This window comes from Stegostoma tigrinum, chromosome 13, assembly GCF_030684315.1.
Source record: "Stegostoma tigrinum isolate sSteTig4 chromosome 13, sSteTig4.hap1, whole genome shotgun sequence".
NCBI classification, from domain to species: Eukaryota; Metazoa; Chordata; class Chondrichthyes; order Orectolobiformes; family Stegostomatidae; genus Stegostoma; species Stegostoma tigrinum.
Window position 1 is genome coordinate 32277317 of NC_081366.1, and position 144179 is coordinate 32421495.

At 43.0% G+C, this 144179-nt stretch overlaps 1 protein-coding gene across 5 annotated transcripts; it reads left to right on the top strand.

Moving 5' to 3' along the window:
- Positions 1-74025: 74025 nt before the first annotated feature.
- slc25a48 (solute carrier family 25 member 48) lies at positions 74026-112151 on the top strand. Of its 5 annotated transcripts, none has more exons than XR_007248815.2 (8): positions 74028-74595; positions 75267-75310; positions 75440-75511; positions 75626-75881; positions 86588-86857; positions 88172-88232; positions 104458-104591; positions 108644-108759. XR_007248815.2 is itself a non-coding variant. In XM_048543591.2 (8 exons), exons 1-8 carry the CDS (start codon positions 74547-74549, stop codon positions 108746-108748), a joined length of 1026 nt encoding a protein of 341 aa, XP_048399548.1. In that variant the 5' UTR covers positions 74036-74546; the 3' UTR covers positions 108749-112151. The 5 variants fall into 5 exon arrangements, 4 of the variants coding, with proteins under 4 accessions (XP_059506628.1, XP_048399548.1, XP_048399549.1 ...); XM_048543591.2 differs by lacking the exon at positions 88172-88232 and adding an exon at positions 88422-88517 and having other exon boundaries at positions 74036-74595; positions 108644-112151; XM_048543592.2 differs by lacking the exon at positions 88172-88232 and having other exon boundaries at positions 74340-74595; positions 108644-112151.
- The last annotated feature ends 32028 nt before the right edge of the window (positions 112152-144179 follow it).

Below are 144179 nucleotides of genomic sequence, written 5' to 3' on the forward strand. Positions count from 1 at the left end.
AGGAAATTCTAGAGTTTAACAGTCCTGTAGGGACTCTATGTATGTTCTATGTATGATAATGTGACAATCATTGAACATGGAGGAGTCCTGATTCATCAGTTGAGGGAGGATGGTATGTGGTAATTGGCAGTTCATTTTAAAAAAAATGTGGGTGTCCACTGGATGCTCCAGGTTCCTCCCCCGGTCCAAAGATGTGCAGATTGGGTGGATTGGCCATTCTAAATTACCCATGGTGATCAGAGATGTGTAGGTTAGGTGCATTAGTCATGGGAAATGCAATGTTATGGGGATGGGGTAAGGGAATGGATTTGAGTAGGATGCTCTTTGAACAGTCAGTGTGGGTTCATTGGGCCAAATGGTCTGTTTCTACTCTGCAGCAATTCTATGTTTGTTCTATGTATGTCTTCCGGATAGAAAATGGATATGCAACAAGGTCTGTGAAGAACAACACCCTCCACAATGAATTTGCAAGAGATAAAAATCAACACTCCTTCAGTCAAAAAACCTTCTGTTCTTGCAAGTCCGTAGAGAGAGAGTTCTGTGAAAATTGTGAAATGCCCAGACCTCATGCATTTGTGAAATCAAAGACTTTGGGCATGCTGGGATGGGGCAAGTTTAAAGATAATATTGTTATATACAAGCTTTTCTAGTGGATTAACTAAGAAGAAGAAAGCTTGGGGAAAGATGTGGCATTGGATGTTTTTGAAAGAGTTGAAGTTGGCTCCACCCAATCTGATGATGTCACACACACTCTTTGGATGGAGGTGGGATTAAGATACAAGCTTTCGCAGGATACAGATGCATTCTGTAAGGTTCTGGAAAGTGCTGAGCAATTTTACCTGACAAGTAATGTAGGTTGTACTTATTGTGCAATTAACCATTGTAACTAAAGTAAGTAATCTTCTGTTCAGACTCCCCAATCGTCAATCTTATACCCCTGATAACTAGACAGGCACTAGACACATTATAGGCAAAGAAGGACAGACAGATGATGGAAAGCTGCTTCAAATAAGACTTGTCCTGTGCCACTTATTAACAGAGATGGCAGATACCATGAAGTGCCAGCAGTGACAATCATGGCAAAACATAGTTGACAGGTTCTGATTTCATTGCCCTTTGTGGAAACAATTGTGTTGTCGTTTTGCTCCTGAATTAGCTGTCTCCTTCTTCTGGACATCACCACTAGAGGAAATATTTTCTCTGCTTCTAATCTACCAAATCCTTTTATAATTTAAACATCTGAATTTGATCAGCAATCAACCTTCAAGCTCAGAAATATGACAGAAACCACAATTTTGAGGAACCTGTACTGCATCCCCTAATATATTCATTCTAAAGTACAGTGTTCAAAATTGAATACAACACTTAATATGGTGTATGAGCTAGGAGCTTCCCACTGTATTCCAAGATCTTTAAAATAAATACTTAAATTGTGCAGGAAATAAATAAGATAGAAAATGGTCTGAGTGCATGAAGAAAGAGCCTAATTAATGGAGGGACCACACAGTCCCGCAAGTCTACTTTCTCAGTCAATGTTTGAGCCAAGTAAAGCAAGAGAATAATTGATCAAATCTTCCAAGGATCAACAATCACTGCTGAACTGCTGTCCTATTTCTACTCTTTCTTTAACATAATGACCAAGCTCTGCTTTTCCCGTCAATACTTTTGGTGCTGAACAAAAGGCAAAGAACTGCAGATGTCGAAAATCAGAAACAAAAACAGAAATTTGCTGGTTCAGTGACCGTTCTTCAGAACCGGACCCAAAACATCAAATCTGCTTTCCCTTCACAGATACTGCTAGATCTGCTGAACTTTTCCAGCAACTTCTGCTCTTCTGATGCCGTCTGCTTCAGAAACATGGAACATATATCACTGAGGGGGGAACCAAGTCACATTCTTCATTTTTTAGGATTAGCTGATATACTTTGGCAATTTAAAAAATGTCTGGGGCATTTAAATAGCTTTTTAAGTGTGTTAGTGAATGAGTGTGGACTGGCCGAGTCAGTAATGTGAGTGTAGAAAAGGGTAGGATCACAGTTTTGTAGAGTGATAGGTGAGTAGGATGATAGATTGGCAGGTGCGTAAGATAGCAGGCAAATGAATGGAAGGTTGGCAGCAGGGTATGATGCAGGATAGTAGGTGGGTAAGGTGAGAGGTGGTTGGGCATTCAACAGTGTTTATCAGTAGATTCAAATTACCACTGTTCATCTTGGGCATTACATTGTAACGTAAGGAATAACAAAATGGCAACAAAAGTTCAGTATGATGTATTATCTATTCTATAAAGGGGATGTCCATGACCATGCGGATACTGAGACCGAACTGCATTAAGTTTCTCCAGAAGATAATGGGAACTGCAGATGCTGGAGAACTCCAAGATAATAAAATGTGAGGCTGGATGAACACAGCAGGCCAAGCAGCATCTCAGGAGCACTCAGGACCCTCTGATGAAGGGTCTAGGCCCGAAACGTCAGCTTTTGTGCTCCTGAGATGCTGCTTGGCCTGCTGTGTTCATCCAGCCTCACATTTTATTATCTTAAGTTTCTCCAGAAGCTCATTAATGCAAGAATCAATTGTTCTCAAATGAGATACATTGCACTGGATAGTCAGGAGATGGCAGTAGAGACTGATGTTGTGATTCTTGGAGGCAGTATCTTGACAATAGTAATGGTGCTGGATCTGATTTGTGTTGGGAATGAGTAACATTAGCAGTGTTCACCATTATTTGAATTGCCAACAAACTGCTATTTTCAGTGACTGAATATGTGGAAAACAGTCCTAAAACCACACATCAATGTCTTTACACCGAGTGCAACACTCAAGCACTCTGCATGGCATGAAGTTCAGCATCAAGAATCTCCTCCTGACACACAATGGCCAATCCATGCATAAATTTTGCTCAACATTGCATTGTTTTGCAAAGTCTGCAAAGAGAAATGGAAAGGGTGGAAGATTCAAGAAAGAGAAACAGAAGAGAATGAAAAGTAAAAGTAGAACAGCAGAGGAGATCAGAAGCTAGAGAATGAAGCGGTTACGAAAGATAATAAGTTAATTTGACAGAAAGACAGAAAGAAAGATAGAAAAGATAGAAAGAGAGAAATACAGAGAAAGAAATAGAAAGAGAAAGCTCCAACAAAAGACACAGAGAAGAAAGAGATGATAGAAAGAGACAGAAAAGAAAATAAAGGAAAGAAACGAGGCTAGTATATTTTCAGGAAAAGAGGGAAAGGATAATATGAGCAAACCCAAATAAGCTTGAAAACGGTGGTAACACCCATAGATCAAAGAATATTTCTCTAGTTATAGTACAGGTTATTAAAGAAAGATCAGTTTGTCTTTTCGACGCTTGATTATACTGTGATCTTATATTTAACAGTCTTATTGTCATCACACCAGAAAGCATTGCAGCCACATCAACAAAATTTGACATGTTTATTGAATCATAATTTTTCCACTACTCATCAGTTAGAATGAGTATCTTTCTGATTAAATGACATAAAACATTAAAGCCCAGATTTTCAAAGGGCAAATTAAACTGAGAGTACTGCAGATGCTGTAAATCAGAAACGAAGGCAGAAAGTGTGGAAAAGCTCAGCAGATCTGGCAGCAACTATGGAGAGAAATCAGAGTTTACATTTTGGGTCCAGTGACCCTTCATTAGAACGGGTCTAATTGCCCGACAGTTGCTGGGTGTTGTACATGGGGACCTGCGGAATCCCTATTGTAGCAGACTTCAAGGGAATTGCAAAGGAATTTGAAGATTCCTCTGGCAATTCCTATATGCTTGGCACCTTCTGAAATTATCCACTGTATTACAGATTGAACCCAATAAAATCATGTCTGGGAATCTCTCTTAGCCAGTTCCCATTATCCAAGTGATTGCCCAATAAGTTTTTTTTCACACGGATGAGTATATGCTAATATAATAGGATGTGGTTCGTTGTTATTCACTGGTTTTTGATTCTAAAGGTAGCTAGATTCCTTCTCAGAGATAATGGGAACTGCAGATGCTGGAGAATCCAAGATAACAAAGTGTGGAGCTGGATGAACACAGCAGGCCAAGCAGCATCTCAGGAGCACAAAAGCTGACGTTCCAGGCCTAGACCCTTCATCAGAGAGGGGGATGGGGAGTGGGAACTGGAAAAAATAGGGAGAGAGGGGGAGGCGGACCGAAGATGGAGAGAAAAGGAGATAGGTGGGGAGGTCAGGAGGGGATAGGTCAGTCCAGGGAAGACGGACAGGTCAAGGAGGTGGGATGAGGTTAGTAGGTAGGAAATGGAGGGGCGGCTTGTGATGGGAGGAAGGGATGGGTGAGAGGAAGAACAGGTTAGGGAGGCAGAGACAGGCTGGGCTGGTTTTGGGATGCAGTGGGGGGAGGGGATGAGCTGGGCTGGTTGTGGGATGTGGTGGGGGAAGGGGAGATTTTGAAGCTGGTGAAGTCCACATTGATACCATTGGGCTACAGCGTTCCCAAGCGGAATATGAGTTACTGTTCCTGCAACCTTCGGGTGGCATCATTGTGGCACTGCAGGAGGCCCATGATGGACATGTCATCTGAAGAATGGGAGGGGGAGTGGAAAAGGTTTGCGACTGGGAGGTGCAGTTGTTTATTGCGAACTGAGAGAAGGTGTTCTGCAAAGCAGTTCCCAAGCCTCCACTTGGTTTCCCCAATGTAGAGGAAGCCACACCGGGTGCAATGGATACAGTATGCCACATTGGCGGATGTGCAGGTGAACCTCTGCTTAATACGGAAAGTCATCTTGGGGCCTGGGATGAGGGTGAGGGAGGAGGTGCGGGGGCAGGTGTAGCACTTCCTGCGGTTGCAGAGGACGGTGCCAGGTGTGGTAGGGTTGGAGGGCAGTGTGGAGCGAACAAGGGAGTCGCGGAGAGAGTGGTCTGTCCGGAAGGCAGACAAGAGTGGGGATGGAAAAATGTCTTGGGTGGTGGGGTCGGATTGTAGATGGCGGAAGTGTCGGAGGATGATGCGTTGTATCCGGAGGTTGGTGGGTTGGTGTGTGAGAACGAGGGGGATCCTCTTTGGGCGGTTGTGGCGGGGGCGGGGTGTGGGGGATGTGTTGCGGGAAATGCGGGAGACGCGGTCAAGGCCGTTCTCGACCACTGCAGGGGGAAAGTTGCGGTCCTTGAAGAACTTGGATATCTGGGATGTGCGGGAGTGGAATGCCTCATCGTGGGAGCAGATGCGGCAGAGGCGGAGGAATTGGGAATAGGGGATGGAATTTTTGCAAGAGGGTGCGTGGGAGGCGGTGTATTCTAGGTAGCTGTGGGAGCCAGTGGGCTTGAAATGGACATCAGTTACAAGCTGCTTGCCTGAGATGGAGACTGAGGGGTCCAGGAAGGTGAGGGATGTGTTGGAGATGGCCCAGGTGAACTTGAGGTTGGGGTGGAAGGTGTTGGTGAAGTGGATGAACTGTTTGAGCTCCTCTGGGGAGCAAGAGGCTGCGCCGATACAATCATCAATGTACCGGAGGAAGAGGTGGGGTTTGGGGCCTGTCTAGGTGTGGAAGAGGGACTGTTCCCCGTAACCTACAAAGAGGCAGGCATAGCTGGGGCCTATGCAGGTGCCCATGGCCACCCCCTTTGTCTGTAGCAAGTGGGAGGAATCGAAAGAGAAGTTGTTGAGGGTGAGGATAAGTTCGGCTAGGCGGATGAGGGTGTCGGTGGAGGGGGACTGGTCGGGCCTGCGGGACAGGAAGAAGCAGAGGGCCTTGAGGCCATCTGAATGAGGAATACAGGTGTATAGGGACTGGACGTCCATGGTGAAAATGAGGTGTTGGGGGCCAGGGAATTGGAAGTTCTGGAGGAAGTGGAGGGTATGGGTGGTGTCACGGACGTAGGTAGGGAGTTCCTGGACCAAAGGAGAGAAAATGGAGTCCAGATAGGTGGAGATGAGTTCGGTGGGGCAGGAACAGGATGAGACAATGGGTCGACCAGTGCAGGCAGGTTTGTGGATTTTGGGAAGGAGATAGAAACAGGCCATGCGGGGTTGGGCAATAATCAGGTTGGAGGCTGTGGGTGGGAGGTCCCCTGAGGTGATGAGGTCATGCATGGTGTTGGAGATGATGGTTTGGTGCTCGGGGGTGGGGTCATGATCAAGGGGGCGGTAGGAGGTGGTGTCAGAGAGTTGGCATTTGGCCTCAGCGATGTAGAAGTCAGTGCGCCATACTACCACTGCGCCTCCCTTGTCTGCGGGTTGGATGGTGAGGTTGGGGTTGGAGTGGAGGGAGCAGAGGGCTGCCCGTTCTGCGGGGGAGAGGTTGGAGTGGGTGAGAGGGGTGGAGAGGTTGAGCCGGTTAATGTCTCAACGGGAGTTGGAGATGAAGAGGTCGAGGGAGGGTAGGAGGCCTGGGGGTGGTGTCCTTCTCAATTGTGTTGGAGTGGTGCGTAGCCATTTTCATCTGTGAACTCATGCCACAAGAATACAACTTCAGTTTCTTTCTTTTCAAGCAAGTTTAATTACAGTTCCCAGCTGGTAATTGTAAAAATCATTTGTATTTGATGTAGAACATGGTTTTGTGACAGATCCATATTATAACCCAGCTCCCTCACTGGAAATACCTTGGTTAAGTGGATGAAATCCCAAGGATCAATGTACCTCACCATTCTTGTGAAAGAAAGGTCATAATTTTAACTGTGATGCAAACTCAGGCATCTAATAACCAGATTCAGTTTGGAATCCATAATTTAAATCTTGATAACAATTTTAACTGTCAAAAGTCTCATCTATGTTAAGCATGGAAGGGGGGGAGGTGTTAGGCCTGAACCTGAGAGATGGGAGACGTGTCCTGAATCTGGAGAGCAAAAGAGGTCTCGAGAATAATGGATTATTGGCAACTTTGATATAATGCTATTCTATTATTTGTGCTGCGTTTGTCTATATGAAGGTCAGGGATTTGGGGTGTCTGGCAATTTGCTGCATTGCTTCCATTATGTGGTCCACCCTGCAGCCATTATATATCAGTGACTGAGGAACGGAATAATGGCAGATGAGAGCTGGGGTCCCAAGCTCCTGGAAGGAGAGAGAATAGTTGGGTGAAGGTCCCAAAGCTCAGAGGGGCAGCGTGTGAAGTAATAAGGTGTAGAGCTCGATGAACACAGCAGGCCAAGGAGCAGGAAGGCTGATGCTTTGGGCCTAGATCCTTCTTCAGAAATTGACCCCTCTTCAGAAACACTATCTCAGAGTGTGAAGTGATTGTCATGTTGCTGCTCTGTGCATGTGCTCCATCTCATGACATGTCAGGAAATGAAGAGGCTCCCACAGCCCCGAAACAAGGTCAGTTCATTTTTTGTAACTCTTCTAGGTCAAGTTAGAGGCTGGTTATTCAACAAAGTACCTCTTAAATCCTGACTATCCAAAGCCTTTCTTCCACATATACGATAGGACAAGGAAGCTAGCCGGAATATTCTCCACTTGCCTGGATGGCTTCAAATGCAAATGACACAACTAAACAATCAGGTCAAAGCAATTCTCTTATTCAGCTTCTCATTCATTAGCAAAACTATTCCGTTCCTCAGTCACTGATATATAATGGCTGCAGGGTGGACCACATAATGGAAGCAATGCAGCAAATTGCCAGACACCCCAAATCCCTGACCTTCATATAGACAAACGCAGCACAAATAACAGAATAGCATTATCTCAAAGTTGCCTTACAATGCATATATCACTCTGACTTGGTCATAAATCAGCTTTCATTCATTAGTGCTAGATAAAAATCCTATTTCCCACGTTGTAAGAATGACATCATGACTACAAATTGTAGGTATTCAAAACAAAGATCTACCAGCGACCTCTCATGGAAACTATACTAAATGATGACACTAAAGGCTGACCTTTCAAGTGTTGCCCACCTTATGAGAATTAAGAAAAACATTGTACAATTAGAATGCCATTAATGTTTGTTTTCACAGTTCAGTAGTTCAGTAAAGCAGCATAAAGAACAAAACTTTGAGCTTATTACTGTTTATAAATAGTTATCACAGATAACAAACACAAGGTGCAATTTGCCAAATTGCTAGTGTAAATCTTACAAGTCATATAACATTTAACTGATAGACAAATGTTTAAACATGGAGGGCTAGAGATCTGCAAGGTTAGCATCCGGATACAATAAGCATGATAATGAGAATGATGGGGATCACATAGACACCTATAAACGTTTAATGAAGCTAGACAAGGTAAATGCTGGAAGGATGTTCCTAATGACTGGGGAGTCCAGAAGCAGGAGTCAAATCTGAGGATACAAGGTTAACAATTTATGATTAAGATGAGGGGACATTTCTTCATCCAGCATGTGGTGAGCATGTGGAATTTTCTGCCACAGAAGCGATCGAGGCCAAAATGTTTTAAAGAAGGAGTTAGCTTTAGTTCTTTGGGCTAAAGGGACTAAAGGGTATGGGGAAAAAGCAGGTATTGCATTGGATGATCAGCCATAACCATACTGAATGGCAGAACCAGCTCCAAGTACAAATCGCCTACACCTGCTCCTATGTTCAATGTTTCCGTGTTTCCAAACAGGTGGGAAACTCATGCATGACTTCTCACAAAAAAACAATGCAGCTACAATTTTTGTGGGGAGCTAATCATGGAGGTGGAGTCTTGGAGGTATCAGTGTTCAAGTCTTTGATCTTTACCATATTTATCAATGACCAAGGTAAAGTGGCTGAATGGTACTGAACATATTATTGAACTATCCTCAATTTCACAGATGGTAAAAAAATCTTTTTGGGCTTTCATTTGAAAGTAAAAGTTTGCAATCAGCCCTGAACGTACATAAGAATATAAGAGACATATCAGCCATGATCAAATGGCAGAGCAGACTCAATGGACTAATTCTGAACCTTATGGTCTTATGGTCTGAAGTACTGAAGTTTTAGCTGACAAAAAATCTGAGAATTGTTCTCCCCAAAGCCTAAAATAAATATTCATTGCTTTACCATTCAGAACACTTTGCAACAAATAAGTCTTTTGACAATTTCAATTTTCTGGCAATTTTCTCAAATGAGAGAAAACATCCTAAAGCCCCATCTTTGATAGATTTAGGATCAAGATCGAGATCCAAATGAACACCTCATTTGAGTTGGTAAACTCTAGCCAATATTTAAGCGTTTCTTTATCCAGCTCTTGATTCCTGATTTCTTTCTCTCTTTGATGTTCAAGTTCAAACATTTTCCTCTCTCTTTCTATATGAAGCGGCTGCATCTGCAACTGAATATTTACTATTTCAAGTTGTGTTTCTTCTGGATCATCATCACCTTTCAAGCCCAGATGCTGAGCAATTACCTAAACTATATCTGCTTTCTTAGCCATTGCTTTTAATTCTAACTGCAAGTTTTCTGCTAATGCTATTAATTTAACCTAAGGTGTTATTTTTTGCAAATCTCTCAGAGATGTGTTCCCAGGGTGGCAACTGAATCAATTTGAAACGAATTCATCATGAAAATATAAACCAGCCTTAATCTTAGTAAATCCCAGCATTTATAATCCACACACAATACAAGTCCTGCAAGAGCTCCAAATTATGTTACCATCATAGAGGAGACTGCTAAAATGATATCATGTTTGGAACCAAAGACCTGTATTTTTAAACGGAAAGAAGGAGAAATCTAGGTGGCTAATGAAGAGAATAAAACCACAGGGTTCTACAATTTAGACCAAGCAATAATTGAGTTTACTGTTAGAACAACAATACAATTTAAAAGGTAGGTACAAATCATTTCTAAAACCTATAATTGACATGTGATAGACCTGGGTCATATATAGCGATTAAACACCAAATAGTGTACATCAAAAAGCAAAAGCGACCAAGACAGGTCCCACTAACTTTGCAGTAACTCTGCAGACCTTAATGGCATGGTGGGTCATCAAATCTCATTAAACGTCACAAAACGTTGTTAGCTGATCTGGCCTTGAAGTTCTGTTTAAGAAGCGGTTCCATCATGGGCTGCCTAATCAACTGATTCAGTAATAGGGAATCAACTTTCTTTCCTAGGTCTATGTTCCCCTTGACTCTGAAACTGCTTCCAGCTTATACACTGGCGAAACATCAGTGCTTTACCAACAGTAGTTTCACTTAGCTCAATATATCCAGAGGTTTTCCTTGAACTCTAATCCAGCTCAGATGCATCATGCAGACACTGCTTATGGTTTTGGATTCCTGACACTCTCAGCTGCACTGAAGTATCACTGCTTGCAGTGCAGTTCGAACTCAGACATACTCTGGCACAAAGCCAGCTTTGCAGGACTTCATCTGATCTCTGACTCCCAATTTTAGCTGCTCACTAATTCCTAGGATTTTTACCAGAGTTTGGCTAATAGCAGAATTTCAACTCTTCTTTTCCTAGGTTTTAACTTGTCTTTCAGCTGACCGCAACAGAAAAACAACCCAAGTTTCATCATCACCAAAAGTAGAATGTGTCTGCAGAACCACCTCAACTCTGCTTATGACAATCCAAATGGCATTAATCCACCAAAGTTATCTTTAAGTAATACACACCTGTAAAAACAGCAAATTGAAATTTACCAGAAATAGTGGGCCTCGTGGTGGCTCAGATGACAATCTATGCGGAGTTTGCACTTTTTCCCGGTGTCTATGTGGGTTAGCTCTCAGTGCTCAGCTTTCCTCTCACAGTTCAAAAATATGCAGGCTAGGTGGGTTAGCCGTGCTCACCTTTAGCATCGAGCGATATGCAAGCTAGGTGGATTAGCCATGGGGAATGCAGGGTTACAGGGATAAGGTAGGTGTGTGGGTTTGTTTGAGATGCTGTTTAGGCAATTGGCGTGGACTCAATTGACCGAATGGCCCGCTTCCACACTGTAGGGATTCCATGATTCTGATCTAAGAGTTAATTTCATTGAGTTTGCTGGTGGGTTTCTATCTGAGGGGCCTAGTAAGTTTCACCCAAATTACCCCAAATTTGCCACATCACCTAAAAAACTATGTCATCCTGCTCATCTGATAGTAACTCAATTCTCCCACTCACTGTGGACAGAAATTTTCATGTTTACAGGAATATCCCAGAGTACCTGATGCTTACACCTCTGGCCCACAGTGTTTCATCCAGCACGGCATTAGCAGTCTAGAGTTAAATTTCACCAACAAGCAGTGGGAAAACATTCACAACCCAACACTTCTCACAGCACAGAGTCACACAGCTGACTCATGTATTCCTCCACTTCTTATGGCTTAAGACCCAGGCCATACAGCTCACCTGTCCTTAGCCATATCCCATCTTAGAACACTCTCTAAGTGGTTGCTACTTTCTCCCAATACCTACTGTAGTCCAACATCCTATCATGGATTAATGTGAGAACATCACATGTAGGAAAGCCTTCAAATTTTTCAAAATATATTCCTTTATTCATCAACTGAAGCAGTCCATGTCGAAATGCGGTGAGGTTTGGGCTAGAAAGTGTCAAGTAATATTTACAACTTACCTTGATCTATTATATGGAGAGTAATGTGGGAGCTGCCCTTTGTGACATCACAAGGTCAAAAGCGACCTTTTGGACAGAAAGACTCCTGATTGGTAAATATTAGTCAGGTGTTTCTTTTTCTCACACTGTCAATTTCCATCAAGCTTTTCATATCCATAAGGATTTAGAGTAATGGGGTTTAGGCTAGTGGTTTAACAGCACGTTGCTGGGATTTAATGCGTTACCTAGACTGTTGCTAACAGAATAACCTATTTCGTATTTGTTTTCATGGGAATCTAATACTAGGGACCATCGAGGTGGCTGCAAATTAATTTAGTTACAAATTTACTTTTAACAAATAGTTGCTAGAGGGTAAAAATAGTAGTCAGTGGGGTAGTATGCTTCTTCTGCAGAATGAGGGAAATTGGAGATAGTTCGAATTTCCCTCACGACTGCATCTGTAGGAAGCATGTCCAATTGCAGCTCCTGTTACACCACAGGGATTGGCTGGAACAGCAGTTAGACATGCTTAGGGGCATGCAGGAGGTGGAAAGCATCATTGACATGGGATTTGGAGGCGTGGTCATACCCAAGGTTGGCGATAGCTGCAGCCACACTGGTGGCACCACAGCTGGCTTTGTTCTGCAGCAGGGAAGTTCAAAGTGCAGTGGAACAGTAGTAACAGGGGACTCTATAATCAGGGGCACAGCTAAGTGTTTCTGTGGCCACAAAGGAGACTCCAGGATGATGTATTGGCTCCCTGGTACCAAGGTCAAGCATATCCCTGAGTGGCTGCAGGGCATTCTCAAAACGGAGGGTAAACATCCCAAGAGTGTAATACACTTTAGTATCAATGAAATAAGCAGGAAGAATGACGAGGTTCTGCAAAGGGAATTCAGGGAGTTAGGTAGTAAGTTGAAAAGCAGGACCTCTAGGGTTGTGGCCACAGAATTACTCCCTGTGTCATGCACCAGTGAGGCTAGATAGTACAGTTAAGCACATGGCTGAACTGGCGCAGGAGGAAGGGCTTTAGATATGTGGGTTTGGGACCTGTTCAAGAAGGACAGGTTGCATCATACTGGAGGGGCACCAATATCCCAGCAGGGAAGTTAACTGGTGCCACTCAAGGAGTTTAAACTAGCATGGTGCAGGGAGTTGGGAACGAGGGCAGTAGGTCAGCAAGTGAGAGGGGGTGTTAAAGAATAAGACTAGTAAGAATGAGAGGAAGAACTGACAGGTGAGGTTATGGGTCATGGTGGCACTAGTGGTGTGAAGTGTATTTGTTTTAACATGGGAAGTATGACAAATAAGGCATATAAAAATAGATAACAAAGTGTGAAGCTGGATGAACACAGCAGGCCAAGCAGCATCTCAGGATCTCCTGAGATGCTGCTTGGCCTGCTGTGTTCATCCAGCTTCACACTTTGTTATCTTGGATTCTCCAGCATCTGCAGTTCCCATGATCACTCGCATAAACTTAGAGCTTGGATTAGTGATATAACTATTAGATAGGCTTGGTTGAGAGGCCGGCAACTGAATGTTCTGGGATTTTGATGTTTCAGGTGAGATAGAGAGGGATGTAAAGGTGGTGGAGTTGTGTAACTGATTAGGGAGAATATCACAGGTGTACTGAGGGAGGATACAGCGAGGCTATATAGGTTGACCACAGAAATAGGAAGGGTTCAAGCACATGGCACACAAGCCTCTCAACAGCTATGGATACTTGGACAGATTTTGGAAAACTGTAAAAAATAACAGGGTAGTTGTGGTGGGTGATTTTAACTTCCCTTCTCTTGACTGGGATACACTTAGTATCAGGGGCTTGGATGGAGGACAATTTGTTTGGTGCATCCAGAAAGGTTTCTTGAAGCAATATGTAAATAGTCCATATATGGAAGGGGTCATATTAGATGTGGTGTTGGGGAATAGGCTAGATGTTTCAGTGGGATAGCATTTCAGGAACAGTGACCATAATTCTATAAGTTTTATGTTACTTATGGATATGGATAAGAGTCATAGAATCATACAGCATGGAAACACATCCTTCCGTCCAACCAGTCCATGCCGACCCATATTCCCAAAGTAAACTAGCCTCACTTGCCTATGCTTGGCCCATATCCTTCCAAAATCTTTCTTATTCATGAACTTGTCATGTGTACAAGCCACTTATTAGGCGGAATTTCTAAAGTGGAAGAAGGCTAACTACAACAATACTAAGTAGTAACTGGGGGATGTAAATTGGACCAGCTGTTAGTGGCTAAATCCACATCTGCCATGTCGGAATCTTTTAAAGGCTAGTGGATTAGAGTTCAGGACCAGCATATTCCAGTGAAGATGAAGGATCAAGCTGGTAAAATTCGGGAACCTTGCATGTGAAGAGAAATTAACAGCTTAGTCAAAAAGAAAAAGAAGCATTAGTAGGAGCCAGGAACGTGAAGACAGGCAGAACCTTTGAAGAATATTTTTTTAAAAAGCAGGGGAATGAACTTAAATAAGTAATAATAAGGTCTAAAAGTGTCAATGAAGTGTCCTTGGCAAACAGAATTAAGGAAAATCCAAGGTGTTTTGTAAATATATAAAAGGAGCAAAAGGCTAACTAGGGAAGGGCAGGTCTACTCAAGGGCAAAGGAGGGAATTTATGCGTGGAGCCAGATAAAGTGGGTGAGGTAGGTCCTCGGCAAATAATTTGCATTGATATTCAGATAGGAGAAGGGCATGGTGGATAGTGAATCTGGAGAGGGGAATGTTAATATTCTAGGGCACCGTTGATATTGAAAAGGAGGTGGTGATGGGTGATTAAGGTAGATAGAATCCATCCCAAAATACTAAGGGAGGTGAGGTATGAAATTGCTCGAACCTTGTACAAGATCTTTGCATCCTCTTCAATCACAGGAGAAGTCCCAGAAAACTGGACAATAGTCAATGTTGTTCCTTTGTTTAACAAGGCCAACAGGAGTAATCAGGGCAATACCATGCTGGTAAGCCTTAAGTTAGTGGTAGGGAAACTATTAGAGAAGATTCCTAGGGACTGAAAAAATCTGGACTTATCAGTCATAGGAAGCATGGTTTGTGCAGAGAAGATTGTGTCTCACAAACTTGACTGAGTTTTTTTGAGGAAGTGACAATGATGATTGATCAGAGTAGGTGAAGGATGTTGTCTATTTGGACTTTAGCAAGGTCCCTCTTGACTAGCTGATACAAGAGGTGTATCACATGGGATCTGCAGTGAGCTGGCAAGATGGGTGCAGAATTGACTTGGTCATAGAAGACAGAGAGTCCTGGTGGAAGGGTGTTTTTCTGACTGAAAATCTATGACAAGTAGTGTTCCATAGGGATCAGTGCTGGGACGTCTGCATTTTACAGTATATCCCAGTGATTTGGAGGAGAATGGAGGTGGTCTGATTTGTAAGTTTACAGCCTAATTAATAAGTTTTGGAATGATATAAGGAGTGGGAGAGCTGTGGATAGTGAGGACAATTGCCTGGGGATAAAGCAGCATGTAATTCAATGCACACAAATGAGTGGTGATGCATTTTGGAAGGTCTATTGCAGGAGGAAAATCTACAGTAAATGGCAGAGCCCCTCAAACCAACAACATAGAGAGAGATCCAGGCAAACAGGTACACAGTTCTCTGAAAGTGGGTGGAAACAGTGGTCAAGAAGGCATATGGCATGCTTTCCTTCTTCAATCAGGATGTACAGTATAAAAATAGGCAAATCATGTTGCAGCTGTATAGAACTTCAGTTAGTTGGAGTATTGCGTACAGTTCTGGTCACCACACCACCCGAAAGATTTGGGGCTTTGGAAAAGTTACATAAAAAGTGTACTAAGATGTTGCCTGGTTTGAAGGGTATTAGCTATGAGGAAAGTTTGAACAAACATGGCTTGTTTTCACTTGAAAGTTGGAGACTGTGGGCAAACTGGATAGAAGTTTGCAAAATTATGAGATGCATCGATAGAATGGGCAGTTGGAATTTTTTTGCAGGGTAGAAATGTCAATTATTCAGGGACATAGATTTAAGGGAAAAGGGGAAGATTTAAATGAGTTGTGAGAGGTAGGTGGCTTATACAGAGGATGGTAAGTATCTGGAGTGCACTGCCAGAGGAGCTGGAAGAAACAGATACAATAGCAATATTTAAGGGGCCTCTTGTCAGATATATTAGGCAGGGAATGGAGGAATACAAACCACGTAGAGGCAAAAGGCTTTTATTTTAGATAGGTGCCATGTGCTGATGTAGCTTGATAGGCCAAAGGGCCTATTGCTGTGCTGTACTGTTCTTTGTTCACACAAATCCCAGGTCATGGCTATCTCTAATTAGAAACAATCTAACCATCTCCCCTTGGCATTCAGTGGCAATGCCATCTCTGAATTCTACACCGTCAACGTCCTGAGTGTTACCAATGACCAGAAACTGAACTGGACCAGCAATATAATTACAGAACCGTGGTTACGAGAAAAGGTCAGATGCTAAGAGTTTACTAGCAAATAACTGATCTCCTGTCTTCTCAATATCTGTCTAACATCTACAGGGCACAAGTCAGCATTGTGATGGAATAATTCCACTTGCATGAATGAGTGCAACTCCAACAACACTCAAGAGACTCAATAATATCCCAAACAAAGTAACCTATTTGTTTGGCACCCGAGGTATCACCTTAACTGCCAATCAGTTCACACTGATACATAGTTGTAACAGTGCATACCATCCACAAGATGCACAGCAGCAACCTATGTAAGCTCCTCTCCTAGCATCTTCCAAACACATAGCATCTGACAACTAGAAGGACAAGGGTAGCAGATGTATGGGACTATGGGAACTGAAAGTTTTCCTCCAAGTCATCATGGCTAGGAACTCTATCACTATTCCCTCACCATCATTGGGTTATAATCTTGAAGCTTCCTTTCTAACAGTACTATGGGTGCCCCTATTTTCCAAGGACTGTAGCAGTTCAAGAGACAGCTCACTGTCATGTGTTCAAGGACAACTGAGGAATGGTGATAAATGTGGCCTAGCCAGTGATGCACACATCACATAAACAAATTTTAAAAATTGCTCAGGTTAGCATTCCAACAATTCCTTTACTTATAAAGGTCATGATTGGATACTATCAATGATGTTTTTAACTTCTAAATTGCCTTGGGCCAATATGTACAGTATGTGATTCAAGTGAAAATTGTACTAGCTCCCCATATCCGTATGTATACCAGCAAATGGAAAAGTACTGGAAGGTACGACAAATCTACATCTGCTTAAGAGGATATTGTAACAGTGTTATGTTTCTTGTTACTCACACACAGACTCTCACATTCCATTTTCTGCAGCTGTCAGTGATATATGCCTCACAGCCTAACAATAATGCTGTATTGTTGAATATGTACACATTGGCTTCCATGAAACTTTCTTAGTTTTCTGCCTTATACAGCAATTCTTAATTTATCAGCCTTTAAGTTTCCTGATGGATATTGTATGGTGCTATCTAAGGATCTTTGGTGAATTTCTGCAATGGATCTGTAGATCAAACATAGTATTTCTACTGAGCATCGGTGGTGGAGGGAATGAATGCTTGTGAATGTGATGCCAATCAAGCCAGCAGTTTTATTCCTGATGGTGTCAAACTCCTGGTGTGTTGTTCAAGCTGCACCCATCCAAGCTAATGGGGAATACCATCATATTCCTGATTTGTACCCTGCAGGTGGTGGACAGGCTTTGGGAAGTCAGGAGGTACGCAGGGAGTGCTGCCTGGCTTATTGGTAACCAGCTCCCTGGTTCTGACACTGGGCCTAAGTAGTGGAATGTGGTGCGCTGGGAAAAAAAACCCCACTGATTTTATCAAAAAAAAACAAGCAAATTGAATACATTTACAGAAAACGAGAAAGTGAATATTAAAACCTGCTTATCTTTGACTGAGACCTTGTCTCTCAGTTCATTTGGCCCCCAGTTATGCCTTGCAGCTAAGACTTGATACAGTGGATAAATAGATCCAGTGGGTGGCTGTTACTTGTACTAATAGAGAAGACAGCAAGAGAGAGAGCGAATACCTGCCGACCCCAAGTTCTATTCCACTTTCCTTCCTTAGAATTGCCTGACACCGTTAGCCCCAAACTGTCCCCTCCCCTTTCTAAGACTACCCAAGCTGGGTTACAGAGAGTCTTGATGACCTTAGGCTCACCCCTGGAGTGAAAATACACAGTTTTAAGTGGCTCTTGTCCGTAATCTCTTACCGTAGCTGGGACTCTGTGAAGGGCCACGAGTACCAGTAACAGTTAGTTTTGTGGTGTCCGCTGATGCGGTTAGACCCATGGGATAGGCCCAGTTAGCACTTTGGGCTTTTGTCTTTTCGCTTGGTGGTCCTTACAAGCAGGCTGTTGTTGTGGATGTTGCTGGTGTTGACCCAGTTGGCGTTTTGTATCTCAGGATGCCTTCAGTCACCTCCAGACATTGAGTGGAGGTTTGTGGTTAGTTGCTAGTGTTCAGTGGCTGTGAGGACTGCTTTCCTTTGTGAACAGGGCCTGCTTCCCACTTGGGCTCTCAACCTCCCCTTGCAGAGCCCACACCTGATTGGAATCAGGGTGTGTCGCTGGTATCACAGGGCTGGTATCACAGGGCTGGTCTCACAGAGCCTGACTCACAGTGCTGTACTTACAGTGCAGGACTCTTGGTACACTTACAGATAGTAGGAACTACCAATGCTGGAGGCTGAGGTAACAAGGAGATACGTATCACTTATCACCCCACCAACCTCCGTTTTCAACGCATCATCCTCCGCCACTTCCGCCACTCACAATCTGACCCCACAATGAAGGATATATTTCCCTCCGCACCCTTATCTGCTTTCCGGAGGGACCACTCTCACCATGACTCCCTCGTCTGCTCCACATTCTTCACCAGCCCCACCACACCCGGCATTTTTCTCTGCAACCGGAAGAAGTGCTACACCAGCCCCTACACCATCCCCCTCACCCCCATCCCAGGCCCCAAGAAAACCTTCCACATTAAACAGATGTTCACCTGCACATCTGCTAATATGGCGTATTGTATCTGCTGTTTCTGATGTTGCCTCCTCTGCATCAGGGAAACCAAGTGGAGGCTTGGGGACTGCTTTGCAGAACATCTACGCTCAGTTCGCACGAAACAACTGCACCTCCCAGTTGCGAACTATTTCAACTCCCCCTCCTATTCCTCAGACAACATGTCCATCCTGGGCATCCTGCAGTGCCACAACAATGCCACCCAAAGGCTGGGGGAAACAGCACCTCATATTCTGCTTGGGAACCCTGCAGCCCAATGGTCTCAATATGGACTTCAAAAACTTCAAAATCTCCACTCCCCCGACCTCATCCCAAGACCAGCCCAGCTTATTCCTGCCTCTTTGAACTGTCCATCTTTTCTCCCACCTATCTGGTCCTCCCACCTCACTGACCAAATTCCACACCAACTTCCTACCTACTAGCCTCATCACCACCTCCTTAACCTGCCCATCTTCCCTCCCACCTACCCGTCCCTCCCTCCCCAATGGCCAACACCCGTCTCAACTCCCGACCTACACTCACCTTTACTGGCTCCATCCCCACCTCCTTGGCTTGTCCATCCTCTGTCTACCTATCTGCTCCTTATCCACCTTCCATCATCACTTCCTTCTCTCTGTATTTATTTCAGAGTCCCCTTCCCCTCACCATTTGTGAAGAAGGGTCCAGACCCAAAACATCATCTTTCCTGCTCCTCTGATGCTGCCTGGCCTGCTGTGTTCACCCAGCTCTGCACCTTGTTATCTCTCGGTATAGAGATAATAGGAACCGCAGATGCTGGTGAATCCAAGATAACATAGTGTGAAGCTGAATGAACACAGCAGGCCAAGCAGCATCTCAGGAGCACAAAAACTGATGTTTTGGGCCTAGATGATGAAGGCTCTAGGGCCGAAACGTCAGCTTCTGTGCTCCTGAGACACTGCTTGGCCTGCTGTGTTCATTCAGCTTCACACTTTGTTATCTCGCAGTATACTTGCTTTCTTTCTCCTTCTCTTCCTTCTCCCCTTCATTTTCTTCAGTGCTGGGCTCAGCGTCTCCAGTTGTACCCAACTGCGGGCCCCTTTATCTCCCGCCAAATCTGTTGAGCTATAGCTCCCCCTCTCAGGTCTAAATGAGCTTCTTGATCACGAAAGTAGGTGTGAATGGTCTTTCAATTGAGGTGAATGGTTTTGATGGCTTTGGAATGTCCAGTATTTCCCTTGGGTGGGTGTTCATTCAAGTTTGAATAGTGTTGTGAATGTCAACAAGTTTGCATGTAGCACAATGGTGTGGAATGTTCAGTATTTCTGTGCCTGAACACTGACTGGAAAATTGAATGGCTTTGTACCTCTGTAAGCTCCAGAGGGCCTGAAGTTGTTGAAGTTGTTTGCTTCCTGCAATCTGGCTTCCATTGTTTCAGCTGGGGCATGAATAGTTTCTGCAAGCTAATCCCTGTTCCAGACATCTGCCCCTGGGCTTGCATATTACCCAGTCTGTCTCAAGCAGCCTTTTCCTGCTCAATTGCTGCCCATGGTTTCTGAAGTCCCAAAAGTTCAGTGAATTTAATCCAATGTAATTTCCACAACTTCTACCTTCTGAGGGGTTTTAAGCCCAGGGTATGTCCATAAACTGATGGGGATCTTTGTCCCACCTTACAGGTGAGTTACTTACCTCAGTATTCCTAGTCTTTGACCTGTTCTTGTGGTTTGTGTTTATGTGAATTCAGTTGGCAAAATGCAGTTGCATTTCTGGTCAATGGTAACTCCCGGGATGTTGGAAGTGAGGGACTTAGTGATGGTAACACCACTGAATGTCAATGAACGGTGGTTAGATTGTCTCTTATTGGATATGGTCATTGTTTAGGATTTGTGTGGCAAGAATGTCATTTGCCACTGGTCAGCCCAAGCCTGGATATTGACCAGATCTTGTTGCATTTGAACATGGATGTCTCTTTCTTGGCTTTAAAGGATATAGTTTAAGCTTGCACAATCACAGTTAATAATCCATTCTGCCATTTGTTGAAGGATAAATCTGTTTATAACTTTCTTGTTTATTGATTAAACCTGGAGTAACTTTCTTTTGCCTGGATAGTACTTACAATCAGGCAAATTAACCATCTTATTGATTCAACATTTATACATTTGTGATAGCTCAACAAGTAGTGGGGCTTGATTACCAGGATATTCTCTCCATCATGCCATATTGCAGCCCATTCACCTAACCTGTCCTGTCCCCTTGAAACCTCCTTCCATCCTCCCTATAGTTTATGTGCCTAACCTGTTTCATGTCATCAGGAATCTTGGAAATATCACAACTTGTCCCACATTCAAATCAATTATATAGATCATGAAGAGCTGTGAATCTAGCTGTGATCCTTGCAGTCACCCACTGATAATAGCCTGCCATCCTGACAATGAACCGTTTATTCCTATTCTCTGCTTCCTGTCTGTTAACCAATTCTCAATTTATAGTAATACATTTCCCCTACACACACACACACACACACACACACTCCTTGATTTCTCCTTGAAAAATCCATACTGACTTGCCCAATTTTACCATTGTTTTCTATATGTCCAGTTATCACATTTTTATCAAAAACAAAGTTGCTGGAAAAGCTCAGTAGGTCTAGCAGCATCTGTAGAGGAGAAAACAGTTAACATTTCGGGTCCGGTGACCCTTCTTCAGAACTGGGCAGTTCTGCGGAAGGGTCACCAGGCCCAAAACGGTAACTCTGTTTTCTCCTCCACAGTTGCTGAGCTATTCCAGCAACTTTTCTTTTATTCCTGACTTACAGCATCCACAGTTCTTTTGGTTTTTATCACATTTTTATAATAGATTCTAAAACTTTCCCTACCACTGATATCAGTCTAGTCTATGTCCTCCACCTTTCTTCTCCCTCCCTTCCTAAATAGTGGGATTGCATTTGTCACTTTCTAGGCTGCAGAATAATTTTCAGAATTTGTGGAATTTTGGAAGATAAATCATGTTTGACAACATAGTTTAATGTTTTTGAGAATATTATTTATAGCATTGATAAAGAAAAATGAGTGGGAGAAAAATGATATACATTGCTCTTCAGAGAACATTTGATACAGTGCCACATAGGCGGTTAGTAAATAACATTAGAGAACATGGCTGTGTGTGTGTGTGTGTATGTGTGTGTGTGTGTGTGTTGGGGGAAGAGGTGCTGGGGGAGATATATTACCATAAACTGAGAATTGGTTAACAGACAATGCATCCATTATATCACAAGCCAGACAGTGAGATGATACTCATCTGGTCCAGGGGATTTATCAATCTTCAATCCTTTATCACTTCAAGTATGATCTCGTGATAGAGAGTGCAAGGAGACTGCTAGGAATGCAAGCTCTTCAGATTAAAAGGTTTACCTTGTGAGTCTGTGGCCTCCATTTGCTCAGCAGTGGGAGTTGGGAGAAAGTGCGAGGAGGCTGCTGGAAAGGTAAGAGGCAAGTTAAAATAACTTACCGTTAGTGCTTCGGGGCCTCATTTTTGCAGGAGGAGGACGAGACCGGGAGCGAGACGACCCCTGGGAAATATAGTAAGGGTGGAATCAAAACACAAACAATGGTGTCCCCTACCCTTCGTGGGGTCGGATTGTAGATGGCGGAAGTGTTGAAGGATGATGCGTTGTATCCGGTGGTTGGTAGGGTGGTAAGTGAGGATGAGGGGGATCCTCTTAGGGTGGTTATTGCGGGGGCGGGGTGTGAGGGATGTATTGCGGGAAATGCGGGAGACGCGGTCAAGGGCGTTCTCGACCACTGCGGGGGGTAAGTTGCGGTCCTTAAGAACGTGGACATCTGGGATGTGCGGGAGTGGAATGCCTCATCCTGGGAGCAGATGTGGCGGAGGTGAAAGAATCGGGAATAGGGGAAGGAATTTTTGCAGGAGGGTGAGTGGGAGGAGGTGAATTCTAGGTAGCTGTGGGAGTCGGTGGGCTTGAAATGGACATCAGTTTCTAGCAGGTTACCTGAGATGGAGACTGAGAGGTCCACAAAGGTGAGGGATGAGTTGGAGATGGTCCAGGTGAATTTGAGCCTGGGGTGGAAGGTGTTGATGAAGTGGATGAACTGTTCAAGCTCCTCTTGGGAGCAGGAGGCGGCGCCTCCGACACTTCTGCCAACTACAATCCGACGCCACCACCACAGATATTTTTCCATCCCCACCCTTGTCTGCCTTCCAGAGAGACCACTCTCTCTGTGACTCCCTTGTCCGGTCCACACTCCCCTCCAACCCCACCACACCCGGCACCTTCCCCTGCAACCACAGGAAATGCTACACTTGCCCCCACACCTCCTCCCTCACCCCTATATCCCAGGCCCCAAGATGACTTTCCATATTAAGCAGAGGTTCACCTGCACATCTGCCAACGTGGTGTACTGCATCCACTGTACCCGGTGTGGCTTCCTACACATTGGGGAAACCAAGCAGAGGCTTGGGGACCACTTTGCAGAACACCTCCGCTTCGTTCGTAATAAACAACTGCACCTCCCAGTCGCGAACCATTTTAACTCCCCCTCCCATTCCTTAGACAACATGTCCATCATGGGCCTCCTGCAGTGCCACAATGATGCCACCCGAAGGTTGCAGGAACAGCAACTCATATTCCGCTTGGGAACCCTGCAGCCCAATAGCATCAATGTGGACTTCACAAACTTCAAAATCTCCCCTTCCCCCACTGCATCCCAAAACCAGTCCAGGCCGTCCCCTCCCCCCACCACATCCCAAGACCAGCCCAGCTTGTCCCCGCCTCCTTAACCTGTTCTTCCTCTCACCTATCCCTTCCTTCCACCTCAAGCCGCACCTCCATTTCCTACCTACTAACCTCATCCCGCCTCTTTGACCTGTCCGTCTTCCCTGGACTGAACTATCCCCTCCCTACCTCCCCACCTATACTCTCCTCTCCATCGATCTTCTTTTCTCTCCACTTTCGGTCCGCCTCCCCCTCTCTCCCTATTTATTTCAGAACCCTCACCCATCCCCCTCTCTGATGAAGGGCCTAGGGCCGAAACGTCAGCTTTTGTACTCCTGAGATGCTGCTTGGCCTGCTGTCTTCATCCAGCTTCACACTTAGCTGTCTTGAATTCTCTAACATCTGCAGTCCCCATTATCTCTGATCACAAAAATAGGAGAGCAATTGTTTTGGGGGATTCAATAGTTAGAGGCTCAGATAGGCGATTCTGTGAATGCGAACAAAACGAAAAAATTGTGCCTTGCCTCCTGGGTGCCAGGGTCCATAACGTCTCAGATTGTGTCTTCAAGATCCTTACGGGGGAAGGGTGGGCATCCAGCAGTCATGGTACACATCGGTACCAATGACATAGGTAGAAAAAGGACTGAGAATGTGAAAAACGAGTACAGGGCGTTAGGTCAGGACAAACAGATGGTTATCCCTGGATTACTACCAGTGCCACAAGATAACGAGGCAAGAAATAGGGGGAGAGTGCAGCTAAACACGTGGCGACAGGGCTGATGTAGGAGGGAGGGCTTCATTTATGTGGATAATTGGACCACATTCTGGGGAAGGTGGGACCTGTACAGTAAGGATGGGTTACACCTGAACCGGAAGGGCGCAGATATCCTGGGAGGGAGGTTTGCTCAGGCTATACATGATGGTTTAAACTGGATTGGCAGGGGGTGGGGAGCCAGATTTGTAATTCAAAGCATGATTTATTTAGCCTTCCAACAGACACAACAGGGAGTGAGGTTGGTAATAAAGAAATGCGGTCAATGGAGCGAAATTGTGGACATAGGGATGGTTTGAAGTGTGTATACTTCAATGTTAGAAGTATCGGAAATAAGGGGGATTGAACTTGGAGCATGGGTCAGTACTTGGGACTACAATGCTGTGACCATTACGGGAACTTGGGAAACTCAGGGACAGAAATGGTTGTTGGAAGTTCCAGGATTTAGATGCTTTAAAAGAAATAGGGAGGATGGAAGAAGAGGTGGGAAGTGGCATTGCTGGTAGGACTACTGAAAGGCAGTTCAAGAATGATATGCCTACAGAGTCAGTTTCAGTTTTGGTCAGGAACAAGAAAGGAGCAGTAATTCTGTTGGGTTTTTTTTTTAACGGACCCCCTAATAGTTGCAAAGAAGTGGAGAAGCGGATTGGGAGGCAGTTACTGGAAAGGTACAGAAGTCACAGGGTTGTAGTCATGGATGACTTCAACTTTCCAAATGTTAATTGGAAACTTTTTAGTTGTAACAGTTTAGGTGGAGTGGATTTGTCCAGTGCATTCAGGAACGATTCCTCACACAGTATGTAGACAGACCAACACGAGGAGAGACCACTTCGGATTTGGTGCTTGGCAATGAACCAGGCCAAGAGTCAGACCTGTCTGTAGGAGAGCATTTTGATGGTAGCCATCATAACTGCTACTTTTACAATACTCATGGAAAAGGATAGGTACATACAGCAGGGTAAGGTTTAGAATTAGGGGAAGGGTAATTACAATTCTGTTAGGCAATTATTGGGTAACATAAAATGGGAACAAATGCTGTCAGAGAAGAGCACTACAGAAATGTGGAGATATGCATTCTGCATGTGCTTGATATGCTTGTCCCTAGCAGGCAGGGAAGACGCAGTCAAATGAGGGAGTCTTCGTTCTCAAGAGAGGCCGAATGACTAGTTAAGAGGAAAAAGGATGCTTGTATAGGTTTAGGAAGCAAGGATTGGAAAAGGCTTTAGAGGGATACAAGTTAGCCAGGAAGGAGCTGAAGAAAGGGCTCAGGAGAGCTATATGGGGGCATGAGAAAATCTTGGCAGATAGGATCAAGGAAAACCCCAAGGCTTCTTACACGTACGTGAGGAATTAGAGAATGACCAGAGAAAGGGTAGGACTGATCAAGGGTTGTAAAGTGAATTTGAGTACAGCTCCTAAAGAGATAGGAGAGGTCCTTAATTAATGTTTTTTTCTTACTATTCATAACTGACAGGGACCTAGTTGTAGAGCAGGACAGTGTGAAACAGTCTGGTAGGCTAGGAGACATGGATGTTAGTAGGAAGATTTACTAGGAATTTTGAGGAACTTGAAGATAGATAAGCCCCCTGGGCCGCATGGGATTTATCCAATGATTCTATGGGAAGCGAGGGAAGAGATCGCAGAGCCTTTAGTGATGACCTTTTCGTCCTCACTGTCCACGGGTATAGTGCTGGAGAATGGAAAGTGGCAAATGTCATTCCCTCGTTCAACAAAGGGAATAGGGATAACCCCAGAAATTACAGGCCAGTTAGTCTTACTTCAGTGGTGGGAAAATTACTGGAAAGGGCTCAGAGATAGACTTTATGATTACTGAGATAGGCACAGTTTGATTCATGATATTCAGCATGGATTTTTGAGGGGTAGATCATGTCTCACAAACCTTATTGAATTCTTTGAAGAAATTACCAAACACCTGGATGAAGGTAGAGCAGTGGATGTGGTTTACACGGATTTAAGTAAGGTGTTTGATAAGGTTCTCTGTGGTAGGCTCATGTAGAAAGTAAGGGGGCATGAGATAGGAGGAAATGTGGCAGATTCTATGTTCTATGTTCTATGTTCTATTGGATTCAGAATTGCTGATCCCTAGAAGACAAGGGGTAGTAGTGGACGGAAACTATTCAACATGATGCTCAGTTACGAGTGGTGTACCACAAGGATCAGTTCTGGGTCCTCTACTGTTTGTGATTTTTGTAAATGATTTGGATATAGGAGTGGAAGGGTGGATTAGTAAATTTGTGGATGATACAAAGATGGGTCAAGTTGTGGATAGTGCAGAGGGTTGTTCTAGGGTACAAAGGGATATTGATAGGATGCAGAGCTGGGCTGAGAAGTGGCAGATAGTTTCAACCTGAAAAGTGTGACATGATTTATTTTGGGAGAACAAATTTGAATGTAGAATACAGGGTTAACGGAAAGATTCTTGGCAGTGTGGAGGAGCAGAGGGATCTTGGGGTTCATGCCCACAGTTCCCTGAAAGCTGCCACCCAGGTGGATAGAGTTGTTAAGAAGGTGTATGGATGTGTTAGCTTTCATTAATAGACGGATTGAGCTCAAGAACCGTGAAGTTATGCTCCAGCTATACAAAACTCTGGTTGGGCCATATCTGGAGTTTCTTGACCAGTTCTGGTTGCCTCATGACAAAAAAGATGTGGAAACTTTGGAAAAGGCGCACAGGAGATTAACCAGGATGTTGCCTGGAATGGAATGAAGGTCTTACGAGGAAAGATTGAGAGAGCTAGGGCTTTTCTCTTTAGAATGACGAAGGATGAAAGGTGACTTGATAGAGGTGTACAAAATGATGAGAGGTGTAGATACAATGGACAGCCAGAGACTTTTTCCTTGAATGGAGATAGCTATTACGAGGGGGCATAGTTTTAAAGTGAATGGAGGTAGATATAGGGGAGATGTCAGAGGTAAGTTCTTTACTCAGAGAGTGGTAGGAGTGTGGAATGCATTGCTGGCGATGATAGTGGAGTAGGCCTCATTAGAGGCATTTAAACGGCTATGAGATAGGCATGTGGATGATAGTATAAGGTAGGAGTGGAGGTTAGAAAGACCTTAGTTGTAGGGTAAAAGTTCGGCACAACATTATGGGCCAAAGGGCCTGTACTGTGCTGTACAGTTCTATGTTCTATGTTCTTGTGCTCTCTCTGTGCTAATTTGTTTTAGTTGTTGAATTTTTATAGTCCCATATTTGGCTATGTTTTTAGGAGATTTTCTGTATGTTCTTAGATGAAGACAGATGAAAAGACATGTTTAAATTCTTCACCACCACTCTGTTCAACATTATAAATTCTGCGTGTCCCCACCCGTAATGGGCCCACTTTTATTCTTTTCACTTATCAACTTAGCCACTTACCCTGGACAATAAACTGTGAGGCTGGATGAACACAGCAGGCCCAGCAGCATCTCAGGAGCACAAAAGCTGATGTTTCGGGCCTAGACCCTTCATCAGAGAGGGGAATGGGGTGAGGGTTCTGGAATAAATAGGGAGAGAGGGGGAGGCGGACCGAAGATGGAGAGAAAAGAAGATAGGTGGAGAGAAGAGTATAGATGGGGAGGTAGGGAGGGGATAGGTCAGTCCAGGGAAGACGGACAGGTCAAGGAGGTGGGATGAGGTTAGTAGGTAGGAGATGGAGGTGCGGCTTGGGGTGGGTGGAAGGGATGTGTGAGAGGAAGAACAGGTTAGGGAAGCAGAGACAGGTTGGACTGGTTTTGGGATGCAGTGTTTGGAGGGGAAGAGCTGGGCTGGTTATGTAGTGCAGTGGGGGGAGGGGACGAACTGGGCTGGTTTTGGGATGCGGTGGGGGAAGGGGAGATTTTGAAACTGGTGAAGTCCACATTGATACCATTGGGCTGCAGTGTTCCCAAGCGGAATATGAGTTGCTGTTCCTGCAACCTTCGGGTGGCATCATTGTGGCACTGCAGGAGGCCCATGATGGACATGTCATCTAAAGAATGGGAGGGGGAGTGGAAATGGTTTGCGACTGGGAGGTGAAGTTGTTTCTTGCGAACCGAGTGGAGGTGTTCTGCAAAGCGGTCCCCAAGCCTCTGCTTGGTTTCCCCAATGTAGAGGAAGCCACACCGGGTACAGTGGCTGCAGTATACCACATTGGCAGATGTGCAGGTGAACCTCTGCTTAATATGGAAAGTCATCTTGGGGCCTGGGATAGAGGTGAGGGAGGAGGTGTGGGGGCAAGTGTAGCATTTCCTGCGGTTGCAGGTGGCACAGTGGTAGTATGGCGCACTGACCTCTACATTGCCGAGGCCAAACGCCAACTCTCCGACACCACCTCCTACCGCCCCCTCAATCATGACCCCACCCCCGAGCACCAAACCATCATCTCCAATGCCATTCATGACCTCATCACCTCAGGAGACCTCCCACCCACAACCTCCAACTTCATTGTTCCCCAACCCCGCACGGCCCGTTTCTTTCTCCTTCCCAAAATCCACAAACCTGCCTGCCCTGGTCGACCCATTGTCTCATCCTGTTCCTGCCCCACCGAACGCATCTCCACCTATCTGGACTCGATTTTCTCCCCTTTGGTGTAGGAACTCCCTACCTATATCTGTGACACCACCCACGCCCTCCACCTCCTCCAGGACTTCCAATTCCCTGGCCCCCAACAACTCATTTTCACCATGGACGTCTAGTCCCAACACACCTGTATTCCGCATGCAGATGGCCTCAAGGCCCTCTGCTTCTTCCTGTCCCGCAGGCCCGACCAGTCCCCCTCCACCGACACCCTCATCCGCCTGGCCGAACTCGTCCTCACCCTCAACAACTTCTCTTTCGATTCTTCCCACTTCCTACAAAGCGGGTGGACAGGGGCACCCGCATGGGCCCCAGATATGCCTGCCTCTTTGTAGGTTACATGGAACAGTCCCTCTTCCGCACCTACACAGGCCCCAAACCCCACCTCTTCCTCCGTTACATGTATGACTGTATCGGCGCCACCTCTTGCTCCCCAGAGGAGCTCGAACAGTTCAGGGAATTGGAAGTCCTGGAGGAGGTGGAGGGCGTGGGTGGTGTCACGGACGTAGGTAGGGAGTTCCTGGACCAAAAGACAGGTCAAGGAGGCACGGACAAGCTGGGCTGGTTTTGGGATGCGGTTGAGGGAGGGGAGATTATGAAGCTTTTACAGTCCACATTGACACCATTGGGCCGCAGGGTTCCCGTACGGAATGTGAGATGCTGTTCCTGCAAACTTCGGGTGGCATCATTGTGACACTGGAAGAGGCCAAGGATGGACATGTCGTCCAAGGGGTGGGAGGGGGAGTTGAAATGGTTTGCGACTGGGAGGTGTAGTCATTTGTCATGAACCAAGCATAGGTGTTCCACAAGGCAGTCTCAAAGCCTCCGCATGGTTTCCCCAATGTAGAGGTGGCCACATCGGGAACAGTGGATACAGTAAACCATATTAGCAGATGTGCAGGTGAACATCTGTCTAATGTCGGAGGTTTTCTTGGGGCCTTGGATGGAGTTGCGGGGGGAGGTGTAGAGCCGGGTGTCATCATCGCCTCCCCCTTTCTCTATTTATTTCAGAGACCCCTTCCCCTCCCCTATTCCTGAATAAGTGTCCAGACCTGAAAGGTCAGCTTCTTTGCTCCTCTGATGCTGCCTTGCCTGCTGTGTTCATCCAGCTCCACACCTTGTTATTTCATAAGACCATAAGACATAGGAGTGAAAACAAGGCCATTTGGCCCATCAAGACCACTTCGCCATTTAAATCATGGCTGATGGGCATTTCTACTCCACTTCCCTGCACTCTCCCTGTAGCCCTTGATTCCTTCTGAGATCAAGAATTTGTCGATCTCTGCCTTGAAGGCATCCAACATCCAGGCCTCCACTGCACTCCACTACACTGCATTTCAGGCTTCAGCACCGGCAGTTCCTACTATCCTTGACATGTTCTGATCATACACTGTCTTGTTTAGTTAGGTATCTTTCCTGATGGTTGATATCAGGCTGCCTGTCTTTCTCTCCCTCTTTTCTTGAAATACAGTGTTAACTTGTTATCAGTGAAGGTTGTGGAGGATTCAGTGGTGGTAATGCTGTTGAATGTTAAACCTGACATATTTCAGGCGCCATCTGCTCCTGGCCTTAGACGTAATTAGGTTCTGCCTTACCGGAGATGATAATTGCCTGACACATGAGTAGCATGAATGGTACCTGTCATTTATTAGCTCAAGCTTCACAATTTTCTAGGTCTTGTTGTATGCATGTACATACAGCATCATTATCAGAAGAGTTGTCAACATGGTGCTATCATCAGCGAACATCCCCTCTTCTGGTCCTATGAGGGAGAGATGTTGTTGATAAAGCATCTGAAGATGTTTGGATCTAGGACATTACCATGAGAAATGTCTATAGCAATGTCCTGGGCTGAGTTGGTTAGTCTTCAATTATGACAACATTGGACATTACTTTGTATGATTCCATTCAATAGAGAGCTTTCCCCTTGTATCCCATCAACTTCAAATGTCATGGCTCCAAGATGTCACACTTGGGCACACACTATCTTGATAGTCACTGTTACCTTACCTCTGAAGTTCAGCTCTCTTGGAGGTACTCTAATTTCTGATGGAGTGCTGTGTCGCAGCTTTGGAAAATGCAGCATAAAATATTGTACAGATGGGCAATAATTGCTGATAATATTCAACAGCTGAATGACATTGTATGAGTCCTGTGAACATTCCTGAATGTGACAAAGATGGCACAATCAATGTATTTTTCTGTAATTGTTTCTCTGTACTTGTGGTTTGTTCAACTCCATAAGAGAGAATGTTTCTTCCCAAGTCATTGGGCTTCATCTTGGGCCAAGATCATGAATGGTGCCAGGAATGACCTAAGCCTCCAGACCAGCCATCAGTCAAGGGGTTCCCGATGGGCAAAAGGCCATGAGACTTTGTTTTTTTCCCCTTTCTTTGAATTCTTTTTATTACTCAACAGATGTTCATATTTAAACAAATTCCTGTCATTGAGCCTTCTCTTGTATACATTTAACCAAATCTGCAAACAAAACCGCTAGGATGTACTTTGTAATCCAAGACAGAGAGGTGGTGCCCAAATATTCATTGCAATTTCCCAGTCAAAGCATGGTGAAATGGGAACCTTTGTATACTCCAAGTTTTTGTCTTTTTTTTTCACACCTGTGAGCAAATGTGGCTCTTGAAATGACAACTCATTCAGAAATACCATTGATATTTGTCTGGAATCACAGTGTATCCAAGGGGCTCTTTGGATCTAGTTAAATGTAATTAAGAGAAGACGCAACAACAATTTGCTTAAATATGAAAATTTATTGAGTAAATAAAAATAGAAAGAAAAAGGAAGGACCATTTTTTAAACAAATAAAAAGAATGAAAATGAAAGCAAAAATCAATAAGCCTCACGTCCTTCTTCCTGTTGGGGATCCCTCAATTGTCAGCTGGAGACTAAGGTCATTCTTGGCACCATTCGCAATCCTGATCCGAGGTGAAGTCCAATGACTCAGAGCCAAACTCCCTCTTATATAGCGTAACAAACAGCAAGTACAGAAAAACACATTGTTTGTGCCATCTTCATCACATACGGGAATGTTAAGAGGACTCATTCCAGGTCAAAAACAAAGTTGCTGGAAAAGCTCAGCAGGTCTGGCAGCTTCTGTGAAGGAGAAAACAGAGTTAACATTTAGGGCCTGGTGACACTCAGAAATGTTAACTCTCATTTCTTGTTCAGCGTCTCTCTCTCTCTCTCTGTCCAAGTAAGGTTAACTGAAACCTGATACAGTTCTGTTTTTGTTCCTGATTTATAGCATCAGCAATTCTTTCGGTTTTCATTCAAGGTCAAGCAGCCGTTGAATATCATCAATAAGTTTAGCCCTTCAGCCCATCCAATACAATGCACCCCAATGATGTTTAACAGCACATGTTACAATTGCAGATGCAGATGAAAATCAGCAACAGCCTTGTAAGAACGTATGCTAAGAGTATGTAAACTACACAAGAAGACTAAAACTACAATGAAAATAACTATCATCAATATGGATAATAGAACAATAGGCTATCTCATCAATTAATGATAGCAGTGACCTTAGGCGACCAACCCTGAAGTATATCCCACCAGTAACGTACAGTCAAGGCTGTGATGGAATCAGCAAGTCGTGTTTACATTAACATCCCGTTTTGTCACTTGCCTGTCTACCTCCGATGGAATCAAAATTGAGAGGAGCCCACAGACGATTAGCATTTTCATGCTTACACTAATAGTAGCAATATCCTTAATTATGATTGCTGAGCAACCATGTCATGTATATTTACATATGACCTTAATCTATTCCAGCTCCCAACTCTGGGGTCAAGGATCCCACTCTTGCTGAGAGCCCTTAAAACCCACAAGAGGGAGAGCGAAGAGAGAGAGTGCCAGGCTAGCTGGCTGTTAGTCAATTTCTTTCTGTTCCAGCATTTGGATCTTTCTGTGTGCTTTAATTTTAATTGCTGCTGCCACATGGTAAGTGACCTGGGTCTCGTGTTGAATTGTACTACCACTCGAGGTAATATAATCTCATTTTTTCCATGCCATTATGTAGCCATGGACTACAGTAAAGGCATCTTTACTGTCCGTGTAGATGTTAACTCTTTGTCCTTTTCCTAGCTGGAGGGACGCAGTAAGCAATTTATCTCAGTGCTTTTAGTTCCACTACCTGGGCAGTGTGATATCCTTCAATGTCTCTCCTGCCAAAAGTTCACCTTTCAAATTAACCACTGTCCACCTCATCCAGATCTCATCATCATAATACTCCTGCAACAACAACAACAAAAACAAAGTTGCTGGAAAAGCTCAGCTGGTCTGGCAGCATCTATGAGGGGAGAAAACAGAGTTAAAATTTCAGGTCCGGTGACCCTTCCTCAGAACTGATGGTTGCTGGGAAAACATCGATTTACATGCAGAAAATAGGGAGATGGGTAGGGTAGAAAGTGAATGATACAATAGAGCCCAAACAGAGAGAAAAACATTTGGACAAAGGAGTTGCTAACAATCGGGCTGGGAGGTTGAGTAGTTGTTAATAGGGACTGTTAATGACTAACAACAGGGGGTGTGTAGTAGCAGGCCATGTGGTAACAAGGCCTGGTATGTGGGGTGGGGGGGGCTGGCACATGGGAGAGTTTAGGCCCAAAAATTATTGAGCTCAATATTGAGCCCAGAGGGCTGTAGGGTCCCCAAGTGGAAAATGAGGTGCTGTTCCTCCAGTTTGCGTTGGGCTTCCCTGGAACACTGCAGCAAGCCAGAGACGGAGATGTTGGCCAGGGAGCAAGATGGTGCATTGAAGTATACTGCATACTTCTGCGCCCCATCCACAAGCATGCATTTCACATTTGGCCCCTCCAATGGGTCTTCCTTAACTCGATGCAATCTCTCTTCTTTTTGCTCCATGAGGGAAATATAATCAGCTGTGTCTCCTTCCTGATTTACATAGCTTGCTGAGTTCTCTTCAGAGATAATGGGAACTATAGATGCTGGAGAATCCAAGATAACAAAGTGTGTAGCTGGATGAACACAGCAGGCCAAGCAGCATCTCAGGAGCACAAAAGCTGATGTTTCGGGCCTAGACCCTTCATCAGAGGAGTTCTCTTCTCTTGTCTTTGACCACTTCTGCATGCTTGTCTCCTGGCAACAGTACAGCTTCCCATTTGGCTAGCTGACTATCTGTAACACCCCTCAGCTTGCTAGCTGGATGATACTATATGGGGAGTGTAATATCACTTTCCCCAGTTGTGTCAATGGGGAGGATATCGCTTGTGCCCAGGTAGCACATTAGATTGCTCAAATACATGAGTGTTGTCCTTTCACAACTGGGTCTATTATGCCTGAGGCTAGAGCTTGTCCCTGTGTCTCAGAGATAATGGGAACTGCAGATGCTGGAGATTCCAAGATAATAAAATGTGAGGCTGGATGAACACAGCAGGCCAAGCAGCATCTCAGGAGCACAAAAGCTGACGTTTCGGGCCTAGACCCTTCATCAGAGAGGGGGATGGGGGGAGGGAACTGGAATAAATAGGGAGAGAGGGGGAGGCGGACCGAAGATGGAGAGTAAAGAAGATAGGTGGAGAAGGTGTGGGTGGGGAGGTAGGGAGGGGATAGGTCAGTCCAGGGAAGACGGACAGGTCAAGGAGGTGGGATGAGGTTAGTAGGTAGCTGGGGGTGTGGCTTGGGGTGGGAGGAAGGGATGGGTGAGAGGAAGAACCGGTTAGGGAGGCAGAGACAGGTTGGACTGGTTTTGGGATGCAGTGGGTGGGGGGGAAGAGCTGGGCTGGTTGTGTGGTGCAGTGGGGGGAGGGGATGAACTGGGCTGGTTGAGGGATGCAGTGGGGGAAGGGGAGATTTTGAAACTGGTGAAGTCCACATTGATACCATATGGCTGCAGGGTTCCCAGGCGGAATATGAGTTGCTGTTCCTGCAACCTTCGGGTGGCATCATTGTGGCAGTGCAGGAGGCCCATGATGGACATGTCATCAAGAGAATGGGAGGGGGAGTGGAAATGGTTTGCGACTGGGAGGTGCAGTTGTTTGTTGCGAACTGAGCGGAGGTGTTCTGCAAAGCGGTCCCCAAGCCTCCGCTTGGTTTCCCCAATGTAGAGAAAGCCGCACCGGGTACAGTGGATGCAGTATACCACATTGGCAGATGTGCAGGTGAACCTCTGCTTAATGTGGAATGTCATCTTGGGGCCTGGGATGGGGGTGAGGGAGGAGGTGTGGGGACAAGTGTAGCATTTCCTGCGGTTGCAGGGGAAGGTGCCGGGTGTGGTGGGGTTGGAGGGCAGTGTGGAGCGAACAAGGGAGTCACGGAGAGAGTGGTCTCTCCGGAAAGCAGACAGGGGTGGGGATGGAAAAATGTCTTGGGTGGTGGGGTCGGATTGTAAATGGCGGAAGTGTCGGAGGATAATGCGTTGTATCCGGAGGTTGGTAGGGTGGTGTGTGAGAACGAGGGGGATCCTCTTGGGGCGGTTGTGGCGGGGGCGGGGTGTGAGGGATGTGTCGCGGGAAATGCGGGAGACGCGGTCAAGGGCGTTCTCAATCACCGTGGGGGGGAAGTTGCGGTCCTTAAAGAACTTGGACATCTGGGATGTGCGGGAGTGGAATGTCTTATCGTGGGAGCAGATGCGGCGGAGGCGGAGGAATTGGGAATAGGGGATGGAATTTTTGCAGGAGGGTGGGTGGGAGGAGGTGTATTCTAGGTAGCTGTGGGAGTCGGTGGGCTTGAAATGGACATCAGTTACAAGCTGCTTGCCTGAGATGGAGACTGAGAGGTCCAGGAAGGTGAGGGATGTGCTGGAGATGGCCCAGGTGAACTGAAGGTTGGGGTGGAAGGTGTTGGTGAAGTGGATGAACTGTTCGAGCTCCTCTGGGGAGCAAGAGGCGGCGCCGATACAGTCATCAATGTACCGGAGGAAGAGGTGGGGTTTGGGGCCTGTGTAGGTGCGGAAGATGGACTGTTCCACGTAACCTACAAAGAGGCAGGCATAGCTGGGGCCCATGCGGGTGCCCATGGCCACCCCCTTAGTCTGTAGGAAGTGGGAGGAGTAAAAAGAGAAGTTGTTGAGTGTGAGGACGAGTTCCGCTAGGCGGATGAGAGTGTCGGTGGAGGGGGCCTGGTCGGGCCTGCGGGACAGGAAGAAGCGGAGGGCCTTGAGGCCATCTCCATGCGGAATGCAGGTGTACAGGGACTGGACGTCCATGGTGAATATGAGGTGTTGGGGGCCAGGGAATTGGAAGTCCTGGAGGAGGTGGAGGGCGTGGGTGGTGTCACGGACATAGGTGGGGAGTTCCTGGACCAAAGGGGAGAAAATGGAGTCCAGATAGGTGGAGATGAGTTCGGTGGGGCAGGAGCAGGCTGAGACGATGGGTCGACCAGGGCAGGCAGGTTTGTGGATTTTGGGAAGGAGATAGAAACGGGCCGTGCGGGGTTGGGGAACAATGAGGTTGGAGGCTGTGGGTGGGAGGTCCCCTGAGGTGATGAGGTCATGAATGGTGTTGGAGATGATGGTTTGGTGCTCGGGTGTGGGGTCATGATCGAGGAGGCGGTAGGAGGTGGTGTCGGAGAGTTGGCGTCTGGCCTCGGCGATGTAGAGGTCAGTACGCCATACTACCACTGCGCCACCCTTGTCTGCGGGTTTGATGGTGAGGTTGGGGTTGGAGCGGAGGGAGCGGAGGGCTGCCCGTTCTGCGGGGGAGAGGTTGGAGTGGGTGAGAGGGGTGGAGAGGTTGAGGCGGTTAATGTCTCGATGGCAGTTGGAGATGAAGAGGTCGAGGGAGGGTAGGAGGCCTGGGGGTGGTGTCCAGGAGGAGGACTTGTGTTGGAAGCGGGTGAAGGGGTCAGTGGAAGGAGGGTTGGGTTCCCAGTTGAAGAAGTAGGCATGCAGGCGAAGACGGCGGAAAAACTGCTCTGTGTCCGACCGTGACTGGTATTCGTTGATGTGTGGTTGTAGGGGGACAAAGGTGAGCCCCTTGCTCAGGACTGACCGTTCGTCCTCAGTCAGTGGGAGGTCTGGGGGGATGGTGAAGATTCGGCAGGGCTCAGGGTGGCTGTCTCCTCTGGGGTTGCAGGCTGTGGAGGTTGTGGGCGGAGCGATGATGTCGTCGGCCGTGGGCGGGGTTCCGTCGACCGTGGGCGGGGTTCCGTCGGCGTCGACCGTGGGCGGGGTTCCGTCGGCGTCGACCGTGGGCGGGGTTCCGTCGGCGTCGACCGTGGGCGGGGTTCCGTCGGCGTCGACCGTGGGCGGGGTTCCGTCGGCGTCGACCGTGGGCGGGGTTCCGTCGGCGTCGACCGTGGGCGGGGTTCCGTCGGCGTCGACCGTGGGCGGGGTTCCGTCGGCGGTGGGAGGATCGGGGTGGGCGGCAGCAGCTGAGGTGAGGGTGGTGTGTGGGCTGTAGTACCTGGACGTGGAGGTGGTGACTGCAGCAGCGGTTCCGGAAGTTCTGTGGCCGGCGGAGGCCGATGTGACGTCATCGGTGGGGTCTCCGGCCGTGTCCTCATGGTCAATGGCGGCGGGTGCATGGTGGGGGAGGGGCAGGGACAGAGTCGGGATTTGGGAGGCGCAGGAATCCTCTTGTGGGAGGCAGGGGCCCGTGAGTTGGTAGTACTTACGATTTTTGGTGTCCAGTAAAGCTGAGTGGAACTGGGTGTTCAGTCTGTGGATCCTGCGGAGGATAAAAAACAGCAGGGGCCTTTGCAGGTCTGGGAGAGGGAGGCTCTGAGCTGGGGCAGGCTGGATTGCAGTGTGTGGAGGTGCCGGCGCATGGCTGCGAGTGTCTGTTTCAGGACTCGCAGGGAGAAACGCTTCTGAAGGGCCTGAATATTCTGGGTGTAGAGGTGGTCACGGTTGGGACCAAATTGGGAAGGCTGAAATGTGGACTGTAGTCCCTTGGGGATGATCTGGTTCTGTAGGCAGGTGCTGAGAAAGGTGATGTGGCTGTGGTACCTGGTTTGCTTCAGGACATGGTCGAGCAGTTTCAAGGCCGAAGAGATTACAAGAGAGTTGCAATGGGAGAGAGATTCCCTGAGGTTGGTCCGGAGGGAGGAGGGTAACTTCTTCAGGTTAGGCATCCCTGGAAGAGGCTTCGCAGTGAGGTTAAAATAGTATCAGAGATAATGGGAACTGCAGATGCTGGAGATTCCAAGATAATAAAATGTGAGGCTGGATGAACACAGCAGGCCAAGCAGCATCTCAGGAGCACAAAAGCTGACGTTTCGGGCCTAGACCCTTCATCAGAGAGGGGGATGGGGGGAGGGAACTGGAATAAATAGGGAGAGAGGGGGAGGCGGACCGAAGATGGAGAGTAAAGAAGATAGGTGGAGAAGGTGTGGGTGGGGAGGTAGGGAGGGGATAGGTCAGTCCAGGGAAGACGGACAGGTCAAGCAGGTGGGATGAGGTTAGTAGGTAGCTGGGGGTGCGGCTTGGGGTGGGAGGAAGGGATGGGTGAGAGGAAGAACCGGTTAGGGAGGCAGAGACAGGTTGGACTGGTTTTGGGATGCAGTGGGTGGGGGGGAAGAGCTGGGCTGGTTGTGTGGTGCAGTGGGGGGAGGGGATGAACTGGGCTGGTTTAGGGATGCAGTGGGGGAAGGGGAGATTTTGAAACTGGTGAAGTCCACATTGATACCATATGGCTGCAGGGTTCCCAGGCGGAATATGAGTTGCTGTTCCTGCAACCTTCGGGTGGCATCATTGTGGCAGTGCAGGAGGCCCATGATGGACATGTCATCAAGAGAATGGGAGGGGGAGTGGAAATGGTTTGCGACTGGGAGGTGCAGTTGTTTGTTGCGAACTGAGCGGAGGTGTTCTGCAAAGCGGTCCCCAAGCCTCCGCTTGGTTTCCCCAATGTATCCCTAAACCAGCCCAGTTCATCCCCTCCCCCCACTGCACCACACAACCAGCCCAGCTCTTCCCCCCCACCCACTGCATCCCAAAACCAGTCCAACCTGTCTCTGCCTCCCTAACCGGTTCTTCCTCTCACCCATCCCTTCCTCCCACCCCAAGCCGCACCCCCAGCTACCTACTAACCTCATCCCACCTGCTTGACCTGTCCGTCTTCCCTGGACTGACCTATCCCCTCCCTACCTCCCCACCCACACCTTCTCCACCTATCTTCTTTACTCTCCATCTTCGGTCCGCCTCCCCCTCTCTCCCTATTTATTCCAGTTCCCTCCCCCCATCCCCCTCTCTGATGAAGGGTCTAGGCCCGAAACGTCAGCTTTTGTGCTCCTGAGATGCTGCTTGGCCTGCTGTGTTCATCCAGCCTCACATTTTATTATCTTGTCCCTGTGTCTCCTTGTCTCTGTAGCACTACTGCAGATTGATGACATTGCTTTCACTGCAAAAAAGGTGAAAGGGATTTTTCAGGTCATGGAGTCCTACTGACGGAGTTAAGGCTAGTGTCTGTTTGATTTTGACAAAGGCCACCTCTTACTCAGTTCCCCATTCAATTTTCCCTGAGTTAGCTCACCACCCCTTTGTAAGGTCTTACAGGAGTCCTGCACATTTGCTGTAATTGTCTACAAAGTTCCTGAAATAATTAAATAGCCCTGAGACTTGTCTTATCCCTTTAACAGTAACTGTTATTTCCAATTTCCGATAATGCCACTTTACTGAGGTCACCAGAATATCGTCTACCTTTTTTCCAATTAATTTCTTCACATAATTTGCTTTAAAATTCAGTAAATTCCAGATTCAGGTTCCTTAATTTTTCATCCCCCAGTTCCCTATCCACAGATCACCTCACCCAGTAACGGTAAAATAACATCATACATGGACTTAAAATTTCTCCAGCTCTCTTCATCTGTATCTGTCTTGAGGATACTTCTTTAATATGTCTCCCTCCTTGCCATTGGTATGAATGATTGCATCACTGAATGGTAACTACCTGCATATGCGAGTACCACCTTTGAGTTACAATATACAGGGGATCCAGCAATACAGCTCTAACTTTCATCAGGCTATGATTCCAGCCTTTCATTTTTCCTGGCGTTCCCTTACCACAGACTCATACACCATGTGAGCCTTAGCACAGCCTTCTTTCACATACACTAATTGTCCTAACACATTACAATTTCACCTATCGGTTTAATCAAGCAAATGTTCAAGGTAGGGTGTCCATGTGTCATTCTTTTGGCCCTTTCACTCAGTCTACCATTACTTCTCCGAGGATCCATTTTCTTTCATTTCTGCAACATTTTGACATGATAGCCAATCACACTTTTTATCTTGTTTCTAATTCTTTAAACATCCCTTTCAGTAGTACCACTTTCACTGTTAAAGTCAGTTTCTATATGGATTATTTGTCACTGTCTTATTGTTTAAATTATGTTTATGTGCTCATCAAGGCCACACTGACCCTTTTGTCAAATAGATGTAATGTCTGAGACCCGTTCATCATTGCATGTTCTTTTTACCGTATATCGCCTCATGTTTGTTGCCTCCGGGGTAACATTCACTTTTGCATACTTACATCGATATCGCAAGACCATGTCATACAGTCGTGACTCCCACATGATCTGATCAATTGATCAATGATGTTTAACTTATGTCTCCACGTGTGGTCCCAATGCCTCGGGCAGCTTGATCACCAATTCAATCTTGCTTAAAAGGAAAGGCAAGGACATAAACATCACCAAGAGAAAGCTATCAGTTTAGTGCTCTCATCTAAACTTCCTTTTCACCAGAATGCATTTTAATCTCAAATGTCGTTTCAACCCATTATTCTAATTTGTTTGTCTTCTACCACCAGTCTCCATCCTTAATTACTTTGTCTAACCCAATTTTGCAACTATTGCCGCCCATCTAATTCCAGAGATCTTGAGAGATTTGTAGTCCAAGGAACATGAATCATATTATACTTTAAAACAGAACTCAAACATTTGTTCGAATCTTGCAAAACATACTTTGATTGTTCTTACTCCAAGATGACCCACTTTTTATGGTTACTTGATAACTCATCCTAAATATTTGATACATCTCTACGTAAATTTGTCCAAATTCAATATGCTGCTTACTCCCTCAAAGTAACTAACCTTTTTTTATGCATTGAAACCACTGAGACTGGCACATGCACTTTATCATTTCCAAAAATCCCTTTAAATTTTCAAGTGACTATTCTATTTAAATGGTTTAGAATACCAGGGCATGTGAATCTTAATATAATTTCCCTGTCATGATACACTTAAATGTACCCGGGCTCAGTGGTTTAAAAATTCCTGATATTCAATATATTTAATATTTCCACAGTACTTCCCCAACATTGAAATGCATTATTGATGATTGGCTTGATGGGTTCAGGGTGCCTCAACTATCATTGTGTTATGACATTGGAAGTCTACAAATGGTTTCAGCCTTCAGTGTCTCCAATTTCTGAAATAAACGTCCGACCATTCCATGTCAAGAGGAATGGGTTAATTAATATGAATCTAGCACGGAATCAAAAAAGGGGGTGGGGTGTAAACTCTTACATGTAATTACACATTCCACCTCTACTCCTGAAGGGTCTAGGCCCAAAACGTCAGCTTTTGTGCTCCTGAGATGCTGCTGGGCCTGCTGTGTTCATCCAGCCTCACATTTTATTGTCTTGGATTCTCCAGCATCTGCAGTTCCCATTATCACCACCTCTACTCCTCTTGTGAGGAAATATGTGTGTTATACTTTACGAAAGGAAGCACCCACCTCTTTTGTTATATGTGTCTTTTCTAAATTCTTTGTTCACTGAGAGGTGTATTTTCAACATTCCAATTTCCCTATCACTTGGATATTTTTACAGCAAAGTACATTTACAATAAGCCAATCGTATCATTTGGAATTAAAGATTTACTCATATGTTAAAGCAATATTTGGAAGTTCATTCTGGTCAGAAAGTGAAATTTCTGAAGAAGGGTCTGGGCTGCAACATCAGCCTTCCTGCTCCTCTTATGCTGCTTGGCCTGCTATGTTCATCCAGCTCTACATCTTGTTATTTCAAGCATGGTAATTGCTGAAGCTAAAATGTACTTAAAATTCTTTCCTCAGTCCAAACACAACACAGAGCTAAATCCAAAAGGTATATTTTAATATGCATTATGAATCAAATTTTGAATCAATATTTCATTGCACATATTTGCTTTACACAACCACTGATTGTTTCTTAAAAGGACATTACATTAACCAAAAATGTTCCACACAGAAACAGGCACACACTACACTTTCAAATCGCCATATATTCCCAAAATGCAAAAGAACTTCGCTGCATCTCCAGAGGAGCAGGAAGGCTGACGTTGCAGTCGAGACCCTTCTTCAGAAATTTCACTTTCTGACCAAAATGAACTTGCAAATATTGCTTTAACAGATGAGTAAATCTTTAATTCCGGATGATATGATTGGCTCATCAAGCTCCAGGGAATAAAAACACACAAATTGTATCTAGACGACATTTAGCAACCAACAACCAGAAATGCATTTAAACCAGACTGCAAAGAGTTAAAGATATTAAAATGTGAGGCTGGATGAACACAGCAGGCCCAGCAGCATCTCAGGAGCACAAAAGCTGACGTTTCGGGCGTAGACCCTTCATCAGAGAGGGGGATGGGGTGAGGGTTCTGGAATAAATAGGGAGAGAGAGGGAGGCAGACCAAAGATGGAGAGAAAAGAAGATAGGTGGGGAGGTAGGGAGGGGATAGGTCAATCCAGGGAAGACGGGCAGTTCAAGGAGGTGGGATGAGGTTGGTAGGTAGGAGATGGAGGTGTGGCTTGGGGTGGGAGGAAGGGATGGGTGAGAGGAAGAACAGGTTAGGGAGGCAGAGACAGGTTGGGCTGGTTTTGGGATGCAGTGGGTGGAGGGGAAGAGCTGGGCTGGTTGTGTGGTGCAGTGGGGGGAGGGGATGAACTGGGCTGGTTTTGGGATGCGGTGGGGGAAGGGGAGATTTTGAAGCTGGTGAAGTCCACATTGATACCATTGGGCTGCAGGGTTCCCAAGCGGAATATGAGTTGCTGTTCCTGCAACCTTCGGATGGCATCATTGTGGCACTGCAGGAGGCCCATGATGGACATGTCATCTAAAGAATGGGAGGGGGAGTGGAAATGGTTTGCGACTGGGAGGTGCAGTTGTTTATTGCGAACCGAGAGGAGGTGTTCTGCAAAGCGGTCCCCAAGCCTCCGCTTGGTTTCCCCAATGTAGAGGAAGCCACACCGGGTACAATGGATACAATATACCACATTGGCAGATGTGCAGGTGAACCTCTGCTTAATGTGGAAAGTCGTCCTGGGGCCTGGGATAGGGGTGAGGGAGGAGGTGTGGGCGCAAGTGTAGCATTTCCTGTGGTTGCAGGGCAAGGTGCCGGGTGTGGTGCGGTTGGAGGGCAGTGTGGAGCGAACAAGGGAATCACGGAGAGAGTGGTCTCTCTGGAAAGCAGACAAGGGTGGGGATGGAAAAATGTCTTGGATGGTGGGGTCGGATTGCCTGCAAAGAGTTAACACTTCTACAAGGTTCACTGCACTAGCACAGTGCAGAAACATAGATTCCACTTCCCTATTTTTTTTGGTTGTAACCATTCCCCAATCTTTCACGAGTCCTAATTATTCTAATATATTAGGTGCAGATCCGCATCCAGATTTTAGAGAGTGCAGCATAGATTCATGAGGTTAATTCCTGGAATGGCAGGACTTTCATATGTTGAAAGGTTGGAGCGACTGGGCTTGTATACACTTCAGTTTAGAAGGATGAGAGGGGATCTGATTGAGACGTATAAGATTATTAAGGGATTGGACACTTGGAGGCAGGAAGAATATTTCTGCTGATGGGTGAGTCCAGAACCCGAGGACACAGTTTAAAAATAAGGGGTAGGCCATTTAAAACAGACTTGAAGAAAAACTTCATCACCCAGAGAGTGGTGGATATATGGAATGCTCTGCGCCAGAAGGCAGTGGAGGCCAAGTCTCTGGATACTTTCAAGAAAGAGACGGACAGAGCTCTTAAAGATAGTGGAATCAAGGGTTATGAGGATAAGGCACGAATAGGATACTGATTGTGGATGATCAGCCGTGATCATCATGAATGATCGTGCTGGCTCAAAGGGCCGAATGACCTACTCCTGCACAAGTTGTCTATTGTCTATTGTCTGCTATATTCCATCCTGGAAAATGGAAGGTCTCTGGAGCATCAGGTTGCTTTTCCCTTCTCTTAAACATTTCCCTGAATTCTATCCTTGTTGCCAAAAATGTCTTGGGTCACAAAGTGTATCCAAGTGGTTATTTTCAGATTCAGTTAAAAGTAGTTAGAAGAAGACTCAACAACATGAATTTACTTAAATGTGAACATTTATTAAATAATAAAAAAGAATGAAAAAGAAAGAAAGAAAACAATAAACCTCATGCCCTTCTGCCCATTGGGGATCCATCAATTGACAGGTGGTCTAGAAGCTTAGGTTGCTCCTGGCACCATTCGTGATCCCAGTCTGGGGTGAAGTCCAATAACTCAGAACAAAATTCTCTCTCTTATACAGTGTAACAAACAGCAAGTACAGAAAACCAGTTACAGAAAAACATGTTGATCGTGCCATCTTCGGCACCCATAGGGATGTTCACAGGACTCATTGAAGGTGATGCAGCTGTTGAAAATCATCAACAATTTTAGGATATCCTGCACACTTTCTGACGCTCAAATGGCAGGAATAGAAGCAGCTGGGGTCCAAAAATACCAACACTCAGTGGGATGTCAGTTCTCAATGTTACTCCCAGTGTGTGTTGTATTTGCCTGGGAGAGGGAAAGGCTGGGTCAGGGTTCCCATTTACCTCCCAATTCAGGCCAATTAAAATACTTAAGAAACTTTTTATGAATTTGTCAGAAATGAAAATTTGAATGAAAATGTGAAAGCAGGGAACATGGGCTTCATGTCCTGCCTAATGCTAACCACATAAAAGGAGCCATGTACTGCCCCATTAGGGGTTCATCTGGGTAGAAGGGCAATCTGCATTTGGTAAGAAAATACCCTTTGGCACTGTATGGGTGGTAGGGAGACTGGACACTTATTTCTCAACAAACCCCGCCCCCCCCCCCCCCCCCCCAACCACCCCACCGCTAGCAATGTAGTGGCAAGAAGAGCAAGGTTTAGAATCACTTCCGCCCTGTCAGAAGGCTACAACTAGCAATGGAGATATGACTATTAGATTTGAGGTTGAGTGGTGATGAGGGTCAAAGACCTCTACAAGAAGGATGGAGCATGACAGAACAGAAGTATATCGGAGAATATGCAGGGACTAAAAGGCAACTGAGGCGATATCTTGACTACAGTTATACCACTAAAGATAGAAGCTGTCCGAGATGACAGAAACCAATGCTGCTGGAAACTGTGACCATCCAGGCAGTGGTTAAAGTATCTGGAGGCACATCCATAAGGACGTTATGCCTCTCAACACTGGTTGCCACGCTCTGCCAGTAGCTTTTTATAAAATAGTTTTTTATTGACCTGTTCAGAGATATTGTTACGCACATTTGAAAGGGCTGGGACATGAACCCTGGCCTCTGGGCCAGAAACTGTTAATTACTGGTGTGGCTAGTGACCTTTAAACATGCAATTGAAGCACTCATTTCAAAACAATGTATACCTCATGCCAAAGTGTGCATGTAGTGAATTGCTTTCCATTTTGCAGCCACTTCATCCATGATTTATGCTGGGTGAGAACACGTGGCACTGTGAGTATGACAGGAATTACCTTATCTGATTCGTTGATGAGCTGATGTAATGAATAATGGATAACTTGGGGAAAGCGAGCATCATTTTTGTTTCTTTTCTGATCAAATGTCAGGCACACTATTTTAAAGATGGCTGTGTGGACAGTGTTGGGGGAACAGGAGTTTCTCAGATCCCAACTGGTGAAAACTCTGATTTCAAATTTCCATTTCTGAAGAAAGGTCTAGGCCAGAAACGACAGCTTTCCTGCTCTTCTGATGCTGCTTGGCCTGCTGTGTTCATCCAGCTCTACACCTTGTTATCTCAGATTCTCCAGCATCTGCAGTTCCTACTGTATCTGAGTTTTGATTCAATGTGGCTATTGCCAGGATGCTAGAATCTCATGTTAAATGGTGACTCTAACCAGAGGACAGTTGGAAGAGATTTCAAGAGACATACTTGACAGATGTATACAAAAGGCAAGAAATCTCAACCTTTTATAGATCTTTGAAATGGGATTGTTACCCAAAACAGCTAATCTTCCAACTTTTGTTAAGTGCCTTGAATTTATTAAGAGTATAATTCTCAAGGGCTTCCATCTAGATTTGGCAGGGAAATGGAAACCTGAGGGCAGATTCATACATGACAATTTCAGAGCAGGGAAAGGGAGACATGAAATTGGTGAATGACTCTGAAAGACAGAAGAAGCAAAGGTCTAAAAAGTGCATAGCACAGTGGTGCAAAGTGCACAGCAAATAAAACTGACAAGGTGAGGGCACAGATAGGAAGTTTTGTCTGATATAGACATTGCTGGCAAGGCTGGAATTTGTTGCCTGTCCAAAGTAGCCTTTGAACTGATTGGTGTTCAATGCTATTTCACGGGGCAATCAAGTGTCAACTATGTGTTTGGAAACACCTGTAGGCCAAAGCATTCCCTAAAAGAATTTTAGGAAACTGATGGTTTTATTTTTGCAGCAATCAGCAAAAGCTTTCCGCTTGCCATTAGGCTAGCTTTTAATTCCAAGTATTTTCAACAGACAAATTCAAATTTCACTATTAGCCACAGCAGCCCCATATCCCAAAAACATTAGCTTGGGTCTCTGGAGGATGATATCAAATTAATGAATCATCAAATAAAGCCATATGGTTTGAGGTCAGAAACAAAAATAAAATGGCAACTACCCTGCCAGAAGTACACTGTGACCTCCTTCCCCTCACACTCCTACTCCAAAAGCATCACTGAGATTGACAGGTGAAAATGTAGGCAAATTCCTGAGTGTAGGAACAATCCTTCAACTATCCTCATGTTAATTTGGATATGAATAGTGTGAAAGGCACAAAAGGCACACATTCTTGAACATCATTGCAGGGAATTTCCTTAGTCAGTACACAACAAGCCCAATGAGAGGGGACACAACTCTTTGTTATTTCTTTAGAAATGAAGCTTGGCGAGTGGATGAAATATCAACTGGTGACTACTTTGGAGATAATGACCAAGGCATGGTTAGGATTAGCATCATTATGGAGAAGGACAGTAATACAAGTTAAAATTCTGAATTGGGAAAAGGCAAGTTTTGCAAAACAGAGTTGATTTGGTAAATGTGGATTGAATATTTGAAGGAAAATCATTGGCAGTTACTGGTACTGTTAAATTTGGAGCACCCTGGTTATCCAAAAGCATGCAGCATAAAACAAAACAGATGAAGAAAGCTTAACAAAGTGTGGAGCTGGTTGAACACAGCAGGCCAAGCAGCATCTCAGGAGCACAAAAGCTGACATTTCGGGCCCAGACCCTTCATCAGAGAGGGGGATGGGTAGAGGGTTCTGGAATAAATAGGGAGAGGGAGGAAGCAGACCGAAGATGGAAAGAAAAGAAGATAGGTGGAGAGGAGAGTATAGGTAGGGAGGGGATAGGTCAGCCCAGGGAAGATGGACAGGTCAAGGAGTTGGGATGAGGTCAGTTGGTAGGAAATGGAGGTGCGGCTTGAGATGGGAGGAAGGGATGGGTGAGAGGAAGGACAGGTTAGGGAGGCAGAGACAGGCTGGGCTGGTTTTGGGGTGCAGTGGGGGGAGGGGATGAGCTGGGCTGGTTGTGTGATGCTGTGAGGGAAGGGGAGCCCGCAGAAAGGGCAGCCCTCTGCTCCCTCCGCTCCAACCCCAGCCTCACCATCAAATCCGCAGACAAGGGTGGCGCAGTGGTAGTAAGGCGCACTGACCTCTACATCACCGAGGCCAAACGCCAACTCTCAGACACCTCCTCCTACCGCCCCCTCGATCATGACCCCACCCCCGAGCACCAAATCATCATCTCCAACACCATTCATTACCTCATCACCTCAGGGGACCTCCCACCCACAGCCTCCAACCTTATTATTCCCCAACCCCGCACGGCCTGTTTCTATATCCACAAACCTGCTTGCACTGGTCAACCCATTGTCTCAGCCTGTTCCTGCCCCACCAAACTCATCTCCACCTATCTGGACTCCATTTTCTCCCCTTTGGTCCAGGAACTCCCTACCTACAACTGTGACACCACCCACGCCCTCCACCTCCAGGACTTCCAATTCCCTGGCCCCCAATACCTCATTTTCACCATGGACGTCCAGTCCCTATACACCTGTATTCCTCATGCAGATGGCCTCAAGGCCCTCCGCTTCTTCCTGTCCCGCAGGCCCGACCAGTCCCCCTCCACCGACACCTTCATCCACCTAGCTGAACTCATCCTCACCCTCAACAATTTCTCTTTCAATTCCTCCCCCTTCCAACAGACAAAGGAGGTGGCCATGGGCACCCGCACGGGCCCCAGCTATGCCTGCCTCTTTGTAGGTTACGTGGAACAGTCCCTCTTCCGCACCTACACAGGCCCCAAACCCCACCTCTTCCTCCGTTACATGTATGACTGTATCGGCGCCACCTCTTGCTCCCCAGAGGAGCTTGAACGGTTCATCCACTTCACCAACACCTTCCACCCCAACCTCAAGTTCACCTGGACTATCTCCAACACATCCCTCACCTTCCTGGACCTCTCAGTCTCAATCTCAGGTAGTTACGAAACCAGCTAGTTACTGATGCCCATTTCAAGCCCACCGACTCCCACAGCTACCTAGAATACACCTCCTCCCACCCACACTCCTGCAAAAATTCCATCCCCTATTCCCAATTCCTCCACCTCCGCCACATCTGCTCCCAGGATGAGGCATACCACTCCCGCATATCCCAGATGTCCAAGATTTTCAAGGACCGCAACATTCCCCCCACAGTGGTCGAGAACGCCCTTGACCGCGTCTCCCGCATTTCCCGCAACACATCCCTCACACCCCGCCCCCGCCACAACCGCCCAAAGAAGATCCCCCTCGTTCTCATACACCACCCCACCAACCTCCGGATACAACGCATCATCCTCCGACACTTCCGCCATCTGCAATCCGACCACACCACCCAAGACATTTTTCCATCCCCACCCTTGTCTGCTTTCCGGAGAGACCACTCTCTCCGTGACTCCCTTATTCGCTCCACACTGCCCTCCAACCCCACCACACCCGGCACCTTACCCTGCAACCGCCAGAAGTGCTACACTTGCCCACACACCTCGTCCCTCACCCTCATCCCAGGCCCCAAGATGACTTTCCATATTAAGCAGAGGTTCACCTGCACATCTGCCAATGTGGTATACTGTATCCATTGTACCCGGTGTGGCTTCCTCTACATTGGGGAAACCAAGCGGAGGCTTGGGGACCGCTTTGCAGAACACCTCCACTACGTTCGCAATAAACAACTGCACCTCCCAGTCGTGAACCATTTTAACTCCCCCTCCCATTCTTCAGATGACATGTCCATCATGGGCCTCCTGCAGTGCCACAAGGATGCCACCCGAAGGTTGCAGGAACAGCAACTCATTGGGAGCTCTGCAGCCCAATGGTATCAATGTGGACTTCACAAGCTTCAAAATCTCCCCTTCCCCCACCGCATCCCACAACCAGCCCAGTTCGTCCCCTCCCTCCACTGCTTCACACAACCAACCCAGCTCATCCCCTCCCCCCACTGCATCCCAAAACGAGCCCAGCCTGTCACTGCCTCCCTAACCTGTTCTTCCTCTCACCCATCCCTTCCTCCCATCTCAAGCCGCCCTCCATTTCCTACCTACTAGCCTCATCCCACCTCCTTGACCTGTCCGTCTTCCCTAGACTGACCTATAACCTCCCTGCCTCCCCACCTATACTCTCCTCTCCACCTATCTTCTTTTCTCTCCATCTTCGGTCCGCCTCCCCCTCTCTCCCTATTTATTCCAGAACCCTCACCCCGTCCCCCTCTCTGATGAAGGGTCTCGGCCCGAAACGTCAGCTTTTGTGCTCCTGAGATGCTGCTTGGCCTGCTGTGTTCATCCAGCGCCACACTTTGTTATCTTGGATTCTCCAGCATCTGCCGTTCCCATTATCTCAGTTGAAGAAAGCTTGGTACATTGACAGTAACGGGATGACAGAGATGTACATGATAACTTGTGTGTGGATCAGGAGGTGTGGACAGGATTTTTAATGAGTGCTTTGTTTCCATCTTCACAAAGGAGAGGATTGATGCAGACATTCCGGTTAAAGAGGAGGTAAGTGAGACATTAGATATAATAGACAGAATATGAGAAGCACTGGAAATAACAATATCCTTCAAGGTGGATATCATCAGAGCTGCATTTGTTGTTTATGTCTGTTGAAGGAAGCCAAGGAGGAAATAACAGATCCTTTTATGACCATTCTCCAGTCTGCACTAGGTATAGGCAATGCACCAGAGCATCAGAAGTCTGCAAATGTTGTATCACTGTTTTAAAAGAGTGAGCTAAATAATTATGAGCAGGTGAATCTGACCTCAGTGGAGAGGCAAGTATTAAAATAAATTCTGGGAAACAGAATGAGTCTTATTTTAAAAAAGGTACTGATTATTCAGGGATAGTCAGTGTGGATTTGTTAAGGGAAGGGTTAGGGTTGTGACTTACTAACTCAATTGATGTATTCGAGGAATTAACAAGGAAGATCGATGAGGGTAGTACAGTGAATGTTGACCACTTCGATTTTAGTGAGAAATTTGACGAAGTCCCATGTGGCAGAACTGAAGTTGTGGCTGAAGGTTGCATTGGTGGATTAGTCTCTTTCTCAACAGATACTGCCAGACCTGCTGAGTCTCTCCAACATTTTGTCCTTTTCTTTTGGATCTCCAGCTGTGGAGTATTTTGCTTTTATCTATCCAGTCGTTATTCTAACTTGTTATTTTCCATCTTCCTCATTGCTATATTGCACCTCTATCCTAGCAAACTACCTACAGTCCTGGAGGTATTATACAGAACAGATGGGAAAGTGGTCACAGTACACTATATTCAATCCTGAATTGAAATCATTCAAACTCCAGTCCTTGTACTTCAGTCTATCTCTGATGGTTTTGTTGCACTCAGTAAGAAACTGAAGTCATTGGCAATTTCTTCTCTGAAGCATATGAGAAGGTGGACTTTTCACTGAAAAGGGGAAATTAAAGTCCATTTCCAATCAGCTCCCAAAGCACAACACCTCCTTGTCAATTAATATCAACAGTGAAATTCTGGTAATTGTGGACCATCTTCCAAATTTTAGGAACTCTTGGTAAAGGCAAACACTGACAACAAATCATCACCACCTCCACATGTTGAAAGAAAAACAGTACTTGAGAACCAGGATCATAAACAGGAGACTAAGGTCATAGTATATGGGTTAGCAATGATCTGGTACTTCTACATGATTTGGAAACTTGCACAATTTACAGCAGGCACCTGAAATCACAGGAGAAATACCACTGAGGTGCCTTCATAAAATCCTTCAAATCCAGCAGCAGGAATGATAGTTCAGCAGCAGCATGTGTCCCTAGCACCGAGGCACAAATCAATCAAATCCAGCTCCGAAAGCAAGACATATCATTTGTATGCCCAACATCAGACCCCTGAAGGAACTGTTCCACTTGGAGTTAGATCAAGGCAGGTGACTCTCAAGAGGCTAGTGGAAATACTGTAGAGACATCCTCAAAGCATCCTTAAAGAGATCAAATTGCCCTGCTATCTAAATGGGCTTCTGGCTTGTGACTGACCAGAAATGATGAGTTTTTTGTTTGAAAGGCACTAAACACATCATAACATTTCGGTGGAAACATGCAGAGGTAAAGCCAGTGAGAACACACAACCTCCCAACAATATATTTAACCAACCCTTCAAGCACCATTTGGCCTTCATGTGGCAGAGTCTGCAAATTGCAGATTAATTTTATCAAAATCCAGAAATCATCAAGCTGATGCAGAAAAAGCACAACCTCGATCCCTAGGACCTGCTTAAGAAGCTGTGTAAATCAGAATATGGGGCTTATTGGCTGTGATTTTGCTATTCTGCTGCTGTGCACTCCCAAAGTCCTTAATCCTTTTGGTACATCCTTTCTAAGATGAAAGAATCACAGATCTATGGTTCATTTCTTTGGTCACTCCCATCCATTTTTATTCAGTAAGAGAGATTGACCACATGTATCTGTTCTTGGAGAGTTCCCTGCTTTGCAACTCCTCAAAGAGCACAACATCCAGTTCAGGTTGAGAGAGCAGGAGCAGTCTATCTATGTCACACCTCCATACTGGTAGTTGGTGCGGCCTTAACATTGCAAATTCCAGTGAGTCCTTGTAAGCCAGGCCATGTTCCTTTTAAGTAGGAATTTGCCCTTTGACAGAATAGATATTGTGCATTATTGCTGAGACGATTTGTGGAGGTTGAATGCTAACATAATGGCAGAGTTAAAAGGGATAGTAGCTCGCGCAAGTTAGTTAATCAGTGTTCCTGACCAAGTCAGAAAGATTCCATTCAGAGAACTTGTGTTTTCCATTTCAAGTGAGAGTCCATTAAGGAAGCTTATTGGGTACACTGCTACAAAGTAACTTTATACATTAAACACTTTGTTGATTCCAAAATAGTTTGACATTCTTTTTTTGTCGTAACAATCAACTAGACCTGGTAAAAGTTATACCTATATAAACATTCAAATTAGTGCAGCAGTAACTAACTGCATTTATTTCCAGATCCCACAAATATTCTATCAAGCAAAATAAAATTTTCCAAGAGTCGTGTAATTGCTACATTGTGTTTATATCCACAAGGGGCCATCTAGTGTTCAGTTAAAAGTTTACAAGTTAACTTGTATATCACTTACCCGACTCATTCTACCCTCAAATATACCAGACCTTTCACCTACTGTAGTGATGGTAAAGACATCAGCCAGGTGGACATCATAGATTATGAATTCCCTAATTGGCTCTGACAATCTGGTCCAATCAGGGAAACCTGGCTGACAGATAAAAAGAAGAGTGTAAGATATCCTATTCACTGTGATAGCTGGCTCTAAGGGAAGTGGGTCAGTCAGTGTCAACGACTCTCCACGTGAAAATAAAGGGTGACTTCGTGAAGGGATTCCACCTCTGTGGAGTTATCTCAGTGGTGATGAGAGAAAAACACATTCCTGAAGAAATTCGCTTGCCACAATCGTCTTTGAGTTGGGGTAAGAATTTCTAGCATCGTGTCGCTATTTGGGAAGCTTGATTTGTTTGATCCTGCTACTAAAAATTAGGCCAAGTATATGGAGAGAACGTGTTTTTTTTTTCTGAGCAAATGATATTGAGGCAGATGAAAAGCAACCAGTAACTCCCTGGCAGTTTGTGGGCTCATAGCTTTTTCAGTTATTAGGAGCCCAATTTTCCCTGAGGCATCAGACACTAAAGCCTTTCAAGAGTTGACAGATTTAGTTAAGAAATATTATGACCTCAAGCCTCTAATTCTGAGATGTTGTCATTTTTACTTGGCAATTCAAGAACCAGAAGAATCGTGTCAGGATTTTTGACTAAGTTAATACAACTGGCAGAGCCTTTTGACTTTGGTTTAACCTTAATGAGAGACTGTTTGGTTTGGTATGTGGGATTAAGGATATATCCAAGCAAAAACACCTAGCTGAAGACCAGCTAGACTTCAAACAGGCATAACTACTGGCTTTATCATTGGAAAATGCGGGAAGCAGAGCATATGAGTTGCCAGATATTCCAATGGAAGTGGACACTCTCACCAGGATGACTGAGCCTGGAGGACACAATTTGAGTGAAGACAACTAAATAACCTCATATAGGGCATATTCTGAACAGAAGGACTATAGGTCAGCCCAGAGCAAAACCCCAAAGCAAAGCCAAGTCTTGCCAAATGGTTAAAATTTTCTTCTGGATCCAGGCTGACTAGACATTGCACTTGCTGCTGATATGTGGACTCAAGGCAGCCAAAGAATCCCATTAGACCTAAACTGAGTAAGACAGCTCATTGATCAGTATCTAACAGAGTGCATACTCTAGAAAGCCCACCTTCACCTGGTATGGAAAGGTTAAATTGCTTAGCAACTTCCAAACCAGAACCAAATCATCCTGCCACACCAAACTCATGTCCACCTATCTGGACTCCATTTTCTCCCCTTTAGTCCAGGAACTCCCTACCTACGTCCGTGACGCCACCCACACCCTCCACCTCCTCCAGGACTTCCAAATCCCTGGCCGCTAACAACTCATTTTCACCATGGGCATCCAGTCCCTATACACCTCTATGCTGCATGCAGATGGCGTCAAGGCCCTCCGCTTCTTCCTGTCCCGCAGGCTCGGCCAGTCCCCCTCCAGCAACACCCTCATCCGCCTAGCCGAACTCGTCCTCACCGTCAACAACTTCTCTTTCGATGCCTCCCACTTCCTACAAACAAAGGGGTTGGCCATGGGCATCCGCATGGGCCCCAGCTATGCCTGCCTCTTTGTAGGTTACGTAGAACAGTCCCTCTTCCGCACCTACACAGGCCCTAAACCCCACCTCTTCCTCCGTTACATTGATGACTGTATCGGCGCCGCCTCTTGCTCCCCAGAGGAGCTCGAACAGTTCATCCATTTCACCAACATCTTCCACCCCAACCTCAAGTTCACCTGGGCCATCTCCAACACATCCCTCACCTTCCTGGACCTCTCAGTCTCCATCTCAGGCAACCAGCTTGTAACTGATGTCCATTTCAAGCCCACCAACTCCCACAGCTACCTGAAATACACCTCCTCCCACCCACCCTCCTGCAAAAATTCCATCCCCTATTCCCAATTCCTCCGCCTCCGCCGCATCTGCTCCCACGATGAGGCATTCCCCTCCCGCACATCCCAGAAGTCCAAGTTCTTCAAGGACCACAACTTTCCCCCCGCAGTGGTCGAGAACGCCCTTGACCGCATCTCCCGCATTTCCCGCAACACATCCCTCACACCCCGCCCCCGCCACAACCACCCAAAGAGGACCCCCCTCATTCTCACACACCACCCCACCAACCTCCGGATACAACGCATCATTCTCCAACACTTCCGCCATCTATAATCCAACCCCACCACCCAAGACATTTTTCCATCCCCACCCTTGTCTCCTTTCCAGAGAGACCACTCTCTCCGTGACTCCCTTGCTCGCTCCACACTGCCCTCCAACCCCACCACACCCGGCACCTTCCCCTGCAACCGCAGGAAGTGCTACACTTGCCCCCACACCTCCTCCCCCACCCCTACCCCAGGCCCCAAGATGGCTTTCCATATTAAGCAGAGGTTCACCTGCACATCTGCCAATTTGGTATACTGTATCCACTGTACCCGGTGTGGCTTCCTCTACATTGGGGAAACCAAGCAGAGGCTTGGGGACCGCTTTGCAGAACACCTCCGCTTGGTTCGCAACAAACAACTGCACCTCCCAGTTGCAAACCATTTCCACTCCCCCTCCCATTCTTTAGATGGCATGTCCATCATGGGCCTCCTGCAGTGCCACAATGATGCCACCCGAAGGTTGCAGGAACAGCAACTCATGTTCCGCTTGGGAACTCTGCAGCTCAATGTTATCAATGTGGACTTCACAAGCTTCAAAATCTCCCCTCCCCCCACTGCATCACACAACCAGCCGAGCTCATCCCCTCCTTCCACTGCATCCCAAAACCAGCCCAGCCTGTCTCTGCCTCCCTAACCTGTTCTTCCTCTCACCCATCCCTTCCTCCCACCCCAAGCCACACCTCCATCTCCTACCTACTAACCTAATCCCACCTCCTTGACCTGTCCGTCTTCCCTGGACTGACCTATCCCCTCCCTACCTCCCCACCTATACTCTCCTCTCCACATATCTTCTTTTCTCTCCATCTTTGGTCCGCCTCCCCGTCTCTCCCTATTTATTCCAGAACCCTCACCCCATCCCCCTCTCTGATGAAGGGCCTAGCCCGAAACGTCAGCTTTTGTGCTCCTGAGATGCTGCTTGGCCTGCTGTGTTCATCCAGCTTCACACTTTATTATCTTGGATTTTCCAGCATCTGCAGTTCCCATTATCTCAGAACCAAATAGCCACCTGGTTCTAATGAAAGTTGATGCCGGTGTGGCCATTTCAGCGATTGCAGAACCAATTTTTAACAAAATTCGCCCTGGACTGCAAGGCCTCAGCTGGACTGAGAACCTGTACCGGGGAGCCTTTACAGATTGACAGGACAACTTCAGTTCCAGTCTATTGTTACAAACAGCTGGTTCAGTTACTCTGATTGCAGTAAAACGCTCAGGCCAATCTTAATGGAACAAAATTGGTTGAGAAACGTTCACCTCGATTAGCTCAACATTTTTCAATCAGAAAATAACTGCATGAATGAAATCCTCATTAATAGCCCAGAGGGTTTGCAGGAAGGTCAAGGCACTATCAAAGGAGCCAAGGCCACCTTGCCTGTTGACCAGGAAGCAATTCCACAATTCTGAAAGGTCTGCACAGTGCCATTTGCCTAATTGGCAAAAATAGAGGGAGAAATCAGGATGCTGGAAAGCGAAGGAATCATCGAGCCAGAGACAGTAGGAACTGCCGATGCTGGAGAATCTGAGATAACACGGTGTGAAGCTGGATGAACAAAGCAGGCCAAGCAGCATCAGAGGAGCAGGGAAGTTTGAAGAAGGGTCTTGACCTGAATCATCAAACTTTCCTGCTCCTCTGATGCTGCTTGGCCTGCTGTGTTCATTCAGCTTCACACTGTGTTATCTCAGAATCTTCGAACAAACCCAGTTTGCTGAATAGGCAGCACCAGGCATACCAATTTTGAAGGCAGGTGGGTTGTTTCACCTTTGTGGGGATTTTAAACAAAGGGTAAGCTGCTTCTCGCAGCTGGATGACTAGCCAATCCCCTCACACAGAGGGTTTATATGCAAAGCTGGCAGAAGTGTTGTCCTTCATGAAGCAGGATATGAGCCATGCGTACTTACAATTGCAGTTAGCTAAGTATTCCCAGAAGTATACGCCAGCTAATAACTATGAAGGTTGCATCAGTATACAAGTTTGTCATTTAGGGTATCATCAGCCTGTACAATTTTTCAGCAGAAGACGCAGAACATTTTACAAGGTCTGCCCCAGGTCACCACTTGTCTGGATGATGTGCTAATAACAGGATGCCATCTTTGTATCCACTCTTAAAATAGGTCAGCCTTGGAAATAGCAAGAACTGCAGATGCTGGAGCAAGAGTTTAACAGAACAAAACTAGTTCTGAAGAAGGGTCCTGACCCGAAACATTGAATTTCTTGTTCCTCTGATGCTGCCTGACCTGCTGTGTTCCTCCAGCTCCACACTGTGTTAGACTCAGCCTCGGAAATGGTTGCTTAGCTAAGCTGCTGCTTTCACTGAAGTGAAGAAAGTGCTATCATCCTCTGAAGTGTTGGCACACTATAATCCCAAGCAAGATCCACTTTGACATGTGATGCCTCCCCATATAGCATCAGAGTAGTATTATCTCATTGTTCTCCCAATGGAGAGGAACACCCAGTAGCATATGCATCCAGGAACTCTGCCAAATGCAGAGCGTAAATATGCTCAGATAGAGAAGGTAGGTTTGGCAGTTATACTTTGAGTCGATCCAGCAATACCTTTACAGATATAAAGTTGTAATAATTATGGACCCTACTAGGTCTACTTAAAGAGGAAAGGCAGTGCTGCGATAGCTTCAGGCCAAATTCAGAGGTGGGCTCTAATATGAAGTGAATATACTTACAAGTTAGAACACCAGCCGGGAGGCCAAATAGCAAATGTGGATGCGTTGAGCTGCCTCTTGCCAGCAGATACACCTCTGGTGGTTACTGTCACCAGGAGACATAGTAAGGGTTTTAAATTTTCTGAACATGCTTCCTGCTACAGCTGACAATGCCAGACTTTGGACACAGAAGGATCTGGTCCTGGCAAAACAGAAACAGCTGGCGGTGATGGGGGATACCAGAGGGCTGTTCAAACCAGAATTGAAACCTTTTTGGACCTGGAGAGGCCAGATCACAGTACAGGACTGCATATTATCATGGGGAACTAGTGTGGTTGTCCCGAGCAATAGTTGCCACCAGATACTGGCTAAACTCCACCAATGTCAGCCAACAGTTAACAAAATGAAGATGTTGGTGTGAAGTTATGTCTGGTAGCCAGGATTAAATGCAGACATAACCACATTGGTGGGCCAGTACCCAGAGTGCCACCAACAAGGACAGGTATTAGCACCACCAGCTAACCCACATTCATGAGAATGGCCAGATAAGCCGTAGACTCAGTTGCAATTGATAATGCAGGCTCTTTTGTGGCCTCAATATTCTTAGTCATTGTGGATGCCTGCTCAAAGGGGCTGGATGCAGATAGAGTTCATTCATCAAACACAGGGATAATGATAGGAAAACTGCTTGCATCTTTTGCAATACATGCACTCCTGAAATAAAGGGCTATTGTTTATCAGCAGGAAATTTGTATGTTTCCTAAAGTCAAATGATATTTGACATAAGGACAGCTCCATACCATTCATTATCCAATTAGTCTGGCAGAGAGAGCAGTAGTGTAGTGTTAATGATAGTTAATGTATGAAGTATTCCAAGAGGTATTGCTCTCAACATGAAAGATAGGCTATAAACAGGTCAGCACCACAAGCAGAGAACATATACTTTACAATCAACAATTCTCACTCTTGAGTATATGTGTATCCCTTGACCTCAATCTTGTTTAAGGATCAGTTAAACAAGTTGCAGTCACAGACAACTGGCCAAGAAGCAGCCATACATGTCATATTTGTTCAAGTGCAGCCTGTCATGGAAACACATATTAAGGAAAAGTCAGAAAAACCAAAGAGCAACTGGAAAGATGTTTCATTTATCTTCCTGGCGTTATGCTTGAACCCAAAAAGAAGACATTATCCATTGATTTTTCTGAAGAAGGGTCCCAACCCGAAACGTCAAGCTATCCTGCTCCTGAGATGCTGCTTGGCCTGCTGTGTTCATCCAGCTTCACACCGTGTCATATCACATAATCCATTGATTTTAGTTACATTGGATCGAGAAAATTGTTTCATATTGTCAACAGTACAGAAATGTGACGATATAGGATTGGCAGAAATGTTTTCTGTTCATTTCATTGCTGAAGGAGGTTCAGACAGTAGAAGTCAAAAAAGTTTGCAAGGAGATCTAAATGTGGAAAAAGCTGCTTGGCAGTATACTCCACAGGAGCACATTGAGCTGTCAACTAAACTCATCAGACAACAATGTAGCCTGGCGAGAAAATTGTTATAGCTGACTCAGCTCTGATATCTGATGCTGAGAAGAGGCAAGTTCATATAGAACATCAAATGTCTTCATCTGACAAGGAAGGATAACCAGTACCAGTGATAGTGACCATGCTATGTCTAATAAAAAAATCCTCTAGTGCTACAACTAGGAATGGAATACATTGGGTTCTCTAGCAAAGCAATCACAGAGGGCAAATGCAATTATCCAAACAAATCAACAGGTTGACGTACCAAGCATACTTGCTTGAGGACAAATTTGCACCAATCCAAGAATAAGGATTTGCACACACGAATTGAAGATGAGCTACATACTACTTGATGGAAGCGATCACTGACATGGGATCACAAAGGTCCACATATGCATTTTGATTACTGAGGAAAGCAAGGGTTATGGACAGAAAGTGTGGTTAAGAAAATATCAGCCATGATTGAATGGCAGAGTAGACTGAAAGGACTGAATGGCCTAATTTCCCTCCTTATCTAATGGTCTTAAAGATTCAGTATATGATTATAATGTAGCTGCCTGGCTCAGAGATCTGGAATACTATCAAAAAACAATTGCCTGCTTCAGAATTCCAGGAAACAGTGGCAGCACAGTAGCTCAGTGGTTAGCACTGCTACCTCACATCACCAGGGACTCAGGTTTAATTCCCCCCTCGGGCGACTGTCTGTGTGGAGTTTGCACATTCCCCTGCGGCTGCGTGGGTTTCCTCCGGGTGCTCTGGTTTCCTCCCACAGTCCAAAGATGTGCAAGTTAGGTGGATTAGCCATGTTAAATTGCCCGTAGTGTTCAGGGATGTGCAGCTTAGGTGGGTTATAGGAGAATGCGTCTGGCTGGGATGCTCCAAGGGTCAGTGTGGACTTGTTGGGCGGAAGGGCCTGTTTCCACACTGTAAGGTTTCTATGATTCTATGCTTCTTGAAGCTGCAAATAAGTAAGTGCTTGTTTCAGCCAGACGATCATCTTTCACAGAAGAAGTCCAAAAGACAAAAATGAAATAACTCCAAAGAGACTGGTATCTCGTCACCAAGCCACCCTTTAATTACTTGTAGAAAGTCCTTGACACTCATCCAGCTCCCTCAAAACGAGCTCTCTGAGTGTCAGACCCAATCAAGGAACTCATTTTCATCATGTTGACCTTGTTACAATCACTACAGAAAAGTCCTCTAGCTTAAAGGAATTTCACTGAAAAGCAAGAACAGAATCAAGGTCACTATCTTACAGACAAAGAGCTACCAATCTTTCAAATCCAAAGAGAATGCAGTCTGGTAAAGTAGTCATTCTGCCAGACCACTTAAATTTATCAAATCAGAGGGTTGGATGAAGATCGGCAGTGTTAACTGTAATGATATATGTAAATGTATAAATCTTAATAATGGAACAAAAGCTTGGGTGAGATTCTGAGGAAGGATTACTTGAGCTGAATTGTTAACTCTGATTTCTTTTGACAGATGCTGCCAGACTGGCTGAGTTTTTCCAGCAATTTCTATGTTTGCCTCTGATTTACAGCGTCCTCAGTTCTTTTGGTTTTCATGGTGTATAAGGTGTTCAGCTCTGAAAGGGTTAATGCTGAGAATCCTTTAAATGCCACTCAGTATAGTCAAATCATACAGGTTGAGAGGCAGAAGAGCTCTGTATTTCAAAGGGAATAGCACAGGACAAAACTGAACAATTTTCCACATTGTCGAACAAATGCCAATGTAGTAACCGTAATGGAACAGCTTGGTTAGGGACAGGGCTATGTCTGAAGAACAAGGCTTCAGTACTATTGCTAGAATTTTGCCAGGGCTCACAGACATTGCAATATCCATGTCTTCAGCTATTTCTTGATATGAAACCAAGTAAATCAAATTAGTTGCTGATGCTGGAGGTCTCAGGAGCATGCTGAAATAAATCATCCACTCAGAGCATGTGCTGGAAGATGAGCACAAATGCTTTAGCCTTGTCTTTTGCACTGATGCATTGGGCTCTCCTGTGGTTGAGGATGGGGATATTTATGGATCTACCTTCCCCAATGAATTGTTTAATTGTCCACCACCATTCATGACTGAATGTAGCAAGACTACAGGGTTTAGAATCGATCTGTTGGTCATAAAATTGTTTTAATTACTCACATGCTGCCTCTGCTATTTGGTATGCAACAGCTTTAGTCAAATAAGGCGACTGTACCAGGGAACTTTCTGACATGTTCAAAGACTCTTCAATAATTTCCAGTGCCATCTTAAGTCTGAGTAAAATACGGGTGTCTGATTATCCATTCTAAGTTTCAAAATCCAATTCCATTCCTACATTATCAGCACTTCAAGATCCAGGGCTTGAGCTTTCAATTATAACATGGAATCAGCCTTTCTATGTTTGCAAAATAGTAAAATTAAATCATCAGAGACTCCTAAATAGTCACTACGATGGTTCCAAAACAAACTATTGAACAAACAAACCTGGACTTTCTGAATAATTAATTTACAAACACCACTTTTGTATCTTAAACAAGATACTTAACTATTTATTAGATATGCAATAATTTTAGCAGAGAGAAAATTAAACAACACCTGATTAATGTCTTTGCTTTAAACCAAAAATGTTTGTTCTCAGCCTCTATTCACACAAAAGACAGGCAAACAAACACAGTTAAAGGATAAATATAAGAGCAAAACTTGCCAGATTACTTAAAAGGCTTTCACAATGCATTATTTCACAGGCATAAATGTGGACACCTTGGCTGCTTTTCTGCAACATTGAATAGGATCACCTTCTCAGTTCACCCAAGTAAAGGCAGAAATAACTCAGCTTTCTACTCTTCGGGTTCTGGAAGCTGGTGCAACAGATTAGGCACGAAGTCACCATGCTATCATTTAAGTCACTGTGCTATCTCGCTAGCAGCCCGGAATGATCTCTCTGAAAACATAGTTTGTAAATGAACTTTAACAACAGTTTCACCTTGATAGTCTAATTAGCTCTTCCTGAGGCCTCAATTATTTTTCAACAACTGCCAACTGCTTAAACATAGCGTCTCTTCCAGACTTGCTGGAATCAATTCCCAGTGATAATCTCATTAATAGCCAACTTCCGCAATCTGTTTAAACACAATGCTCCTTCTTGGGGCCACTATGTCTGCTGGAATCCTTTTAGTAAAGAATCAGCCTACCATTAGCCTCCGGGCTTGGCCTTACCATCAAACAAATCTTGTTGGGCTCTTCTTTTCCCTTTTACCAAAAGCTGTCCCAAAGTCCATGTCATTTCCAGCTCACAATTCAAGTTGATAAATAAAAATAAAAGTAGTGAAAAATCAGTGAGGGTCCTAACAATATTGTAAAACTTTTCAGGGACATGTTTGTCAAATGGGACATGTACTATTTGACATCCTCACCATATCACCACAAATTAAATGACCTTGCCAAAGAGAATAGTTTTATTTGTTAAATCACTTAGTCTGAAGTAAGGACGATGAGAAAAAAATATTATTGTGTTACACCTCATGATTCACCCAAGCCCTACACCCCACATTATGTGGTGACAATTGGCAGCAGAGATCATGTTTAGAGTGCAAGTGAGAATGAACTTGCCAATCAAACAGTCAAGAAACCACCTATCTGAATTCTCCAATTTGCAGGACGCTTTTCTTGATGAACAAGGGAGGTCGAAAATGGTGAATCACCAGTATGCAGGTGTGGCACTACGTCAACTGCACATCTGACAAAGGAGTTACGAATCCTACAATCGGGCCGCAGTACCAGCAGAGCTCTCCAAAACATGCCAGGTTTAATAAAGTCAGACCACCAAATGGAGCAATGCTGAGGAATAAGAGAAGTCAGCTAAGGGAAGTGTGTAGTATGCCGATTGCACAGCGGGTACTAAAGAACACACCCTGACAATTTTATCATGTAGGTACACCAGGACAACAATCAACACAGTGACAACCCATCTAGGAATCATGAATAGCCAACGGTGAAATGCAGATCTCCAGAAAGTTTCATCAGAACAAGATTCGGAAGCGTTGTCAAACCATCAACAGAATCTATGGACTCCTAGACTTCTGAAGTTATAAACATTACAACCTTTATCTTTGTACTAGTATATTTTATAACTCTTATCTCTGCATTTAAATTTTGCAATCGTTATCTTTGTATTACTAATTTTGTTATAACCTAATTGTATCCCTTTTATTGTATGAGATTTGTTTTTGGAAAAATAGGGCAGGTTGCATTTCTTTAAGAGCTCAGTATGCAAATATGTCATGGGCCAGAATGTCATCACATGACCAAATCAGCCACCCCTCTGCAAGGCAGCACCATGGGCCAATAGTCTGTTTCGAGTTGGCTCTGTACTGTTTGTGTTAATCTTAGATGTAAGCAAACACACAAAAGATCTTCAAGTAAACAGAGTCCACAATACTGCGGATAACAAGGTATAGAGCTGGATGAACACAGCAGGCCAAGCAGCATCAAAGAAACAGGAAGGCTGAGCAGTTTCGGGCCTAGACCCTTCTTCAGAAAACGCCTCATTTGTGTTACAATATAGATAGCACAAGGAGTCATGGCAGATGTATGTTTCACCAAGATGACTGTGCGAGGATCTGTCATGCACCAAAATTACTTCATAAACACAAGTATTTTCCTCTTTTCATTTTTGCAGCAACCTCCTTACAGGCATAATTTTATCTCCTAACTTTCAGAAGGAGATCAATGGAAATGACCAAGATCCTCATAAATATGTAAAAATACGGACCTATAAACAATTGTCACTGCCACCCAAAATCCATTTCTCACACCACTGGACAGGTAACAATGGTTTCAGAGGATCGAGGCAGAGAGTATGTGCATTTTGATTACAAATGCAGACTTGAGCATGAATGTGAAAATTTCACAAGAAAGACAACAATAAGGTCTTAAGAGGCCAGTCAGCTTAACATCTGTCACTGGGAAGATGATAGAGTCTATTATGTATTATGTAATAGCGAAACATTTAGAAACACAACATTCTAGAATTCCAACAGTATGGAAACAGGCTATTCAGCCCAACAAGTCCACACCGTCCCTCCGAAGAGCATCCCACCCAGACCCATTCTCCTACCCCTGTATTTTCCCATGTCAACCCCACCTGATCTAAACATCCCTGGGCACTATGGATAATTTCCCATGGCCAATCCACCTAGTCAGCACATCTTTGGAGGGTGGGAGGAAACCAGAGCACTCAAAGGAAACCCACACAGGCACTGAGAGAATGTGCAAACTTCACACAGACAGTCACCTGAGGGTGGAATTGAACCAAGGTACCTGGCACTGTGAGGCAGCAGTGCCACCCAATCAAATAGAGTCAGCATGAAATCATGCTTGACAAATATACTGCAGTTTTTTTAAAGAGTTAACAAGTTGGGTAGATAAAGAGGGACCAATGAATGTCAGAAACTTAGATTTTCAAAAGGCATTTGATGAGGTACAGCCCATAAGACTACTAAATTAGCCAAGAGCCTGTGGTACTAGCATAATATATTAGCATGGATAGAGGACTGGGGCATTTTTAGGATGGAAACTTGAGAAGACCACCACAGGCTGCACTTACAAAATATATTAATGACTTAAGAGATTGGAAGTGAATGTACAATCACCAAGTTTGTGGAACACAAAAATAGATGGAAAGGCAAGTAGTGAGGATTAGTAAAAGAGTTCATAAGGGGATATGTACATGTTAAATGAGCGGGTAAAGACTTGGCTGCTAGACTATAATGCGGGAAAGTTATGCAAATTCAGTAGAAAGAATAGAACAGCTGAATAGTATTTAAATAGGAAAAGAGTGCGGAAAGCTGCAGCACCGAGAGATTTAGGAGTCATCATGCATGAATCACTGAAAGCTGACATTCAAGTTCAGCAGCTAATGGGGAATTAAATGGAATGTTGGGTTTTATTTCAAAAGGCATCGAGTATAAAAAAATGAAGATCTTGCTGAAGCTTGACAAGGCACGGATCAGATCATACTTTGAATATTATGAACGTTTTTGTTCCAACTTCTGAGACAGGGACGTTTTGGAGTTTGAGCCACATAGGACATAGAAAACTCACAAAGTTTTCAGCAAAGTTGTAAAAAATGTCTCAAAAATGCTGATGACTCAAATGAGTATCAATAATTCAAAGTCACCTTTGAACCAAGGCATATGAGCAGTGTTATTCCTTCCGGACAACAGGATAACTGAAATTCTATTTTTGTTCAGGGATTTACAGGATTTCAGTTTTCAAAGCATATGACAGCTGGGAGCTTGCATCCAGTGTTAATTTCCATGAATAAAGGTCAGTGCCAGAGACCCTCAAATCTACCTGCACCTCTGAAGAATAAATCACTGAACCAACTGATGAAATACCAGTAAGGTTTTTACTTGCACCTTCCAGAGAATGGAGAATTTCACCTTAATGGATACCCTTTTTAGACTTGTAAGCACAATCTGGTGAGCTCATCACTGTGACACTTCTCTGTGCAGGTCAAGGAAGAAATGTCCTACGTCTTTAAACTTACAGACTTTTCCACTGCCTCTGGACTGACAGAATGCTTCACTGACATTCACCTTGGGATGTATTGTTGTCGTCTCTGCAAAATCATTAAAAAAGATGGGACAATTATTTTAGCTCCTTCTGTAGATTCTTACTTTCATCAAAAACGCCAACCTTTTCCTTACTCACTTTCACGGTGAAACAGATTGTAAATGTGATGCCCTGTACAAAGTGGAGCTGAGCTTCCAATCCTCATTTCTTTCTATCATAAAAGCTGCTTAGTTCAATACCCACAACATGAACTATTTTTACCCTACCGCTAACATTGTCCATATATCCCAGCCCAGTATATCTGCTGCTGAAGCCTTCATTCAAATCTTTGTCATCTCCATGCACAATAGTAGCTTAATGATTTTCACTCAAGTTTCACTCATTCCCAATGCCAGAAAGCCTCAAACTTAAAAATCATCCTCATCATAATTGTTATCGCCTGGAAGGAGACCACTCAGCATATCTATGCAAACTCTCCAAATAATTAACCCGATTCCATTTCCCTACCGACTTGCCATAACCCTGTATGTTTTTCTTTATAGGTAATCATCAACTTCCCTTGTGGATTGCTCCATCAGCACACCTCATCCACACTTAGGAACATCCCAAATCTCAATCTCTTTTTGCATGAAAAATATTTTCCTCATAATGTCATTGTGAATGACTTTAATCTGTTCACTCTGGTTGTTGATCATTTCACAAGTGGGAACTATTTTTCCCTATCTATGCTATCCAAACACCTTGAGGTTTTGAAAACCTCTATGAAATCTCCTCTTGTTCTTGCCTCTAATCTGGCTTTGTAATTGAATTTCTTCATCGTTTAATCTAATCTTCTCTGCCCTCTCTACTACCTTCACATCTGCCCTAACATGCGGTGCCTAAACTGATCATAATATACGAGCTAACGCCAAACCAACATTTTATACAATTTTAACACAACCTCCCTACATTGCACTTACCTCTCCCCATTAAAAAAGCTGAAGATACTGCATATTTTAATAGCTTTTTCTTGACTGTGAAATTTACGTATTTACACCCATGTTCCTGTGCTCCTACACACTCTTTAGAATTTATGTTTTATATATATTTTGTTTTCGCTCCTTTCAAAATAAATCACTTCACGTTTTACTGCATTGGACTTTATCTTCCACTCACTAACACATTCCAGAAACTTGTCTAGATCTTTATAAAGCATCATACTACAGTTCATGGCACCTCAAAGTTTTGTATCATCTGCAAATTTAAATTTTTTGCCTGCAACACCAAGATCAAGATGATACAATATCACAGAGAGAGGGGGGCAGAGAGAGACACTTCAAATATGATAAACTACATGAGACCCCAATTCAACTCATTCAGGATTCTTGTCTAATTCTGATTCAAATTTTGAACAAGTCATCGACATTAGTAATTAACTTTCAGAAATGCAATGTGAATGCTTTATAATGGTGATATGCCACAGTAGTTGGTCCAATAGTTCTATCTTCTAAAATTTCTGGGAAATTCACTTTCCTTCTTCTTTTCTTCTGTGTTCCAATAGTATGTCTTCTTAAAGATGTGCATTAATGATGTCCTTACCTTCTCTCTCATGTTCCAATTGAGGGCCTTTTGTCATGCTACATGAAGCTATAGTTTGCCCCAGCCAATACAACTGGATCAATTTAATGTCACTGCTAGTCTATCAATTCTCTGTGCCCTAACGTTGTTCACTTTCAGGTGCTTCTCATTTTCTAAGATTCACATTTCTGTTTTTAGCTACAAATCTGCAGTTTCACGTTTTCCTCATCTTTTATCTTCTATCAGAAGTTTTTATGAACTTAACTATTCTATCTTTTCCATATATAAAGTATGGTAAAGCTTGTTACCTGTACTTAGTCTATGCGAGGCTCAATGCCTGTACACTTTCCCCTTTGTCAGGTATGAATGTTTCACATACACATTACCTTTTTGTTATATTAATAATATTACTGCATGTTACTATAATAGACAACCAATAGAAATCTACTAACTCCTAAACTTATGGATCTGGTAAAGCAAGTGTCCCAAAATTGATCCCTGGAGAACTTCTTTGCAAACTTTCCTCCAGTCCAAAAAATATCAATTATCCACGACTCTGGTTCCCAAAACCCAGTCAATTTCATATCCATGTTAGTCCTATCTTTTTTAATCCCTGAGCTCACAAGTCTGTTAGTGTGGCATTGTATCAATTATTTTTGGAAGTTCCTGTACACCATACGGAGAGCACTTTCCTTATCAACCCATTCAGCAAGTTAGAATCAAAGAATCCCTACAGTATGGAAAGAGGCCTTTTGAACCATCAAATCCATACCAACCCTCTAGAGAGCATCCCATCCAGAAGCAACTCCTCTGCCTTATCCCTGTAACCCCACATTTGTCATTGCTTATGTGCCTAGCCTGCACTTTAGACTGTGGGAGGAAACTGGAACACCCAGTGGAAACCCACATAGGCACAGGGAAAAGATGCAAACCCCACACAGACAGTCACCCACGGCTGGATTTGAACTTGGGTGTCTGGTTCTGTGAGGCGGTGGTGCTAACCACTGAGGCACCCAGAAAAAGTATTAGTGCCAAACATGGGGCACGAGCTGATGACTCTGGTATTAAGAGTCCCGTGGTCTGCCAACTGAGCTAGCCAGGCTACAACTGAACTAGCTGGACCATAAATTAGTTAAACATAATTTTGTCTCTTATCAAATCCACATTTGTCCAAGTAATAATTAATTTTGTCCTGATTCTAGAAATGTCTTCACCATCTACATCAAATTGATTTGTCCACAGTCGCTGAGCTTAACCATATATTCCTTTTTGAACAAAAGGGGTGACATTGGTAATTCTCCAGTCCTTTGGCACCAATCTTGATTCTAACAGCCAGTGAATTTTCACTCTCACCTTGCTCAACTTGTGTGAATGCATTTTAGCAAGTCCTGGTGCCTTATCACCTTTAAATAGACAGCCTATACAACACCTTCTCCTTATCAGTTTCGTATTCTCTTCTTTCACCACGAGAGCACCTTCTTCCTTGATAAAGAAAGTTTTGATTAATACCTCAATTATATCCCTTACATCCATGAATAGATTCTCCTTTGGTCCCAAATCAGCCTCACTCCTTTCACTGTCCCTTTACCATTAAATGTGTACAGAAGACTTTCAAATCAACTGCCTGTCACTTTTCATAAGTCCTCTTTCTTTCTCTTTGCTTTTACGTTTGTCCTCTGAACCTTCTACGATCAAACTAGCTGTTCATTGTACTATTCACTTGACCTTTGCCATAAGCAAAGTTCTGGATTCATTTGCCCTGTCTTTCCCTTGCATAGGCATATTCTTTAACGGTGCACAAAGTTTCACTTTTTTGAAAGTAGCCTATTATTCCTACCAAATAATTCCAATTATTTAGCCCTGATCCATTCTTACCCCAGAGCAAATCTCGTAAACATCCATCTGGCAAAGGAAAAAATAAAAACAAGTCTTTTTTCCACATTGCTTTATTTATAGTTGTACGTACAATAGAATTCTAGGTTTTTTCTCCTTTCCAAACAGTAACGTCAACTGGGTGGAAACTGGCATCAATAACATTTTAATAATCCTGCTAAGACATGCCTTCACAGCAGCTGGGACTTGAATACTGACCAACACAAGACCCGTATCCAATGGGTATTTTAAATGTGCTCTAACCATCCCCAATTAGTATTGGCTACCATTAATCAGAACTTTAAACATGTACAGATTTTTCTCAATTGGCATAGCAACTGAAACATCAGCATAAAATTTGCTTTCCCCCTGTAATGTCTTTGGATTGTTCTTTGTTCTTTTCCACAGCCAAATTAAAGATACAATGCTCACTTATGGAGTTCTTGTGCAATGGTAGTGTCCTTACCCCTGGACCAGAAGGATTTAAGTCCCATTTGCCCCTGATATGCTTTTTATCATGTTTGAACAGGTTGATAACCGTTCCCCAACTCTGTAACTGTAACATTCAGCAAAACCACCCTGTCAAATTCCAGCTTCTTCTAATTATAATATCTTACACATTTTTTTGTCCTTTCATTCCACAGTAAGTGGGCCCAAAGCTGGCTAAGCTCCATGATCCTGAATTCCCTTAGTAAACTCTTCCCCTTGTTACCGCCCTCTCTAAAACCCGCACTGGATCCAGTTTGTGACCTTTGCTTCTCATAGCTTTTTCTTGGCTTGGAATGCTATCTTTCAGTTTTAAAAAAATCATTCACAAGCTGTGGGCATTGCTGGTTAGACCAGCTTTCATTGCCCAATCTAATTGATGTGGGTCTGGAGTCTTACATTGGCTAGCAAATTTCCTTCCCTAAAAGGGCATTTGTGATCCAATGGCTCTGAGATTACTATGAGAGCCTTAATTCCAGATTTTTGTTGAAATCAAATTCCATCATCTGCCATGACAGTATTTGAATCTAGAAGCACTAGTTGTCTAGATTAGTAGTCTGGCAATAACACCACTCAGCCATTACTCACCTATTACAGGACAATGTGGTTATTTTGTGCTGTGCAAGCTATGTAGGTGCAAACTATTAAGAATGAAACAATACAATTTTAAGAGACATCAAATCTGACACCCACTAACCAAACGGGTGGGCATGGGGGTGGGTACATTGGTATTTTGAAAGTATTATCAAATGTCACTTTTGGAAATACTCTGTATATTCATAATTGGCAATCACTTGCTAACAAGTGTGAATGTCCGTCGAAGTAAATTTAGTGTGACAGGTCATGTGTTCTATGGGATAACAGGGATAAGACAGTGTAGAGCTGGATGAACATAGCAGGCCAGGCAACATCAGAAGGGCAGGAAAGCTGATGTTTTGGGTCAGGAACGTTCTTCAGAAATGGGGGAGGGGAAGTGGGCTCTGAAATAAATGGGGGGGTTGGGTTGGGAAAGATAGGTAAGATGGTGAAAGCAGGTAGGTAGTGGTGGGGATTGGTCAGTGAGGTCGGAGGAGCAGATAGGTGGGAGAGAAGACGGACAGGTCAAGGTGGTGGAGATGAGAGGGAGGGCTGGTCTTGGGACAAGGCTGGGGATGGGGAGATTTTGAAGCTCGTAAAGTGCACATTGAGACCATTGGATTGTAGGCTTCCAGGATGGAATATGAGGTGCTGCTCCTCCAGTTTCCGGGTGGCCCCAAATAAACCTTCCACATCAGATGGATGTTCACCTGAACACCTGCTAATGTGGTCTGTTGTATCTGCTGTTCCTGATGTGGACTCGTCCACATCAGTGAGACCAAGCAGAGGCTTGGAGACCACTTTGTAGAGCACCTACTCTTGATTCATAACAAACGACAACACCTCCCAGTCGCAAACCACTTCAATTTCCCCTCCCACTCCCTGGATATCATGTCCATCCTGGCCTCCTCCAGTGTCATAATGACGCCACCCAGAAACTGGAGGAGGTCAAAAATATGTGTCCCCGCCAATAGGATTTTCTTCTGAATGTGAGTCTCCCATGCATTGACATCTGTATTGCATTTCTTGAAGGAAGCCTGCAGCGTCATTGAATACACTTTGTATGGTATGATAGGCCTGTACAGCACATAAAACAACACTTTTCACTGTATCCTGGTATATGAGACAACAATAAATCAATCAAACACTGCCTTTGATCTCCTTTTGTTCGAGTGTCTTCCTTCGGTTGAGCGAAAAAGATTTGCTTTGGTAGTCAGAAGTCAGGCATCCTAAACACTTGACCAGCCTAACAGAGTTGGTTTCAGATGATCATGGCCTCCATGCTGGTGTTTTTAGCTGCTTTAAGGATGTTCATGTTAGTACACCTATCCTCCCACCTGTTGCGGAGAATCTGTCTCAAACAAACTTGATGGTACTTCATGAGTGGCATCTACATATAGTTCAAGTTTTGAAACTATGTAGAAGTGTTGGAAGGGTTACTGCCTTATTCACAAGAATCTTGGTATCAACAGTCATTGAAAATGCTCATCCTCAGGCTTTCAAAGGCAGAGCTCGCAGGTTGGATGCGATGTTGAATCTCTGCATCAATAACAGCCTGAGATGGAGGTAGCTTTGCAGGTAAGGGAAAAGTTTTCCATCGATCCTACTGTTAAGGACCACACCACTGGGAGGTTTGTGTTTGACAAAGTGAAGAATAGTGGTGATGAAGACTGAGAAAAGGCTGGGGGTGATGGCACATCCCAGCTTGACTTCTGCTTTGATCTCAAAGGATTCTGTCATACCCATCACTGACATCTTCTAGTAGAGGAGACTGAGGAAGTTAATTAATTTCACTGGACAGCCAGCCTTTGACAGAGTCTTCCATCACACTTCTTGAATAACTGAGTCAAATTGGTCAGATCAATGAAGGCCATAGACACTGGATTAGAGTTGCTCCTGACATTTCTAGTGGAGTTACCAAGCAGTAAAAATCATGTCCATAGTTCCTCAGTGTGGTTGGAAGGCACATTGGTTTTCAGGAAGGATTTCCTAAGACACTGGTAAAAGGTAGTTAGTGAGGATTTGAGTGATGACCTTTTCTGTGATTAAAAGTAAGAAAACTTCTCAGCAATTACAATAGTCTGCATTGTTTTCTTCCTTGAAGACAGTGTCAAGAGTGGCAGCCCTCAGATCGGCCTTGATTTCTTCTTTATCCCAGATTTTCACAATCATTCACGATACATTGCAGGTTTTGAGATTGAGTTTGTCTTTGGTTTTTAGATGAACCTGCTGGATGCGGTTTTCCAGGCAAGTTGGTGATGGAGCAGACTATTTTTAGGGCATCCTTTCTTGACCCTTCCCCACCTGGGGTGAACAGCATGGATCCCAAAGAGGGTTGCTGAGTGAAGAAAGCTGCTGAAACACTCCCATTCTTATTCCAAGTCAAACTCCAACAGTTACACGCTAGTCTGAAGGTAAGAATTTCCAGATCTCACAATATTTTCCCTGTTGCTGCTGAGCAAACATTGCAGGGCTTGTGCTCTGTGTGTGTGTGTGTGTGTGTGTGTGTGTGTGTGTTGGGGCTGTGGGCTGTTTGTTGAATGGGCGAACAGAGAGGAGATGGGGGTGGTGGCATATTGAATTCTTAACGTAGAAGTCTCTCGCATTTCCTGCAACACAGCCCTCACACCCTGCCCCCGCAACAACCGCCCAAAGAGAATCCCCCTAGTCCTCACATTCCACTCCACCAACCTCCGGATACAACGCATCATCCTCCGACATTTCAACCATCTACAATCCGACCCCACCACCCAAGACATTTTTCCATCCCCACCCTTGTCTGCTTTCCGGAGAGAACACTCTCTCCGTGACTTCCTTGTTCGCTCCACACTGCCCTCCAACCCCACCACACCCAGCACCTTCCCCTGCAATCTCAGGAAGTGCTACACTTGCCCCCACACCTCCTCCCTCACCCTCATCCCAGGCCCCAAGATGACTTTCCATATCAAGCAGATGTTCACCTGCACATCTGCCAATGTGGTATACTGCATCCACTGTACCCGTTGTGGCTTCGTCTACATTGGGGAAACCAAGCGGAGGCTTGGGGGCCGCTTTGCAGAACATCTCCATTCGGTTTGCAATAAACAACGGCACCTCCCAGTCATGAAACATTTTAACTCGCCCTCCCATTCCTTAGATGACATATCCATCCTGGGCCTCTTGCAGTGCCACAATGATGCCACCCGAAGGTTGCAGGAACAGCAACTCATATTCCACTTGGGAAACCAGCAGCCCAATGGTATCAATGTGGATTTCACAAGCTTCAAAATCTCCCCTGCCCCCGCTGCATCCCAAAACCAGCCCTGCTCGTCCCCGCCTCCCTAACCTGTTCTTCCTCTCACCTATCCCCTCCTCCCACCTCAAGCCGCACCTCCAATTCCCACCTACTAACCTCATCCCGCCTCTCTGACCTGTCCGTCCTCCCCGGACTGGCCTATCCCCTCCCTACCTCCCCACCTACACTCTCCTCTCCACCTATCTTCTCCTCTATCCATCTTCGGTCCACCTCCCCCTCTCTCCCTATTTATTTCAGAACCGTCTCCCCCTCCCCCTTTTCTGATGAAGGGTCTAGGCCCGAAATGTCAGTTTTTGTGCTGCTAAGATGCTGGTTGGCCTGCTGTCTTCATCCAGCCGCACATTTTGTTATTTGGGATTCTCCAGCATCTGCAGTTCCCATTATGTCTGATCACAGTGTGTGTGCAGGTCATCTCTTTACGTGGGAATGCTGTTGCACATCAGTAGTTCATTGACAAGGAAACCTCGGCCACTGGGGATTTCCTCACTGCTGCTTTCATCCGCTCCACATGAATGTCTTCTGCCTGGATCACTGTTGGGGACTTGTTTTGGATTGTGCTTTATCTGGTTCCATCATGGGTGCCCCTGCCGGGAGCTGAGAACGCCTGACGGCGATGTTCTCGGGAGCAATGGAGAATCCTAGCCTTTGCACAACAGCAAGGTTGCAATACACAGAAAGGCCTGTTCACTAATACCATCTTAATGCCAGCAATCCAACAATCTCATCATTTTAGTACACCAACTGGAGTTGAATAACACTTTCAATGGACGCTGTGATCCCAATGCATATTTTTATGAAGTTGTTTTTAAAAATGGACATTCCAGGACAGCGCCATGAAAAACACATTAACTTTCTGTTTAGTTCCAGACTCTCTTCATAAAGGTCAACAGTGAAACTTGTGTTTTTCCCCCAGTATTTTTAACCGCTAAACTGACGAAATACGAACCTCTTCTCATGAAAAGGCTGTGGGCGGGGAAACTACATCCACAAATAGTAGCGGACTCCAATATTGTTCATAAGTTCCGACTGAGCCAGTCGCTTTAACATCGGCGTATTTATTTACTGTAAGCCCTCATCGCTTACTTCAACACCGACTCCCTAGGCATTGCCCAGATAACCGTAGAAACTGGAATCCAGTAATGTTGGGAGGGGGTGTGCGAAAAAGAGCTCCGGCTTTTGCAAAACTGAAAGGAACAACCTCAGATGCAGTGAACAGAATGCAATTTGCATTTCCCAACTATCTGAAGTAGCGGAGGGGTGCTGCGGATTCCAGTAGCAGTTCCAATTGGTTGTCGGAGTGTTTCGAACGCCTCTCGCCTGCCCACACTCCTGTCCATCCGAGGCTGGCAATGCTGCTGTTCGTGTTATTCCTGAGTCGGTGGGGGAGGAGTCAGGGAGACACTCGCTTCCTCCAACTTGCCTCATGTTGCCGAGAGGCCAGAGCAAGGTTGGTGTTGACCGAGTCCAGAGCTTACACTGCACCGTTTAAATGGGGGCTAACGTTCAACTGGATGATTTTATCGCTGGCTGGATCGGAGGTAGGTTTTATTCTACAGTGTGCAAGTCACCATCAGTTGGAAACTTTAATCACCTTGGTTACAAGTTAATTTACTTTGAAACAACTTCCACTGTTCAACAAGCTGATGTGACATTTCACATTCTTCATAAACTGAAGTTTAAAAGGATAGTAATTTAATTTAGGAGAAAGAATTCGTGTTGGTGGTGGGTCTTTCTTTGATTTCTTGCGTTGCTTGTTCACCGACGGTGTGACTCGGCGGCGGCTCGGAGGGTCCAGTTAAACTGCCGGAGAGCTTTATTCCTCATCTTCACAATCACCACTGATCCTGGCTCTGTCCGAAATAAAAGCAAAATACTGCGGATGCTGGAAGAACAGCACAAAGTGCTGAAGAGACTCAGCAGGTCTGGCTGCATTTGTGGAGAGGGAAACGCTTTATTTTTCAACGTTTCGAGTCCGATGGTGATTTCTTTGGAAACCAGGAGACCTGCTGAGTCTGTCCAGCATGTTTGTTTTTATTTGTTATTCCTGTTTTGAGATGTGGCGGTTTACTTAGTCGTAGGTGTCGGTGGTATCTCACAGCGATTCAGATCGTTTTACACAGTTACTCAGCATGGCCCTTGCAGGGGTAAATCTGGGAAATGCATTCGTCTGTTATTGTAACACAATCCCACTTTTCCCCCCTCACGGTAGGTGCGGCTAGTGTGATCGTAGGCCACCCCCTGGACACGGTGAAGGTAAATTTCCACTTCCAATTCCTGTCACAGTTAAATTGGGAAACTCTTGATGTAAAATTCTGTACGTCGCGGCTGAAGTCGCCGAATCGAGTCTGTGCCTGACTTTTCAGAGTTAATTGCTTTTTACAGACTCGCTTGCAAGCCGGTCAGGGTTACAACAACACAGTGCAATGTGTGCGAACAATCTTTAGAAACGAACACGTGAGTCTTTCTTGTTGCTGTCCGCTTCATTGATACTCTGTCTAACCCCGGGAGTAAAACGCGGTAAATGGATTGTGCGGATTGTCGCTGATTTGTGATTAAATCCACTTCCAGGTGGCTGGCTTTTTCAAAGGGCTGTCCTTTCCGTTAGCGAGCATCGCCGTCTACAACTCGGTGGCGCTCGGTGTGTACGGGAATGCTCAGAGGTTCATCTGTCGCTATCGGTACGGGGATGACCTCCGCCAAAGTCCCGCTCTCTCGGACGTGGCGGCTGCGAGCGCCGTGGTGGCTCTTGTCACGGTGGGCATTGGTGCCCCGGTGGATTTGGTCAAGATCAGACTCCAAATGCAGACTCAGCCTGTGAGGCCAGGTAAGGCTCAGTGACAGGGCAATTCAACCCCCGCCCCTTCCTCATTGTGGGCTCAGCTTGCACGATGGGTGTGGGTGGCTGGGGTTGGAGGCACAACACGGGAGATGCTGTAGCACCCGTTCGACCTCATTGACAAATCTATTACTGCATTTGTAAATATGCTGAGATGCAAACCCAGTGTTGGATTTACATAAGCAAAATGCTGTCAACATTGGAAATCTGGCAAAAAAAACCCGTTAGAAATACTGAGATAATAAAATGTGAGGCTGGATGAACACAGCAGGCCAAGCAGCATCTCAGGGGCACGAAAGCTGACGTGTGGGGCCTAGACCCTTCATCAGAGAGGCTACCTCCCCACCTATACTCTCTCCACCTATCTTCTTTACTCTCCATCTTCGGTCCGCCTCCCCCTCTCTCCCTATTTATTCCAGTTCCCTCTCCCCATCCACCTCTCTGATGAAGGGTCTAGGCCCGAAATATCAGCTTTTGTGCCCCTGAGATGCTGCTTGGCCTGCTGTGTTCATCCAGCCTCACATTTTATTATCTTGGAATTCTCCAGCATCTGCAGTTCCCATTATCTCCGTTAGAAATACTGAACAAGTTATGTGGTGCCTGTCGACAGAAACTATTGATCTTTGCACTGTTTCACTCTATAGATGCCGCCTGATGTGTTGCGTATTTTCAGCATTTGTTTTTAATATTCCCCTACTAAGTTTACTTTGCACAGTAATAGTCCAACTTAAAGTCAGAGTCTTATGGCAAAGGAGGATGCAAATTTGACCTGTTTAGTCCATGTTAGCTCTTTGTAGCTCAAACCAGCAACCCCGTTTCTTAGATAATGGGAACTGTAGATTCTGGAGAATCCGAGATAACAAAGTGTAGGGCTGGATGAACACAGCAGGCTAAGCAGCATCTTAGGAGCACACAAGCTGATGTTTTGGGCCTATACCCTTCATCAGAAAAGGGGGAGGGGGAGAGGGTTCTGAAATAAATAGGGAGAGAGGGGAAAACCCTCACCTTCCTGGACCTGTCTGTCTCCATTGCAGGCAATCACCTAGAAACCGATATCTGTTTCAAGCTACACATTCCTCCCACACACCTTCCTGCAAAAATTCCAATTCTTTCGCCTCCGCCTTATCTGCTCCCTGGATGCGGCATTCCACTCCCAAACATCTCAGATGTCCTCATTCTTCAAGGACCGCAACGTCCTCGACCATGACTCCTGCATTTCCCATAACTCATCCCTCACACCCCATCCCTGCAATAACCGCCAAAAGAGAATCCCCCTCATCCTCACATACCACCCCACCAACCTCCGGATACAACGCATCATCCTCCGACACTTGCGCCATCTACAATCCGACCCCACCACCAAAGACATTTCTCCATCCCCACCCTTGTCACCCTTCCGGAGAGACCACTCTCTCCGTGACTCCCTTGTCTGCTCCACACTCCCCTCCAACCCCACCACACCCGGCACTTTCCCCTGCAACTGCTGGAAGTACTACACTTGCCCCCACACCTCCTCCCTCACCCTCATCCCAGGCTCCAAGAAGACTTTCCACATCAAGCAGATGTTCACCTGCACATCTGCCAATGTGGTGTACTGCATCCGCTGTACCTATTGTGGCATCCTCTACATCGGGGAGGCCAAGCGGAGGCTTGGGGACCGCTTTGCGGAACACCTCCACTCAGTTCACAATAAACAACTGCAACTCCCAGTTGCAAACCATTTTAACTCCCCCTCCCATTCTTCAGACGACATGTCCATCCTGGGCCTCTTGCAGTGCTGCAATGATGCCACCCGAAGGTTGCAGGAACAGCAACTCATATTCCGCCTGGGAACCCTGCAGCCCAATGGTATCAATGTGGATTTCACAAGCATCAAAATCTCCCCTTCCCCCACTGCCTCCCAAAACCAGCCCTGCTCGTTCCTGCCTCCCTAACCTGTTCTTCCTCTCACCTAACCCCTCCTCCCACCTCAAGCCCCACCCACATCTCCTACCTACTAACCTCATCCCACCCCCTTGGCCTGTCCGTCCTTCCCGGACTGACCTATCCCCCCTACCTCCCCACCTACACTCACCTTTACTGGCTCCATCTCCACCCCTTTAACTTGTCTGTCTCCTCTCCACCTATCTTCTCCTCTATCTATCTTCGACCTGCCTCCCCTCGCTCCCCATTTATTTCAGAACCCTCTGCCCCCTCCCCCTTTTCTGCTGAAGGGTCTAGGCCCGAAACATCAGCTTTTGTGCTCCTAAGATGCTGCTTGGTCTGCTGTGCTCATCCAGCTCCACATTTTGTTACCTCGTTTCTTAGCTGTATCGTTCTGCACATGCAATTTTCTTTTGAAATCATTAATCAGATTCACTTCTGCACCCTTTTGGTGCTAATTCCAGGTCATTGTTGCTCTCTGAATTGTTTTAATAAGTTATCCCTTGCATTTCCTCTTATCTATCATCATTAGACATTATTCCCTGGTCCTGACAGTATCAGCAGCTTTTTATTTGTCCACTTTCATGTCAAGTTCAATCCTAGTTCTGACACATTGATTTGACTTGAGACCTACCCATGTCAATCATAGTCACTGTCTGAGTTACTTCCTGCTGACCCCCTCACCAATTCAGAATATAAGTTCCTGTGTCTGTATTTGTTATTAGATTTGTGTAAATGTGACACACTGATTCCTGTGAAGGAATTTTGTTCTGATAAATAATTTTACCTATTAAAATTTGCTTTTGAAAATCAATGTATCTTGTAAGTTTTAATTTTTTAAATAATTTGTTTTATTGATGAACAATATAGTTTTTCACTCACCTTTTGCACCTCACATTCCTGCTGCCCATTTTAATTACCTTTTGTTTAGCAGCTGAAAGTTCCTTGAAGTATAAGTGTATGTTTCCTCATGTGTAATTTGAGAAATAACCATCATGGTAGAATTTTTCAGTGCGATGCTTGTTCAGTAAAGCATACCGAGTCCCCAGTTTCTCACTCAAATGTGGTATTCTGCACTTCTTGCTGGCATTACATCTTCATTTGGAGACTTTTTCTACTATCATAAATTTTGTTTTTGATCTTTGTAATTACTGTATGATCTCTGAGTTGTCATATTGAGAAACAGGGAATGATTAAGTACAGAAAGAAATCATTTCACCTGTTGTGCTGTGCTGGGTCATTAGTTGAGCCACCTAACAAGTACCACCTTTCTGCTGTTTGCCAGTAATGTTCATTCCAAGTAGTTGTCTGGTTTCCTTCTGGAAGTTATCAGTTACTTCCAACATTCAGTAAGTTAGTGCATTTCCAGATCACAACTCACTGCATATGGAACATTTCCCCATGTCATTCTAACTCTTCTGCCATCATCTTAAAGCTGTGTAATTTAGTTACTGAGCTTTCTGCAATGGAAATAATTATCTTTATTTTCTCTGTCGAAGCCATTCATAATTTTGAGCACCTCCATCACAACACATCTTAATATTCTGTGTGCTAAGGAGACAAACCAGTTTCTCTCGTCTCATTTTGTAACTGAGCTGTATCATTCCTGTGACACTCTAGAAAGATCAGAAGACATAAGAGCAAAAGTAGGCAATTCAGACCATTGAGTCTGCTCCACCATACAATAAGATCATGGCTGATCTGATAATCCTCAACTGCTGCACTTCTCCCTGCAACCCTTGATTCCCTTTTTGAGTGAAAATCTGTCCATCTCAATCTTGAATGTACTTAATGATCCAGCCCTGACAGTCCTCTGCAGCAAACAAATACATGGGTTCATTGCTTTCTGAGAGAAGAGATTCTTCCTTATCTCTGTCACAAATGTGTGAACTCTTGTTCTAAAATTATGCAATCTGTCGTGGATTCTCTCATAGGGGAAAATAGCCTCTCTGCATCTAACATTTCAAGTCCACTTAAGGACCTTGTATGTTTCAATAAGGTCGTTTCTAAACTCCAATCAATTCAGCCCAACCCTACTCAATCTCTCTTCGTAAGACATGCCCTCTGTACCCGGTATCTGCTGATTGAACTTTTTCTGACCTGCCTGTAGTGTCAGTTTATCTTTTGTTAGATAAGGAGTTGGAAACTGTTCATGGTTTTTCAGTAGTATTCACTTTGGGGCTCTGCCAATCTTCTTAAGGTATGATGCTCGAGATTGAATGCAGTACTCCCACTGAAGTTTGAACAATGTTTCAAAAAGGTTCATCACAACATTCTTGCACTTGTACTTAATTTCTGTAGCAATGAAGCCGAGAATCCCATTGTTTTTTAACATTCTTCTCAGATCATCCTGCATGCTTCAAAAATTTGTGTCCAAATATTGATGTTTGTAACTGGCACCCCTTAAAAACTATTTTAAATTGTTTTATTTCTACAGTTTTTTTCTCGTGGAATGCATTGTCTTGTACTTCTCTATATAAAGCTTAATCTTATGGGCAGACATTTCTTTGATCGCCCTCCCACTGGGAATTTTCCTGGATGTGTTGGAGACTTTTGAAGTTGGATTCATCCACCATCCTCATATATTTTAAGTGCGGCTCTATTTGCTGTGTTAATGTGCATGGTGACTGGGGCTAAAGCCTTATAATAGTCTCTTTTGCCGTTTCTGTATTTTAAATCCTCTTCGTCCATCGACCTATTTGTATTCTATAACTTGTCATTTCTTGTGATGCTGGAATGCTATTCCAAAGTTGCAGTTTCTAAGTATTTCTGTTCTGTTTGTTTTCCTATTTCCTATTTCAGTGTTTGTTTTTAACTATAGCTGTGTTCTTTGCTCCCAATACTGGTGCTTGTTTGGACAGACTAGGAGAGTGGGCAAAGAAGCGGCTGGTGGAAAACAGTGTGGGGAAGTGTGGAGTTATGCTCTTTGATAGGAAGAACTTTTTGCTGCAGAAGACTGTGGAAGCAAAGTCAATGAGTATATTTGAGATAGAGGTAGCTAGCTTCTTGATTAGTGAGGTGATCAAGCGTTATGGGGAGGAGGGATTGAGAAACATATCAACCATAATCAAATGGCAGAGCAGATTTGATGGGCAAAATGGCCTAATTCTGCTCCTATATCTTATGTCTTATGTCTTGTAAACTCATCATGTTGCACTATGTCAATTTTACATTTCTGAGTTTGAACTTGAAAAGAACTTGTACATTCTAACCAACTCATTCTTGTTTTCTAAATAATCATACATTTTGATAGTTAACTCTTAAATTAACAATATCAAAGTATATAAATATAAAAGTTGACAAACTAAAACTGGGAACTGAACTATGTCTGTGTGCCTTTGTCCCTTTATAACCCATACTCCTAACAGCACATCAGTTGAAGATTACTTATCTTTCACTCCCAGTATGCAGAACTATAGGAGCTTAGTTTTTTGCATAATTTTCAGTCTTTGCAAAGGATTGGCAAAGGGAAAGATGAATGTTGCTGCAGTTCTTGCAATAAGTGCTACTACTGCTGCCTGTTTCCAGCCATCTGCCAAACACATGTAACTAGTTGGATATGGCCATTGCTTCTCCATTGTGCAACTGTCCATAAAATGCTGATGGAAAGGAACTAACAAGTAAACACAGTCTGCTGCTGGAGTAGTCTGAGGGTTCTGAATGCTGTAAGCATTTCAACTAAACCCTATGGTTGTTGTATTGCTATAAAAGCAGTAATGATGGTGACTACACATAAACCCAGAAATGTAAAGAGAAATGTAATGAGTTCCATACGCTCCTTGTTTAAGGAAGGAGGTACGAGTTGAAGAGAGTTTTGCTTTTGGAAGCCTATGTGACATTCAAAGAATGCAAAGAAACCACCATATCAGATGCCATCCAATAGTCGTCTTAATTTGCCCATCTACCATTTGCAAATTGATTAAATACAAAAGGATTACAATGCAGAAATTCAAAATCTTCTTTGCCTAGTTCAGTGGATAAATAGATTTTTAGTTGATCTCAATGTGGTCAATGCAGTGCAGTTGGGTTCAGTACGTTTTTGGTACGGTAAAAAAAATCAAGGATTCCTACTCTTGATTTCTGTCTAGTGATGTCTGCTGTAAATATCTGCATTAGAAATTGATATGATGATTTTGAACTTTCCCTGAAAAGTTCTGCTGAAAAGCAAAGGGTTTTTCAACTTGGATATCCAATCCCTCTACACCTCTGTTCTCAAAAGGATGGCCTTAAAATAAATGGCTAATGAAATAGTTGACATATGATGTTAGTTTTCCAAAGTTTTCTAGATTTAGGAAAGTTTGATTAGAATTTAAAATAGCAAACTTAGCTCCTTTATTGCAAAAGGGAGGGTGATAGAAGATGGAAAACTGCAGTGCAGTTAGCTTAACAGTTTTGACAGGGAAGGTACAAAAATGGAGATTGCTGGAAAAGCTCAGCAGGTCAGGCAGCATCTGTGAAGAGAAATTGGAGAGTTAACATTTTGGGTTCTGTGACCCTTCCTTCAGAACAGTGAGTAATTAAGTGGGAGAATGTGCAACTGTCCAATTTGGTAGAAGATAATTTTTTAAAATTCTTAAATGCTGAGAGAATAGAACTTTGAAGTGCAGCAAAATGAATCACAAAATATTATTTTATAGGTCCAGCAATAATTAGGAAACCTGATAGAATGTTATTACTTAATGTGAAAATATTCGAATACAAAACTAGGCAGGTCATACTTCACAATTATGCAGGGAATTGTAAACGCGTTGGAAACATTTAAGAGACCGTTTATGAGACCAGTTCATGGAATGGATGTGTTGTATTATGAGGAAAGGTTGGAAAGGCTAGGCTGTTACCCACTGGAGTTCAGAAGAATAAGAAGTAATTAAATGATTATAACACACAAGGTCCTGAAGGGTCTTGATAGAGTGGTTGCAGAAAGGATGTTACCACATGTCGGAAATTTAGGAACCTAGGGGGTCACAGTTTATAATAAGAATCATTCAATTTAAGACTGAGCTGTAAAACTGTCTTTCTTACAGTGAATGGTGAATATTTAGAACTGCCTCCTTTAAAAGGTAGTGGAAGTTGTCTGAATATTTATTAATTTGGAGGTGAATAGATTCTTGAAGAAGTAGGATGACATAGTGTTGCAGTAGGCAAGGATGTGAAGTAATCACATCGGTAGTGATTCTGTTCAATAGCATAGAAGGCTTAGGTTCCAACAATCTTACTTTTGCATTGAATCCGTATCTTCGTATGCCTATGTCAATGTCAAGAGCTTCCAAAACCACCAGACTAAAATGCGGTTTTTACTCAGTGCTGACCTCACGTCTAGTTTTTGCTGTAGTGCAAACAGTGCATAGGAAATCACCAGTTTGACGCTAAGTGAAAATCTCATCGTTTCGTACCTTCAGTTTGCATGTTGAAAATATTTCTATTTTTAATGATCTTGGAAAACCATCTCTTTTTGAAATGTGCACAGAATTTCTTTTTAAGAAGCTTGAAGACTCCTTTGCTTTACTTTTAGCCATATTTTAAACTTACTAAGTCAGCAAAGTTATAAAAGTATCAAAAAGTACTGTAACTTGCTACTTGCATTAAGCACTTCTGGAATGGTTGCCTGCTTCCTGGACCTTGTGCTGTCTGGTGCTCCTGGTTGTTGCAGACTGTGAACTACCCAGGAGTCTCCATTTCTAGAGGCTTTTAAGCTGCGGCCTGGCCTCTTGCCCTTGCATAAGCCAACCCCATGTGGCATCCCTGCAACAGGACTTGCGTTTGTTGATCATGAGCTCGAACTCCAATGCCATCCAAGCAGCTGTTTGAATGCTAATTGCTCAGTGCCAACCAGTAGGGCCTGGGCTTTGTGGATGTGTAATGCACATAAGATCATGGGACACACACTGGTTTTCTCTCCCAGTCCGTGCACCCAAGTAGCTTACATGGAGCAGAGGTCTTCTCTCAAACTTTCCCTTCTGGACTCTCAACATGATTCATCTTTCATGTCACCAGCCTGCATATTGAGTGGATCACCTATGTCAGACATTTTTAGCATTATGCCACTTCCAAATATATCCTTCCATTCATTGTTCCACAGAGAGTGTACCCTCCACAAATGCTTCAGCTATTCCTAAATCACTCACAGCACTTCCTCCTTGGCCCATGACACCGAGGAAATGCAACATCTGCCCGTTTACTTTCTCCCTTTCTACCATTCAGGCTTCACAGCACTCCTGGCAGGTGAAGCAGTGATTTGCTTACTCTTTTTTGAAGTTAATTCACCATGTTTGCTGTTCATGCTGGAGCTTCCTGCACACTGGGGAGACCAAATGTAGATTGAGTGACCACCTTAGGGAATACATGCATCATCCTGAGTATTAATTCACCTGTCATACTCAGCCACATTTCCACTTCAACCTCTTTGTCCATGGTCTCCTACACCGTTCTATTAAAGCAGGAGTTAAGTTCAGAAACAGCACTTATTTCTTTCGATTCGGAACTTTTCAACCTGTCAAAGTGAACATTCAGTTTAACAATTTCAGATCTTAACATGTTCCTGTATGTCAGAAGACAGCGCTCTGATGTTTCTGATTTTGTCACTTACACCTCTAAAACCGTTTTCTAAAAATTTCTTTACTTGACCAACTATCATTACCCATTACCTTGCACTATCAATCTTTTTCCTTTCTTTCTCCAGTTTTCAATCAATCAATCAATCCCTACTGTGTGGAAACAGTCCCTTCGGCCCAACAAGTCCACACTGACCCTCAGACATCCGACCCGCCTAATCTTCACATCCCCGAATGCTGTGGGCAATTTAGCATGGCCAATCCACCTAGCCTGCACATCTTTGGACTGGGAGGAACCCCATGCAGGCACAGTTTTCTAAACACTTTCCCCATCTTACCCCTATTTCTATACTCGCTTAAACTCTCAACATCTCTTAACTTTTTTTTACTCTTAACCTGAAAAAGGACTTATTCATCATTTCGAAAGTCAGTGAGTTTCTTGTACTTCGAACATCATGTATCCAAGATTAATTAAAAAATACAACCTATGCATTCAAACATATGCTTAAGATGTAATATAAAGGTAACAAGCACTGTGATGAAGTAAGGTTGACCAGTTTGGACCAATACCCCTGCAGCTTAGAAGAACTAAAGGTGATAGATTGGATATCAAGAGGTTGTTTCTTGTGGGGTCACTGGTTAATTGCTTAAGGTAGAGTTGAGGAGCATTGTTTTTCTTTGATGCTTGTTAGTAAGTGTAAATTTCTTCCTCAGACAGTAATGGAAGCTGTATCATTGAATTTATTTGAGGCTGAATTAACTTTTTAATAGATGATGTAGTAAATGTTAAGTAACAAAACAGAGCTGAGACCATAACAAAATCAGCAATGATCTTATTGAATGATGGAGCAGACCTGAAGGACTGGTGGCCAACTCCTGCTCCTGAGTAATATTTATTTTTTTTTAAATATAAAACTTAACAATGTCTAGTCAGGGTTCAAGTATGCTGCACTTCTGAACTAAGTATCTTTTGCCTTTAAGAATCTGAATACTTGTTCCTGCATTCAGTTTTTCTGCATTTCTGGGTTACCCCAGAAATATTACCCCAGATATAAGATCTTGTTATATAAGACTTAAAATGTAACTTCACAAAGTGGATTACAGAACCATCCAGGTTTTTTAATCTACAGCCGCAGCTTATACACGGCTACAGATGTGGCCACAGGCCACCTGATGAAGGCGTTCCTCTGCCACAATGGCACCCTGGAAACTGTGACCAGTTTTTACCAGCAGAAAGCCTCTGGGTTTTAAGAGAACATCTTTAGTTTGAGTTGTTCTCCCTCCATCTCTTTTCTGCACCCGTAGCACCCATCCCTGACAATGGGCCACACTCTCTAGCATTCCAGCCCAAGGAGCATTCCTGTTGTTCTGAACTGAACAGCTAGAAGCATGCATATTGACCACTATTTCTTAATGTTTCTAAAATCATATCAAGCATCTCACATCAATGCATTGTGGCACTGGGACACAGAATTTCACCTAATACTGGGGTGCCAACCTCAGAGCAGAAATCCTTCAGGGCATTCCAAGCTGATGAGCTTAGTTGAGAATTTTTGAGTTCAGTTACTACATTCTTGGAGAAATGTGGCTGCTTCAGCACAGCTTCTGCCTGGGAAATGAATTGTTAGTTGAAATGCTTTGAGTGTGAACAGATACTACAATGTGTGGAATGTTAGATCAAGTAACAAATGTGCATTCCATGCTAAGTAGCATCATGATTTTACCTCTTTTCATGCTGACATGAACACATAGCGCACCCATGCTAGCACTTTTGCAAGCAAGACATAAATCCTGTGGTGTTCCATATGCATCACCTTTTGTGATTCCTTTGCCTTTGAGTTGTGATTCATTTGCTTAGGGTGGACTTTCCAGCCCCTGTTTTATTTATCTCCATGCCATCAACTTAAGGTCAAGTTCCACTACCGATTCCCACATGTGTCCTTAAAATCTTTTCTAACTTTCCTCAACCTGCGTAGTTAAAGTTCCAAGGAACCAGGCTATCCTTACGTTAAATATTTAAATCATTTCAAAGTGATAAATAGAGTTAGTGGAATATTGTCATGGGTGCAATGTCTTTACATCTTGATTTCATTTACATAGATTTTGTTCTATCTCTGCGACATCATGAAGCTTTTCACTTTTATGGTTTAAACAAAACTGATTTGTTTCGGAACATTAGCTACGTTCAATATTTGCTAAATCTTTTTTACACTTCTACAGCTAAACTAAACTTGGTTGGTGCGAGTGCCATGCACTCCCTTGCACTGAATGATCAGCCTCTATACAGGGGGCCTGTGCACTGCATTAGCAGAATACTGCGGACTGAAGGCATTGTTGGACTCTATCGAGGTGTTGGAGCCATGTACCTCAGAGATGTTCCAGGATATTGTTTATACTTTGTTCCTTACATGTTACTGTGTGACTGGATGACACCCGAGGGGAGCAAAGCACCCAATCTATTTTGTGTGTGGTTGGCTGGCGGAGTGGCAGGTAAGAGTTCTTCAAATTTGAGAAAGTGTGTGCAGTGGTTTCTTTTCTGTAATTACATTTTTTGATAATCTTTTGAAATGCAGGATGCTGACTTCATTGGTGATTAATTCATCAATATATCACTTGGTGCATTATGAAGCTCAGAGCAAGACTACTATAGCAGCAGCATCTTTTTCTCAGTGCCAGGCATTTTTGTGCTATATTTCAGTCATAGACAAATTATTTAGAAAGAACAGGATGTTTTGTACTAAGAATTCATGCCTGCAATGCCTGAGAATGCCAGAGTTAAGTTTCATATCTGTTGGCTCCAAGTGATCAAGAGATATACCCTTACTGTTAATTTCTACAGAGATTCTCCAGGTCATCATCTGTAATTTCCGCAAAAATTCCACTAAAGCCCCAGAGTAAATATTGTTTACCGTGTTTCGATTGTGTTTATGTTAATCACAAACCAGAGAATCAAGGGAAACCCTATGGACATTTAAGCTTCATTCTTGTCATTCTGAGTTTGGTTTGGATCAATAGATTAACATTGAAAGGATGCTATCTGTTTCTGTTGTTCAAATTTAATTAATCGCAAATAGGTGTTGCACATTGAAATTAACAAGGCATTTTAAAATAGTCTTGATTTATAGGATACAACAGATATTGGCCTTTTCTGCTTATTGTCAGCCTGTTAGACAGCACTAACAGTTTAGGATTACTAACCTGAAGAATTTTGAAGAATTTTCGAACTCTGGAAAGCCTTAGACCTCCACGTATCTAGTAAATTTTGGACTTGTCTTCATAGCAGTAATTAAGTAGATTTGATAGTAAGATCCAATGAAAAACATTTTTTCTGACCAGCAGTAGTGAGTTACAACATCCAGATGATCAATAAATAAACTTAATTAATTTTATCAATGCAATTAGTGAAGGTAACCATAGCTATTATTATTATTATTTGCTTATGATAAGAGACAATAATATTTAAAGAAAAACTAACAATACACGAGAACATTTTTTAACGAAGTGCCACCAAGTCTTAAATTAAGTTACGGGAAAAATTATCAAATACATTATACTCAGCAGGAAAGCAACGTTGCCAAAGCAGAAGCCATTTAAAAATCTTTGGCTGTAATATTCTAAAACATAAACAACATTTCTACAGCACTAAAATTTGTGCAGGTCTCTTAATAAGGCAACAACAAAATGCATGTCAATGATTATAATAATTCACAGTTTTAAGAAATATGATTATTTAGGAAGAGGGACAATATGCCTTTTAAAACAGTCGCTATAAAAATGCTTGCAAAATGTTTTAATGTTCTGCAGAGGGAGCCATCATTTCCTTCGTGTTCCTACATATAATTACAAAGGATAATATTGCAATGAGGTTCGTATGCCTTGTTTAACATCTAGAATGTCTTGCATCCATTCACATTATTATGTCCTTTGTCTATACACATTTGTTGCACTTGAAGAAAATAATTTTTTTGATTCTCTTCTGAAACAGTCATTCTAAAAAAAAATCTGGAGTCCCTGGATGGTCAGTTAGTGAAAATACTCTTTCATGTTACTACAGATGATTCCTCCATATCCAGTTCCTCAGACTCGCACCCAAACACATCACTGCCTCAGAGGAGGAAAGGGAGGATGATGATGCGGTGCCTGGTGAGGGGTGAGCAATCATAGCTCCAGATGGGATAGGAGGTCTGGGAATCCAGATCTCACAGTGTGCTGTTGAGCTTGCACAAGGCTTCACATCTGTGGCAGGATCCTCCAAAGGGACATCTCTGACTAATGCAGAAATTCTGTCAAAAAAAAACTTCAAGGCATAGTCAGCCACTACTTCCAGCATGCACTAATAGTTCACTAGAAAAGGTCATGCTCCTTCTTTATAAGGTCATTAAAAACGTCTGTGCTCTGTGCAGCCTGATAACACCTAAATGCGCAGTAACAACAAAAGAGCAGGACAGTGAGACCAATTGGAAAGTTATTTCAAAGGCACAATGGACCAAAGAAGCCTTATGTGCTGTTCCATATCTGTTTTTCTTTATGACACATAATGTTGCTTTTTGCAGACTGGTGCTACAATTCATTTGTTAAACACTGTTAAGAAATAAATAACCCTCATCCTCCCAATTCTGGATTGCATGCTGTGAGAGCTCCCCTCAGTGCTTTGAGGATCGGTCTGTAGTAGCTGTTCATTAATGTTAACTTTTTCAATAGCTGAGTGTGATCCTATGGAGGTACTTTGGGTGATGAGTCCTTCCAAAGCTCAGCAGCCAATCCTTTCTAAAATATGTAAATTGAACAAATGAAATAGATTGGGAATATAAAATGCAAGAATTTTTTTCTATAGTCAATGTAATTTATGAGCCTTTGTTTATTACTTAATTGTGTATTTGTATTTAAAGTACTATCAGTGCTCCTTAAATTTGCACACATCATAAACTCTGCTTGAGTATAGCTGATTTAAAGGACAAAGCTTTTCATCTTGAACTCATCAGGAAAATATGCAAATAAAAGGGAAAACAGTACTAATACAGTATGGAAGGAGAGTGCTGGTTGAGGGATGTGGATACTGAGAGATTATTGCCATGGAAAATACCTCAGTTAGATGATGGCTGACAATTAAGCTTTGTTTAAGTATTAAACCACGCAGGTTAACTCTGAATGGTAAAAGTACTGCCCTGAGAAATGAACCAGAGAACGACCATTCATTGAGTTGAAACAGGTACAATATGTGTACATTCCTTTCTGTCTACAAAGAACAGGGCCCTACGTATTAATATTTAGCTTCTACTGCATGCAAGTGCACCACATTGCAAGCCTCACTGACAATCTTAAATGTGTTTTTCGTATAATTCTTCATATATTCTGGATTATTGATCAAACACTGCCCAATTATGGAATCACATTTAATTTGGTGTTCACACGTATCAGCTAGTTGGGTACAGTTGCTATCTTGTTTGTTGCAAATGGTTCGAAGGGATATTTTGTTTGAAACTTCCTGCTGGACTTTTGCATGTAAGGCCTAGACTTAACATCACACCGACACTGAAATTCATATACCACATTACTCATTTGTGTGATTGGCAAAGCATGGTTTTGGCTTGACACCAGACCTCCATTGTTGGGAAACACCACTTTTGTTGCTCCGACATAGCAGCAGTATGAAATAGTTAGCTTCAACTGCTGTTCAAATGTTTGAGGTATCTTGTCCTTCTAGCGTGACTTGAGATAGACTGGGCACTTTTCTGGACCAAAAGTATTTTACAAAAAATCCTTAGTGTCCTCAGAATGATACTGACAGCCAATTTAAGATTGTCAGTCGAGCTCACAGTCTACTTGCACATTCTAGAAAATGCATAACATAAATGATATGTACACGCTGTCCTTGTTTCAACTCAACAAAATAGGCGACAGCCATTCTCTGATTTACTTCTCAGGGCAAAACCCCTACCAAACAGAGCCCAGTTACCAACCAATTGGCTTTGTCCTGCTATACAGTATAAATGTTGTTTTCTCTTTACAAGGTTATTGTTGTGAATTGTCGTGATGATTCCAGACAATAATCTTCAACAAAATGTGTCTTTTCTTAGCAATACTCAAGTGATGTATTACAAAATGACTGTATACTCTAACTATTATTTCTTACATTTATATTCTATGAAGAAATATGTCAGTTGTGAAATTTGATGGTTATTTGACAATATGGTTTGTTCTCTGACTTTGTCCTGTGTCTTTTTCACCCCACTGTGCCATTTTTCCTTTTCTATTTCATATGCAGGCCAAACATATAACATTACAACTTCTCAATCTTAATGTTTTGAGAAGACCCTTCTTTTTGACCCCTGGGTCCACTTTATTAATATCCTCACATGACAAATTACTTGTTGGTTTTGTCGGAAACACATCATTTCACCACAACAGCACTAGCTCATCTGAGCTTATAGACAAGCAAAGTGTCTGATTCGATTCTTGGTCCAAACTAGATTAACTGATCGCAGCTAGGTTGGTAGTTCTGTGTTTCAACTCATCCTTTCTGGTCCAGGCTAAAAGAAAGGCTTCCATTTATGTAGTGCTTTTCACAACTACTAGATGTCCCAAACCATTTTACAGTCAATGAAATACTTTTGAAGTGTTCACCTGTTGTGGAAACAATGGCAACTCATTTATGCTCATCAGGCTCCCACAAACTGCGATGTGATTGAAACCAAATATCTGTGTTTTTTGTTGAGGGATACATATTAACCAGCGGATCAGGGATAAGTCCCAATCATTTTTCAGAATAGCATTCTGGGATCTTTCACAGATACCTGAGCGAGCAGGAGCGGCCTCTGTTTAACAATCACATTTGTCAAGTGACGTGAACTCTGGAGTATGTGCGAGATGATAGGATTAGAGGCAGAAAGAGAAACTGTCACCGGTATAAATCTACTGTAAAATCAGCAAATTCTGGGAGTCTAGAAAGTGAATGAGAATTTATTTGTTCATTGGATGTGGATGTTACTGGTTGCGCTAAATATATTGCCTGTCTTTAATTCCCCTTGAGAAGATGACCATGAACTGCCTTCTTGGACTGCTGCAGTTCCTGGAAAGTAAGTGCACTCATGGTACACATAGGAAGGAAGTTCCAGAATTTTGACCGAGACAGAAGTATAGTTCAAAATCAGAACTATGTGTTACAGTTGGTGGCATTTCCATTTATCTGCTGCCTTGGCCTAGGTGATGGAGATCACATGTTTGGAAGGTGTTGTTGTGGGAGCCTTGGGAGTTCCTGCATTTCACCTTGTAAATAGTACACATTCTGTTATGTGTGTGGGTGACGAATGAAATTAATGTTGGAAGTGACATTTGAGGTGAGCCAATATAAATATTACTCACGTCAAATATTTAGCTATCTGATTGCTTAGCTGTGCATTTCCGGTTATTTTTTCTTTTTGTATGAGGATAGAGTCATTCTTGGCTGTAACTCCCATGATAGTGAATAGTTTGTTGACTCTATCTAGGCTCAATTTTCCTACTTAAGCATCATATTATCACGTTGCTGATGCCTGCAGTCTTCCACCTTAGCTTGGATCAGCATTTACAAGATAGCAAATGTGAAATCTGGAAAAGATTCTCTCCATTGACTTCATTCACTTCAGCATCATAGATTACAATGGAAATTGAAATCAGAAGAGTATGACTGATTTCAAACTACTGTCACACATTTTACACTATCCTACAAAGTTAAGACCTCCATTTATTGGTGCAAGACTATTAAAAGGTTTGAGTTTTACACTAATTCATTAAAAGAAACTTAATATTTCACAAATTAGTTTGTAGTGAATTATACTACTTCAACAGAATGCAGTAATTCTTGAGAAGGAAAGGTATAAAGAAATAGAGAAGCTTAAAGGATTAGTGACAGGAATAATAATTGGATTGACAAAATAAGGTCTCTTGGGAGTTAGGGGAAATTGTTTGATTTTTGTGTTTAGAAGAATCGCTGATAAATGTGCTAGAGCATCTGGTCTGTATATTGAAGGGAAATTGATACAAACCTTCAGTAGTTGCTTATATTTGGATAAATATATTGGAGAAAGATCTTGAAATCCCAAGCATAAAGGTTAACTGCATGACTATAGTATTATAAGATAATAAAATGTGAGGCTGGATGAACACAGCAGGCCAAGCAGCATCTCAGGAGCACAAAAGCTGACGTTTCGGGCCTAGACCCTTCATCAGAGAGCTCTCTGATGAAGGGTCTAGGCCCGAAACGTCAGCTTTTGTGCTCCTGAGATGCTGCTTGGCCTGCTGTGTTCATCCAGCCTCACATTTTATTATCTTGGAATCTCCAGCATCTGCAGTTCCCATTATCTCTGACTATAGTATTGGAAGATAACAACCTTTATTTAAGGAAGAAAGAAAGGGAATAACTTAAATTAAAATGTGCATTTTATCCAAAAGGAAGATTTGACAAGAAAGCAGTTAAAAACACAATGCAGGTAGTCCTAACTGATAAATAAAATTTCAAGTATCTTCCATTTTAAGAGTTGCAGTCATTCTTTTGTAGTCATTCCTGCCTTAAAAAGAAAGGTAGGGTCTTGTAAAAATACGATAGCTGAGATGTTGGAATTAAAACAAATTAGAAATTTAAATTAAATGATTATTTCAACATTCATATTTTAGAAAATAGTGATTTTTTTTCTAGCTGAGGGTAAGAGAGTGCACTGAGTTCATGAAAAAAAATGCTTAATTATGAAAAGTTACTGATAAAGAAGGATGTTTGGAATGTAGCCAAAATACATAAGCTAATAAATAAGTGAGATCAAGAACCTGATTTTTTTTTGTGCTTTAAAAGCACAGGAGTCCAGAAATCACCGATTGCTGTTGTAGGTGATTAGACAAGTTACTGTAATACATCTCGAGGTTGATAAAACTCAGCTGCAAATGTGCATTGGTGGAGGTGATGGGATATATTTTTGAGATCATGGATGAAGTGTCTATCAAGGTGAACTCAAGCTATACTAGATCCAAACAAGTGACTAGTGTTCTATCATGTTCCTGATTTGTGCCTTGTCGATGGTGGTTAGTCTTTGTGAAGTCAGAGATTGAGTCAACCACCAGATACCTAGTTCCTGCTTGTTGCCGCAGTGTGTACATAGCAGGTGCTGTTAAGTTTTTGACTAATGATGACCTCCAAGATGTTGATGTTGCGGAATTTGATGGTATTAATTCTACTGAATATAAAAGAGAGATAATTAGACTCTCTTGTTTGGATTCAGTCTTTGCCGTCACCCACCTATATAGCAAAAAGGGTATTTATCACCTACCCATTTGACTACACTTGGGTACAGACTGTATTACATGATCTGGTGTGGCTGGAACTCAACACTGCAATAATCAGCAGAATTTCTAATCCTGACAATATAGAGTTGGTTTCCTTCCCTCTCAAAGTGGCAGCGAAAGCAAGGGGAAATAATCATACCGGTTGGCACCAAGAGATACTGGACCCATTCCCATCATATCAAGAATTAAGTTCTGAATGGGAAACTCCCTGGTTGATCTTCCTGACCCGCTGTCAATGAAGGCCGTTAAATGGTCAATGAATGACTGGTTAAGGACTTCATTTCACTACAGGCCTGAATAAATGCATTCAAGCAGGTTGAGAAAAGGGGTCACTGGACCCAAAATGTTAAATCTGCTTAATTTTGTGTTTTTGTTTCTGATTTCCAGCATCTGCAGTTCAGATGTAAGACCCTCAGAGTAAAGGTTCACCTGCTTAACACAGAAATGAGGAAGAGTTTCTTCTCTCGGAGGGTAGTGAGTCTGTGGAGTTCTTTACAGCACAGGGCTGCTGAGGCTGGGTCACTAAGAATATTCAAGGCTGAGATAGACAGATTTTGAATCAGTGATGGAATCAAGGATTATGGGGGTAAAGGGAGTAAAATGGAATTGAGGATTGTCAGATCAGCCATGATCTCACTGAATGGCAGAGCAGACTCGATGGGCTGAATGGTCTACTTCTGCTCTGTGTCTTACGGTCTAAAAGTGGTAGCTTTCTTGACTGCTAAAACAGTCTGATCTTCCTGCTAGTTTTTAGATGGGATCCTCAATTTCCCCAATCTGGAGGCAACTGTGGTCACATGATTGATAGGGTGTGCTGTAAACCATCTCTCTACCCTGTCTTCAAGACCCTAAACCCCCCTCCTCTGAGACCCCACTACATGATCCCACTCCCACCATCTGCAAAAAAGTCACTTTCTTGCTGTTTTTGGTCTTCAGTGCTGATATGCAGTCAACAGCCTGATGCTTCAAAGTATCTCTTGTTCACAGTGATTCCAGCAGCATCAAGTGGGGTGGAACATTACTGTACCAGGAACTGATTGACCAAGAGGTTTAAGAGGTAACTACTTAAAGTGCCTTATCTGTTCTTGATTCAACATGCTTTCTCACGAGTTGTAGTGGAAGAAGTCTTGTTGCTCCCTGCACTTTAGCTAAAAGAGGGAAAATCCTGACATATGGTAGATGGAAATCATTAATTGAGCAGTTCAAAATGTTGGGACTTGGGACACTACTTTGAGGATGCCCTGCTGCAGTGTCCTGGGACAGAGATGATTAGCCTCCAGCAAAAGCGACGTTTTCTTTTTGTGCTCAGCATGACTCCATCCAAAGGAGAGCATTCCCTCTGATTTCCAGTGATTTCAATTTTTCTCATGCTCTTTGAATCATAGAGCGTCAAATTGCTCCTTGACACCAAAGGAATCAATCATGCCTCAGCTAGATTCCAGCTTATATTGTCCACATTTAAATCAAAGTTGTAATGAGCTCTGGAGAAGGCTTCAGTAGAACGCGAGTGAAGCATTGGTCAGCAATTTGTTGGTGACAAAGTGTCACTTACTAACAGGATTGACACGACCTTCCATCACTTTACAAACGTTTGAAGTATACTGGGGCAGTGCTTAACTCAATTGGATTTCACGTTGGAGAGGACACAACTGGGCAGTTTTCCATTGTGTTGATTATACATCAGTGCTGGGTCCACACAGAATAAATTGTTTCAAGGTACAGCTAGTTCTGGAGTTATAAGATTTAAGCAATAAAAGCCATCTTCTTTCAGCATGCTGCTTTTGTCCTTACGTCCTCACATCTGTCAGTAAGAATGATAGAGTATAATGGCTCAGTGGTTAACTCTGCTGCCTCACACTACCAGGGATCCAGGTTTGTTTGCACCTTTGGGTGACTGTCAATGTGGAGTTTGCATATTCTCCACATGACTGCATGGGTTTCCCCTAGGTGCTGTGGTTTCTTTCCACTGTCCTCCAGATGTGGAGGTTAGGTGGATTGGCCATGTTAAATTGCCCATAGTGTCCAGGGATGTGCAGGCTAGGTGGGTTAGCCAGAGAAAATGCAATGTTATGGGGATAGGGTAGGAGGCGACAATCTAGGTGGGATGTTTTTCGGAGGTTCAGCGTGGACTCGATGGGCTAAATGGCTTGCTTCCACACTTTAGGGATTCTACATTGGGAGATGTTAATTGTCTTACTGTAGACAGTGATACTATCAGTGTAATGTGAAGGGAGGGACATGTGCTTTTAGAGTGTGATCAGGAAAATTTTCACTGTTGAATGTTTCCAGTACAATGAAAATGGATGCATTAATAGACATGATTCTTGGAAATGAGCAGGGGCAAAGTGAATAAAGTGTCAGGGAAGGAACATTTAGGGGGTTAGTGGTTGTTGTATTCCAAGAGATAGGTTGGCTATGGAAAAGACAATAATCTAAAGTTAATCAATAATCTAAATTAACTGGGGACAACCCAACTTCAGTGGATAAGAATGTACTTGACCAAGATAAATTAGAATCAAAGGTTGAGAGGCAAAACAGTAACTGATCAATGGACTGCCTTTAAAGAGAATACTATGTGGGCATTGTTGAGGGTTTTTTTCTTCACAAAATAAAAAGGTAGTTGAACAAATACGAAGCTCCTTGCATGTCAAAGAGGAAAGACTAAAGTGAAGAAAACATCTGCTTATGACAGATGTCGGTTGGGTAATACACTGAGAACCAAGCTCAATACAGAAAGTTTTTGATGAGATTTGAAAAATGTTAAATAAGACAAAAAGAGAATGAGTATGAAAGTAGACTTGAGTTGACATAAAGGGGAATCCCAAATCCTTCATTGCTAAATAAAGAATAGAAAGCTGGTGAAAGGAGGAGTGGAACTAATTAAGAACCAGAAAGGAATTTACATACGGAGCCAAGGTTCATGGATGAGGAATTAAATAATTATTTTGTATCTATCATTACCAAATAAGAAGGTGCTGCGCGAGTCGTGGTGACAGTAACCATTACTTTCTAACTGGCCTTAAATTCAAAGGTAACAAAGTGTGGAGCTGGATGAACACAGCAGGCCAAGCAGCACCTTAGAAAATTCAGAGGTATTGTCAGAACAGTGGAGCACTGCAAAAGTTATAACCTTGCCCAAAAAGGAGGTAGACAGCAGAATTAGGAGTTGCATATAAAGGTGAATAAAGCTTTGTGAGTGGCAGGCCACATTGAGAGAATGCTTACTAAACATACAGTATCCTAGCCACTATTAGAATACAAAAGTTGGGAGGTTTAAGATAAACCTCATACAAAACACAGCTGTGGCCCACCCTGGACAAGTGTGTAGTTCGGGATGCTAAATTTATGAATGATATGAAGACAATCAGCATTTAGAAAAACTATACAAAATTATTTGCAGGAATTAGTCATTTCAGTTATGTTTATCGACTGAAAAACTTGAGACTGTTTTCCTTGCAGAAGAGAAAATGTAGAGAAGATTTGATAGACATATTCATGAGGGATATGTACAGAATAGATCAGGAGAAACTTTTCTGATCGGTAGAAAGATTGGGAATGAGATTTAAGTATTTTCGTGGCTGTTTACAGGATGGGGACATTGCAGATGTGGGTAACTTTTAATGTTCATTCCTAATTGTCCTTGAGGTGGTTAGCTGTCATCTTGGACTGCTGTCATTCATTGAGGTAGGCACGTGCATAGTTCTGGATGTGAGTTTGCTCGCTGAGCTGGAAGGTTAGTTTTCAGACGTTTCGTCACCATTCTAGGTAACATCATCAGTGAGCCTCCGACAAAGCACTGGTGTTATGTCCCGCTTTCTATTTATCTGTTTAGGTTTCCTTGGGTTGGTGATGTCATTTCCTGTGTTGGTGATGTCATTTCCCATTCTTTTTCTCAGAGGATGGTAGATTGGCTCCAAATCAATGTGTTTGTCGATGGAGTTCCGGTTGGAATGCCATGCTTCTAGGAATTCTCGTGTGTGTCTCTGTTTGGCTTGTCCTAGGATGGATGTGTTGTCCCAATCAAAGTGGTGTCCTTCCTCATCTGTATGTAAGGATACGAGTGATAGTGGGTCATGTCGTTTTGTGGCTAGTTGATGTTCATGTATCATGTTCATGCATACTGCTGCTAGGAAGGGAATTCCAGCATTTTGACCCAGCAAGCAATTGCAAAATAGTTCCAAGAGAGGATGTTGTGGCATTCAGAGGTAGTGATACCATGTATTTGCTGCCCTTGCCCTCCTAAGGTTGTAGAGATAATGGATGCTGTCGAAGAATCCTTGATGAGTTACTGCACTGCCTGTTGAAATTGGTATATACTGCTGTCGCTGTGTGTCACGAGAGAATAGAACGAATCTTCAAGTTGGTCAACGGGATGCAACTCAAAAGGGTTGCTTTGTTTTGGATTATTTTTATTCACTCATGGTGTTGCCTGTCACCAGTTGCCCCCAAGAAGGTGGTGATGAGCTACCTCTTGAACTACTGCAATACATGTGCTGATGATATTAAGCTTCTTGTTTGGTTGGCTTCATATTTAGCAGTATTTCATTTTAAAATATTTCACTGTTTAAGGCTTCACTCTTCCCTGTCTGTGTCTCCTCCTGCAGCTCTACAAGCCTCTGAAATTTCTGTGCTTCACCAACTCTGACAATTAATGCAGCCTTGATTTTAATTACCCCATGGATGACAGTCATGATTTCAACTGCCTTAGCCCTAAACTTTGGATTTTGTCAGAGCCTGTAGCCTTTGCTATGTTCGTTGTGTTCAGTTTATTAATACCACATGTGGGTGAACTGAATTGGCTGAAGATTGGCTTTTATGATAGGACCTAGGGGTTTATGTCAAGATGAATCATCCATTCAGGATTTCTAGTTGAAAAAGTTTTGAAACGTTTCATCTTTTTGTTTTGCATATGTCGGTTTGCTCAAAGGATGGAAATATTCATAGAACCTTCTCCTCCTACTCCCACTGGTTGTTTACCATCATTGTTACAGGGCTTCACAGCTTTGAACTGATGCTTGGTCATGTAAATTTCACTTTTGTATGCACTTAATCCCTTTTTGTGGCGTCACCTGGTTGTCTTAAACTTGCTTCATTGCCCCGAGCTGGAATGAGGGACATGCCAAGATGATGAAGGTACAGAATATGAGGAAATACAGTTTTGCTGCTATTGATGTCCTCAGTGCATCATGAATTCCTAGTTTGGAACAGCTGTTATGTTCTGAATCTTATCCCGTTTAACCCGTTGGTAGTTCTGCATGACACAATGTATGGTGTTTCACTGTGAAGGTGGGACTTTTCTCCAATAACTGTGCAGTGATCACTCCTGCCAATACTGTTATGATTTGCAACAAAAGGATATATCAGGATGGTGTTGAGTAGTTTAATCACTCATGTTGATTTTTAAACAGCCAACAAGCCAAGTCAGATAGCAGTGACCTGTGGCAGTGGTCAGTGATTCTCTGAAGCTGAAGAGCTATGGAACAATCTGAGAGTCTCTGCACTGATTGTGCACAAGTTTGGCCCCTTTACTTTCCTTAACCTGCTTTGCTGAGCAAAATATTTAAAGTGGCTGGAGACTTATTTAAATTGTGGACTTCAGACATTCAGATAGATACACCCAGAGTATTTTCTATGCCATAAAAAGGAATTAGGGTGAAGATAAAACTGGTCTCTCCATTCAAAATGTGTTTCTCTAAGAGAATCCCTTATATGACATATAGATTGAAGAAATTGAACAACTGATTGGAAGAAAAGACTCATGTATCAGACAGTATCACAAGAGAAGCAAAACTTCCAGTTAGTATCCAGTCAACAGAATACATCAGTACAGGTGAATTTGTTAAGAATGTTTTTCATGCACTATTTCCAGAAATGCTAAAACAAACACAGAACTTTGGAAGTTTCTTTTTGCAGCACGAACAACTGTGACTGATACTGAGAAATTTACCACAGCCAGAGGAGCAAATCATTTTGCATTCATATACAGTCAAAGCACTAATATCCTCTGTGCAGGGAAGCTCAGAATTTTGACAGTTTCTGACTGGGATGATTGAGAAACTTTATGAATTTTTTCCAGCATTTCTGGAATAACCAGAGTTTGAGGAATGTTGATTACACTGAAGTGGCTTTGAGTGCTCCAAAACGTAGCTTCCATGTATGCATGAGCCATTAAGTTTTTTGTTTGTGCTGCTTAGTGTGGTTTTCTTCATGCAAATTTACAACATAATGGGAGCTGTCATCTTGCATTTTTACTTCAGTAGTCCAGAGATTCGGCTCCGTTACAATTGAAACAGTAAGAAATATCATTGATGTTGGATAACAATGGACGTGTTACTTGATTGACTCAGGATGATACTTTATTAACCATCAGCTGTGCAAAAGTCACGAAAGTGAAGATTGCAGTCAGCTGATAATTAGAACTGAGCAAACCATTAAGCTACTTAACAGAACATTTCAGTGTTTAAAATTGTTTGGAGAAGTTCTGCATTATATTTTTGAAGTGCATCTCATTATTTTGCTATTCAAAAAGTAAGGCTGGTGGTTGAGCTGGATGCCATGGCTGATGTTAAAGACTAAGCCCAAGAATATGAAACAAATCCAGTGCATGGCTAGTGTCATAAAGGTAGAACACACTGGAGACATTCAGCAGTTCAGGAACTGAAGGAAGCACATTGTGAATCTTAGATAATAAAATGGGAGGCTGGATGAACACAGCAGGCCCAACAGCATCTCAGGAGCACAAAAGCTGACGTTTCGGGCCGAGACCCTTCATCAGAGAGGGGGATGGGGTGAGGGTTCTGGAATATATAGGGAGAGGGGGGGAGGCGGACCAAAGATGGAGAGCAAAGAAGATAGGTGGAGAGGAGAGTATAGGTGGGGAGGTAGGGAGGGGATAGATCAGTCCAGGGAAGACGGACAGGTCAAGGAGGTGGGATGAGGTTAGTAGGTAGATGGGGGTGCGGCTTCAGGTGGGAGGAAGGGATGGGTGAGAGGAAGAACAGGTTAGGGAGGCAGAGACAGGTTGGACTGGTTTTGGGATGCAGTGGGTGGAGGGGAAGAGCTGGGCTGGTTGTGTGGTGCAGTGGGGGGAGGGGACAAACTGGGCTGGTTTTGGGATGCGGTGGGGGAAGGGGAGATTTTGAAGCTGGTGAAGTCCACATTGATACCATTGGGCTGCAGGGTTCCCAAGCGGAATATGAGTTGCTGTTCCTGCAACCTTCGGGTGGCATCATTGTGGCACTGCAGGAGGCCCATGATGGACATGTCATCTAAAGAATGGCAGGGGGAGTGGAAAAGGTTTGCGACTGGGAGGTGCAGTTGTTTATTGCGAACCAAGCGGAGGTGTTCTGCCAAACGGTCCCCAAGTCTCCGCTAGGTTTCCCCAATGTAGAGGAAGCCACACCGAGTACAGTGGATACAGTATACCACATTGGCAGATGTGCAGGTGAACCTCTGCTTAATGTGGAATGTCATCTTGGGGCCTGGGATAGGGGTGAGGGAGGAGGTGTGGGGGCAAGTGTAGCATTTCCTGCGGTTGCAGGGAAAGGTGCCGGGTGTGGTGGGGTTGGAGGGCAGTGTGGAGCGAACAAGGGAGTCACGGAGAGAGTGGTCTCTCCGGAAAGCAGACAGGGGTGGGGATGGAAAAATGTCTTGGGTGGTGGGGTCGGATTGTAGATGGCGGAAGTGTCGGAGGATGATGCGTTGTATCCGGAGGTTGGTGGGGTGGTGTGTGAGAATGAGGGGGATCCTCTTTGGGCGGTTGTGGCGGGGGCGGGGAGTGAGGGATGTGTTGCGGGAAATGCGGGAGACGCGGTCAAGGGCGTTCTCGACCACTGTGGGGGAAAGTTGCGGTCCTTGAAGAACTTGGACATCTGGGATGTGCGGGAGTGGAATGCCTCATCGTGGGAGCAGATGCGGCGGAGGCGGAGGAATTGGGAATAGGGGATGGAATTTTTGCAGGAGGGTGGGTGGGAGCAGGTGTATTCTAGGTAGCTGTGGGAATCGGTGGGCTTGAAATGGACATCAGTTACAAGCTGGTTGCCTGAGATGGAGACTGAGAGATCCAGGAAGGTGAGGGATGTGCTGGAGGTGGCCCAGGTGAACTGAAGGTTGGGGTGGAAGGTGTTGGTGAAGTGGATGAACTGTTCGAGCTCCTCTGGGGAGCAAGAGGCAGTGCCGATACAGTCATCAATGTAACGGAGGAAGAGGTGGGGTTTGGGGCTTGTGTAGGTGCGGAAGAGGGACTATTCCACGTAACCTACAAAGAGGCAGGCATAGCTGGGGCCCAGGAGGAGTCGAAAGAGAAGTTGTTGAGGGTGAGGACGAGTTCGGCTAGGCGGATGAGGGTGTCGGTGGAGGGGGACTGTTCGGGCCTGCGGGACAGGAAGAAGCGGAGGGCCTTGAGGCCATCTGCATGCGGAATGCAGGTGTATAGGGACTGGACGTCCATGGTGAAAATGAGGTGTTGGGGGCCAGGGAATTGGAAGTCCTGGAGGAGCTCGCTGGCAGTGCAACAAACCCAGTGCCTTTTGGTGTGAACTGAATTTGTCAGCCGTACATAGTTTATTAAATCGACACAATCGCTGTGGGGCCGGAGAGTTCGAGGGCTTGAGGGGTGGAGAGTGATTAGGGTGACTGAAAGCAGTGTGCTGCCCAAAAAGACCTGATGACATGTAGTGATAAAAAGTGAACAGCTGTTTGAACTGCCTGAAATGGTTATTATGCTTCATGCAGTTTAAGTGTATCTTGGTAATTGACACCTACGGTAAGAGTAAATGGTTAGTGCCATTTGCTGTCTGGAATAAGAAGGATGATATAGGCAAAAGGGACTGTGTTTAGATCAATGCCTTTCCGAATCTGATCAATCTGGCTATGGTCTTAAGTGAAATGCCTACATCTAACTGTCAAATAGTAATCCTGATTTGCAACATCAAACATAACAGCCACTTCTTTTTTCCCACAAGGTAACCAAGAAATAATTGCGTGAATAATTTGAGCAATTTATTACAACAACCTACAAAGATATTTGCAGTAAGGTAATTTTAACTGAAACATGGGGAAGAGATTAAATTGAGTTTGAAAGTCTGCTTTGCTCTCCACGTATAAGTAAAGTCAAATGGGATGTAAATTAGATTGTTGATCAAAAATCTCCTGTTTTCCACTTTGCTTGTTGGGTTTAAATGATCCTTTGCGGATGCTCTCTTTGATTGTGTAATCTTTTTTTCTGCTCTAAACTACCATGTCGCAGCATCACCTGGTGTTTACAAGTTTGGGCTGCTCATGCTTGTTCCAAATCACAATAAATCTCTTGCAATAAAGGAAGAACTTCTCTTAGGTTTGGAAATTAAATTAATATAGTTCACAAAGCTTCTTTCATTTAGAGGCTTCACATTAAGTTAATTGACTAAAATAAAACAACTGCGGATGCTGAAGATCTGAAACAAAAACAGAAATGGCGGGTGAAAGTCAGCAGACTTAGAGCATCTGTGGGAAGAAAGCACAGTTAATGTTTGTTTCTGCTGACACTTCTGATAGCAAGGAAAAAGTGGTGTTTAGGCTGAAGATGAATCTGGATGTTGGTAGGGTGAAAGAGGAAAAGTGAGCCAATAGGTGGAGATGGAGCCCAGACAGAGAGAGAGAAATATGAAAAGTGTAGGTAAACAGGGAGATGATGGGATAGTAGGACAGAAGTAAGCTGAATAAATGATAATAAGAGCTAAGAGTAGGAGAGAATGGATGAGCTGCAATGAAAGTAAACCATATAATGTGATACATTCCACTTGTTTTATGTCGTCATGGATGCAGTTGTGCATGTTTTGACAATATTCACAAAAAAAATCTAACAATATAACCTGAGAATTGTTTATCCGGATTATTCGGCTTTTGCTGTTTATATAGGCATGAAAGAATTAAAGAAATTTCACACCGGTGATATGTCCTTAAAGAGTACAGGCAATGCCATTCTGATAGTTATGATGTGGAGGCCCCAGTGTTGGACTGGGATGGACAAAATCAGAAGTCACATGACACTGGGTTATAGTCCAACAGGTTTATTTGAAACCATAAACTTTCAGAGCAGGTTAAAATTTCATTTTGTAGCGTTTTATAAAAAGGATTACGAAATGAAGCAGAGCACTCCTGATTGACACTTTAAAAATAACCTCGGCAAAATAGCTGGCCCATGGTGCAGAGGACCACTTTCAGTCCTGAATAAAGTAGGAAACACAGTGTTGTAAGTGTCAAACAGTGATTGAACTATGGTAAGAAAAAAATCCAAAGAATCACCATTTTATTTTCCTTCCCATGCCCTTCATTCATTGTTCCTGTTATATTAATGTGCCTTATTCCTTGTGTTTATGATTTTTTTGTTTCAGACTGATCTTTGCTAAACATTTGCTTCTCATTCTGTGGCTCACTCACTCAAAAGCCATGCTTTGCTCCTTGAAATTCACTGCAAGTTATTTCTATTGGTCTCATTTCCCTGGCACCCATTATAGCAGCAGTGACAGAAGCCATTCAGTTGGTGTTCAAGCTATTATGTTGCAGTCGTAAGGGAGAAGCCGAGGGAAAGTGTAGGAATGTGATACATGTGCAGTTGGTCTGTTGCCTTTCTTACAAAGCTATAACTCTCTGAGATCATCGTGTTATACCATTTGTACAGGATCACCAGTTGACAATGGGACTGTGTGCAGTCATTCCATGGAATCCATTGCCAGTTCTGTGATACAGTTTTCAATGAAGGGTGTGTTAGTTCTGAATGTTTTTAATTTTGTTTTTAGGAACAATTTCATGGGGTACTGCGACTCCCATGGATGTTGTCAAGAGTCGCCTTCAAGCGGATGGAGTCAGTGAGACAAAATATAAGGGGATAGTGCACTGTATTCAACAGAGCTATCGAAAGGAAGGACTGAATGTAAGTGAATTCCCATTGAAACACAAAAAATGAAATGTTTTGAAGTGAAACAGATTTTAGGTAAGTTAAACATTCACATAACCGTAACAATTAAATAGGCAAGGAATAAAATTAATTATTCAGAGATCAGAGTTCAGGTACAGCATAAACTGGTTTCAGGGTAATATTGTATATACACTTTGCTACTAAGAATTTCCATATCAATATCAGCAAGGCATGAATACATCTCATTGGTTACCAAATTAGTCTCTGTCATGCTCATGCCATGGACGTAGTGGGAACATTCCTGACCACTTACGGTGAGATCTGCACACAGTTGTTATGCTTTGATGATGATTGCATAGGTGTTCCATGGAAGTGCCGGAATTATTCAGAGGTAGTCAATCATAATGCCAGTTTGGCAATGATTTGGTATCTGACTTGTTATTTTGGATCTCGCCACTTTAATTAATACTCATGCTTAAAAACATGGAGCTAAACACACATTCAGCTGCAGGTCTGCCCCATCCCATCCACCACAGCAATCTAAAGGCAGCACTATTCCTGCACATGGGGTGAATTCTGACTGTCTGTGTACTGTTTCAGAATTGTTGGAAGTACTATGTTAGAGGAGTTGTAAGATGTTGTTTTACTTATAAGGGAGTGCTGTGGGATTTTTGGAAGGAATTATACTTTTTTGAAATGCCTCTGAATACACCACTTGCTCCCAGTCTATAGTCACAGTCCACCTTCGGTCTAAGCATCAAGGGAAAATAGAGCAGATAAGATAAACGTCTTGCAGAGGGGGAGGGAAAAGAAAGTGGTGAAAGTGCTCAACAGATGGGTTTATCCACATGCATCTTCAGGAGCACTGCTTCAACCTGGACCACAGCAAGGATCATTGTATTTGGTAGCTGTGCTTGGAAAGTGGTCGCTGAAAACTGCCAGTGCATGTCAACATCGCTGTCTTCCTAAGTTCTTATACCTACCTTTAGGTCATTACAGACTATTATAGGTGACATAACCAACCTCTTGCAAATTCTTGTCTATAGTTGCACTTAAGGCACTGCCCAGGTTTTGTACGTCAGGAGGGGGGACTTTGATTATTTATTCATATGAATTTATTCATTCTATAAATCAATCCTGTAGGGAATTCAGGAGAAGTGATAATGGGAACTGCAGATGCTGGAGAATCCAAGATCATAAAGTGTGAAGCTGGATGAACACAGCAGGCCAAGCAGCATCTCAGGAGCACAAAAGCTGATGTTTCTGGCCTAGACCCTTCATCAGCTTTCGTGCTCCTGAGATGCTGCTTGGCCTGCTGTGTTCATCCAGCTTCACACTTTATGACCTTGGATTCTCCAGCATCTGCAGTTCCCATTATCACTGATACAATTTTAACCTCACTGCGAAGCGTCTTCCAGGGATGCCTAACCTGAAGAAGTTACCCTCCTCCCTCCGGACCAACCTCAGGGAATCTCTCTCCCACTGCAACTCTCTTGTAATCTCTTCAGCCTTGAAACTAGGATGAAGGGTCTAGGCCCGAAATGTCAGCTTTTGTGCTCCCGAGATGCTGCTTGGCCTGCTGTGTTCATCCAACTTCACACTTTATGATCGGGAATTCAGGAGAAACTTTTTTACCCAGCGATGTGGTGATAATATGAAACCTGCTGCCACAATGAGTGGGTGAGCGGCAAAGGTGCATTTAAGAAAAAGTGAGTTAAACATATGAAGGATTAAGTACAACCTATGTTGATGGGATGAACTGACTTGGGTACAGGCTTAAGTGGAGCATAAATGCCAGCATGGAATAATTGGGGATCATTTTTATGCAACAGACTCCATATTAATTTCTGTGTCATTCAATGTCTTCCCCTTAACAGTGAAATCAGGAGGGATGGAGACATGCCTTTGTCAGGATGGTGGGATTTCCGACGGTGCACGGAGCTTAACAACACATGCGTGGTCCTGTGGGTGGTGCATTGTCATGGGGAGATGTCTTGTAACTGTAAAGAGTATCTCAGGCAGTAGATGTGTCATCATGCTCAAGATATCATGTTCATTAATGCCCATTATCTTGCTAGCTGTCATGGTTCTTTCATACTACTCATGTTTGCAGTTCCAGGTGGCTTGAGCCACTCATTCAACCAAGGATAGTTGCTTGGTAATGGTTCTTGTGCATGAGATCCAATCTTCCATGCCAAAACTTACAAAGTTACCAGTTTAGAGTGCAATTAAGAGTCTGTCATAGTTGTTTGGTTTGATTTGATTGCTATCATGTACCTAAGTACAATGAAAAATTTTGTTTTGCATACACTACAGGCAGATCATAACATGCAGAGACATACAGATCATCAGACAGAGTGCGTCACACAAGGTTATGGCTGCACAGAACGCGCACAAAAGCAAATTTAACATCAGTGTTGAAATTTGACAGGTCCATTCAGCAGTCTAATGACAGTGGGAAGGAAGCTATTCTTGAACCTGTTGGTATGTGTTTAAGCTTCTGTATCTTCTGCCTAACAGAAGAGATTGGAAGAGAATGTAACCATGGTGGGAGGGGTCTTTGATGATGTTGGCTGCCTTTCCACAGCAACGAGAAGTGTAGATGGAGTCGGTGGATGGCAGGTTGGCTTGTGTGATGGTCTGGGCTGTGTTCACAATTTCCTGTAGTTTCTTGTGGCAGTTATGATACCAAGCCATGAAGCACCCAGATAGAAGGAATGTTTTCTGTGGTGCATCTGTGAAAGTCGGTAATGTTCCTTGTGGACATGCCAAATTACCTTAGCATCATGATGAAGAAGAGGTGTTGTTATACCTCCTTGACTGTTGCATCTGTGTGAGAGGACCAGGACAAATAATGTCATTGCTCGGAACTCAATGCTCTTGCTACTCTCCACTTCAGCTCCAATGATGTAGTTAGGTGCATATCCTCCTTCTTTCTTCCTGAAATTAATGATCTGTTTTTTAGTTTTGCTGGCATTGAGGGAGAGATTGTTATCTTAACACCATTACACTAAGCACTCTATCTCCTTCCTGATCATCATTTGATATCCGGCCTACAACAGTGGCGTCATCAGTCAACTTGTGGATGGCGTTCAAATGAAATTTGGTTACATAGTCATGAGTGGATAGGGTGTACAGTAGGGGGTTGAGCATGCATCCTTGCAGGGTGCTTCTGTTGAGGATAATTGTGGAGAAAGTGCTGTTGTCTATCTCCACTGATTGTGGTCCATGGGTCTGGAAGCTGAGGATCCAGGTACAGAGGGCAGAGCTGAGACCCAGTTCTCGGTGTTTGTGGATTAGTCTGGTTGGATTATAGTGCCAAAGACGGAGCTGGAGTCAACAAGTTGAAGCTTGACATAGGTATCCTTATTGCCCAGATGTTCCAGGGATGAGTGCAGGGTTAGGGATCTGATATCTGCTGTGGAACTGTTGTGCTGGCAGGCAAACTGTGAGGGATCGAGTCAGGCTGGGAGGCTAGGATTATATAGGTTAGACAAGATGAGCATGGTAGATATTCTTCCTTAGAAGGCATGAGTAAAGTATATAGGTTTTGATGGCAGTGGATTCATGGTCATGTTGTCAGATTTATTAATTGTATTCATATTCCACCAGCTGCCATTGTAGGGTTTTAACCTATATCCCTGTAGCATAAACATGAGTGTAGAGATTGCCAGTCCAGTGACATTACCACAGCACCACTGTCTCCTCAACTTGTGATGCTCAGAAACGTAACTGCAGCCCCCTGTGGATTAAGTTTCCAGTAGTTGAGGGATTAGCCTCAGGCAGCCTTGTTTGTTTGCTAGGTGCATACCTCTAAGCAGAGAGTTTCCACAGGAGGGGCTGCCTCTCATTGTCACTTTTCACGTGCCAGCACGTAACAGGCTATTTGCCAGTGCTGATTGTTGGGACATCACAATCACTCCTACAGTACTGCAAGATACTTTGATTCTGCCGTATAAGAAAGAAAGAGCTCAGCACATTATACAAAATAACTAAAGAAACACAGATATGTATATCTAGCAATTGTTGTGTGGGAGATATTAAAAAATGTTTGTTTTATTTACCAGGTATTTTTTAAAGGAGCAACTGTGAATGCTATCCGTGGATTTCCTATGAGTGCAGCCATGTTTTTCGGATATGAGCTCGCACTGAAAGCATTGCGAGGTCAATGAACAGAAAAATAACATTTGACTTCTGATGATTATCAAACTTGGCCAGTTACGTAGATCAATGCTCAGATCAATAATAGATCAGATTTACAAAAAAAAACTCATCTTCCTTTTGATTCTTGATTTCAACCTGCCAAAACTCATTGTCAGAAACAACATCAGGCACTACAGAGACAACTTGGAATGATGGTGTGTTTCAAATGTGATGTGCTGTCTTCCCTGGGGAAAGGAGAATTGCTGGATTAAAGAACATCAGCAAACATTGAGGAGCAAACCTCAGGAAGGACCATTAGACTTGAAACATGGACTGACTAACTGTCAGACAAAGGTTGCCAGATCTGCTGAGTATTTCTGCCTTTCACTGCTTCTGTTTTCAAATTTTGAGCAGGGGAGGAGGGTAGGGAGTTCATTTGCAGAAATACTGGGACTTGATTATCATCTTGGTTATCAGAGTGGTGTTGCCAATTGGAGCTGCAGGTGTTTTTGGAGATTTTATTGCAAGTTTCCAGTCGATTGTCCCTCCTCCATCCAACTGCCATTTTATAATTAATTTTAAAATTATTAAAAATGAAAAAAGAATTTTAACAGTTTTGTTTTTCTCGCTGTGGCTGCTAGGAGTAATAATTTATTAATTGTATTCATATTCCACCAGCTGCCATTGTAGGGTTTTAACCTATATCCCTGTAGCATAAACATGAGTGTAGCTGGTGATTTATTTTACATTCCTGGAGGCACCAGGATGATCCTGGATATTTGGCTACCCTATAACCAAGTGTTTTTGATGGATTCAATATACTGAGTTGTTATGATCGCATTACTGCACTCAGTTTGATTGGTATCAGTAAATCACTGTAAGAGAAAAACCCATTTGCAGCTCAGGTTGAGGTTCTGGATGGGAGTTTGCTCGCTGAGCTGGAAGGTCAGTTTTCAGATGTTTCGTCACCATTCTAGGTAACATCATCAGTGAGCCTCCGACGAAGTATTAGGGCTAGGCACAAACATCCAACAAAAAAAAAATGATGCTAGTGGCGAGAAGAGTTAATATAGACTTTATATGACAATGTACAACTGTGTGACAGGTGGACAGAAAGAGCAGAGGATTGGGGAAGGGTAAATCCAAAAATGGCAGGGCAGAAGCTGGCTAATTGAATTTATTTTAGACCTGAGAATGTGAGTAATATGTTTTATATGAAGCAGGAGGTATCTAGTCTGCATAACTGAAAATGTATGCTGTGAATCAGATATAGATGTGTTTGCATGTGAAAGGGCTAGTATATAAAGTGTGCATGAAGGACAGTGGCTGAATACAGGATGTACGAGAGAGGATGAAGCAATAAAATTATAGAAGCAATAAACAGAATGAAGTGATACAGACACACAGGGCACCTGGAGGTTTTTCTCCTGCAAATTTCTCTTTGACGTCCAGAGTATTTTCCACTACCGTAATGATCTTAGTTTTGCCATTTCATCAGTTTATGTAAGAAGGCAAGGAGGGGAAATAATAGATGGGTGAGAATTTGAAAGATTGATGAATGCACAGGCTAGAAAGGCTAAAGATATTTTCAGTTTCAGCTATCAAAAGGAGGTTGCATTTATATTTTGTCTTTAAATTAAAAAAAAGAAATTACACCATATATAGAGAGATGCGTTGGTTGTAGTGTGACTTTCCTTCTGCAAGATGTCGTATTGCCACCCTGCTTTATCCATGACAATCTACTGTCACTTAGGAGTGCCAGTCTTTCAGTGTGTATTATGTGTTCTGATTCACTGGCAGATAAGAGTTCAAAGACTTGATCTAGGGGCTAACACACTGTGCTAAGATGCTAAACAAGGTGAACTGTGCTTTCAATGACTGATTCTCTGGGCACAATTCTATTCTATAGCAAAACAAGAGTCTGTTTCCCATAAAGTGTGCTGGTGAATTATCACAATTGAAAACTGCTAAAAATACACACAGGTGCAGAAATTAAACTAAAGAAGTCAGAAAGGCATTTTTTTGTCACCTGATGTGTTGATGCTCAAGAAAGGTAATTCTGTCCTTTCTCCTCTGTGGGTTAGTGTTTCAAATGATATTCAAATCATGTGATCATGTTGACTTGTGTGTTACATCACAGCTGATTATGTGATAAAGCAGGATAATGTTATTTATAACCTTCATGGTGATATATGTGTAATTATAGAGTATAAGTCAAATAAATCTTCAAGTCTCAAGTAGAGTTGTTTTTACTCTGTGTAAAAACAAAATTGATAAGAGTTTTGTAAATCTCTAATGTTTATTTGTATGTGTTCTTGGCAAGAGTTTCCTTATTACTAATTTACTGTTAGATACGTCTTCCATTATCTTTTATCAAGTGATAAAGCATATCTATCTCAAAACATATTACCTTATTTCCTTGTAAGTTAGATACCATGTATCTGTCTTCTATACACTGATGTAAAAACTGTTTATGACAGGAGGCCTTTTCTATGTAGAAAGTAATTGCTTTGCTGTTTGTATTTTATACTACTTGATGCTGCTGCCCATAGTTAATGAATAAAATTGCATTATAGCACAACCTTAAGGAATAAACATTTAATCCATTGTTCTGTTGTGTCCCTGTTCCTATCTGGGTTGTGGCATTAGTCAGAAGTAATCATATCTCTGGAAAGACAGTTACACCCACAATTATGTTATATCTCTTCTAATTTGTTGGAAATGTCCTCGAAACAAGTTGGTTTGTTGCTGTCTTGACTAATGCTTATACCTGTCAGAAACAGGAACATCAGGAAGTAAGGGATGACACTTAAAGATCTATGCAACATGTACTGAACTTAGAGATTTTTTCAATGATTAATTTAGCCAGAACTACACTGATCCTCATGATATATGGTTGTCATTTATCATGAAACTAATTTAAAAATGTTAAATACTCCAAAATGTTGTGCAGTGCATTAACAGTACAGTGTTATTGAATAGGCCAGTTACAGTATCAAAGAAGAGAAAACAAAATACTTCCAAATTTCCTATTTTTTTTCAAGGAAGAGGTCTGCTTATCTGGCTGTTGTTGTATCCTTAGTGAGTTTTAGCACACTCAATTTGCTTTGTTTTATAGCCATGGAGGAGTGAAGATATAGCTTGAGTAATAACACACACTGTAGGTAGTTGCTAAGGGGCATGGGAGTTTACAGCTCTGCTTTTCTGTGGGGTGACTTCTTTATAATGGAAACTTCTAAAGAAAGGATGGAAATTCAAAATGTGAGATGTTTGTGTTTACCAGCATATGTTGGTAACAGAAGATTAATTATTAATGCAGGTTAGTAAGATATTTAGAATAAAAATATAATGTTAAACAGGCTTTGAAGTTAAAGCCAGTGAAATAATATAAAACAGAATAAATAATCAGTGTATTTAGAAGGTATCGTTGCAACAGGATATATTTGGATTTCTCTAGAATAAAGAAAAAATATAATGTTAAACACCCACTTTTGACTTGTATTCCTCTGTGGTTCAAGAAGTCACATTGTGTTACTATGATATGAAGAACAAAAATTGATATAGGGCTCAGGAAATTAAAAAAAACTCCAGTTAACTGATATTTCCATTAGCTGAAATGAGAGGCACCTAAAATGCACTACTTATGCTTCTGACTTACCTTTTACTTTTTTGAACTTTCTTATTGAATAATGTTCTGATTCGTAAAACAAAAAGACTTCTAGCACAGGACTGATTTCATTTAAATAATTTAACTGTGACAGTATTTTACCAGCATTTAAAGAATATGCAGGTTCTGCTGAATTATCCTATCTATGGTAGTTGTGTTGTAAAAGAAGATATGGTGTATTTATTAGTTCCTCTAAATGAACCTTATCTCTTTTAGTTTGAACTGTAGCAGCTTCAGCATGGAATTTTTCTCTCACACCCCAAGTGACATTGTGGAATTCTGTTTCAGAGTAAACATTAACTCAGCAACTCATGAAACCTGTCCTACCCACAAATCACCTACTGTTGGCTTAATCCTGAGCCCTGTCGAACTAAAATAAGATTCTAAAATACTGCAATCTCAGAAGGTGGAACACATACCTGTTTCCCTCCTCCCTGTCACCACCCAAGGCTCCAGGCACACTTTCCAGATAAAACAGTAATATGCCAGCACTTCATTCAATCTAGTCTACGGTATTCGCTGCTCACAGTGTAGTCTCCTCTACAGTGCTGAGACAAAACGGAAGCTTTGTGGAACATTCTATCTGCAAAAATGACCCCGAGCTTCCATTTGCCAACAGTTCTGTCTCAGGCCTGCTGCAATGAAGGTGCAATGCAAGCTGGAGAAACAGCATCTCATTTGCCACTTAGGGACCCTGCAGCATTCAGGACTTAATATTGATTTCAATAATTTAGAGCTGAACACTATTCTAAGGCCTTGTCAACACATAAACTGCTTTCAGCACAGTCAACCCATTTTCACTTTCTAATGGTTTCCATTATCATCTTTTCTCCTTCCCAACATTATCCATTCCTTTTTTGCCTAACTGTCTTTCTCTCCCTCTGTACTCTGTCTTCGCTCTGCGTTTGCCTATCCTCTCACTCCTTTAACTACTGTTCCAACCCTTGTTTCAGCATATACCACCTTTTGCTAGCTACCACTAGGTCTGATGAAGGGTCACCACCCAAAACATTTGACCCTGACTTTCTCTCCACTGATGCTGCCAGACCTACTGAGTTTCACCAGTATTTTCTGTTTGCATGTTGTCCAAATAATTCATCTGTTGAGGAAAAATTCTGCAATTTCTCTGTGCTAAGACAAGAATGCAATAGATGCAAATACCTTACAAATTCTGGATTGTAATCACAGATTCCATTGTTGTCCTGGTGTGTTTTCTCATTCTGTATTCCTCAACAGAAGACATAGTTAGTCAAAATATCATTTACGTGGGAAATCTGCCTGAAACATCAACTCTCTGTTTTTCTGTCCACAGAAGCTGGCAGACTTAAAACATAGAATATAGAACATTACAGCACAGTACAGGGCCTTCGGCCCTCGATGTTGTGCCAACCTGTCATACCGATCTCAAGCCCATCTAACCTACACTATTCCATGTACGTCCATATGCTTATCCAATGACGACTTAAATGTACCTAAAGTTGGCGAATCTACTACTGTTGCAGGCAAAGCGTTCCATTCCCTTACTACTCTCTGAGTAAAGAAACTACCGCTGACATCTGTCCTATATCTTTCATCCCTCAATTTAAAGCTATGCCCCTTCGTGCTCACCGTCACCATCCTAGGAAAAAGGTTCTTCCTATCCACCCTATCTAACCCTCTGATTATTTGATATGTTTCAATTAAGTCACCTCTCAACCTTCTTCTCTCTGATGAAAACAACCTCAAGTCCCTCAGCCTTTCCTCGTAAGACCTTCCCTCCATACCAGGCAACATCCTAGTAAATCTCCTCTGCACCCTTTCCAAAGCTTCCACATCCTTCTTATAATGCAGTGACCATAACTGTACACAATACTCCAAGTGCGGCCGCACCAGAGTTTTGTACAGCTTCACCATAACCTCTTGGTTCTGGAACTCGATCCCTCTATTAATAAAAGCTAAAACACTGTATGCCTTCTTAACAGCCCTGTCAACCTGGGTGGCAACTTGCAAGGATCTGTGTACATGGACACCAAGATCTCTCTGCTCATCTACACTACCAAGAACCTTACTATTAGCCCAGTACTTTGCCTTCCAGTTACTCCTACCAAAGTGCATCACCTCACACTTGTCTGCATGAAACTCCATTCAGCCCAGCTCTGCAGCTTATCTATGTCTCTCTGCAACCTACAGCATCCTTTGTCACTATCCACAACTCCACCGACCTTCGTGTTGTCTGCAAATTTACTAACCCATCCTTCTACGCCCTCATCCAGGTCATTTATAAAAATGACAAACAGCAGTGGACCCAACACCGACCCTTGTGGTACACCACTCGTAACTGGTCTCCAGGATGAACATTTCCCATCAACTACCACCCTCTGTCTTCTTTCAGCAAGCCAATTTCTGATCCAAACTGCTATATCTCCCACAATTCCATTCCTCGCATTTTGTACAATAGCCTACTGTGGGAAACCTTATCGAACGCCTTGCTGAAATCCATATACACCACATCAACCGGTTTACTCTCATCTATCTGTTTGGTTACCTTCTCAAAGACTTGCTGAACATTTCCAGCATGTTCTGTTTTTACAACGGCAGAACTTAAAGATATTAAATATACTAAAGATAAAAGCTTTTGGTTTCACAGAAAACCAAGGGAGAATGGAATAGAGTTGGAAAGATGAAGAGAAGATTGAACAAAGGTAGGCAGAATCAGACAGCAGTCAGCTGTCCTTAAAACTGACAATAGCCCTAATGGTAATGAGTTAGCTGCCTCACCTCCCATCTAATGAAAGTGAAAGTCCTGCTCAGGTCTGAGATGTAGTTTCTTAGCCCTCCCCCAGCCCACGTTTTCAATCTGATATTGTGCATCATCCCCGAAAAAGAAACAGTCCACTGTTTCTTTACTATGGTTTCTGGTCGTCATGTTTGTGCATCCTCAACACCACATCACCACTGCCATGAGATCTATAAATAATTTGCACGAGAATCTTGCGTCCTTTGCTTTGTCCTTAGCTCCTTCTCTGTCCCTGACGTGGTGATTATAATAGCAAGAGTAATGATGACCTCTTTGGATAAGAATTAAAAAAATCAGATTATAGGCTTTGAGAGAAACTGTTAAAATGAAGGTCTCTTTTTAAGGTCTTCTTCTTAGATCTTAAAATTCTGATCATCAGGTAGTGAGAAACTTGCTAACACTTCCTATCTGTGATAATTTCTCCCCAGTTGAGAAACTCAATGCCTCAAAAATTGGACATGAGAAGCTAAGTAGGAAGTTCTTGAGATCGATCCTCAGACTCAGGCACATTCTTGGTTGTACTGCCATCTTCCTTTGGAACTTGGAACTTCTATAACTATGACAGGTGACCCCCGTGGGCAATGGGAACATTCTCCATGGACTGTCCATCCACTTCCCTGGGAAATTGCAACACATCTGCCTTGGACAATGAGGCTGCTTGTCATAAATCAGGTTCAGGTATCACTTGTTGGCTCAGCAGTAGTGTTAGTGGATATGTGTAACCAGATATCCTCCGTCTTTGAGCTGTTGCCTTAATGCAGGTAGGCAGCCAGGAAGCATCTGTCTTGAGCATAGTGGTTGAGTGCAGTCCGAGGTGCAGAAAACAAAGTAAACCATAATGAATACACAGAAAAGCCCTGTAGAAGGTGTTCATATCACTGCACAGCATGATTCTATATTGACAGCAGAACTGCAGTGGGTGCCTGCAGCTTTTCTGGTAAACAGACTGCATGTGCTTGAATTAAATCTGATGTGTAAAAGTCAAAAAGAAAGAGTCTTTTTTCAGTGGGAAGAAGATAGACTCCAGTCAGTCAGTCAGGGGTACAACCTCCATCAGTCTAGAGGCTAAATCTAGACTGGGGGCTGGTCATGATGAGGCAGTTGATCCAATGCAAGCCTGTGGACATGCATGGGGGGAGGGAGAAGGTGTGGTCTGGTGGCAGGTGGTTAGGGAGGATTGAACATAATCAGGGGCTTTTCCATAGTCAGTCCACTGGGTTATCAAGACTCCAGGCAGCTCAAGTCTAGGAATTGACCTTATTGTTCGAAGGGAATGGCCACATTGATGGGGTGGGGGCGGTGGGCAATTTCTGTTAGTGAGGTGGGGCATGATAGGAGCTGTAAGATCTCGAAGTGGGATTGCATGGCCACTCTGGCCTTAATACAGGGAGGATACAGGGCTGGCTAGGTCATTGGGACCTTGAGAGTCATGGGGTCTCAGAATCAAGAGGGCACATTAATTGTGGTGTAAAGGGGCTCAATGTAATGGGGAGGGAGTGGTAAGGGATCATTTGTGTCACAGGGATGTCAATAGTAAAAGGGATATGAAGAATGGGGGGATTTCAGGGGTCACAGATGGAGCCTGAAAATCATTCACAAAATAACAAAATTAGAAGCTCACTATACTAGTGCGAAAATTAACTCCACAATAAGGTCTGAAATGTGACTGAAATACTTGTAATTTGAGAGGAGTGTGCACTGTTTCTTTCAAAGGTGACAGAATGTTGACTGAGAGTTCTTTCAAGGAATCATTGAACTCATCATTATTCAAGTGATTGAACAATGTTAGTCATCACCTTCAATTCACAGTTAATCTGTGTGTGAACATTTCAAAATAATTAGCTGTGCAAGTTTTTTTAGTTATACTTTCATTAAGATCTGACCATTGCTGGTGAGGCCAGCATTTGTTGTCCATCCCTGAGTGCACTTTAACTGAGTGGCTTCTTGACCATTTCAGAGGACATTTAAGTTAGCATGGGGGCGACATCAGCTGAGGATGACTGATTTCCTATCTTAAACAATATTAGTGAACCAGAATAATGCTTAAGACTCACTCTCAATTCCAGAACTATTAAAATTCCATCTGCTGCCATGTTGGGATTTGAGTTCATGCCTTTAAAAGCACTAAACTGGACCTCTGGTTAATTGGTCAGTAATATTACCACTGCACCACCACCTCCCCCTATTACAATACATTGAGAGTATATTGTGTCCATTGATTGCCATGTTGCTATCTGTGAGCTCAACAATATTCAATCAAACAAGGCACTTACTATCACAGCACATCTTTCCAAATGTGCAAGTGTCACAGTGTTAAATATTTGAAGTGTGATAGCTGTTATATCTTGTCAGACAACCATAAAACTTGTATGATTTTGCCACTGAGGTGGAACAAGGACAGGAAGGGGAAGAAATTACAGTGGGACTTCTTGGCTGGAGCCTCACTCCAGGGCAATTAGAGAAGTTTTCGGGTAATTTTGAGGGACAATCCAATGTTTTTAAGTCACTTGTCCTCATGTAGATATCTCCAGCAGAAAGCCACTGATGTAAACAGATTTTGGAAAAAGTTGACATCAGGAGACTAGAAGGCCTACACCACCAACCCACTCATCATCAACTAGGAACTAGAACTGGAAACCATTCTGGTCAGTTGTCATTTGATGTGTCTGTATTATATTAATCCACTACCTTTTAACTAACTAAATATTTCTAAATTCTATATTCTTAACCTATATTAATATATTAAACTGCATTAATACCTATCTATAGCGATAATTTTTTAAAAAATTAGAATTTATTCCACCACCAATTACAACCCTGTAATATACGTGCACCATATATCCTTGCACAGTCCACTGAATCCTGGTGCTGTAGGACCCATGGCAGTTATAAATGGCAGAATGCTGAATGCAGGTTTTAGTCCTCTTCATCTGTCATTGAAGATTTGTAAAATCACTAACATCGGGGCAATTGCTAGATGGGAACCATGCTGAGCAAACTACTTGAAACATTGAATCGCAAGAAACTATAGGAGACTGCTGTTTTATTCATTCCACTTACCCCTTGCACTCATCACAGCTCAGACCCTCTGGTGAGCTTCTTGATTTCTTTGCCAAGATGTGTATATTTCTTGACTTTCTCATTCCCACCAACTTCCAAAGACCTGTTATTAACCTCAAATGGAATTGTAACATCAACGACCACAATAAGCTAGTTCTTCTTCAAGATCAAATCCAGTTTCCAAAGTTGACTCGAGGCCATAGTTCAGTAAACATTGCTGATCCATATTTTCCCACACACTCTTGTAACTTAGTGGCTGCCTTGTTCCACCATTTAATCCATGCATTTTTTAGCAAGTGGGCAGCTACCCAAAATGTGTGCTGGTATTCCTATAGAGGCTTCATGCCTTAGACACTCCTGGCTGAATGGGCTTCCTCTCGATAAAATAGCCCTGGTCAAAAATAATTACATCGTAGTAATAATTCATTAATTAGTCTTGATGGCTTAATATTGCACAAGGATTTTATCCAAGTGTTTGAGGCTATGCCATTCTTTAAATAACTAGTACTGAAATCCTTCCTGCCTTAGCCTTCCTTCTCCTAAGATGCTGCTTGGCCTGCTGTGTTCATCCAGCTCCACACCTTGTTATCACTGAAATCCTTGGTTTTTCAGTTCCAGCCATTTGTATGATTCTATTCAAAGATATGGGACTAGTGCAAGAAATTGGATTTAGCGTGTTTTTAGTGATAGGTTATGCCAAAGAACCTTTTCTGTGCTGTATGTATCTATGAACCTATTTTACTGTTTGCCAATCACTCCACACTTTGTAATTAATCAGAGGGACTACCTCAGATATTATATTTTACAGATCAAGGTGATTTGGGGACTTATCGATTGCTACTGTAGGATTGTGCAAAGATCTCAATTTTCCTCAGGATCTTCAGTTCAACCCTTCATGGTATCTGGATTGTTCTTAACTGAATGCTGAAAAGAGTGCCTAATGACATGTTCTTCTGAAACTTCAAGTGCTCCATATTTCCTACTGATGGCAAAGACCTAGCCCTCTGTCCCTATTTTTGCGTATAAAATGCCATCAGTTGTATGGAGTGGGAGATGGAAAAATTGTTTAAAGGTATTCCAAATGATTAAATTGAGTTTATGGAGGATGTTTTGAAATAATTCTGAAAGGATCAGATGATAATACAATATATTTTCTCAAGAATTTGATTTCCTAGTTTGAACGGGTAGGAGCCGAAACCAAATTGATGACCACTGTCTTGAGCTTCTCCTTGCCTTCAACCTCTACAACACCAGTCCATGGGTCAATACGAACACCGAGACACTTCTCCTTCTCACCTGGGGGAGGAGATATATTCAATACTGTCACCTCACAATGTCCAACACTTTTCAAACTTATATAAAATGTTCTTACCTCTGTAAATAAAATGAAAACCTTTGCTTTTTCAGAGGTATTAATGGTAAAGTCAGTGATCTCACAACAAGCCTGGACTATCTTGAGTTTCTTTAACATTCTAGCATGAGTTACTCATCAGCACAAGATCATCTGCAAAAGCCAATGCAGAGCAGTTTATTCTTCTGTCATTTAGCGTCATGGATACTCCTGGCTTGGCATCTTCTAAAGTGTACCACAGCTGATGCAGGGCAATGTTAAAATGTATCAGTTCCCTGCTTTATCCGCCTTTCACTTTTTATTAGTTTTTGAATAGTTCCTTTGTGTTAAATTTATAAAAATCACTAATTAACTACACAAAAAATTAATTAAAAAAAACTTATGGGTTAATAGACTCCTAGAGAGCCTTAATTAACATGTTAATACTCTATAGAGTCGAATATCTTTGTCAGGTCTACAAAGATGACTACAAGGTCCTTCCTATTTCTTTTGGCATCTTAAATGCTGTTATCCAGAATTGTTGTATTTGCATTGCAACCTAGGATAGCAGCTAAGAAACTGTTTGGTCTAGGGTTTGCACAAACTGGAAAACATAGTCTCTTTCACTGTAATTTTTGTAAACTGGCAAAGTAAAATGGAACCAGTTATCATGGGCCTCCTGTTATCAATATTTCTGAAGCATTCCTGGTCTTCAGTTTTAGGGTACAAGATTGTTTGCCTCTTCTTAAGAGAGTCTGAAATCAATGATAGGAGAAGAGTCGAGGGAGGTGTTTGGCATCTTCATTCTGGATATCTTGAATGCCATCCAGTCTCTTCCCATTTGGACCTGCTGCTCTCTTTGCGTCGGTCTCCATGATAACTATGTTAACTGCTTCATCCTCTATCGAGTGCAATAATTTTCCATCATTCCTCTGACCAGAATATTTTGTAAATTTATGAATGTATGCTTTATTATTCCGCTTTGGGATTTTGGATGTGAAGTTAAGTTCAAACTCCTTGTTAGAAACAGAACATAATGATATGGCTAGTGCCCCCATAATCTGTCAGGCTAATTGACGTTGATCACTTTTGTAATTTTTTTTTGCCTACCATTTCTTCGCACTGGTGGTTTTCTTTCTGTCATGCCTTTTAGACTTTCTTAAATTCTGATTGATTAACCTTGGTTAACTTGGACTTAATTCACTTCCAGCTATTAAGAAGTCTGTGATGAGTTTGTAGATATGCTCGCTGAGCTGGTGTGTTTGGTTGCAAACATTTTGTCACTCTGCTAGGTAACATCATCAGTGTGTTTCTAGTGAAGGGTCAGTGTTCTGTCCAACTTGTTATTTATGTCTCAGTTTGTTGGAGTGTTTGGTACAACAACTGAGGCATATAAATAATTAATGGGACAGAACACCAATGCTTCACCAAAGGCGCACTGACGATGTCACCTAGCAGGGTGACGAAATGTTTGCAACCAAACCCAACAGCTCAGTGGGTATGTCCACAACCTCATCCACAGCCCGAGGTACAGACCTTCTCACAAACTTTGAAGTCAGTGATATTTTGAATCAGCCCCAGTCCCAGCGCTCTGATCTCAATATCACTCTTTTGTTTAAAAGCTCTTTAGCCTTAGATAACTGATTGTATATGTCCCTGTGTTCAGGGATATTGATGGAGGGAAAATAGTCCTTTTCAGTTCTGGGTATCGGTATGATATTCGCTATCATGTGATATTCAGTGCTCTTTCTGCATTTGAAACATATCATTCTAATGTTCTTGATTTAACTTTTCTTTATCATTTGGACACAAAAGATGTCTATTGTTAGAAGGAGTGAATCACACAGCATGCAAAATAACCCATCAATCCCATGACGAGTTACAACCTCACTTTACAGTAATATAGTCATAAGTCGGCTCAATAATGACGGGTTCAATTTATGCTGTCATGTCAGATATTCAAACACCGACATTAGTGTTACCCAGTTCAGTCAAATTTGAATTCCACTTAAATATTTATAGCTATTGTTACAGAATGTTGGTGATTCAATGTTCATAATGTGCTTCCACAACAAGCAAGTCAACATCTGCACTGCAACTTGACCCCTGGATCCAAGTCCAATTAGGAAATAAAACCAAGTCTCCCGGGACTCAATTCCATCTCACCCATCTGAGTACATGCGGATTTCTTGCCCTGCTGTGATAGCCTTGCTGGATCCTATATGGAATTGCTGCTTGTTGCAGATCGCTACCATGTACAAACGTACCTGTGAGGATATTTTGTCTCCGGGATGCATCCCATCCGGACTGAAGTGCCTTATTAAAACCCTCCATTAGTAGCCTTTCTAGGGTAACCCCCAGAATTACAAGGTATCACAGACCAAGGGAATCACACGTTTGTCTCACAATTTTCTCGAGGTCATTTGTCCAGCCAGCATCAATAGATCCTGCAGTTTCCAGTGAGGCCAGCAGGTAGGTATGATCAACCACCTGGCAGAAAAAAAACGTAGAAAAGCTACGACAGAGCTAACCAGCCGGGCAAAGCTCTCATGGGAGACCTTTACACAAGACCCTGCTTGAGTGAAGGATTCAACACTCTAAATTCTTTATCAACACAGTACAAAGTTCAGTTGCACAGGCTCACCAACACTCGCTATGAATGATGTCAGGATTCAGGTGTTCTCTTCATAACATCCTGTAATGTTACACCTCACTGGCGTGACACAGCAGAAATCAAAGTCCCACTATTTCCAGATTCATCACAACAGTTAAAGATTTTTAAAAGTACACAGAATTCCCCAATTTACTCTGTCTCCGATGCCCAGGTTGACAGAAAGCACAGACCAGGTTCCAGTACTTAACAAGAATGACTATTGGCTGCAATAAACTCCAACCATGGGGAAATAAGTATGAGCCGCCAGCAAATCAGTGTACTAGTTAAAATCCTTTTTTTAATTCATTCACAGGACAAGGGTATTGTTGGCTAGACCAGCATTTATTGCCCTTCCCCAAATGCCCCGAGGACAGTTAAGAGGCAACCACATTGCTGTGGGTCTGAAGTCTCCTGTAAGCCAAACTAGTTGAGGATGGCAGATTTCCTACCCTCAAGGACATTAGTGAACCACTTAAGTTTTCCTGATAATTGATAATGGATTCATGGTCATTATTAGACTCTTAATTCCAGATTTCTTAATTGAATTCAAATTCCACCATCTGCTGCAGCGGAATTTGAATCAGGGTCCCCAGAACATTACCTGAGTCTCGGGATTAACAGTCCAGTGATAATAACACCAGGCTGTGGCCTCCCCCTAAACTTTTGAGTTATAAAGCTCTGGGCCAGCATTTATTGGCCATCTCTAACTGCCCAGATGGCAATTAAGAGTCAACCATTTTGACATGGGTCTGGAGTCACGTGTAGACCAGACCAGGTGAGGATGGCAGATTTCCATCCGTAAAGGATATTAGTGAACCCAATGGGTTTTCCTGATGATCAGCAATGGTTTCATGGTCATTATTAGAGTCTTATCTCTAGGTTATTATAGGATTCAAACTGCACCATCTGCCATGGCAGGATTCAAGCCCAGTCCCCAGAACATTACCTGCATGTCTAGATTAATAGTCTAGTGATGATACCACTAGGTCATCAACCACCCTTTTAAACCTTATTCCTCTACACACATACAGATAGACAGACAGAAAAAGAAAGTTACGGGTGGAAGGAAAGATTAGGAAAGCTATTAGTGGTCCATGTTCATAGGACTTGAAAGCTTAGGAGGAACAGCAGCCACAACCAGCTGGCACTCAGCCTCCAGAGTTAGAAAAAAGTAAGACAGAGGTGCAGAGTTCTGGCACATACTCACATCTATGGACATCTTTGCAGCTAATTGCAAATGGCTCAGATGCAGTGTTGAAAGGGATTAAGCATGTTCTGAGCTACCAATCCACACCTCCATCAGCTGCTGAACAATGACTAGTCTTTTCAGGCACTGCATGACAATCCCATTCCAGTGCCTCTTAATTTTTTCACCAGTGGATCAGTTCAGAGAATAACTGGAGACCTGCATGGCAACTCAGAATCCCCTGCTCATAAATGCATATGGAATGTCACTGATGGAATGTTTGGCTGATCCCACGTCTTCATTTCTGTACCAATTCTGTTAAGAGAAATGTAAGAACAACACAGCACAATTTTACTCACTGGGTTGGTGAGCCATTACAGTCTCTCGTCACTGTAGGAGCTGACTTGGTGTTCCCCAGTCAATTCAACCATTATTTCCTCCAAGGGGAGGAAGAGTTTTTTTCTGACATTTTCCTGTCTTGTGCATTAGCTTTTCCTACAACTAGAAATGGGGGCAGGAGAAATTTGCGATCATGCGTAATTATGCTAGTGGTGAGGTGTCCTTAGTGAGTGAGCAGGAAGCACTAAAGACAGGAAAGGTTAATACCCAGAATGGATAAGATCAGTCTGAGCCCTTGAGTGGATATGATATATGCAATTGTTGAGGTTTACATTCCAACAGCCCAAATGGGATGAGTTGACAGTAGCAGAGTTAGAGTGACTGATGGCCCAATGATTATGTGTTCGGATAGAGGAGATGCTACCACTTCCCCCTTGCAGGAATAACAGATCACTGATCTTGAGGCATTGCCGCCCACTCCATTTTATTGTGGCCTAAGCAATAATCTGATTGTGATTTCTGCCCAGGTTGGTTGGGTCTGGTGGATAGGTTCACTACAGGGAAGTGTCTGTAAACTGTTCGACCCTCTTCGAAGAAATCATTTGATTGATAGAAGTGACAGGATAAGAGGCAGTTGCTCACATGCACTGTCTGAAGTGGTATCCAGATGGACTACAAGTATGGTGCCATAACCTTTCAACCTGGTAGATCTCACCAGCTGGCGAAATTTTTCAGTGCACACATCATTTAATCCATCAGCAACTCACGGAGCATCTTATTTGCATAGATAATGAGCTGAGAACCCCGAGATTGTGTGAGCTAATGGGTCTTGACCCATGGTAGTCATATCAATCTTCGAGAAGCTCATTGCCATTCCATAACTTCAAATGGGAATATTACACCCACATTGTTTCTGCTGTTTAATCAGCTTTGCTGAAAACATTTCTTTCTACTGCTGTAATGATGATGGCTTTTATCAGGATTGTTCCAGACCCAATTTTCCTATCATCTCTAAATATCCTATTCTATAAAACTAATATTCTTGGATTATTTTGATTTGGGCAATTCCTTGTCATAATAATGACCAATTTGAAATAAGAGTCAATTATAGCAAGAGTTTCATATTACTTCGACCTGAATTCACGCTTCCAATTTATTTGTGACAGCCTTGGCTCAAGAGCAGCATTTGTGCTTCTGCTTTAAAAAGTCACAACTATAGGCCCACCCAACAGATTTGAACTCCCAAATTAGGTCAGCACTTCAAAGAAGTTTTGAGGATGTGTTACACTGTTAGATTACCCATCTTTCACATGCACTGCTAAACCAAAGCTTGCTCAAAAGGTAAGATTCCATGGTATTATTAAAAGGAGAATATGGGTCTCCTCATCAATATTTATGTCTAAACCTACTCCTGAACAGATGATCCACTCAATTATTTCATTAATCTTGTGTGCAGAAATTGTCTGCTGCAACTCACGCATGAGACGGAGACTACACTATGAAACTGTGTCATGGGTTGCAAAATATTTTGAGGAATCACAAGACCGTGAAAAACATTGCGGAAAAAAATCAACATTCTCTCCGGGAACTTATGTACAGGATATGTGTTTCGAAATCTATCTTTAACTAGCCCAAGTGACCTCCTGGCATTTTTCTTACATTTCTGGCTCAGTTTTTGTTGCTGTTGTATATCCCAGTAGAGACAATTTAGTTTCTTTTTATTTTTCATTACTTTATTTTTAAAGGACCTTGTGTTACCAAGGGTCTAGGCACGAAACGTCAGCTTTCCTGCTCCTCTGATGCTGCTTGGCCTGCTGTGTTCATCCAGCTCTACACCTTGTTACCTCTGTGTTACCATTTGCTAAACACCTTTCTGTTCATTGAGTATTTATATTATCTTTATCAGTTATTTGTACACTGAACTTTGCTTTCATCCCATATTTTTCTTCTCTCAAGGTCACTATTATTTACATTTGAACCATGTTCCCCTTTATTGATTTTGCAGGCATTTCTACATTGTTTATCCTTTCCATCACGACCCTGAACTCGGTCTATCACTGGTGCAGAATCTTTTGCAGTGATGATTCTTTTGAACATGCATTTGCTGCCTTCATCTGTCTCCTACTGTTCAAACTAGCATATGGTTGGTTCATAACCAACATACTAGTATGGAGGTGCTAGTCTGTGGTATTATCATTGGACTGTTACTCTAGAGACACTGGTAATATTCTGAAGACCCAGGTTTAAATCCTGACATGGAAGATGATAGAATTTGAGTTCAATGAAAATCTGGAATTGAGAGTCTAAACTGCACCTAGTTCACTAATGCCCTTTAGGGAAGGTAACTGGGCCTACATGTGACACTGGGCCAACATGGTTGATTCTTAACTGCCCTCCCACCTCCCATGACGCTACAGAATGCACTGCTCCTGCCTTGAAATCCATGTTCATTAACTGTACTTTTGTGCTCCTGAGATGCTGTTGGGCCTGCTGTGTTCATCCAGCCTCACATTTCATTATCTTCATTAACTGTACAGTGGTCTGCCATGATTTCTGGACAGCTATCATAACAAATGTGCCACTGCTGAGGGAATGGTTTTTCCTAAGCAGTGGCTGTTATGTTTAGGAGACAAATCCACACAGAGTCAAGCTTTACTGCCAAGCTGTGGTAACTGTATAAGGCCTTGATCTGGTCCTGTCATATTCATCTTAAAGTATAAATATAATTATATATGCTTCCTTGTACATATCAGAAGGACTTCCCATTCTTTAAAGGAGAAAGGGAACATTTTGTAATCATAGATACTCTACAGTGGAGAAAGAGGCCATGCGGCCCATTGAATCCACACTGATCCTCCAATGAGAATCCTACCCAGCCCAGCCCCCAACCCTATCCCAATAACCCAGCATTCACCATGGCCAATCCACCTAACTTGTAAATCCTTGGACACTACAGGGCAATTTACCATGGCCAACCCACCTAAACTGCACATCATTTAATGATGAAACTCCACATAGGCTGTCACCCAAGGCTGGACTGGAATCCCAGCTCCTGGTGCTACAAGTCAGCAGTACTAACCATTGAGATACTGTGCTGCTCCCCTAATATGGCATGAATCCCACATTGGAAAGGCCTGTACTTTTAAGACATTGAGATCATGAGAAATATAAAGGTATCTACCTTGACTTGAGTCACTCTGTGAATAACATTTTCCTGATTACTGATGTCAACCTGACAGTCTGTAGTTCCATGATTTTTTTTTCTTGGTCTTTTCTTAAATAGAGGGGTGAAATTTTCAAGTTTTCAATCTGCAGGAAGCATCCCAGAATCTATGGAACTTTGGAAGATGACTGCCAATGCATTTTCTATCTCTACAGCCATCTCCTTCAACACTCTGTTTTAGACTATCAAGACACCAGGGACTTATAACCTTTAATTTCACCAGGACAACCTTCTTATATTGACACTCTTCAACACTTTATTCTCTCCAGTCACTTAGATCTCTAGTTATGGGACATTTCTTGTATCTTCTTGAGTTAAAACTGACACAAAGTAATTATTTAACTTCTCTGTTTATGTTCCATTATAAATTCTCTTGACTTTGCTTTCAATAGAACCTTAACCTTAGCCAAACAATTCCTTTTTAGGTACCTATTGATGCTCTTACAGTTCAATTTTATATCTTCTGCTAGATTCCAGGAGATGCAATGGCCTAGTGGTATTATCACTGGTCTATTAATCCAGAAAACCAGATAACATACTGGGGAGCCAGGTCCAAGTCCTGCCACGGTAGATAGTGGAATTTGAATTCAATTTTAACTAAAAAATCAGGAATTAAGAACCTAATGATGACCATGATTCCATTGTCAATTGTCTGGAAAATCCCATCTGGTTCACTCATGTCCTTTAGGGAAAGAAACTGCCATCCTTACCTGGTCTGGCTTACATGTGACTTCAGGTCCACAGCAATGTGGTTGACTCTGGGAAATTAGGGATGGGCAATGAATGCTGCCAAGCCAGCAACATTCTCCTCCCATGAATGAATAAAGGAAAAAAAAAATTCCACATGTATTCAATTTTTCCATTCCTTATCAGTTTTTTTTTTCTTCCTTTGCTGTATTTGAAAAACTTCACAATCCTCAGATATATTACAATTTTTGGCCATTTTAAAAGCCTTTTTATTTAACTTCCTTTGTCAGTGACAGTTCACTGACCTTTGCAGGATTTTACACCTTGACATACTGCGTAGTTACTGTAAGTCACGTAAATAGTTTCTTCAGGACAGCCCATTACAGCCATGCCTTTTTAATGTATTTCTCAATGCAGCTCAGCCATCCTGTGCCTCATGCTTTCCTAATTTCCCTTATTCCAATTTAACACTCTTACTTCAGATTGAAGTAATTAACTTCCAACTATAATGTAAGATTACAAAGTAGTGACTGAAATAGCTCCATAGAGACCAGTACCCTGTCACCAAATCACCCTTTAGTTACACATGGAAAGTCCTTCACATTGATCCTCTCCCTCAAAGCCACCTCTCAGAGTGAGCAGAACGTCTGACATTTCTGTCCTTATCTGTCAGCCAGAGCTCTCTAATTGGCTCAGATTAATAACCCTAATCATATTCCATGTGGTTCACCTGGCTGGTCTTGTTACAATCACCTGAGTGACTCATCTCCAAAACTTCTTTAACCACAATATTATTAATTACCTTTAACATTACATAAAACTAGTTCCAATGTAATTTGTCTTCTGGTTGGCTCTTTGACATGCTGTTCTAGTACTCACTCCCAAAGATGCCCCAGAATCTCATTATCCACAAATATAGTACTCAACTGATACACCCAATGCAAAAACAGATTAGAGTCATCCATAATAACTGTGTTGCAGATGTTAGAAACATCCATCATCTCAATAATTCTGTCTTCCACAGAACCTCTACAAGTTGGTGGCTTATAAATCGTCAACATCTGCTGCCCTTTGCTGTTGCTTACTACCACCCAAACAGATTCCACCCAATGTTCTTACAACTCTTACAAACATTCTTACAATCTGAGATCCTTCCTTAGTAATACAGTGGTCATGTCCCTTAGTTAGAGTGTAACTCCATCTCTTCTTTCTTCTTGTCTGTCCCTTCTAAACATCAAATGTCCTGAAATAGCCAGTTCCCAGTCCTGGTCAACTTGGAGCCATATTTCTGCAATGGCAATTAGAGTGTAAAAAATTATTTCAAGATGCATTTAGATCACCTACCTTGCTGCAAATGCTACATGCATTCACCGAGAGTGCCCTTAACTTTGTCTTCTTGACGTCATTATGCTTTTAAGGCATTTTCAATCCTTGACTTTTTTCTCCTGTCTCCTAGTCTCCCTTCAAGCTTTTCTACTTCTTGTTATTAATTTGATTCCCTTTCAATTTGGTTTGCCCTTCAGATCCCATCCGCTAATAAGCTCTTTAAAACTAACACCAACAGAACAAACAAATCTCCCTGCGAAGATGTCAATCTCAGTCCTGTCAAGATATATAACCTGTCCAGCTTGCATAGATTACACTTATTGGTCTCAATGACTCAGAAATCTGTTGCCCGCGCCCCCCCCCAACCCCCTGTACACTAGTACTCCAGCCAGGTGACAAATTAGTTAATCCTCATGTTCGAATACTGACTAGCATGTGACACTGGGAGTAATCCTGAAGTTACTGATCTTGAGGTTCTACTTTTTAATTTCCTTCCTAACTCTTTGAAATATGCCTTCAGGACCTCATTCTTTTCTTATCATTGTCGTTGGTACCAATGGGATCATGACTTTTAGTTGATGCCTGAGAAGAATGTCCTGCAGCCATTCCATGACATTCCATGGCACCAAGGAAGTTACACACTATTCTGGAGTCATGTTTACTTCCACGAAAATGCCTGTCTGACCTGCTGATGTTGGAATCCCTATCAAAATTGCTCTTCCATTCCAAAATGGACTCAGGAGACTCCTGCACTTTTTGGTTTTCTTAGACTGTCTGATAGTCAGCCATTCCCTCTCTGCCTGTACATTTCTAACCTGCAGCTCCCAGCATTTGCTATCCATGTAGTCCACTGCCTCACAGATGCATAAGAGAATCTGTAGCCACTGCTCAAGTTCTCCAATTGGAGCTCAGTCTTGTGCAGTTAATGACACATTGTATAGATGTGTTTGTCTCCGCCACATATCCATGTTCTCACATGTACTGTAGGGTGCACACTCTACTCATCCCTGCTGGTCAGTCATTCAAAATTCTGAAAACTGTTTATTAACCTTAGAACAAATTTAAATATTACCGTAAAAAAATGAGTAAACCTTGCTTATGGGAATTATATTTTCCCAATAACTTCAAACTTTATAAAATACAGCATTGTGTTTTCTTTGACTTTGCTCAAACATTCACATTGTTTCAAATTGTCAGACCAACTTAAAAAAAAAACAAGAATACAGAACAAAATATTTGTTGTATCTCTTTGCCGGTTTTAACCAATTTGTAAACTCTAAGCTCAAATTGGATGGCTGCCAAAAATGAGCACATCTGTATGTTTTGGAAACAATCTCATTTATTGGGAAATAAGGTGGGGCAGGTGACTGAGGTGTCAGTGGAGTAGCATTTTGGGGCCAGTGGCCATAAGTCTACAAGTTTTAAAGTAGTGACGGAAAAGGATAGACCGGATCTAAAGTTAAAGTTCTAAATTGGCAGAAGGCCAATTTTGATAGGCAAGAATATTCAAAAGTTCATTGTGGGGGAGGATGTTTGCAGGTAAAGGGATGGCTGGAAAATAGGAAGCCTTCAAAATGAGATAACGAGAATTCAGAGACGCAATGTTCCCGTTAGGGTGAAGGACAAGGCTGGTATGTGTAGGGAATGCTGTATGATGAGAAAAATTGAGGTATTGGTCAAGAATAAGAAGGAAGCGTAAGTCAGGCATAGACAGCAGAGATCTAGTGAATCCCTGGAAGAGTATAAAGGAAGTAGGAGTATCCTTAAGAGGGAAATCAGGAGGGCAAAAAGGGGAATTGAGATAGCTTTGGAAAACAAGTTTAACGAGAATCCAAAGGAATTCTACAAATACATTAAGGACAAAAGGATAACTAGGGAGAGAATAGGGCACCTTAAAGATCAACAAGCCTACTTATGTGTGCAACTGCAGGAGATGGGGGAGATACTAAATGCGTATTTTGCATCAGTGTTTACTGTGGAGAAGGATATGGAAGATAGAGAACATGGGAAAATAAATAACAACATCTTGAAAAATTGTATCAGAGATAATGGGAACTGCAGATGCTGGAGAATCTGAGATCACAAAGTGTGGAGCTGGATGAACACAGCAGGCCAAGCAGCATCTGTGCTCCTAAGATGCTGCTTGGCCTGCTGTGTTTGTTCGGCTCCACGCTTTGTTATCTAACATCTTGAAAAAATGTCTATTTTACTGAGAAGGAGGTGCTGGAGTGCTGGACATCTTAAAACACATAAGGGTGGATAAATTCCCAGTACCTGATCAGATGTACCATACAGCTCTGTGGCAAGCTAAGGAAGTGATTTCTGGGCCCTGTGCTAAGCTATTTGTATCATTGTTAGACACAGGTGAAGTGCCAGAAGACTGGAGGTTGGCTAATGTGGTGCCACTATTTAAGAAACGTGGTAAGGAAATGCCAGGGAACCACACACCTGTGAGCCTGACATCAGTGGTGGGCAAGTTATCACAGGGAACCCTAAAGGTTAGGATTTCCATGTATTTGGAAAGGCAAGGACTGATTCGGGAAATCACATCTGACAAATTTGATTGAGTTTTTTAAGAAATAACAAAGGGGAATGCTGAGGTCACAGAAGTGGATGTGGTCTATGTGGACTTCTCTAGGGTGTTCAACAAAGTTCTTCATGAGACAGGTTGGATCACATGGAATACAGGGAGACCTAGCCATTTGGATAAAGAACTGACTTGAAGGTAGAGGACAGAGGGTGGCGATAGAGGGTTTCTTTTCAGACTAGAGGCCTGTGACCAGTGGTGTTCCACAAGGATCGGTGCTGGGTCCACTGCATTTATATGATTGATTTGGATGTGAACATGGGAGGTATGGTTAGTAAGTTTACAGATGACACCAAAATTGGAGGTGTAGTGAACAGCCAAGAAGGTTACCTCAGAGTACAACAGAATCTTAATCAGATGGGCTAATGGGCCGAGGAGTTGCAGAAGGGTGGCGTACTGCATTTTTGAAAGGTAAATTGGGGCAAGACTTATACACTTAATAGTAAGGTCCTGGGGAGTGATGTTAAACAAAGAGACTTTGGAGTGCGGGTTCATAGTTCCTTGAAAATGGAATGGCAAGTCAACAGGATAGTGAAGAAGGTGTTTGATATGCTTGTTTTTATTGTTCAATGCATTGAATGTAGCAGTTTTAGCAATGACTTGATTTTAGGTACATGTAAGATATAGTTTCATTGTAACAATCCTGATACAATGTTATGGCTATACGGGACATTGGTTAAGCCACTTTTGGAATACAGCATTCAATTCAGGTCTTCCTGCTATAGGAAGAATGTTGTGAAACTTGAAAGGATTCAGAAAAGATTTACAAGGATTTTGCCAGGGTTGGAGGGTTTCAGCGATGGGGAGAGGCTGAATAGGCTCGGGCTATTTTCCCCGGAGCATTGGAGGCTGAAGGGTGACCTGAAAGAGATTTATAAAATCATGAGGTGCATTGATAGGATAAATAAACAAGGTGTTTGCCCCAGGGTGGGGGAATCCAAAACTAAATGGTATAGGTTTAACATGAGATGGGAAAGATTTAAAGGACCTAAGGGGCAACTTTTTCATGCAGAGGGTGGTGCATGTATGGAATGAGCTACAAGAGGAAATGATGCAGGCTGGGACAATTACAATATTTAAAAGACATCTGGATGGGCATATGAATAGGAAGGGTTTAGTGGGATATGAGCCAAATGCTGGCAAATGGGAATAGATCTATTTAGGATAGCTGGTGGCACAGATGAGTTGGATCGAAGGGTCTGTTTCCATGCTGTACATCTCAATGACTCTAAATTAAAATCAAAAGTAAGTTCATATCATTAGACACAAAAATACACTTTTAAAGAGGTAGCAAGAACTGCAGATGCTGGAGTCAGAGATAACACCGTGTGGAGCTGAAGGAACACAGCAAGCCAGGCAGCATCAGAGGAGCCGGAAAGCTAACATTTTGGTTTGGGACACTTCTTCAGAATCTGATCCGAAACATCAGCTTTCCTGATGCTCTGATGCTGCCTGGCCTGCTGTGTTCCGACAGCTCCACACTATGTTATCCCTAATCCACTTTTAAAAGTCTTCTCATTAAACCAGACTTTTCAGTCTGTGATGCTTTTTGATTACCCTTTGTTTTAGCAATGACAACTTTAGTTGAATTTAGGATATAGTTTCATTGTAACAGCCATGGCATATCTCTGTTAATATACTTTGATTTGCAGTGAGGACCTTTTAAAATTTCACTGATGGAAAGGGATTTGCAAAAGCTAATGACTGCTTTGGAAGATCCTTCTGCAAACCCTTCTGCTCCTGTCCTTGCCCTGTCCCAGGTATCATTACACAATGGGTTTGACTAACTACACTGAAGAGGTAAGACAGAGGGGTAAGCAATTTTAATTATGCTTTGAAAATAGCTGGGTATCACACCATTTTTTCCCTACACTGTCCCAGGGAAGTTCCAGGTCACCTGGCCTCTTTTTAGGATGCAGCCACGATGGCCTGCTGTTTGCAGGTTTCTTCCTGACCCTTCCTGTATTCCTGAAAGTGTTTTGGATACCAACTATATTCACCTCAATAGTAAGGGAACCTTGCATTGAATCCTGCCAGGATTTGTGGTATGCCTTTCACAGAGTTTGGACAGAAGTCTTGGATAATGAGCAGCACGGTAGCTGGTTAGCACTGCTGCCTCACAGCACCAGGAACCTGGGTTCAATTCCACCCTTGGGTGACTGTCTGTGTGGAGTTTGCATATTCTTCCCGTGTCTGCGTGGGTTTCCTCCCACGGTCAAAGATGTGCAGGCTAGGTGGATTGGCCATGCTAAATTGCCCATAGTGTCCAGGGATATGTAGCTTATGGGGGATGAGTCTGGGTGGGATGCTCTGAGGATTGGTGTTGTACTGAAAGGCCTGTTTCCATACTGTAGGGATTCTATGAAATAATGATTTAGAGTCAATAATATTTATTGCTGGCAGCCTCCACTCAACATATACATTTCCATCTCCCAAACTGGAGGGGCACAATCTGATTAGTTCTCATGGGCTCAGTTTTTGCTTCCATTCTCTTTACAGGATGTTTGACTGAGTCTGGTCTCATCTGTACAGAGGACAAGGTGAGAAGTTGGACTTCCTGTCTATGTCACTTCTTTCACAACTTATTTGTTGTGGCAATCAAAGGCATAGTGACCAAGCCATCTGAAATGGAAGCATTGCTAAACAGATACTAACATTTGAATAAAAACAAAGTTGCTGGAAAAGCTCAGAAAATCAGGGCTAATATTTCGGGTCCGGTGACCCTTCATCAGAACAGTTCTGAGGAAGGGTCACCGGATCTGAAATGATAACTCTGACTTTTCTTCACAGATGCTGCCAGACCTGCTGAGCTTTTCCAGCAACATTGTTTTTGTTCCAGATTTACAGCATCCACAGTTCTTTTGGTTTCTAATTTGCTAAAATTTGAAGCCTCTTGTCTTGTACTCACCAGAAGGACACAAAAACAGATTTGAAGAAAAAGGCACAGTTTTATTCAGAATGAGAAGAGGATGCTATAGAGTTGAGCCATGTATGGCATGGAGATACAGGATGAACATTTAAACTTCAAAATTAGTTCTCAGAATAGGCATGCAATTTTTCAAAGAATATACACATATCTTGAAGATGCTACTTGTTAATTGAGTTACAATAGAAGTTCAATTTCATTACCAATTGTATTATGTAATAGTTTCTCAATGTCTTTTGTAAGCCATTTCCACATCAACTGCACCATCTTCAATTCTCTCCATTATTTCATCAAAGAACTCAAATAAATTTTTCATTCCCACCGTTCTTTTAACAAGTTTCTTTAACCTAAGATTAATTCAGTCGTGTTTCTCCAAGTGAAATTTAGCTTTTGACCAAGTCTGCGTCCTAACATTTTTCCCAGTGATCCCATTTTGATGGCTGAAAATTACCATAGCCCTAGCGTGAGATGGGGGTTAAAGCTATGAGAGTTGAGGAAGGTGCGGGGTGAGTTGAGCTGTAAGAATGGAGTAAAAATGTAAGTAGTGTTTTGAGAAAAGATATTGCAGGAAATAGTGAATGAGGTAGAACCTGAGTATTGGACTGTGATGGGTATGGTAAAATAAATAGAGAGGCAGGATTGGAGAGATGATGCTAGATTTATGCTAGTTGAATGGAGAAGGTTATTGGCCCTGCTATAGTGCAATGCATGCCCCCAGACAGTGAGACTGCACTGACTCACAAGGCACCCTTGGGCCAGGCTGGCTTGGTCTGGTGTTCTGGCCAACACTGTTGGTCACAGGGAAAAGGAAGATCCCTCGCTGCAGATCCCTTGTCAACACATTAGGTTGTTGATTTCCCTCTGTCTGCCATGTCTGGGACAATATCAGTAGCCATACAAGGCAGCTCCAAAATGACAGTGCTTGTTTGGACCTTTTGGAGATCACCTGGTCAAAGGGGTTACTGGTGAATTTCAGGATATCCACTGAGTGGCAAGTCGTTTTCGAAGCAACATGAGGTATCATAGAATCATACAGTATAGAAGTCCTTTGGCCCATTAAGGTTGTGTCGCCAAAAGTTTACTATTTCTTACAGCAGCCCCACTTCCCTGCGCTATGCCCATAGCCTTAAATGTTATCACACCAAGATGGTATAGGAATCAAATGTGATAAACACCAATAGGGGCAGAGTAGGTAGTCAGTGAGGCAAGTTTCTAAAGACGTGTCAAGAAAACTTGCTAGGCCTTACAGTGGAGAGAGAGATTATAGGAACTGCAGATGCTGGAGAATCCAAGATAACAAAGTGTGTAGCTGGATGAACACAGCAGGCCAAGCAGCATCTCAGGAGCACAAAAGCTGACGTTTTGGGCCTAGACCCTTCATCAGAGAGGGGGATGGGGAGGGGGTTCTGAAATAAATAGGGAAGGAGGGGGAGGCAGACCAAAGATGGATAGAGAAGATAGGTGGAGAGGAGAGTATAGGTGGGGAGGTGCGGAGGGGATAGGTCAGTCCAGGGAGGACGGACAGCTCAAGGAGGCAGGATGAGGTTGGTAGGTGGGAAATGGAGGTGCGGCTTGAGGTGGGAGGAGGGGATAGGTGAGAGGAAGAGCAGGTTAGGCAGGCGGGGACGAGCTGGGCTGGTTTTGTGATGCCGTGGGGGAGGGGGAGATTTTGAAGCTTATGAAGTCTACGTTGATATCATTGGGCTGCAGGGTTCCCAACTGGAATATGAGCTGCTGTTCCTGCAACCTTCGGGTGGCATCATTGTGGCACTGCAGGAGGCCCATGATGGACATGTCATCTAAAGAATGGGAGGGGGAGTTAAAATGGTTCGCGACTGGGAGGTGCAGTTGTTTATTGCGAGCCGAGTGGAGGTGTTCTGCAAACCGGTCCCCAAGCCTCCGTTTGGTTTCCCCAATGTAGAGGAAGCCACACTGGGTACAGTGGATACAGTAGACTACTTTGGCAGATGTGCAGGTGAACATCTGCTTAATATGGAAAGTCCTCTTGGAACCTGGGATGGGGGTGAGGGAGGAGGTGTGGGGGTAAGTGTAGCACTTCCTGCAGGGGAAGGTGCTGGGTGTAGTGGGGTTGGAGGGGAGTGTGGAGCAGACAAGCGAGTCATGGAGAGAGTGGTCCCTCCAGAAGGTAGACAAGGGTGGGGATGGAAAAATGTCTTGGGTGGTGGAGTTGGATTGTAGATGGTTGAAGTGTCGGAGGATGATGCATTGTATCCGGAGGTTGGTGGGGTGGTGTGTAGGCCTTACAGTGGAACCGGCACTACTTGGACTCAACCAGAAAAATGTAAGATTCAGTCCATAAATTTTCTAACTAACTTGAAACCTAAACTTCTGCCAATACCCTCGGTGAAAGTCTAGGGTTTATCACCCTTGCTATGTGCTTCCGGTTCTTCCTGATGGATATTCCTTGCTGATTTTCTGTCCTTGGTTTATGTTTGTATCAGTAATACCCCCAGATTAGTTCGCCTGATCCCCCTCCTTTCACACATTTCCATAGACCTGAGTTTTACACAGTGGTTATCCAGCAGCCGTCACTCTCTTAGGGTAGCTTCCCTTTTATAAGGACTGCAAATTTAAAAAGGAAAGCTATCTGGAACATGTGGTTTGCTCAGAATGTTTGTTAGAGCTCTGAGGTGATCAGCAGCTACTAGCAATGCTGCAGAGATATGCTCTGCATACTACTATTATGGAAGTGAGATGGGAACATCCGAACCCATCAGAATTGATGTGAACATAGCACAAATTGTAGCCATTGCTTCCAAAAACTGAGATAACTGATTTTTCATCCTCCATTACCTCTAACCTCACCAAGTCAAAGCCCAAGATCGCCATGATAATTTTTCCAAGTTATTCATGGGTCAGTTCACAAGGGAAGCTGGCATGTTTCTGGGTAAAATGGAGATAAAGAGAAGTGATTGAATGATGGAAACTTGGTGGATAGTTCAATTTCTGGCCCAAACTACTTCATCTTCACTATATAGATAACAAAGTGTGGAGCTGGAGGAACACAGCAGGCCAGGCAGAAAAAGGGTCTCGACCTGAAACATCAACTTTCCTGTTCCTTTGATGCTGCCTGGCCTGCTGTGTTTCTCCAGCTCCACACTGTGTTATGTCTGACTCCAGCATTTGCAGTTCTTGCTATCTTATCTTCACTATAGATGTTCAATCTCTCTACATCTACATGTCTCACACGATGGCCTCAGAAATTGCTGTTTCTTCCTCAAATTGAAGACCAGCCAATTCCCATCCAATACCACACTCCTCCGTCAAGTTGAGCTGGTTCTTACAATGAACAACTTCAACTGTACTCACTTTCTCCAAATGAAACAAGTTGGTGGGATATCTGTAAGGATCCTAGCCATGCCTGTCTTCTTGGAGCCTTGTTTCTAGTTTCGACCCATCCCTTACCTTCACCTTCTCCATATCTGACTCTTTCTTTCCTTGGTTTCTCTGTCTTCATTTCTGCAGATAGGCGATTCACTAATATTCACTACAAACCCATGAACTCTCATAGCAAATTCAGCGACACTTCTGTATGTCCTGCTTCTTCTAAGAACTCAATCTTATTCTCCCATTATCTCTATCTCTGTCACATCTATTCAGATGATGTATTCTCTCACACCAGCAATTCCAATAAATATTTTATTTTAACATATTTCTTTGTAAAGTGTGGATACTACTGGCCAGGCCAGGATTTATTTCCTATCCTTAATTGCCTGAAAAAAGGTGCTAGTGAGCCATTCTCTTGAACCATTGTAGTCCATTGTGCTGTACATACACAATAGTCCCACTCGGGAAGGAATTCCAGGATATTAACCTACTATGTTTTTCATTCCTGTTTGCTGAGGATTCCCACACAGCATCTGATAAGCCCCATTGCTGTTTTCCTTTCATGGCCCTAAGATCAAATTCCATTGCATAACAATGATATTACAATACAGTTATCAATAAAATTCAATACCTTCCGAAGCAGGAGAAAATTTCTGAAGAAGGGTCCTAAGCCGAAACATCAACTTTCCTGCTCCTCTGATGCTGCCTGGACTGCTGTGTTCCTCCAGCTCCACACTGTGTTATCACTGATTCCAGCATCAGCAGTTCTTACTATCCCCATAAATTTATTTAAAGTCATTGAAAAATAGCATTGCCTGTTCCAGTTGGTTACCTTTATTGAAATGCCTGTGATAATTTGTCTTTGATGCAAGAACCTCCTTTTGATAATAGAACTCCATAAAAAAGATCCTGAAAACAGAACTTCTGACAATAAAATAACAATGTACACAGTCATAGTACAGAGCCCCCTAGTGGTCAAAAGTGAGATCAAAACAGTACCATTAGAGAATGCAATGTTTGATTTTGAAGGGCATGTTCACACAGTTTTAACAGAGAAGCATCACTGAATGTTGTGACAACGAAACTTGTATAGAAATACAAGTCTCCTAAAGACATATCAAACAAAACTAGTCAAAGTTCTGTAATGTTATTCAAGAAGACTTTGAAGATAAAATGAGATATCTAAAAAATATTAAAATTAACTAATATATTAAACTCAAAATAGGTGAAAAATCGAATAAATATTATGTTGTAAATCCATTATTAATGTAAATAAAATATTGAAACCTCTTATTTCCTAATTTAACTGACTGAAGTATTAATTTCACTTTTGGCTTGATGTTATTTAGTGAAAGAAAAAATTAATCTTGTTAAGTATTGAAATACTTATTTGGTAAAGTAAATCTGAAGTCATAGGAAAAATAGACATAGGTGGTGGTGAAAAGCTAAGATATTCAATTTCAACCCAGGTAATAATTCTAAATATGAGGCTGAGAAGAAAAGTTATTTCAGCATGATGAGCAGACGAAATCAGCCAGCAGAGAGAGGCCTGGAGGCTAGGTTCAATCAATTCTTCCGTGTCAAATACTTATTACAATAACTAATTAACACAATGGCTCAAATGATGAGTTCATTAATTTTAGTAACAGAAAAACTAAGGCTTTAATTTGGAATTACCTGTCAATAATCATGTCTACATACACAGCAATGTCATATTTGGATTTGGGTCCTGATCAGCCAGTTAGGACGGTATCAGGTACTATCATCGTGTCTGAGAATTATGTCTCTTTTGGCCATCAAATATTGCATGAGGTTCACGCCATTATTTAAGCAAGGTTTTTTGGACAATGTACGTATTGTTCCAATTGAAATGAAGAATCATCCAGTCTCTAAACTAAGGCCATTTGTGTTCAGGACTGGGGAACAATCGATTCCCAGATAGGCAATAATGTTGACCTGCTTTGGAATAAACTTCACATTCCCAAGGAAATCTACATTCCTGAAGTGAATTCCCATCAGGGCAGAGAACGTATTGGCATTGGCAGATGCAAGGGAAAACTACATCAATTGTAAAATTCAAGATTTGATTTTCCTTTGGATTCATTTGGTAAAGAATATATTGTTTTGTTGTCTGCGGGAATGTTTGTTCATTTCCTCAGAGTAGAGGCTGGCATGAAACTGCATTGCCTGAAGTGCTAGGCAATTGGTATGTCCTTATGACTGATCACCCTAAACCCAACTGTAATGGAGCTAGACACTCTAGCCTATTATGCAAGCCACTATAAGCATAAAAATTAGTGAGTAATGAGCTAGTACAGGACATAACCAGGAACATCTGTTGAAGACCAGAATTGATGTTCAACCTATACTGAATATGACTTGGGCCCCCCAATGGACAAACTGTAAAAACTGGATGTTGAATGGCTTGGGCATGGCAAAAAAAGCTGCTGCCCTTAGTCCAAAAATTCATAAATGAAGGTGGGCTGAAACTGTTTGAAAAGGAAAAACATATGTTTCAGTCAATGAAATTATTCTAGTAGAATAAAGCAAAATCCTTGAAAGACATAAGACAGCATCACTAAAAAAAATTAACTTGTAAAATGGACAAAATTGGAATCGTTCAGTTGATTAGAAATAGTAGATCTTGAAATAAAGTCATGTGATTCCCTGGTACAAGTATGACAAAGAGATAAATTCCTACAGTTTGTGGAGATTACAAGTGAAGAAGCATTGCCTTGTTGATAAGACATCAATCAAGGCAAATTCTGGAAACAAAATTCACCAGTAAAATTTACAGCTGCTCAACTCATACAAGAAAAAGATTCTGCTGTTACTGATTAATTTACTTTGCCAGAAAGCATATACATGTGCGCAACAGGATCATGCTGAAGAAATGCCATTAGTTTCTCAAGTGACTAAGTGGGAGAAGATTCAGTGATCTTTCCCTAAACGAGGCAGTGTGGTGCTCATGCCAGCTCTCCAACCAGTGACTGGGGTCCCTTTTTCCTCTGTAAAATACTATCCTCTGTTTTAAATTATGTTATGATCAACTACAGGTGTCGTCAAGGTCCTTCAGAAGTATCATCAATGGTTTTTGTGATGGATTCTCTGCATCAGTTGGAAGGACTGGTGTACTAACATCAGCATTCTTCAAGGATCCAATAGCACCAGTGTGGAGGCCATGGTCATCCGAAACCAACTCCACTAGCTGGCTACATGTTCATGAGTCTTCAGTTCCAACCATCAGAGCCAATCTTCTTCACCCAGCTCAAGGAAGGCACTTGAAAAAAAGAAGGGCAACGGAAGTTTTACAAAGACTTCCTGAAGGTCTCATTCAAGAAATGCAAATAGATGTCAATGTGTGGGAGATCTTCATTCAGAAGAAACTAACTGGGAGAAAGCTCCTGTTTGAAGGGATACAATTCTTCAAGAACATCTTTCAGCAAAAGGAAATATGGAGAAGGAACTGGAGAAAGGGATGCTAACAATCTCAAGGTCAAGGGTTAATTCCACCACCCAGAAACACTTGTTAAATGCCCGGTCAGAGATTCATCTTTAAGATTAGGCTCATCAGCCACACAAGGACACATAGAAAGCCTGACAAATCACATGGAATTTCCTAGGAGGACAATCATACTCATTAACAATGATTGTTGATGGTAATGACAATCTACCATGTCAATTACCTAGTATTTCTCCATTAGATTCAATTGCAATATCTATTACATCTGCAGATGGCACTGTGAGAGGCATTCTTAATGTTAAAACATCAGCCAACACTGATTACACCTCACTGTACTAATGCTTTAGTTGTATGAGTCAATGAAAATTGAAAAGTCAAAGAAGAAATTAGAATTTTATGAAGTTTTTTTTCCCATGTGTTTACTTGGAGCTTTGAATTTGGTTAACTGTATTCATGATTCACTGTCCACTTTAAAGTCAGAGATCCTCAGACTCAATGAGAAGTTAGAGAGTGCTAGGGTAGAATGAGAAAGAATTGTATATAAAGCTCCTAGAGCAGAGGCACTGCAGCCAAATAAACCAACCACATATGGGGCAATTTTAGGCTCAGTTTGAGAAGGGGATTGTGAGGACAGTATCTTGACTCCTTCATCCCAGTTTGCAAACATCTCTCCGGAAAAATACGAAAGGCTGCAAATGTAAATTTTCTAATATTTTTGGAATCATAACTGATACAAATGTGGCATCTACCTTGAGAAAACTAGAATGAAGAAAGCTAAACTCTAGCTCTCAAACCTAGATTTTTCTGACCCGCATTGCTAGTAGTATTAATTGGAACTTACAGAATCATAGTTCAGGAATCTGTAATAATCTGCAATGCAGAATGAAATTACGTATCCATGTAGTGTGGTGATTGGAACCAGGTGGACTTCATTGACTACGAGATTCTTGATTGTGATTGTTAACCTGGGCCAATAATGTGGAGATGCTGGTGTTGGACTGGTGTGGACAAGTTCAAAATTCACACAACACTGGGTTATAGTTCAAAAGGTTTATTTGGAAACACAATCTTTCAGCACTCAGCTCTTTCTTTAGGCATAGTGTGAGAGAGAGGGTAAAGGACACAGAATTTATAAACAGAAAGGTAACAACCCTAAAACTGGCCACTTCTTGTTGAATCTTAAATTAGGAAGAAGATTAATGATTAAAATGTAAAATCTAGATTCCTTTCAAGTCATTGTCCCGAGATAATTAAAGGTTTTATCGATGTATACAAGAGGTGACATCTCAGGTCAGATAATGCATTTTAGGTGTGAGGTCTTGCTTAGAATCTGGGCTCAGGAATTTTTTTGAGCAAGTGTGTCTGTGTGTGTGTGTGTGTGTGTGTGTGTGTGTGTGTGTGTGTGTGTGTGCGCGCGCGTGTGTGTGTGTGTGTGTGTGTGTGTGTGTGTGTGTGTGTGTGTATATCTGTGTCATGTGTGTGTGTGTCTGTGTTTCGTGTGTGTGTCTGTGTGTGTGCATGTGTCGTGTGTGTGCGCGTCTGTGTGTTTGTGTGTGTCTATGTGTGTGCATGTCGTGTGTGTGTGTGTGTGTGTCTGTGTGTGTGTCATGTGTATGTGTCTGTGTCACACACACACACACACTCCTTCATACTCACTCTCTTTCAAACATACACACATGTAACTCTCTCTTTCTCACATAAACAGGTATACACGCATCCACACACACACACACACACACACACACACACACACACACACACACACATGAATTATTTCATTAAAGATTAAAGATGCAACAAATAGTAGCCAGTTTTAGGGTTATTACCTTTCTGCTTATGAATCCTGTGTCTTTTACCCTCTCTGTCACACTATGCCCGAGGAAGGAGCTCAATGCCAAAAACTTGCATTTTCAAATAAACCTGTTGGACGAGAACCTGGTTTTGTGTGATTATTGACCTTGGTTACTAAGGAAGGCCTTGTCTGACCAATATAACCAAGAGGTTAGAATCTCCTTAGTCGAGGGCTGAGTCTAAGTCGGTGTACTATGCACTAGTAAGTAAAGTGCAATTCGGTGATGGGACTCCAACCTCTGTACAGTTATTTCATAAATCATAACTTCAAAAAGTCATGTAAAAATCAATCTCGTGTAAAATTTGACACCATGATTTTCGGTTTAAAAAAAAATAGCTTTCAAATACTGTATGTGGAAGTGAGCCCCACTTTTTCAGGGATCAAACCCACTATTCTCCGAACCAAAGTATAACCTCAACGATTACAATAAAACACCAACTTACCGTTCACAAAAAAGCTACACTGACTCCAGTTCCTCCAGTAAACCTGTGAATTAAAGCAGGTAGAACGTAGATTGATCTTGAACTTTTTGGTGAAGATATGAAACTGTCAGATCAGAGTGGGGAAATAAACAGGTTACATGCAGCAAGAGGGAGGGACCAATTTCCTGAGAAAATTTAAAGCAAGCGATTCACCAAGTCTTGCACACTCAATCAATGTTTATCTAAGAGTGCAAAGAGATATTGTTAATTTGGTCAATGGGCTGAAGAGAGGCAGATGGAGTTTAAATTGTATAAATGTGAGGTATTGCATTTTGGTAAAACAGACAAGGGCAAGACTTATACAGTTAGAAGTAGGGCCTTGGGTAGTGTTGTGGAACAGAGAGACCAAGGGGTTCAGGTATATAATTCTTTGAAGCTTGCATTGCATTTGGATAGGATGGTTATGAAAGCATTTAGCACACTTGCCTTCATTGCTCAGACCTTTGAGTATAGGAGTTGGGGCATTATGTTGAGGTTGTACACAATGTTGGTGAGACCTCTTCTGGCGTATTGTGTTCAGCTCAGGTCATTCTTTTATAGGAAGAATATTATTAA

Coding starts and splice junctions, on each gene's coding strand:
- slc25a48 (XM_059650645.1), top strand. CDS start 74,407: ATGCTGCTGTTCGTGTTATTCCTGAGTCGGTGGGGGAGGAGTCAGGGA. Junction 75,512..75,625: donor CAATCTTTAGAAACGAACAC/GTGAGTCTTTCT, acceptor ATCCACTTCCAG/GTGGCTGGCTTTTTCAAAGG. Junction 104,592..108,643: donor ATCGAAAGGAAGGACTGAAT/GTAAGTGAATTC, acceptor TTTATTTACCAG/GTATTTTTTAAAGGAGCAAC.